Source organism: Bufo gargarizans, chromosome 3 (assembly GCF_014858855.1).
Source record: "Bufo gargarizans isolate SCDJY-AF-19 chromosome 3, ASM1485885v1, whole genome shotgun sequence".
Taxonomy (NCBI): domain Eukaryota; kingdom Metazoa; phylum Chordata; class Amphibia; order Anura; family Bufonidae; genus Bufo; species Bufo gargarizans.
Window position 1 is genome coordinate 122,196,716 of NC_058082.1, and position 144,179 is coordinate 122,340,894.

Here is a 144,179-nt window from a genome sequence, read left to right on the forward strand (position 1 = left end):
GGGCACCAGAGAAAGTGGAAGGAGGAAACCCGTCAGAATTCTTTGAATCCCGGCTAAGGGAGAACTTTGGCGCAGATGTTTTAACTCCTTTATTTGCTGTGGAAAGGGCTCACAGGGTCCCTACGCGTCCATTACCGCCAGGTGCCCCACCCAGAACAGTCCTGATCAAGATCCTGCACTTCAGAGACCGGGACAATATTTTAAGGAAAGCGCGGGATAAACCTGACCTGTCGGTTGATGGTCATAAAGTAGCACTCTTCCCGGATTATTCACAAGAAGTCCAGAAGCGAAGGGCCAGATTTGCAGATGTGAAGAGGCGTTTAAGGGCACAAGGAGTGTCTTATTGGTTACGTACCCACGTTTGTTTCTGGGTATACTTTACTCTTTTCTCCAAGTGACAAGAGAGAAATTTTAGGCACTCGACTTACTTTAATAGCGGGTAGTGTTTCTTCCCACAGGCCTTATTTAGGTGTTATAATGGGACCCGTTATTGAGGTGGCCGCGGTGTTGAGTAATAGCTTTAAATGTTTGGATGGGGAATTTTTGGGGAGGGGGGTGGGGGAGATGTTTTGTTTAACCTAAATGCACGCACTGTATATGAAAATGCAGGTATTGGTCTACTGTCTGAGTATGATATGACTTACTGCTGTATTTGCTCTCCTAGTGCTATTAATCTGGGAGCTAGATTTACACATTTCTGGATATTTGAGTATGGCGGGGAAGGTTAATGTTCTTAGCTGGAATGTAAGGGGGATTAAGGATGTCATTAAAAGGCGAGCGGTTATGGACTGCTTGAATCAGCATCAACCATTGATTTGTTGCGTACAGGAGACTCAACTTACCTCGGACCAGATTCAATTGCTTACTCCTAAGTGGGCAGGATACTGCTACCATTCTACTTTCTCGTCCTATGCAAGGGGGGTGAGTCTCCTGATACACAGATCAATTGCGTTTACTTGCATTACTAAAAAAGTGGACAAAGAGGGGAGATATGTATGTTTACACTGTGTGATCTATGCAACTACATGTGTCCTGGTGGGTGTATACATCCCGCCGCCATACTCACCGGTGGTACTTAAAGATATACTACAGTTTATAGCGCATGTACCTGATGTCCTGGTTTTATTAATGGGGGGACTTCAATAATGTCTTTGATTATAATTTGGATAAATGGGGGCGGGTCAAACTCCTCAAACGAATGGAATGACACCTTTTGGGATTCTGATGCAAGAAGCTATGATGCTAGATTTTTGGAGGTTGAAAAACCCATCAGTGAAGCAGTTTTCTCGCTGCTCTAGCACATATAATTCTTTATCCAGAATTGACCTAATTATTGGGAATGCTCTTATGGGTCAGTACGTAGGGGAAATCCAGTATTTGCCACGCAGAGTTTCGGATCACTCTCCGGTGACTGCAGTGCTTGACTTCCGTGCAACACGTAGTCATAGTGGTGGGGGTTGGAAGTTTAATCCTTACTGGCTGCCTCTCCTACCTGATGCTGGCGGAATTGGTAAAAAACTTAAGGAATTCTTCCAGATTAATTTACCGTCTGCAACTAAGTCAGTAGTGTGGGAGACTATGAAGGCGTTCTTGAGGGGTCTGCTTATGGCGGAAGTCAATAGGAAAAAGAGAGAATCTAGGGGACACACAAGGAAGTTAATTTTGGAACTGGAAGCGGCAGAGGCGGAATATATTTTGCAACCACATGATGATACTAGAGATAAATGGAAAGAATCCCAACAAAAATTGAATGACAGGTTATTGGTGCAGGCAAAAAACAAACAATTTTTTCAAAAACAAGCCTTCTATGAGGAAGGGGAGAGAGCAGGTAGATTTTTGGCATTGGTATCTAAAGCTCAGCTACAGTCTATGTACATTGCAGCCTTGAGGGATTTGCACGGTGTTATCCAAAAGGAACCACCTCATTTGCTCCAGGTCATGTATTCCTTTTACTCCACACTATATAAATCTAGGCTAAAAGTTATGGATGCGGAAATTGACAAGTTTTTTCTAACCCCTAAAGTTATCTACTCTATCAAGTGAACATAAGGCGCTGTTAGATGGCCCAATTACTGTTCAGGAGCTAGAGGTAGCATTAGGCACAATGTCCAATAATAAGGCCCCAGGCAGGGATGGCTTGCCGTTCGAGGTATACAAACGCTATTCTGACATTCTCCTCCCTTGAGGTCTGTAATGATGCCAAGCAGCGGGGTCGACTCCCTGACTCCATGAATGAAGCGGTCATTGCACTCCTGCCTAAACCAGGTAAAGATGTACTTGAAGCTGAATCTTATAGGCCCATTTATTTACTCCCAGTTGATATTAAGCTCTTAGTAAAGGTATTAGCGAATCGTCTGAACTCAGTGATAGCCACCTTAATATGTCAGGATCAAGCAGGCTTTATGCCCAATATGTCGACTGCGGTTAATATCAGACGTCTGTTTCTGAACATTCAAGCAACTTGTGTCCGCGCCTCGACCGCGGCGGTCGCATCTCTTGATGCAGCCAAGGCGTTTGATAGCGTGGAATGGCGTTATTTATGGTTGGTACTCTAGAAAATGGGTTTTGGAGTTCAGTTTATTTCATGGGTTCAACTACTGTATGCATGCCCCAGAGCGGCGGTGAGGGTTAATGGTGATTTATCTGACCCATTTATGCTCTTTTGAGGTACGAGACAGGGGTGTCCACTGTCACCGCTACTTTTCGCGGTGGCGGTGGAGCCCTTGGCGGAAGCTCTGAGAATGGCCGCTGCGGTCAAGGGTCTTCAATATGGACCTAGAATAGAAAAAGTGGCTCTGTATGCCGATGACTTGCTTTTATTCTTGGATGATTGGGAGCGGTCCCTTTCTGCTGCAATGGCAATCATTAATCAATTTGGAAATATGTCTGGGTTAGTCATTAATTGGTCAAAATCCACCTTATTACCCTTAAGTAGTAATAATGATAGGTCTCCACCAGATACAGGAGGGCTGCAAGTGGTGTCATCCTTAAAGTATTTAGGAGTGTGGGTAACTACAAATTTAGGTGACTATGAACGTTTGAATCTAGCACTCATGCTAGGTGAATTTCGGAAAAAAATACAGGCCTGGAGCAAATTGCCTTTGTCGGTAATAGGTCGGGTCAATCTCTTGAAAATGATACTAATGCCGAAACTTCTATACCTCCTCCATAATGCACCGATCTGGATCCCGCTTAGGTTCTTTAACACTGTTAACGCAGTATTTAGAGATTTAATATGAAGGGGAGGTGTGCCTAGGATTAAACTTTCAACCCTTCAGAGACTTAAAACACAAGGAGGTTTGGCGGTACCAGACCCCTGGTCTTATTATATTGCAGCCCAGCTACAACATCTCAGAGGATGGGTGGATGAGTCTCAATTGAACAATTCGGGTCGTATTATTTAGCATTTGATACACCGTACTTGCTTATTGTCGGCTTTGGAGGATGGATCATTTCATTCTCAAGGTGCTCAATATCCGTTGATATACATGATACATAAAATTTGGTGGAAAACTAAAGAAAGGTTGAGTATTAATGGGTATACTGCCCATACACCTATATGGCCTAATTGCCTGTACCCTGAGCTAAACAAGGTTAGTGGAGTGCAGCAATGGGAACAAAACGGATTGGGTAAGATGGCTCAATTGTTGGACAAGTCATTGAAGAGTTTTGAAGTGTTGAGACAGGAATTTAATATCCCTCATAGATATTTTTATGTATATTTACAGCTGAGGCATGCTATTCAGACTCAGGAGAAAAAGGGGAAGATCCGGCAGGCATCCAGATGTTCTATCATTGATTATACTGTAAGGGCAGGGACCACTAGTGGAGTGATATCCCTTTATTACAACACACTCAGGGCGGAAGTTGATAAGTCCAACTCACTAAAGTTATATGAGAAATGGAAGACGGATATTGAGGATCTGACTGAGGAGAAATGGGAAGAAATTCTCACTGACTTACCAACGAGTCTTATATGATCTCTCAACTGTATCTCCTACATAGGGTTTATAGAAAACCTGCATTGCTATTGAAAATGGGCTATAGGGGGGATGATGTATGCCCACGTTGTAATTCCATGAGTGCAAACTTGATTCATTTGGCGTGGAACTGCCCACGCTTGAGGAGGTATTGGATTGAGATAGTGGAACTTATAAATAAGGTTTTTCAAGTAGGCCTAGAGGTCAACCCACTGACCTGCTTACTAGGCTTTGTGAAAGTGCCAAGGAACATGCTGAAAAAGAAGGTGGCTGTTATGAGAGTATTGTATCAAGCAAGGAAATACATAGCATTTCATTGGATTGATGAGTTAGCTCCCACTGGTCAGGAAGTAGTGGGTAGGGTGCACGCACTAGTTAAGTTGGAGGAGTATGTTTACTTGAAAAGGAACTCGATAAAAGAATTTGAAACGATTTGGTCCTCGTGGATTTCACATTATCATCTGTCTTAGAGTGGGGCTGTGGGTTTTGAATGGAGTGCTAGGGGTGAAAGATGTATGCGTATGAGAGTGATGAGATATGGGATGGTGGATGATGACTGAATGTTTGTGCCGAAACATTATGTGGATATAGCTTGGAACACAGAAGCTCTTCGATGTCATCTACCCTGTCTCAGAAGAATGGACTGTGATATCTTCAGATGGACTTGCAAATTACAGCTATGGACCATACCTAACGTCTTCTAAGTGACTGTGCTTTGGGGAGGGGGGGAGGGATGGAGGAGAGGTTGGGATGGAGGGTTGTTACTGTACTTGTATAACAAATTTACTTGAAAAAGCAATAATAAAAATTATCTGATCAAAAAGAATGAATGCCATGTAGTTTCACAATGTTATCGACAAACACCTGTGCAAGAATCTTGGCATTAGGTAGAGCAGGCAATAATATAAAATGCGCAATTTTGTTAAACCGATCAACTACCACCAGGATCACGGTTTTTCCCCAAGGATTCGGTAAATCCGTGATAAAGTCCATGGACAAATGCGTCCAAGGTCTGGACGGGATGGATAACAGGAGAAGAGATCCAGAAGGCCGAGTATATGTCACCTTAGCACAAGCACAGGTACAACAGGCTGACACAGTCCTCAACACAATTAGGCAGCCCTGGCCACCAAAATCTGTGTGAGATGAGATCGACAGTGGGTGTCCAGCCAAGAGTACAGTGATGTTCCTCAAATACCTTATGACGGAAATCTGTAATAACAAACAATGTCCCTGGAGACAAGAGTACGGAGCATTCTCTTGGGCCTCCAACACCTTAGCCTCAAGATCAGGATATAGGGCAAATATGACTACCCCTTCAGACAAAATAGGACTAGTATCTTTAGAATCACCCCCCCAAGAAAGCTGCGCAACAAAGCATCCGCCTTGACGTTCTTAACCCCAGGGTGGTAGGTGACAATAAAGTTAAATCTGGGGAAAAACGGCGACAATCTGGCCGGCCTTGGATTCAGTTGTTTAGCCGACTAAAGTTAGACACATTTTTGTGATCAGTAATTACCGTAATAGGATGAATTGCTCCTTCCAACCAATGACACCATTCTTCAAAAGCCAACTTAATGGCCAGCAATTCCCTATTACCGACATCATAATTTCTTTCAGCAGTCAAATTTTTTTTTAGAGAAAAAAGCACATGGGCGTCATTTACTAGGTGAAGGACCTTGCGACAAAACTGCTCCCACCCCTACCTCGGATGCGTCAACCTCTACAATGAATGGCTGAGACACGTCCGGTTGAACCAGAATAGGGGCTGAAGCAAAACATTCCTTCACAGCAGAAAAGGCCTGTAATGCCGCCTCAGACCAAACAGAGAAATCAACCCCCTTCCTAGTCATGTCTATTAAAGGTTTAACCACAGTCGAATAGTTCAAGATGAATTTACGGTAGTAGTTGGCGAATCCCAAAAACCGCATAAGCACTTTCAGATTTTCGGGTCGATTCCAGTCCAACACCGCACAGACTTTTTCGGGATCCATACGAAAACCTGAAGGTGAGAGCAGGTAACCCAGGAATTGCACTTCCTGAACAGCAAAAACACATTTTTCCATCTTCGCATACAATTTATTCTCTCTTAGGATCTGTAACACCTGTCTCACATGATCCTTATGAGTCTCCATGTCTGGAGAATAAATTAGTATGTCATCTAGATATACAACAACAAATCTCCCCACCAGATGATGAAAGATGTCATTGATAAAGTGTTGAAAAACCGCTGGAGCGTTGTTTAACCCAAAGGGCCTGGCCAGGTTTTCAAAATGACCCTCAGGGGTATTAAATGCGGTCTTCCACTCATCCCCCTCCCTGATCCTTACTAGATTATATGCCCCCCTCAGATCCAATTTAGAGAACACGTTGGCACCGACAATTTTACTAAACAAATCCAGAATCAAAGGAAGGGTCACGGACTGAAATCAGGTTGAGCTCACGGAGGTCCAGACATGGTCTAAGGGTACCATCTTTTCATTTTTTTTTTACAAAGAACAACCCAGCAGCCACTGGGGATTTGGATGGTCTGATATGACCCTTCACCAAGCTCTCGGTGATATACTCTTGCATAGCCTTTCTTTTGGGCTCCGAAAGATTATACAACCGAGATTTGGGCAGTTTAGCTCCAGGAATAAGATTGACTGGACAATTATAATCCCAATGCAGGGGTGACTCCTGGTTACCACTCTCAGAAAATTCGGAAATGAACGAGGGTACTGTGACAGTTAGGGACAGCCCCTCCTCGTGTTTGCCCCATTCTGTTTATTTGCCCCATCTCAGGAATGTGCTCTTTGGCCCAGTTGTACTTTTCCCCCTTTGTTTTCCACCCTGGGAAAAGCGCTCCCTTAGGTGCTACGTACGAGGAGATATCCTCCTGAGAGAGACACGAGTACCCAGGGACGTTTTGCCACAGTTTCATGGAGCCCTGGGCGGGCTACAAGTTTCCACCTGACCCGCTGGTTCACCGAAGAAAAGTGCCAGCCAATCGGCAGGAGAGCTACAGTTGTTTACTTTTGAACTGTCCAATCCCTGAGACGCCGCCTGGACTAAGCTGATTGGCCGGCCACGCACAGCTCGAGTTCAAGCGCCATATTCGAATCTGGCAGACTAACACGATTAAGCCCATGGAACTGCTCCTCGGATCGGAGACAAGCCACGCACCGGTGTATTTCGCTTGACGATTGCACTGGACCCCAAGCTCTGATCTGAGTGCTATTTTCTCCAAGTGTTCCCCATCCCCAGAGCTATCCAGGGATATATATTGTGTCAAAGGATAATGTGTGTAACCTTGTAAAAAGTTTCCTGTTTGTATGGGAACCCTGTAGTATGGGAGAGAAGGAGAGTCAGACTAATCTTATCCCTATCTTCCAGACACAGCGGCGCCAGGGCTGTGTCCCATTGTTCTATCCCTGGACACCCTGTGGGGTCCAGGTGTATATAAGGCCTGGTGCGTTAATAAAAATCCGTCTGATTCACTCTTAACTTAATTTAAGCTGCTTAAGAGAACGATGCTGAAGGACTTTCTGGAGGCTCGAGGGAGAACGGCGAGCAACAAGTCCAAGGCCGTCATCATAGCAGAGCGCATCAGCCGCTCCTTTGTCCAGGGGATCCGAGGACTCGGAATTCCAGAGAGAAGTTAAGGGACAGCTAGCCTTCTTCGGGCCGAACCCTGGGACTGAGCTGATCCTGCAGATAATGAATCAAGTACAGGAGGAAAGGAATCCAGAGAGGCAGCACCAACTGCAGATGGCGGAGACCAGAATTCGGGTGTCACCAAACCCGTCACAGAACAGCGAGATGTCACGGGATGCCGAGGCGCTCGCTCTCCTCAGCGCCATCGGCGTCCCTTTGCTGTACAGGAGAGAGCACGCGCACAGCGTCCTCGTCTCCTAGGTAACAGGGGGAGGGATGGACCGGCGGTGCAGGTCTCCTCCGCGCGGCCGGCGTCCTCAGTTCCTCCAGTAACCAGGTGAAGTCTGAGCACCGAGCTGGACACTCGGTGCTCGGCTGTTCTCCCTGGTGCAGGTCATGTGGCGCTGGCCACGTCACATGACCTCAGCCTGCCAGTATTTAACAGGCAGCCTGCTGGCCACAGGTTGCCTGTTAATTAGGTATCTGGCATTTGTTTGGTTTCCTGCATACTTACCTGATCCTGTGTTCCCTGACGATTCTCTGCCTGCTCCTCCTGTACCGCGCATCTCTCCTGGAATTCTGACCCCAGCTTCCACCTGACGATTCTTTGCGGACTCCTGTTGTACTTTGTCTCTCTCCTGGTATTTGACCTCGGCTTCTCCTGACTATTCTCTGCTTATTTCTTGGTACTGCGTAGCTCTCTTGGTATTGACCTGGTCTGTTCACGTTTCATTATTTGTCTTGTCTGTCCTTCCCGCACGTATCCTAAGTTAGGGACTGCCGTCCAGTTGTCCCCTGTCATCAGGACTCGTGTGGCAAGTAGGCAGGGCCAGGGGTGAGGGTGGAGCGCAGTGATCACTATCCTCCCAACTGTGTGTGTGTGTGTACGTGACCATTACAGATTAACCACTAATAACCACTGTATTATGAATCCTCTGGTGACTCTGACTGACCATGTCTCTAACCTGACGCAGATGGTGCAGGAGCTAGGGGAGAAACTACGTTCTTTTGAGCTAAGACAAGGTTCTTCCATTCCTCAGGCCTCCAGTCCACATTTAGAGCCCCAGATTAAACTTCCAGAACCCTTTTCTGGAGACCGGAAAAAGTTTATTTCCTTTAAGGAAAATTGCAAACTTTATTTCCGTTTGCGCCCCGTGTCCTCTGGCCCCGAGAGTCAACGCATGGGCATTGTCATTTCCCAACTACAGGGTGATCTCCAGGACTGGGCATTTTCTTTACCTGCTGGCGCCAGTTTAGCATCAGTGGAGTTTTTTTTTCGGGCCCTGGGTACCCTGTATGATGAACCAGACAGGGCTCTGGTAGCCGAGATGGCTTTAAAAGCACTGGTTTAGGGCAATCTACCTGCGGAGGAGTATTGCACCAAATTCAGAAGGTGGTGTGTCCCCTCAGGATGGAACGGACCAGCCCTTAAAAGTCAGTTTAGGTCAGGTCTGTCTGATAACTTAAAGGATCTTCTAGTCAGTTATCAACTTCCAAAGACCCTAGAGGAAATGATGACCCTTGTTGTCCGACTTGACCGACGGGTTAGAGAGAGACGACAGGAACGACAGTTCTCTTCTCAGATGGTGGTCCAGCCTGAGGTCTATCCCAGAGACAACGCTGAGGTCTCTACTGAAGAACCCATGCAGGTTGGCATGACCCGAGGGAATCTTCGCCGCAGACGTGGAGTGTGCTTCTACTGCGGAGATCCTGACCTTTGGATCAACCAGTGTCCTAAAAAGGTCCTCTCTGTCAAGTCTCCTAAGGCAAGGGAACCTAAAGACCAGGCTGGGAAGTAAAAACGTGAAGGCAACCTACTGAGGCACCGCCTGAATCCATCCTACCAGCAAATATCTTCATAGCAGCTCTAACCCAGGATATCTCGGCTCTCATTAAGGCTGAACAACATCTGGCACCGGTATCCACCCCAACAGATAAGTTGTTTCCATACAATTTCGTCTCGAGCTGTTGGGTGAGTGTCATGATTCTGCCTCTTGTTGACATCCGGGTTTTGAGGGCACTATGGATCTGGTTTCTAGATCTTATTGGTGGCCCACTCTAACTAAGGATGTCAAGTCCTACGTGTCAGCCTGTGAGGTTTGTGCCCGGTCCAAGACACCTAGGACTCGCCCTGCTGGTAACCACGACCCCTACCCATTCCTAGTAGACCCTGGTCCCATATCTCGATGGACTTTATTACTGATCTAACGCCAGCGGAGGGTAAGACTGTGGTTTGGGTAGTGGTCGATAGGTTTAGCAAGATGATCCATGTCATTCCCCTGTCTAAACTCCCGAATGCGTGAAAGAAGTTGTTCGGTTACATGGTATCCCGGAAAATATTGTATCTGACAGGGGTGTGCAATTTGTGCAGCCGGATGTATCACAACCTTTCATTGTGGAAGTGGACGCGTCCGAGGTGGTGGTTGGAGCAGTTTTATTGCAGGGCCCGTCACCTGGTAAATGGCGTCCATGTGCCTTTTTCTCTAAAAAAACTCTCTTCCGCAGAGAGAAATTATGATGTGGAGAAGTTACTGGCCATTAAGTTGGCTTTTGAGGAGTGGCGTCATTGGTTGGAAGGGGCAATTCATCCGATCAGGGTGTTCACAGATCACAAAAATCTGGCTTACCTGGAGTCGGCTAAACGACTGAACCCGAGACAGGCCAGATGGTCTTTGTTTTTCACCAGATAGGATGTCACCTATCATCGTGGGGTTAAGGTGTAACTGTATTATTATTATTTTTTATTTGCTAGTTTATTAGAACTAGGCATGTATACCTGAGTTAGGCTGTCAATGATTGGCAAAAGATCTGTCATTACCTTATAATACAAGATTTTATTAATGCCCCCTGTCCCTTTCCACTGCTCCCTTAAAAGACAGTTGCTATGGCTTGTCTGTCTCTGGCTAAGAAGACAGGAAGACGGATGGGCTGTCCTTCACACTGCATGCCTGTATTAGGCTTTAGAGTGAGGAGGTGTGTCTCTCAGTAATCCAATCTGATTGGCTGGCAAGGAGCTGCTGGCTACAGCAAGTGTGTATGGGAAGTTAGGGAAAGCAGTGTTGGCCTCAGAGAACTGGCAGAGGAGCCATCTTGATAAGATCCTCATGTTGTAAATGTTTAAACAGCCGTAACTAAGGGAAGAACTCAAGAAAAAACTGTGGTATGTGAAGAAACTAAAGATTGCTATGCTCAAATAGATTTTTTTTAATGAAAAAATGACAGTTACCCTTTAAGAACATGAAGGCAGATGTGTTGTCACGTAGTTGTCCTGGAGGTGGTGATTTTGAAAATCTGAGTCCTATACTGTCGGAAGGGGTGGTGATATCCGCTCTTTACCCTGACCTAGAGGTGAAGGTGTTAGAGACCCAGGAAGATGTGTAGTGTCCCACTACGTAAATGTGGGCACTACTCAAGGGTCAATTGGGTCACGTTGCTCCCCACCTCTTGTGGAACATGGTCATGGTATTTAGTATTGCATTATAATGTATGTTGTTATGTTATCTCCTGTGTAGCAGGACTGTTAGGGGTGTAGTTCCTCCTCCTAGGCAGTAGAGGGAGCTAGGGAACCCCCTAGTATATATAGTTAGGCCCAGACAGAAAAGGGTTAGTCCAGTCTAGTCCAGGAGGCTAAGTAGTTCAGTCTAGCCTGCCTGAAGTGCTGAGCAAGTGAAGCTCAGAGGTTATGCCAGGAGAAGAAGTTGCCTCCTGAAGATATCTTGCATCTTGTAAAGTACAGAGCAGAGCCAATCTTATCCAGCCAAGTAAAAAGCTGAAGGGCAGAAGTTTATTTACAGCAAGTGGATTTATACCAGAGAAAGGTTTCCCTACCCAAGGATAAAGCCAGCTATTAGGCATACGGACCTTGGAGAAAGCCAGACAGGATTCTACAGAAAGAACAGCCTGATCTGTGAGTTTATTCCCTCTGAGTTATCTTGCTAGGATTCTACCTGCCATTTATGTGAAGCCTGCCTGTTACCAAGATCTTTCAAATGGAACTGTTTGAAGCCTGTATATAGTTGAACTGTTCAGTAAAGAGGAGTGTGTACCTCCATTATTCCTCCAACAAACCAGTGTGCCACCGTTACCGGCACTGGCGTCACGAACTATAAGGGATCTTGCCACCGGCACAATAAACCTACAACACCCAGGGCACCTCACCTACCACCAGGCCGGGTCCCTATACCCAGAGAGTGCCCCAGAGGATCTATGTGCCAGACGCTCCATCACTGCTGTACGCCTGCCCAGGGTACATTAAAAATCGTGAGTACCAATAGCAACCCTCGGTCTGTTAATCTGTTCCCTGTGACCTCACACTCGCTCCCCCTGCAGGACTGGCGTACTGCATATTTTGGCGTCACGAACAGGATGCGAATGTTTCTACGCCATAGTGGAATCTGAACTGTGTGCCATAATTGCCTACTAAGTGATAAATGCCCTATCCGTTTATTTGAAAATGTTGGGGCCAGAGAACTGTGAAAAATTGCGGTGTGAAACTGTATATTGTGGACTGTTTGCCGAGCAACCGCTTGCTGTCAGTGAATTGACAGCGTTTTGCTGCAAGATGGCCGCCTAAGCTGACTGGAATATTTGCTGCGCCATCGCTATATTTTGTTGGCGGGAAGAATTTGGCGCCTTCTGCTGAGAGAGCGGGAAGAACTGTATTTTCGCGCCACCGCCTTTAATTTGCATATTATGCCAAGATGGACTCTGCTTCCCCCATGTTGGAGTACCTAGGAGGCGGCCTCCCGGAGCAGTGGGAAGTCTTGTGTTAAGTATTGCGTGCCGCCCTGTTATGTTCAGGAGAGGGGTCGGGCCTGTCACAGAGTGGGGATACTCCTGACGAAATGGCATCACCTGCAGACAAGACCACAGAGCCTGAAATGATCGGAGAGGGAGAAGCACCACCCGCCTATACTCCGGGACCAGAGAGGCCACCTTGCTTCCCACTGCAGTCGCCGCCCGAGCCGTGCCTTGGCTCGCAGGGTGGATTTGTCAAGCCTACTGCGCAATGGCCTTTGCTGATGGCCGAGATACGCACTGCTGCGATACGAAAGACTACTGCAAAAAAGATCTACTTTGAGGAGCTCGCGAAGACGGTATACGAGCACCATGCAAATACCCAGCCCCGTCTGGAGAGAAGGATGGGACTAGTTGTAACTTTCGATAAAGGCAGAGGCTTTGGGTTTATCAAGGACTTCTCCACTGGCCGAGACCTTTATGTGAATCGGAGGTCTGTGAAACGCAGCTACTTACCCGAACATTTGCATAACCTCCGTGAGGGAGAGGAAGTGGAATTTACCCCCGCCGAGGGCCTGAGGGGTCCTTATGCAACGGCAGTAACCCGTCCCAAGTCGGAACCGGACAGGGGTGGGATTCAAATTTTTAACAACAGGTTCCCTACTCAGCGGTGGATACGCAGCGCGTCACGAGTCATGACACATATATACATACACCATATATATGCAACACAGTCACGACATATTTACATACACCATATATACACTACACACAAATACACTATATATACACTACACACATACCACTCAACTTTTAAAAAGCCTTAGGCCCCCTCTTTGTTATTACTGTAATGGCCCCCTCTTTATTATTATTATAATGGCCCACTCTTTATTATTAATATAATGACCCCCTCTTTTTTATTAATATAATGGCCCCCTCTTTATTATTAATATAATGGCCCCCTCTTTATTATTAATATAATGGCCCCCTCTTTGTTATTACTGTAACGGCCCCCTCTTTGTTATTACTGTAACGGCCCCCTCTTTGTTATTACTGTAACGGCCCCCTCTTTATTATTATTATAATGGCCCACTCTTTATTTTTAATGTAATGGCCCCCACTTTATTATTAATATAATGGCCCCCACTTTATTATTAATATAATGGCCCCCTCTTTATTATTAATATAATGGCCCCCACTTTATTATTAATATAATGGCCCCCACTTTATTATTAATATAATGGCCCCCTCTTTATTATTAATATAATGGCCCCCTCTTTATTATTAATATAATGGCCCCCACTTTAATAACAAAGAGGGGGCCATTACATTAATAACAAAGAGGGGGCCATTACATTAATAATAAAGAGGGGGCCATTATATTAATAATAAAGAGGGGGCCATTACATAGTGGAGTACCGCTTAAAAAAGCTGCTCTTACTCTGTGGGCAAAATAGATGTGTTTCCCTGTGTGTGGCCACCTTAAATATTGTCATCAACCCCATCCATAACTCTTGTTTGGCTAAAAGAATCTAAACATTGGGTCAGGATGAGGGGAAGGTGGAGTAGGCACCTGCTTAGGAGAAATAATTAATACTTACCTCTCTCTCCTTCACAGCTTGTGGCATCCTGGTACAGGCGGTCACCAATGCCTCGCTCACTGTGCCTTCCCGCGCCGCGTCATCGCGTCATCTCGCGAGATCCGCCGCAGGAGGTCACAGTGAGGTACGTGACTAAGTCCTGCGTCGCACCTCAACTGAAGCCGCTCCCCCGGCCCCTCCTCACTTCGCCTGCCCAGCTGCCCTGCACAGTGCGCGTCACACAGGGCCTCTCCTCTCGGCTTCCGCTCCGCCCCCACCCCTATAGCTACGCCACTGGTGCAGGCGCAGCTGCAGGACCGGGTCGGGATCCCTGCTTCTCACCGGTCCTGCGAACCGCCTGTAATTTTAACAAACGGTTCGGCAGAACCGGAGAGAACCGGCTGGATCCCATGCCTGGAACCGGAGGATTGGGAAGAGCCTGAGGAGCCTACCAGTCCAGAATGCGAGCCAGAGAATCCAGCGGAGCCTGCTCGCAATACTTACCAGGAGAGGGGTTAGTTTACAGGCCCCAACATCTTCTGGCAGCCTACGGTGTTAGAGAAATGGGTGAGTCCCTATCCTTCACCTGAATTACCTCGCAGGGAGAAGACGCAAGTGGAGATAGAAAAGATGCATAAATTCCATGAGGCCCTTGATGTCCTGCGGCGAGGAAAGAGTCGTGACTCAGCACCTGTACCTGCTGCTGCTGCGACTGCACCGGATCCCTAGAGCGGAGCATCACACGAGACTCTGGAGGAACAGATCGCCAGGCTAGAAGTCCATCTCGATGGCCTGAGTCAAATTGCTACGTCCAGAGTGGCACCAATACCACCCGACGATAGCGATTCGTCCAAGAACTTTGATGTCATCGGGCCTGCAGTGAAAGATCCTGTCGCCACCAGTTCGGCGACCACCATGACTGCACCAGCAGAGAAACTCTGTTATGTCAGGAGTCGGGTTCGTCGTATAAAACAGGCGACACCCAGACCTATGGAGCCTCCTACATTATTAACCCCCAGGTTTGCGGAGCCTGTTCAATTGACAGGCCCATTTGTTCTTCAGTTGCCTGTTAATACTATTTTGTGGGCCCAGCCAAGTGTGAATCCACGTTCCAGGCCAAGACTCAGAGCAGAACCAGGTTGCACCACTTCTGATGACCAGGACGAACTGGACACATACCTGTGAGTAGGCCTGCTAGGCATGATTGCTGAGGGACCCTTACAGTGAATTTAACTGTTTCAGGAAAGGAGTCCTATGTTTTTGCACAATGAGCTGCTGCCAGTTTTCCCATGGCCCAGTGGTGGTTGTAAGGCCACTGAGAATTCCAATTGCTCTTCTGCCATGTTGTTTTCCAGGACTTCCTGCCTGTTTTAAGTGCCATTCCAAGTTGTGCCTGCTGTTTTGCACCTTTACCCTTTTTAACCCCCTTTTCAGGTTGAGTAGGGGATATTACAGCACCACTTTTATCTACCAGGATTTGCCAGGGGAAAGTATCCCTGAGATGTGGAGTTTTGTGCTGTGACTTTTATATGCCATGCTAATTCAAAAACTGTGCCCAGAGATGACCCCAACGCATGTGGGCCTCTGAGATGCTGTTTTATGGGACTATTGTATTTTATTATTATGGACTATGCTGGTTATTCATGATACGCTGTACCAGGTCAGCGCCCCTGTTCCATGTACCATCCTGCGTAGAGAACGATGCCCCTTTTCACCGCACTTGTTCCTTTGCCAGCAGAGCTGCTTGATAATTTCCTTGCAAATGTAGTGATTATTGTATATGCCTGCTTTGCATTTTTGTCTTTCAGGTCACAGTTTTCCAGCTGGGCGGGCCCCCTGTGTTGCGCCAAGGACGGGCAACCTAAAAGCAGCGGGCACTACTAAATGTGGGCACTACTCATCGGTCAATTGGGTCACGTTGCTCCCCACCTCTTGTGGAACATGGTCATGGTATTTTGTATTGCATTATAATGTATGTTGTTATGTTATCTCCTGTGTACCAGGCCTGTTAGGGGTGTAGTTCCTCCTCCTAGACAGTAGAGGGAGCTAGGGAACCCCCTAGTATATATAGTTAGGCCCAGACAGGAAAGGGTTAGTCCAGTCTAGTCCAGGAGGCTAAGTAGTTCAGTCTAGCCTGCCTGAAGTGCGGAGCAAGTGAAGCTCAGAGGTTATGCCAGGAGAAGAGGGTGCCTTCTGAAGATATCTTGCATCTTGTAAAGTACAGATCAGAGCCAATCTTATCCAGCCAAGTAAAAGCTGAAGGGCAGAAGTTTATTTACAGCAAGTGGATTTATACCAGAGGAAGGTTTCCCTACCCAAGGATAAAGCCAGCTATTAGGCATACGGACCTTGGAGAAAGCCAGACAGGATTTTACAGAAAGTACAGCCTGATCTGTGAGTTTATTCCCTCTGAGTTATCTTGCTAGGATTCTACCTGCCATTTATGTGAAGCCTGCCTGTTACCAAGATCTTTCATATGGAACTGTTTGAAGCCTGTATATAGTTGAACTGTTCAGTATAGAGGAGTTCTAGTTCACTACAAATGTGTGTACCTCCATTATTCCTCCAACAAACCAGTGTGCCACCGTTACCGGCACTGGCGTCACGAACTATAAGGGATCTTGCCACCGGCACAATAAACCTACAACAGCCAGGGCACCTCACCTACCACCAAGCCAGGTCCCTATACCCAGAGAGTGCCCCAGAGGATCTATGTGCCAGCCTCTTCATCACTGCTGTACGCCTGCCCAGGGTATATTAAAAATCATGAGTACCAATAGCAACTCTCGGTCTGTTAATCTGTTCCTTGTGACCTCACACTCGCTACCCCTGAAGGACTGGCGTACTGCAGATGCACCAGATTCTTGTCCCTCTGGGAAACTGCCAATGGGAATTGCGTCACAAGGTGTTTGAGGAACATTACTGTACGGTTCTTATGGGACACCCTGAGAGCAGATCCACTGCTGGCCTTATCTCTAGTAGATTCTAGAGGCCGGGGTTGCGTAAGTGTGTTGAGGACTATGTGTCAACCTGTAGTACCTGTGCACGTGTTAAAGTGACACATACTCGGCCTTCCGGATCTCTACCTCTGCCGCTCATCCCGCCCAGACCATGGATTCACTTATCCATGGATTTTTATCACTGATCTACCTAATTCTTCAGGAAAGACAGTTATTCTGGTGGTGGTTGATCGCTTTAGTAAAATGGTGCACTTTATATATTATAGCGTTGCCAGGCCTACCTATTGCTAAAACACTTGCACAACATTGTGAAACTCCATGGCATTCCCTCTGACGTGGTTTTGGATCGTGGGACTCAGTTTGTTTCCAGATTCTGGAAAGCGGTCTGTACTCCACTGGGGGTACAACTGTCCTTTTCTTCAACTTTTCATCCTCAGTCGAACAGACAGACGGACTGCACTAATGAGAGTCTGGAGACTTACTTGAGATGTTTTGTCTCTGAGAACGAGGAGGAGTGGTCTTCGTTTTTGTCTTTGGCAGAGTTTGCCTTAAATAATCATAGACAGAAATCCCCTGGGAAGTCGCCGTTTTCTGGTTCAGATACTTTTGGTATCCCTGAGGAGGAACGTTTTTCGTCATCTATATGGCGGAAAATTCAAGATAACTTGATGAATATGGGTAACAAGTATAAACGTGTGGGTGAAAGGAAATGTATGAAAGGTCCGGACCTAAGAGTGGGTGATTCTATGTGGCTGTCCACAAAAAACATTGAGTTGAAGGTACCTTCTTGGAAGTTGGGTCCAAGATTTATTGGTCTATATAAGATCACTGCCATTATTAATCATGTAGCTTTTCATCTTGAACTCCCTCAGGCCCTGAAAATTCATAATGTGTTTCATAAATCTTTTTTGAAGAGATAAGTTGAACCTTTGGAGCCGTCTTCCTTGCCACCCGCTCCTGTCATGGTGGACGGTAATTTGGAATTTCAGATCGCCAAGATAATTGACTCTTGAGTTCTCCGTAGATCTCTTCAGTATCTTGTTCACTGGAAGGGCTATGGACCGAAGGAGAGACATCCCATACAGTATAACTTCTCCTTGTGGCTGCCCCATACAGTATAATGTCTCCTTCTGGCTGCCCCCACACAGTATAATGTCTCCTTGTGTTTTTTTCTTTTAAACTGGTATTTATCGCGATATATATCGTTATCGCGATAAATTTCTTAATATCGTTATCTTCTGAATATTTTTGATATCGCCCAACCCTATTGTCCATTTTCCTTCCGTAGTTTTCAGGCCTGATTCTGTGTTCCCCCCTTCCCTCCTATAAGTGTGACAGGAAGGCGGAGGAAGCTGGAGGAGCAATGGTCACAGGGTGGCTTGGGCGTGCTCTCGGTGCACTTAACAGCTCATTTGCATATGAATCAAAAGTACTTCTCCAGAAGTAAGCAATGGATTGCTAAGTGGAATATAATTACATTAAGCTGAGCTAGCCCTACAAGGTATTGTTTTAACAGTGAATTTCATGGTGATAGTTTGCCTTTAACCCTTTCCCGACATCCACTATACATGTACAGTGGATGTTGGGTTTTTAAAGATAGCGCCGACTTCAGAGTAAGCCGAGCGCCAAAGCCACCAAGTACCTGTTGTTTCACATAGGCTGATGCTTTTTCTGTAGTGTGCAAGCACGCCCACTGCTGCTGGATTGCAGGGTGGTTGTAACCATGCAAACGAGCAGTGTATAATGTTATAGAAAAATGAATCCAGCTGGGAAAGGAAGCAATATGGATTATAACAATAGATTAGTAAGTGTCATGTATTAACTTTATCTACTTCACAAATGGCACTTGTTGAAGTGAGACAACCCCTTTAACTCCTTCTTTTAGCAATCTCAGTGCCCGGAGAGAGCTTTAATATGCCGCTATGATGATATATCAAAAGTTTATGTAAGGCTACTTTCACACTCGCGTGTGGTGCGGATCCGTCATTCATTTGCAAAGACAGATCCGTTCAGATAATACAACCGTCTGCATCCGCTCAGAATGGATCAGTTTGAATTATCTTTAACATAGCCAAGACGGATCAGTCTTGAACACCATTGAAAGTCAATGGAGGACGGATCCGTTTTTTATTGTGCCAGTGAAAACGGATCCGCCGCCATTGACTTACATTGTGTGCCAGGACGGATCCGTTTGGCTCAGTTTCGTCAGACGGACACCAAAACGCTGCAAGCAGAATGGAGACTGAACCTATGCAAACTGATGCATTCTGAGCGGATCCTTCTCCATTCAGAATTCATTAGAATGCAAACTGATCCGTTTTGGAGCGCTTGTGAGAACCCCGAATGGATCTCACAAACAGAAAGCCAAAACGCCAGTGTGAAAGTAGCCTAAAGTGTAGCTATTAGTTATCCATTTTTATAGTGGATTTGAAACATGGATACCCAGGAAACCTTGATCTGAAACATGTGAAGTCCAATGTATGTATGGAAGGCTCTATACCCAATCTATATTACTGGTATATTGGTCAAAAACACTCTGACAGCCGTCTTCTGTATAAAAAGACATTTTATTTGATACATTTCCTTTATACATTAAATGACTCAGAGGTGAGCGATGAGACTAGTTACACGTGTGATCCCTGCTGTACATTTCCCTTTATAATCCATCAGGAACGAAGCGGCCTGTAACCCAAAGCAAGCAGTCTTCATGTTCCAATTTCCAGTGCAATTTAGAAAAAAACTAAAACTGACCTCTGGTTACAAAGGACAACAAGGTCCCTTTTGTCTGACGGCTCTTTGAGACCCTTGGAGTATGCACCAAATGTAAAAGTTACAATTCTCATTACTGTTTCAGTGGTACAAAAATAATGTACAAAAATAGACTCTGGATAACAATGTTCATATAAATGTACAAAACCAACTGACTGTATCCACAGAAAGGTGCAAACGTTAGCAGATGCCACAACTAAACACAACATTTTATGGAGCAAACCTGTCATGGCCACAAGAACGCAGTTTAAAATATACAGTATAGCACTAAGAAATAGACTGTTTTGGTGACGGTGGCCATTGTGTGTAAATGACAGGATCCTTATAAAGATGTTTATGCAGCATACAGTATCCACCATTACATTATTACACACTTAAGCTGGCCGGACACATTCATTAAAGGGGTTGTCCCTCGAAAAATATTCAACAGTTTTCAAACCAGCACCTGGATCTGAAGACTTTTGTAATTGCATGTAATTAAAAGTTTTGTATAGCCACTGAGTTAGGCCCTTATTCACACATACGTGGACCCCGGTCCGTGAAAACCAATTCTGCCGAGTGCACGGCGTCATTGGTCATAGGAACCACGCCATGCGCTCGTGCACTTAGCAGGACTGCAGGCTGGGTTTTCACGGACCGTGGTCCACGTATGTGTGAATGAGGCCTTATTCACTGAAATCTATCTGTATAGCGCCACCTGCTGTTTGCCTATTATTTAAATTCTCCACCCAGCTCACTGAGATTGACATACAATTCCACCCTTCAACTGCCACCAGCTGCGGCAGAAAGGACATGCCACCTGAGAAAGTGCACGCCGCCCCCCAAAACTGTCAGATTGAAATAAGTAATTGGAGCAAATAAATTGGGGAGATCTCTGGATCCATGTGAGGTGCAGGGCTGGTTCTAGCTTTCTTAGAAAGAGATTGTCATGTACCATATAATGTCTGATTTTCTTTCATCATGGGACAACCTCTTTAATGTGAGCTGAAGATGCTGATTTTGGCAGGACCTCCTGCTTCTCCTCCCAAAACCAACTGGATTTCAACATGCCCGATCCTCTCATTTGCAACGGAGATCAGCAGTTCTCTTAAGGTGTCTGGCAGCAGCTTACTCGCTTCTACTATTGCTTACACATGCACATTTCGCTCAACTGAGCCTGTGTGTGTAAGGGGAGGTCAAAAGCCATAGCTGTCAGATGACAAAACCTGACAGCCATCTAATGTGTGCGGCCAGTCCTAGGCCTTGCTCACCCTTCAGTGTTTGGTCAGTCATTTGTGAGCCAAAACCAGAGGCGAAGCTTATACAAAGATAAGGTATAAGGGAAAGACCTGCACCTGTCTGTGGATTTGACCTGCACCTGGTTTTGGCTCACAATAACTGATGGAAATAACTGACCAAACACTGAAGTGTGAACGAGGCCTTAGTCAATGCCATGGAGGAGATGGCACCATTCAGTTTATTCTGCGTGTTCAAATACAGTACATACTTTTCTTGTAAAAAGAAAAAACACAAAAGACAATGTTATCAGTAGGTTTACACTTCATACTCCAAATCCATCTCAGTGGAAAATCCACATTGTCATCAAACGAATACAGCTCCAGCAATGGCTAAAGTCAGAAATACGGCTGTAGCATATGATCAGTGCTAGCCACAGCCAGAAGTTCATGTCTGCATCCAAACGATTAGTTCTGATGATTGGCACGTGCCAAGGAAGGAGGGGGCATAGGGAGCTTTAATTGATATGTAGGAAACTTATTTACATCCAGGACAAAAGACAAATGAGCTTCTGGGAATATCTATGTCCTAAAATCTGTGTTATTCTGTCCAAATGACAGTGTCAGTGAAACAAAATGGTGCAAGACATTATTAATAAGCGCTGAAGTCAAATATAACAAAACTACAGAAAAAAAATCTGCATCGTGACGCCTGTGTGTGAACCCCTTACTATAACTCCATATGTAATGTAACCATTCTGCATGGAAGGCGAAATAAGTCTTCAGTGGACAAACTGTCGCTGTCAATGTTGTTCTATGGAAGGCTAGGGAAGCAATGGTAGTGGATGGAGATTTGGTCATACCCATGCATGTGCATTGTGCAGCAGTTTGGAGCATGCTCCAGGCGTGGTATCTCTTCTGTAAAATATGAATAGTGGACACCACAAGATGTGGTTTCAGTTCTAGGAATATGTCTTTAAAGGACCGGCCATCTTTAGTCCAGGGTCACTTTAATTTAAAGGGCATCTGTCAGCAGATTTGTATCTATGAAACTGGCTGATCTGTTACATGTGCACTTGGCAGCTGAAGGCATCCGTGTTGGTCTGTGCCCGCATTGCTGAGAAAAATGAAGTTTTAATATATACAAATGAGCCTCTAGGAGCAACGGGGGTGTTACCATTACACCTAGAGGCTCAGCTCTCTCTTAAACTGCCACGTCCTCTCCACTTTAATTGACAGGACCAGGCAGTGATAACACCGTAACGCCTGGTCCTGTCAATCAAAGTGCAGAGGGCGCAGCAGTTGCAGAGAGACCAGAGCCTCTAGGTGTAATGGCAACACCCCCGTTGCTCCTAGAGGATCATTTGCATATATTAAAATATAATTTTTCTCAGCAAAATTAGAATATCGTGCAAAGTTCATTTATTTCAGTAATGCAACTTAAAAGGTGAAACTAACATATGAGACTCATTACATGCAAAGCGAGATATTTCAAGCCTTTATTTGTTATAATTTGGATGATTATGGCTTACCGCTTATGAAACCCCAAAGTCACAATCTCAGGTCCCCTTTGCTCAGGGGGTATGGATTAATTAGCTGACTGGAGTGTGACACTTTGAGCCTAGAATATTGAACCTTTTCACAAAATTCAAATTTTCAGCTGCATTAATGCAATTCCTTTTAATTTGCATTACTGAAATAAATGGACATTTGCACCATATTCTAATTTTTCGAGTTTCACTTGTATATGTAATATGCCAGTGCAGTATTATAATGATTTTTTATTGTTCTGGGCTATTAGAGGTACCCACTTGGAAATTTGCATACAATCCAGTACTGAGAATAGTAAGTGCTTTAAAGATCATGAGTATGAAGGTTACCCAAGGGTATATCCAGGTGAGTGGGAATGTAGTGGACATACGCAAAGCTGCACTGTGGGTAAAACTTATACACTGTGTTATGCCTAATGCAGGCCTAAAGTGGGGGCTCATGAGGAAAACCAAAGACTGACATCGACAACACAGCTCTTCGCTACACTTCAACGTCATTACTAATTCTTATGCAGAATCCCTTGTCACTTGCGTCAAAATGATTTATATTGCAGTTTATACCTATTCTATAATTCAGCTCGACCAATGTTTGATTTGTTCATATGAGGCAATATTTCATTCATCATTAGCATGAACATGTAATATCTGTAATCCTAGAAAGAAGTGGCATGAGCAAAGGAGTACAATTGAGTGCAATTATGAGATGCTACTTTTCTCATTCATACGTTTTACTTAGCAGATAGCGGTGATACTTTTAAGTACTCTTGTTCTAACCTTCATGACTTAAAAGCGTCACTGAGCTTTCAACAAACTTTGCAGTAACGGATAGTTCAGTAGATGAGGAATAACACTCTGTACTTGCTGAATATCTCGTTGTGCGTGCTGGCTGCCATCCACTGCACACACACAAAGTAGAGGAAAATCTCCTTCCTGTCTCACAGTCACTCAGAAGCAGCCCCAGGAGAATGAAGCACTTCTTCTGAGCTATAAGCTTCCTATGTTGCTGTGCAGTCCTGCTCCTCTTTGTGTGTCTCCTCAGTTCCTCCACACTCCTCCCCCTCCCCTCTCCATAGACTTACATTGACATGTGTAATATGACAGATGATCCTGTCCTGGACAGGAAAAAGGAATTTTTGAAAATGAAAAGCAATTAGCAGGGGGTAGCAGCTGGTACACAGCTGATAAGAGGAAAACTAGACACTTCTCACTGAACTGATAAAACATTACTTTTCTTGTGGTTCCATGTACTATTGAGTTTTGCAAAATTGTGTGAAAAGTTAGTGACTATTTAAGCTCCTGGAATCGCTTAGGAATAGCCACTGCTGTATAGCATGACATATGTAAAAACCTTCCCTATCCACTTTTGTTCCAGTAGCCACTAATGGCACACGACTGCAGATATTAGCATTTGGCTCAATGACTACAGTATATTCCCGTACCCATCTTCAGAAGCAGAAGGTACGTATCACAATGGTATTCTATTTGAGTGCATTGCCCGGCACTTTAGTATTTTTTTATGTCCGTTGCAGGTCACTCTTAACAAACAGACGGCTATGCCAGTAGTCCGGGTTATCAAATGCACAGTCTTTTACCTCCAGTTCTCGCAGAGGTTGACTGTAACCTCTTTGTAAAGCCTCTCTGTGGCATGTTTGTGGAACCACTGTGGGTTTGTTCAAGGACTTTGGCTGGCTTGTAATTAACTTCATGTCCTCGTAGCCCTGTTTGTCATCCGAATTGCTGTCCTTCCTGATTTTGCTACTTCGGTTCATGTAGGTGTACTCTGTACCTTCATCTTCGCCTTCATCAACTAGTTCTTGGCTCTGACTGCATCTCCCCTTTTCATTCATATACTCATAGTCCTCCTTGTTTTCATATTCGTAATAATTATCTGTACTGTCCTGCCGTGTACAGCTTATGCCATCTTTGTTTCCATCCCCTACTCCTCGAATGTCCATATACTCGTACTCCAACCTCTCTGACGGCTGCCTCTTCCTGTTCATATACTCATATTCCTCATCATCCTCTTCATTGGCCTTGCACGGGGTTATCGATCTAGATCCTTGGGACTTCAGTGTTCCATCCTCTGATAGATCTGTGCAAGAATGTGAAGAGGTATGCATGAATGTGTGAATTTCTATTCTATTATACAGAACAATTAGCGCAAATGCTCTGAAAATTCTTCACAGGCAGATAGTTTTCTCTTTATTCAAGTACTCTAAGACAGCACTATACATGCAGGATGAAGGTACTTGCTATTTTGCAATACTTTTGTAATGCTCTGTTCGCATCACGTTTGGGGTATACTTTGTAAGTGTTCCCCAACATACCTCTGACATATGCCACTGTGTAGACATATACAGTGGAAATGGACAACCATTATATGTGTACTGCATATTATACTTTTTTGTACAGTAAAGCTCAGTTTGCCCTGCTTTTAGGTTACTTTCTCACTAGCGTTTTTGCTGGATCCGTCAGGGCTCAGCAAAAACGCTTCCGTTACTAATGATACAACCATCTGCATCCGTTATGAACTGATCCGATTGTATTATCTGTAACATAGCCAAGACGGATCCGTCATGAACTCCATTGAAAGTCAAAGGGGGACGGATCCATTTTCTATTGTGTTAGATTGTGTCTGAGAAAATTGATCTGTCCCCATTGACTTGCATTGTGGGTCATGACGTTTTGCTCCGCATCCCAGGACGGAAAGCAAACCGCAGCATGCTCTCCATTATGAGAACGGAACGCATTCCATTCTGTTCAGTTATGTTTTGTCCCCATTGACAATGAATAGGGACAAAACAGAAGAATTTATTTCCGGTATTGAGAGCCTATAACGGATCTCAATACCGGAAAATATTAAAGCTAGTGTGAAAGTAGCCTTACTTATATAGTAAAAAAGAGACATGCCCGCGAATCCCATTCAATACCCTTTTGACCTCAGTTAAGTCAATTTGGTCCTATCCCTGCATTGCCTACATCAGTGTTTCCCAACCAGTGTGCCTCCAGTGTGCCTCCAAAACTACAACTCCCAGCATGCCCAGACAGCATTTGGTTGTGCGGGCATGCTGGTAGTTGTAGTTTTGTAACAGCTGGAGGCACACTGGTTGGGAAACACTGGCCTACATATGTCAAATGAGTTTGCATGACAAGAAGAGAACAGGGCCTTGGGCCAACATTCCTGATCTAGCATAGGGCACAAAAATGCCCCATGTTATCCTATAGTTAGAGGCAGATCTCTAATTTTAGTTATATTAACAAACATTTCCAAGTTGGTATTATTGCCCCTTGACATTCTACAAATATCAGATGATTTTTTACTGTCCTTGCCTTCCCCATCTCCGTATACATAGCGCCCAATAAGCACTGTGTATACAGATCAGTAAGCAGTAATACCACTTCCTGCTCTGTCCTAAGCGATTACGTCATCACTGGGCAGACGATCATTTGATCACTAGGTCAGCTGCTGACTCAGATCAGCTGTGCAGTGCATATCAAGAGATGCTGTAGTTCTCAGATACTATAGCTATGAAATGTAATGTTAAAAAAGCCCTCAAAGTATTGTGTATGACCTTATAAAAAGACAAATAAAATAATAATTAAAAAAAATACCACCACTAGCCCACATTGCAGATTCTAGCCCTGCCCCGGTGACCATAAACTATATATCGCTATATATCAAAACAACTGAAACTGAAAGGGAATGCTAAAAAAATATATATTGTATTTGCACAACAGGTATAAAAAATACAAAAATAAAAATAAAGCCCCATGTATTATATCATATAACTGAACATTGATAACGTTATGGCGATCAAAGCCACATGAGGTAAAAGAAACTGAAATGTGTCTGGTCAGAGAAGGGGGTGGTTAACGTTATATGCCGATTGTTACATACAGAACATTCAGCTTGAACCAGACTAGAGCCTTTTGGCAGAATTTTATGTTCTAGATCAGTGGCTCAAAGCCATTTTTTTTCATTGCACTTGCACTGGCCTTAGATCACATTTCAGGGATGCCCAACCTGCGGCCCTCCAGCTGTTGCAAAACTACAACTCCCGGGATGCCTGGACAGCCTACAGCTATTGGTACACAGCATGGCATTGTGGGAGTTGTAGTTTTACAACAGCTCGAGAGCCACAGGTTGGGCACCCCTGCATTAGATCATCATCAGCTGAAGGCTATTCCTTCTGAACATCTCCTGCCCCCATAAGCATGCACGATTGTCTCTTGAAAGCTTGCATGCATACATCGAAAGAGCGGAATTTAGATGCTGCCAGAAGTGTCTCTCCCCTCCAGACACCTCTGGCAGAAAGGGAACAAGGAATCAGCATGTTGAAATCCCCCCCAACATTGGGAACTGTGAGGCTGCCCTCATACACATTAGATCATTAGCAGGTTTGGGCACCAGTGGTGGTATCTACCACGGCTGTGGATTAAATATATACATACCTCCCTGGCTAAGCTCAGGCATAATGTATTCGCTGTCAGTATCTGGGGTGCCAGCAAGTAAACTTTCCCTTTGAGAGCGATAAGCGCTGTCTAAACGTGAGCGAGGGCTACGGCCCAGGCTTTCAAATCCAAATGATGTTTCCTCTGCCGTTTCCATGTCAGATAGAGTACAACAGCCCTCGGATGACTCTGACACTGTGCGGCCCACAGAGTCCTGCCTTCTCCTGGTCACACGTCTAGGGCTTGGATCGGCACGGTGGATTGAACTCTGGAAACAAAGGGAAATTGTCAAATTCAGTGCACACCAAAAAGCTACATTTGTTAATTCTTCAGAACTTATGGCAAGAAGCAAATCAGTAGAAATAAAAAGAGTAACACACCATCTATAAGATGTTTTTCTCCAGTATGTAGTTACCTTCTTGTTGATGGTACCAGTGCTCTGGTTCATAGGGAGATATCCAGCGAGTGAACTCTGCACACTCTGACTCTAAAATACAAACCGCAAAACATATAGTCACCTACAATAAGCAAATGATCGGCACCACAGAATCCACTCATCAGACGATTTATCCTTGTATTATGTACCAATGTGACATGAAAATAATAACTGGTTAACATATAGATCAATGAAGGCTCTGTTCACAACATGTTCTGTGCTCCATTTTTAAGGGGTTTTCCGAGTGTTTAATATTGATGATCTAGGCTCAGAATAGGTCATCGGTATTAAATACCCCTGCCGACCATTGCATAGCAGCTGTGCTTGGTATTGCAGATCAGGTCCATTCACTTAAATGGGACTGAGCTGCGCCTAGGTCATGTGACTGATTAACATGATGGCCTAGAAACAATGAGCGTCACAGTTTCTTCAAACAGCTGATCACCAGGCGTGCCAGGAGTTGGACCCCCACCGATCAGATATTGATGACCTATCCTGAGTTTAGGTCCTCAATATTAAACACCTGGAAAACCCCTTTAATTGCACCTGACGTGATACGTTTTCCCAATAAAGACATTCTGTATATGGCAGCTTACAGCAGAAAAGTAAGCACAGTTTGTGTCTACATAGCTTCTCTGGGTAGGCAGCTATCTGTGCATCCACAGCCACTGTTCCTAAGATCTGCTGTTCACCACGCACCTTTTAACAATTCAGAGAACCAGTTTAAGGGGTGTTCCAGGGAGATGTGAAAAAAACAGGCCACCTTCACCTTCATACCCCACCGCTTCTGTTCCAAAACTGCTCTGGTTCCCGCTGCTCTACACATCCTGTCCCTGCTCAACATGGTGGAAATGCTTGGAAAGACCCACTCTATTGCTTCTGGGGTAGAAAGTGCAGAGCAGCAGGGACTGGAGCAGCTTCAGGACGGCAGCGGCGGAGAATCAGTGAGGGGGAGTAATGCCTCTTTGTTATTTTGAACATGTCCTGACACTTTTTTATTTATACTTTAGGCTACTTTCACACTAGCGTTCGTCGGTCCGCTCGTGAGCTCCGTTTGAAGGGGCTCACGAGCGGACCCGAACGCTTCCGTCCAGCCCTGATGCAGTCTGAATGGATGCGGATCCGCTCAGACTGCATCAGTCTGGCGGCGTTCAGCCTCCGCTCCGCTCGCCTCCGCACGGACAGGCGGACAGCTGAACGCTGCTTACAGCGTTCGGGTGTCCGCCTGGCCGTGCGGAGGCGTGCGGATCCGTCCAGACTTACAATGTAAGTCAATGGGGACGGATCCGTATGAAGATGCCACAATATGGCTTAATCTTCAAGCGGATCCGTCCCCCATTGACTTTACATTGAAAGTCTGGACGGATCCGTACGAGGCTATTTTCACACTTAGCTTTTATATGCTAATATAATGCAGACGGATCCGTTCTGAACGGAGCCTCCGTCTGCATTATTATGATCGGATCCGTTCAGAACGGATCCGATCGAACGCTAGTGTGAAAGTAGCCTTAGCCATTTTTTCAGATGTTTAAATTATGAAAAAATAAAATGTCCATATTTTTTCTTTTATAATTAAATACCAGTGCAATATATCTCCATTTGTATACAGATCATACATGATAGTGATCTAATGGCTGCTAGTCATTAGTACGGTGATTTGCATATAGAGGATGCAGATCATGTCCTCCCAGCATCCTCCTTTCCCCAAGATGACAATTGTGGGTCAATGGTGGTCACGAGTTTCCATGTCAATGTCTGAATGCAGGAAAGACGCCTCCTTCCTTCGGGTCTCAGTGCCAAACACCACATTAACGTTGAGAGCTGTGCTGAGTTATTTTTGTGACAGAGCAATGATCATTTCAGACCCTGTCACTTCAGTGGCAGTCCAATCTCTTTAATGGCAGAGGCTATACAGTGTGATCTGCTCTTGCTGCATAGGGCACCATCAACTAGGACAAAGATCAATAGACTGGTGCTGGGAAGGAGGTAGCAAATAAAGCCATAACTATAGTTAATGTATGAAAACCGAAATGTTCACCAATCGCTCGAGTTTTGTTAGTGAAAATCTTACTCTAGTATAGTCTATTCTCGGTCGGGATGCATAGACAGTGCTTGGAGTTTTCGGATGTGGTCCTATATCTTCATCTTCTTCTGTTCCTAAATCAGTATCAATCTCCTCCACTTCTTCTTTATCACTCAGTTGTGGTGTTTCCCCAAGGAGAGGTTCTTGGGTAGCGTCACTGTCTCGCTGTATAGCAGAAAAGCAGGGGAAAAAAAATTAAGGACTTCTCACATTTTTTATTTTATTTTTATAAACTAAGTACCTTGACAGTACAAGAGGGGTACGCTCCACTGATGCAGCTAAAACATTTATTTTTTCCAAACGCCCCTCTGCTGCCCTGCTGTGCCCCCATTTGTTTTTTTGTGCCCTGTATGCTAATATATAGTATTGGTACAGGGAGGAGAGATACCAGTGCTTCTCAGTGGGTGTATCCTTCTCCCTGGCTGTGGCGTGGTCCAATCGCAGCGGACCAAATCGGAGCCAGGGAGAAGGGCTGCTGCGATTGGACTGAACATAATATAAAGAACCTCTGTAAGTGTAATCAACCCTATTAAACTAGGCATACTGACTGGTAGGGTTGACCATGCTGATTAAAACTATACCTTTCTTTTGTCTGTATGCTAAACAGCTGCAGAGATAACTGTGTTTTTATTCATATACAGATAAGCACGTTGGAGCACCAAGTGGAAGGGCTGAATCCTTGGAGCACCATTTTTATAACACCCCCTGTGCTCAGCACTCGCCCTTCCCCTTGATTGACAGGGCTAGACGTCAGCATGCTGAGGGCAGAGCTGTATCCTAGCACATCCATATCATATACAATACTTACTTTAGCCTTACCATGTTGAGAATAGAGGTTTTCTATCTTAGAAAGCTAATACATGTTACTGGTTTAGTCACAGGCACAACATATGATTATAAAGCCACCAGTGATATGTATTACCTTTCTTAGTATATATTCTATACTTAGAAAACTGCAGGAAACAGTAAAAAAATGATTTTTGGACTGCTTGTTCCGGCGCTTGTCTGGAGGAAATATTCACCAGGATCACTGGTAGGGCGAAGTAGGTTGTTTTATTAGCAGGATAGTCAACGCGTTTCGAGGGTGGAAAGCCCTCTTCTTTAGGACAATCTGTACCTACCAGTTATCCTGGTGAATATTTCCTCCAGACAAGCGCCGGAACAAGCGGTCCAAAAATACGTGTTTCCTGCAATTTTCCCTGTGCATACCTCATTGTTTGAGGCCCCACAGAGTGACCGCGGCTGCAGTCCGGAACATGCCGTTGTGCTGGCCGGCCGCCAAGAATCACCAGCGAGGCTTTTAACAGTGGTTGTGACTCCTCACAACCTGGGACAATAAGCGTACCCTAACCCATTTAATTCTATTTTATTCACACTGATCCTACACATGTGGCGCTGCCTCCTGTTCCTTTTATTTTATATACTTAGAAAGCCAATACATATTACTGGTGTCTTTATAATCTTATATTGTGCCTGTGAATAAAACAGTAATATGTATTAGCTTTCTAAGCATAGAAAACCTCTACCATCAACATGGCAAGGCTATAGTAAGTAGAGTATATCACATGTACATGTTATGACAGCTCTAGGAAAAACAGCCCTGCCCTCAGCATGCTGAAGTCTAGCCCTGTCAATTAAGAGAAGAGGGGAGTGTGCAGAGCACAGGGGTGTTAGAAAAGCAGTGCTCCATGTATTCAGACTTCCCACTTGGTGCTCCAATGTGCTCATCTGTATATGAATACAAACACAGATATCTCTGCATCTGTTTAACATACAGACAAAAGAAAGGTATTGTTTTAATCAGCACGATCAGGGTTGACCGTTCTGATTAAAACAATACCTTTCTTTTGTCTGTATGTTAACCAATCGAATCATGCTATGTATGTAGTGGCATTGAAGGAGGAAAGCAGGTTTTTGATTGGCTATCATAAGTAAGCCTTTGCATACTAATTAGGGGAACTTAAAGAGCCTCTGTCAGCATTAAACCAGGCACACTGCCCGATAGGGTTATCAGGCAATGTGCCTGGTTTAATGCTGACAGAGGCTCTTTAGGTTCTCCTAATTAGTATGCAAAGGCTTACTTATGATAGCCAATCAAAAACCTGCTTTCCTCCTTCAATGCCACTACATACATAACATGATTCGATTGGTTACAGTATCTGCATTACCAGGACCCAACAAAATAATTTCATTAATAAGCAGAAAACAGTTATTGGAGTAGATTTAAGATACACTCACTTTCATGACCAGGTAGCGGGGAGGATCCCTGGCCATGCGGGTGAACTCATTTCCCAGCTCCTTGAAAGTAGGTCGAACATTCTCATCAATCATCCAACCTAAGATGGCAGTCAGACATGTCAGAGTTCAGCTGCATGAAAATATTAACTGAGACATGGGGGCAACTGGTGTGGTAAAAGCGGAGACTCACATTTCACCATGACCATGTAGACATCAATGGTGCAGATTATAGGCTGAGGGAGTCGCTCCCCTTTCTCAAGAAGGTCTGGTACTTCAGACAGACGGATACCTGGATATGGCTCATCACCAAATGTCATCATTTCCCACAGTGTGACACCTGGAAGGAAGCAAAAGCAACACGTGACCTTCGTGCTGGAGAATCCCAATCCTATTGAAAGGAAAATATTAAAATGCACTAAGGAATGGGAAAGCTGAATTTTAATGAAAATAAGACAATAGACTCACCGAAGCTCCACACATCACTTTGATGAGTGTATTTTCCAAAGTGTATACTTTCCAGAGCCATCCATTTGATAGGCGTCTGCAGGGAGTCAGAGAAATCAGGTAATTAAAAGTAAGCAAAAATAAATGCACATACAGCCGCAATTAGATATAATGCTAGTAAGAAAACGATACTTATACCGTGTAACTATGCAGTTTGTTAATCATATGACCATGCCATGCCACTGACTGAATAATACTTCATCTGTATCACGAACTAAAATGGTCAGCTGACAAAAGACAAGTAGAGGTAACGTCCATAGTAATCGGCTAGATTGGTGCTTTCCAGTTCCAAGAAGTCTCTGGAATCTGATCAGCTGCTATGGGCATTGCCTCCACTTTTCCCTGCACTAGTTTTAATTGTGACTATTCTACAAATATACATATAAAACACTACCTTGATCTCATTGTAGCAGTACTTCTTGTCATCTGGGTACAACAGATCTGCCACACCAAAATCCGACACTTGAACATGATTGAGATTCTTCATGAGGACGTTGCGAGCTGAGAGGTTCCTATGAACCATGCGATGTTCCTCCAAGTAGTACATGCCCTGGACAAACAAGAAAGAACACATTTCTAATGAACTCATCATCTGAAACAGCGGAACATGTACAAATAAATAGTGCCGTATACTAATACATAGTTGCACATTGGTGGGCAGACTAGTCATTTTTCATGTTATCCAGCAGTAACCATTTAATTTACAAGGAAGCAGACTGACTGCCCCTCAGGTCTCCAAGCAGATTGGATTTTTCATCCAAATAAAAATTTTTACCAAATAATAAACTGAAATAAACACATTGGATGGAACCCAAAATTGCTTACTTGCTGAGATAACTGCAAATAATGGCAAGCTTTGCATTTGCATGCCCAGGACTACCATATGTAGTCTGCTCTGATCGTATAATGTGTGTGAAAGGCAAGACTCACCCTGGCAATCTGCACACACCAGTTAAGCAGCATCTGGGGGCCAATGACGCCGGTGTCCTTGTTCTGTCTAACATACTGAAGTAGTGAGCCCATAGGCAGAAGCTGGGTGACCAGCTGCAGCTGTGTTCCTGGACAAATACCCAGCAGTCGAACGATACAAGCATGATCCAGGCTCCCCATGGCAAGCATGTGCTGTGGAGTAAGGCAGCTGTTACTATGCATGAATGGCAGAAGGAAGAAATAAGCATTCAGTCTGTTTTACATTTGGACATGTTCTCCTTGTACTAGAAGTAGCTCCTTGTATTACTTTCCTAACACATAAAAACATAGGGGGACATTTACTAATCTATTTACACCACTTTTGTGGCGTAAATAGGTTGCAAATTTTGCCAGTAAAATTTCTGCCATTTCCCCCTTCACACCACTTTTTTTTAGGAGTGGCGAGTAAAAGGGGGCGTGCCGTGGGTGGTGACGCAGGCCCGCCACATTTATCTTTCGTTAGGCCTTTTTTTCTGGCGTGAATAAAGACTTAAATCTACGGCTGCTAGGAGACTGCTGTAGATTTAAGTGCGTCGTATGGCACTGCTGGAAGATGCGCTTCTGTAAAATTTGGCGCATCCTCCAGCAGCACAGAGGAAATCAAGACCAGCATACAGTGCACCGGTCTGGATAAATGTCTCCCATAGTGACTGCCTTGGTTATGTCATTCCAGCTCTGACCAGAAGACACTTTAGAAGGCGAACAGCATAAAAGCTAATGCAAATGTATTACTAACTTTTACTATTTTTCGCCTTGCCACTTATACAGTTTATTAAAAGCAATCTTACAGTTGACCTACATTTTATACACATAAATCTTGGAAAATAGCTGATTGGGACTTACATCAGTGACCGCATGGAAAGTCTGACAACCATTGCGATCTTGTATGACTTTAATGCTCACAGGAATCTTAACAGAATCGCCTTCTGGGATCCAAACACCCTGTGTGGAGGAAGTATATGGAGAATATGGTAAGAAGAGTGTCCTAAAGGTTTTTTCTGGGCTTTACCTAAATTGTCTGTTTCAGCTACCCCGTGGAAGGAAGAGAGAGTTCCAGTTTCAGCAGTACTTCCGTCATTCCTTGGTCTTGGCTGTGACCATATGACTGCCCAACTGGCTGCTTCCAATGAAGTCCTGATGGATGTGCTCCTGTATCTTCCTGTTCTACTGAATTATGTACATGGAGCTGAACAGGAAGAAACAGGAGCACATCTGCTTGGGACTTCAGCAGAAGAGCCTGCAGCCAGTCGGGTGGTCATGTGATTACAGCCAAGATTGCGGAATCGGTGGCGCGGTAGGAGGGTAAGTACTGCTGAAACTCTGGAGACATGTTAAAACTGGACAAAAGATAAATAAGAACTTGCATGGCCACCGCTTTCTTTCACTTTAATGGGGCCGACGCAAATAGCAGAACCAGCGCTAGGCAATTTCCGAAGCCCCATAGAAATGAATTGAGGGCGGCCGCTCACGCGGGGTGCGCCATCCTTTACGTTGCCAGCTGATTTTACGAGGCGATATGCCCCCATTGTCTGAGATGGGAAAACCTTTTTAAGGATTTTTTGGCATTAATATGTCCTGTTAAACATGTTATACCTTGTGCACCGTGCCAAATACCCCAGATCCCAGAATTTTGAGTTTCTTCAGCTCAGTGCTTTTGAATATTCGAGCCTGCACGGTGTTGTTTTTTTCTGATGGATCCAACATTTCGGTACCCTGATGAGAAACAGCAACAATGTTTTTATGTAAATTTTTTACATTTTGGATCCAACTAGCGGCAATTAAAAGTAGCAGCTAATAGGCACTAAACTGCATGTGATGTTATATACAACTAATTCTATGAGTGAAGCACAATTCTTCTGTGTCTAGGTTTAAAAACAGATTAAAGGGGTGTTCTGGTTTCAGCAAATAAATGTGTTTTATATTAAAACTCTCAAGATCTCTGCTTGCTGTAACTGAATAGGAATCTTCATTGTTTACTTCACACAATGCTTGTCTTATTACATGATACACATATTGTAAGCAGTCCTCTACCTTTTTGATCGTCACATGATCAGGACAGATTGGTACCCACTGTGAGTAATCAGGGAGGATTCCTATAGAATGACAGCAAACAGAGATCCAAAAACCACAAGGAACTGATATAGAAAGTATAACTGAAAAATGTATACCTTCATACAATGAATTAGCCAAAATTGTAATAACTCTTTAAAGAAGCACCCTAAAAAATTATTTTGCATATGTAATGGAAATTTAGATGCATAGAACCCTTTCATGACCTGCTCTCCTGTGCAGATCCATCCTTGTTGTCCCCATGTTTCACTAAATACAGAGTGCTGCTAAAGATATCATTTCTGCCTTAGTAGGTAATTCCATACAATGATTAGCTGCAGAGTTATAAAACTCACTCCCGATTCACACTAACGACCCTATTACACGACGGCCTTATAACATGGTTATAAGGGAAAATAATGTGATGGACCATGTGATGAGCGCAGTGACGTCACCAAACGTCCCTTTCCTCCGAGGTCCTCAAAGAAGAAAGAAGACAAGCCGGGCTGTGCGGATGAGATAAGTTTAATTGGATGAGGTAAGTTTAATTTTTAATTTTATTTTTTTAACCCCTCTATCTGTATTAAGAATGCTATTATTTTCCCTTATAACCATGTTATAATAGAAAATAAGAAAATCTACACAACACCTAACCCAAACCTGAACTTCTGTGAAGAAGTCCGGGTTCGGGTCTGGGTACCAGACATGCCGATTTTTCTCACGCGCGTGCAAGACGCATAAGAAATTGTGCATTTTCCTGCGACGCACCCGCATCCTATCCAGCCCTCACACGCGACGCCCGTGTGAAAGAGGCCTTACAGTGGTTCTGTATTTGACAGATATTCTAAAATGAAATTTAAATGCTCCAGACAGCCATCTGATGACACTTACATCTCCTCTCTCCAGGTAGCGTCTCATAGCCCGCTTCTTTCGAATTCTCAGTCCTCTCCAGTATAGAAGTGCTAGGAGAGTGCAGCAACACAGCACAAATATAGACACAACCACTGCGCCTGCGACCATGGCCTGGGTTTTACTGTAAAGAAGAGAGATAACAAAATGCTGGATTATAGTACCAGGCAAGCAGGTGACATTTAAAAAAATCTTATCCACATGCTAATGAAGTTTTCTGTGTGGCAACTGACCTGCGATGCATAAAGCTTATGGATTTTTTGCAGATTTTCCCCATTGACTCCAATAGGGAAGTCAAAATCAGCAATAAAATCTGCAACTGCAAATCTGCATGATCCTGTGTGGACTTGCCTTCCAGATTTGCCATGGAAATAATCTGTAGCAAATTTGACTTTCCCAGATCTATAAGTTTGCCACGTTTTGCTGCTAGGTGTCCCCAGATGATAGTGGTCCATTACTTCTAATTTTACACAGCAACATTTTATTTCAGCCTCATTAGAGGAATAATATGGCAATGCCTCTGTGTGAAATCTAAGGCATTCAGCGGCACAGTAAGGGTCCATAGCCCAGTTTCTGTACATCGTGGAACTTCTATAGAGCAAAACTCTGCAGAAACTGCAGACAAGGAGTTAGCCTCTAGGGGGCAGCAAAAGTATTCTGTACAATTCTAAACGTCATAAAATGGATATCTTATGTTTTCGTAATATCTGTTCAGTTTAACACTGCGTTATTTTGCATTATAGCATTATTAAACATGATCTTTGTAGGGTTTGTGAAAAATATAGGTATTAATGTAACATGTAACTCGCATACAAAGTTGAACAGCAGTAAGGGGCTCCGCTCATGTGCAATCACTTGGGAAGGTACAGATCAGCCTGGAACCAGGCACTGAATATAATCCAAAATAAGGAGAGACATCCAGCTTCCCATAAGGCCTCCTGCACACTAACGTGTGCGCCCCGTGGTCGTGCTGCGGGCTGCAATGCACGAACACCGTCCGTGGGGCAGCCGCAGCGGATCGCGCACCCATTCACTTGAATGGGTTCGCGATCGGGCTGTTCCGCAAAAAGATAGGACATGTTCTATCTTTTTGCGGAACGGAAGTACGGGAGAAAACCCCACGGAAGCACTCTGTAGTGCTTCCGTAGGGTTCCGTGCTTACGTTCCGCACCATTCCACATCTCTGGATTTGCGGACCCATTGAAGTGAATGGGTCCGCATCCGTGATGCGGAATGGCCACAGAACGGCGCCTGTGTATTGCGAATCCACAATACGGCAACGGGAAGCACACGTTCGTGTGCAGGAGGCCTAAAAAGGTGATAGCCTTTATTCTTTAAAGTGATAAAATATCTAATGACACAGTACAGACACACAGCGTTAGCGTCTACGCGTTTCGGATCTTAAAATGTGACCCTTACTCATGACCATGAGTACTTTTTTATGGGAAGCTGGACGTCTCTCCTTGTTTTGGATGTAATTTGCATGTAACATTAGCATGATTCAACCTTTCATTAATAAGGCATTAAAAAGGTGAATCCAGGTGGCTATTCCCATTACCCCGCAGTCCCTGCCATAGGGGGAACTTCATGATAGCCCTCCATATAGATTGTTAGCAAGTCCATCCATCATAAGCCTATACTGAGCTCTGCCGGGCAGCTGATCTCGGAGTAACCCATGCACACTGGAACCTCAGGTAGCAGGAGGTGTAATGTTTAGCTGAGGGAAGTACTCATTTTAAAGGGGAAAAGAGAAAGCTGAAATAATTGCAGTGATGTCATCGGATGAGTCATGTTCCAAAGCCTGCGGTGGTATAATAGGGGCAGGAAGGGTGTAAGGCGCAGGTATGTTTCTTCTAATTCTTGCACGTCCAAACCATTCCGCTTTAACTGATATCACGTGCTGGTCATATGTGGAACACAGGAGGATTGTTCCCACAGTTCCTCTCACTGACTGGTACTCATTTGTATGGAGAACAGGAATCCAGCCAAAGTCTGTGACTTCTCTTTATCCCACACGGTTGATTAGGGAAATACAAGGACAGTGCCAAAGCTGTGGGCACTATAATTCTTCAATGTTCTACTGCTGGCACATACACCTGTGGTATATATCTGTTTCTGCTCAACGTTCCCTTTTTATCACTGCTTATGCTATCAATGTGTGTAAAGGCCCCATACACATTAGTGTACTGTCAGAAACCTAGGACCTGTGCGGGGAGCTCCCGACTCTTCCCCGACAGATGGAATAAAGGGATTTTCACCTGATCCCTTTATTCTCCCAGGAGATCATCCTCCCCCAGAGGTGTCTGTCAGTAGCTTTCTCCCCTCTCCCCATTGAATACACATACGTACATGTATATATGTATGGGGAGTCGGGAGAGATAGCTGTCAGCTAAATGATCATTTCAGTATACTGAGTGTGTATGGCCGCCATTAGTTAAAATCTGTGGCAGACTTCACCACCATGCAAACCAAGCAAATGTTTGGGGCCCCAGAGAACAAGGAGACCCCCTGCTATCTACAGGCAGTCAAAAGGGGAGATACACGGCCCGTGCAGCCGCTTCAGCTGCCCAGCGGTAGTGATGGCCTTGCGGTTCGCAGCGAACTTTGCTCATTCGCGATTCGGCGAACATGCAAACATATGGCGATATTCGCGCCCGCCATATTCTTTTACATTGTGAAGAACTTTGACCCATGACACATCCATCAGGTGGTACAGGACAGCCAATTGAAAAGTTTCAGCACATGGACATACCCCCCTACCTTATTCAGTGTTTTGCCAGTGTAGGGAGAGGTTGCTGTGTGGAGCAGGGACAGACTGTTAGGGACACCAAACGCCAGCTAATAGGGCCACAAAAGTCCTTTTAAAGGAAACCTGTCACCAGGATTTTGTGCATAGAGCTGGGGACATTGGCTGTTAGATGGCCGCTAGCACATCTGCAATACCCAGTCCCCATAGCTCTCTGCGCTTTTATTGTGTTAAAAAACTATTTTGATCTATATGCAAATGACCTGATACGAGTCCTGTGACCGGAGATGAGTCAAGCGGAAAGGAGCCCAGCACCTCCCGCGTCCTCCGAATCTCCTCCTTGCTGGCTGACGTCACAGAGCTGGAGCGCCGAAATCTCGCGATGCGCGAGCTAGCACATGCGTAGTTCGTTCCCTGTGCTGATGCCAGTACAGGGAATGAACATGATGCCGACACATGTCGCACATTGCAAGTTTTCAGCGCTCCAGCTCTGTGACGTCAGCCAGCAAGGAGGAGATTCGGAGGACGCGGGGCGGTGCTGGGCTCCTTTCCGCTTGACTCATCTCCGGCTACAGGACTCATATCAGGTCATTTGCATATCAATCAAAACTGTTTTTTAACACAACAAAAGCACACAGAGCTATAGGACCTGGGTACTGCAGATGTGCTAGTGGCCATCTAGCTAGCCCATGTCCCCAGCTCTATGCGCAAAATCCTGGTGACAGGTTCCCTTTAAGGACTGGTATAGGTGTGCTATCGATAGGTGTGCAGTACAGAGGAGTGTAATACACTTATATTATACTTTCTAACATAGAAAGCATATTATAGTGCATTTGTATTGTGCGGCAGTTTTGTATGGTTCTGCAGCGATACTGCATGTATATAGAGGGACAAGCGCAATTAGAAAAAATAATTATAACTGGTGTGATATACTAGTTGCCCCCCCAAAAAACTGATAGAAGCGGGGTGTTCTATACCAATAATATACTGTGGTATATAGTGCATTTGGGTACAGCAGCATTTGTTTGCGGTTCTGCTACACACAGTGACAAACGGTACTGGAAAAAATAATTATAACTGGTGTGCGCATGCACGTACGCGAAAATTATATTGCCGATATTTCGCATTGAAAAAATAATGAATGGAGATCGCGAATTCGAATAATACATCTGGTATATCACTGTCCATGTTGTGGGACTATTTGTGCACTTCTAGTAAGTATTTGGTGGTTGCAAATATGAGCTGAAGGTTTTTCAGGTTCACCTGCCATTAAAATGAATGGGACCCACCGCAAACTTGCGGTTCACGAACATTTGATCGTGTCCGCGCGATCGCGTTCGCGAACAGTCCCGGCAGATGTTCGTCCATCACTACCCAGCGGTCCATGTGGCCTTCCCAGTTATAGAGCACTTGCAGAAGTTATAAGGATATATCCTTGCTGTCTTACATTTAGGCTGGGTTCACACCTGAGCGTTCGCGATGGAGCGCTCTGTATGCGCGATTGTACGGGCGTTTGCAATCGCGCATACAGAGACAAGCAAACGCCCATTGTCGCGCGTTCCCGCTGAAGTCTATGTACGGGAACGCGCGACAAGACGCCCCAAAGAAGCTCATGTACTTCTTGGGGCGTCGGGCGTTTTACAGCGCGATCGTACGCGCTGTAAAACGCTCAGGTGAGAACCATTCCCATAGGGAATCATTGGTTCTTGCCTGTTGAGCGTTTTACAGCGTGTAGGAACGCGCTGTAAAACGCTCAGGTGTGAACCCAGCCTAAGACCATTTTCTACGCCTAAACTAGGTATAGAAAATAATTAATGGCCCACATACCACACACCCTTTTTTAGACCTGGCGTGAGCAGAGAAAAAGTCGCAGATTCTGCCGAAACATGGAAATAAAATACGGTCTTGTGCATGAGCCCTTAGGCCTATGAACATAGACTCTCCACCTGCCAAAATGTATTTCATCTTTTCAAAAGCCTGGTTGAATAGCTCACACATGCAGGATTTACCAGTCCAAGCCTATAATGGCACCGTCGTATTCTTAGGATAATAATTGCGATTGTCTAGAAAGAAATCCCTCTCATTTACCTATTTCCTATTAGATCAGCTAACTGGTCATGTCAGATGGTACCCATGCCAAACTTGCCAAAAATGTCAGGTCCTGTGACAGCTGTCCAATGTCTGCAAGTACTTCATATTCAGAGCACCATTAGTAACTATTGTGTGCACTGGCTGGATATGTTTATTCTGTCACATATGGGGATCTCTGTACCAGCTAAATGTAACTTAAAGGGCATCTGTCAGCTGTTTTGTACCTATGACACTGGCTGACCTGTTACATGTGCACTTGGCAGCTGAAGACATCTGTGTTGGTCCCATGTACATATGTGTCCACATTGCTGAGAAAAATGCAGTTTTACTATATGCAAATGAGCCTCTCGGAGCAACAGGGGTGTTGCCGTTACTCCTAAAGGCTCAGCTCTCTCTGCAACTGCTGAGTCCTCTGCACTTTGATTGACAGGGACAGGCAGTAAAAACGTCATCACACAAGGTTATAGAGGCCCAAAACTATAATCAGAATCCAACCGTTCCCAGGAATTAGAGAAAAGACATCCATACATGACCAGCGCACTATAAAATTCATAAGCAATGAAACATGATCATCAGAAAACCCCTTTCATGTAACATGCCGATCTGCCCTATTTGTGTTTTAATATAGCACTAAGTCACACATATGGGCCGAGGCTTTCTCCTCCAGGATCTTCCAAGCTGATTACAATATCAATTCGTTATAAACACCATTTGGAAAGTTTACCTTTCTCCAGGAGCGATGTTTTTGCAACCTTGTAGCTCTGGAACGTCACACCTATCAGAAAAAAAAGATTTCTGCGTTACAATTAGAAAAAAGAGGAATTCAGGCCACCAGCCGGCCATAAAGACTAATTATATCAGGCTCTACTATTAAAAGGGTTTTCTGGGATTAACCCCTTCAAGACCAAGCCCGTTTTCACCATAAGGACCAAGCCATATTTTGCAAACTTTATGTGGTAATAACTCTGGAACGCTTTAACTTATGTAAAGCGATTCCGAGATTGTTTTCTCAGGACATATTGTACTTCATGTTAGTGGTAAATTTGAATCAATATGTTTCACCTTTATAAAAAAAAAATCAAAAATTTACAGAAAATGTTGAAAAATTAGAAATTTTTTAAATTTGAATGTCTCTGCTTTTAAAGCAGATCGTGATACCTCATAAAATAGTTGTTACTGTACATTTCACAGATGTCTACTTCATGTTGGCATCATTTTGTAAACGTCAATTTATTTTTTTAGGACGTTAGAAGGCTTAGAATTTTTGAAGCAATTCTTTAAATTTTAAAGAAAATTTCCAAAACCCGGACCAGTTCAGTTATGTGGGGCATACATAGTAGAAACCACTCATAAATGACACAATTTTGGAAACTACACCCTCCAAGTTATTCAAAAATTATTTTGCAAACTTTTTTAACCCTTTGTGTGTGTGTTCCACAAGAATGAAAGGAAATGAAGGTTACATTTCAGAATTTCACTTTTTTAGCAGATTTTCCATTTTAATCTATTTTTTCCTATAACACAGCAAGGCTTAACAGCCAAAGAAAACTCAATATTTATTACCCCGATTCTGCAGTTTACAGAAACACCGCACATGTGGTGGTAAACTGATGCAAGGGCACACAGCAGGGCACAGAAGGAAAGGAGCGACATATGGATTTTGGAGAGTAGATGTCGCTGGGATAATTTTAAGTTGCCATGTCAAGACTCCCTTATGCACCCCTAGAGTAGAAACTCCCAAAAAGTGACCCCATTTTGTAAACTACAGGATGAGGTGAGAGTTTTAGGCTACATGCACATGAACGTTGTTTGTTTCCGTGTCCATTCCTTTTTTTTTGCGGATAGGATGCAGACCCATTCATTTTAATGGGTGCATGTCCTATTTTTTGCTAGTTTGCGGAAAAGGATAGGCATTATTGCACGGAACGTCATCCGTTTTTTTGTGGATCCGCAATTTGCGGACCGCAAAACACATACGGTCGTGTGCATATAGCCTTATTGGTACTATTTTGGGGTACATATGATTTTTGATTGCTCGATATTATACTTTTTGTGAGACAAGGTAACCAAAAATGGATGTTGTGGTACAGTTTTTACTTTTAGTTTTTTATGGAATTCTCCTGACAGGATAGATCATGTGTTGCTTTTATAGAGCAGGTGGATACAGACGCGACAATACTAAATGTGTATTTTTTTTGTTGTTTCAGTTTTACATAATAAGAACATTATTTTTGTTTTCAAAAATGCTTTGTGTCTTTGTTGTGCTACATTTATTTTATTTTTCTGCTGATCCTCTTGTGCAGGGGCTTTTTTTTTTGCAGAAAGAGCTGACATTTTTATTGGTACCATTTTGGGGTACATTTTGATCATTCAAAATGACACTTTTTTTGGAGCAAGGTGACCAAAAAATGGCTATTTGGGCATATTCTTTTTTGTTTTAACAGCATTCAACTGAGGGGGTAGATCATGTGATATTTTTATAGAACGGGTCATTACGGATGTAGCAATACCTAATATGTATATTTTAGAATTTGTCACCATTTTCTGAAAGCTATATTTTTTTATTTTTCTGCTGATCGTCTTGTGTAGGGGCTAATTTTTTGCGGAAAGAGTTGACGTTTTTATAGGCAGCATTTTTGGGTACATATAATTTTTCTGATCACTGAATATTACACTTTATGTGGCAAAGTGACCCAAAAAAATTGTTTTGGCAGAGTTTCTATTAATTTTTTTTTATGGAATTCACCTTAGGGGTTAGATCATGTGATATTTTTATAGAGCAGGTTTTTATGGACACGGCGATACCTAATATGTCTATTTTTTTATGTATTTCAGTTTTACGCAATAAAAGCATTTTTGAAAAAACAAACTCATGTTTTAGGGCTCTTTCACACGAGCGGGTCCCGTGTGTGGAATCCACTGCGTGAAAGAAAGCCAAGCCCCGCTCCGGACAGCAGAGACACGGAACATTAACATGATTGATAATGCTCCATGCCTCTCTGTGATCTTTTACTACAAAATCACAGTGAGATAAAGTTGTCACCGTGATTTTGTAGTAAAAAGATTACAGAGAGGTATGGAGCATTATTAATTATGTTAATGCACCATGTCTCTGCTGTCCAGAACGGGGCTTGAAAGAGCCCTTAGCATCTCCATTTTCTGAAAGCGATATTTTTTTTATTTTTTGGGCAATTGTCTTATGTAGCGGCTCATATTTTGCAGGAAGAGATGACAGTTTGATTGGTACTATTTTGGGTTGCATAAGACTTTTTGATCACTTGGTAGTACACGTTTTGTGATGAAAGATGACAAAAAAAATTGCATTTTTTGCAGTTTAAATTTTATTTTTTATGGTGTTCACCTTAAGGGGTAAGTCATATAATATTTTTTATAGAGCAAGTCATTACTGACGTGGAGATAACTTATATGTCTACTTTTTTTTAAAATGTATTTCAGTTTTACACTTTAAAAGCATGAAAAAATCATGTTTCAGTGTCTCCATTTTCTGAAAGCCATATTTTTATTTATTTTTTGGGCGATTGTCCTATGTAGGGGCTCATTTTTTGCTGGAAGAGATGATGGTTTGATTGGTACTATATCAAAACATTTTCTGAAAGCCATATTGTTTTTATTTTTTGGATGATTGTCTTAGGTAGGATCTCATTTTTTGTGGGAAAAGATGACGATTTGATTGGTACCATTTTGGGGTGTGTATGACTTTTTGATCGCTTGGAATTGCACTTTTTGTGATAAAGGTGCCCAAAAAATTGAATTGTTGGCACCGTTTTTATTTGTTTCTTTCTTACGGCCTTCGCCTCAGGGGATAGATCATTTGATATTTTTATAGAGCAGATGATTACGGATGTGGTGTGATACCTAATATGTCTAGGTTTAGTTTTAAAATGAAAGCATTTGTTGAAGAAAAACAAATCATGTTTTAGTGTCTTCATTTTCTGAAAGCCATATTTTTAATCTTTTGGGCGATTGTCCTAGGTAGGGTCTCATTTTATGCGGGAAGAGATGATGGTTTGATTGGTACTACTTTGGGGTGCGTATGACTTTTTGATTAATTGGAATTGCACTTTTTGGTCACATGCTTCCCCCCACTCCCTGAGTTGCACTGCACATCTACATGATGTCAGAATTGAGGGGCAGAGTCAGGGAGGGGCTGCCTCTGTGTATGTGCACGCCCTTCTCGTGTGTCCACAGCCATGCACCGCCTTTCTCCACCTCCACTGCCTCCTCATCCTTGACTTGTCCCGAGAGGTGCCGGGTGGGAATCCCCTTCCTACACAGCAGCAGCGCGATGTGTGACGGTACATCATGCTGCTGGGGGGCTCCAGCTCCCTGCTTTACCATTACAATCAGCTGTCTCTAGGTCCTATGGACACAGAAAACAGCTGAGAGTGGGACATAGCTTAGCCGAGTGGCATCCGACAAAGCGCTAATACACAAGGATGAGGAGGGAAGCAGAGGAGCCAGGAAAGGCGGTGCATGGCTGTGGACACAGGAGAAGGGCATGCACATACACAGAGGCAGCCCCTCCCTGACTCTGCCCCTCAATGCTGACATCACGTCGACGCACAGTGCAGCTGGGGGGTGGTCCTTGAATGTTCCTCGTCGACCTGATGTCAGCAAGACATCGTTAGGATTGCTCCAAAAAACATTTCATTGTATTGTACATTGTATTACATTGTATTGTACAGTGACAATAAAGGCATCTTATCTTAAGGCATGTTATCTTATCTTATCTATTTTACATGACTAGTTTGTAAAGTGAGCAAAGGGAGCATAATAGGTAATACAACTATATTAGTATGGCCAGGGCATGTTTAATAAAACATAAAAGTTTCATCCCGGAAAACCCCTTTAAAGACTAGACAAAAACTCAATGGAGATTAGTAGGGGTCTGAGGATTTTTAATACTGCACCTCTCTGAAGCAGATAGTAACACTCTCCAAATACCCAAAACCTGTTTGGAGCTGCTCCGGTGTTCCCGTGTCTGTGTTAGCGCTGCACACATTTACTGTACCCTATAGTGAATTAGCATACGGCCCTCACACAGGCTCTACAGATAGATCCAAATAGTGTCATAAAGATCCTGAAGAGGACCTGTCAACTCTCCTTCTATGTTTCATTTGGTAAATACTACCAAATACAAAACAAATACTACCAGATACTATATGCCCCCCATAAAATAAGAATTCCCCCTGGAAACATATTAATAAATTGACAACTGGGCCTTTCCTGTTGTCCCTACATACCATCCAATCTCTGCTAAGACTGTGTAGGGAGATGTTATTTTACCAGAAGTGAATTTATTGATTTATTCATACTTTTCTAGGGGGAATAACAGGAACATCACAACATAGATTCCTAATAAAATATTCCCCAACATGATTTCATACACAATATAAGCATTTACTAGAGCATACATATCAGGAGAGCTAACACCTCCTTTATATTCAAAGGAGGTGAAAATATACCCTGTTTTCCACATGTGGGTCCCGGACAAAATACCCTTGTCATTGTTAATATTATAGGATCTATAATGGAAAGTGTAAGCAGTATTTTAGAAAAAAAGACCCATATAAACTCCATTGGGGACATTTATCCAAACTGTTGCTAAGGAAAATGGGTTTAGTTGCCAATAGAAACCAATCTGTTGATCCTTTCTTTTTCCAAAGGAACTTTGAAAAAATAAAACATGGAATCTAAATGGTTGCTATGGACAACTAAGTCAGTTTACCTTAGCACCAGTTTTGATAAATGCCCCCCCTGTATGTCCAACTCTATAGATAGTTCTATAAGCAGATCATAGTCCAGGTACCCACCACATAATCATATGGATAATGTTGGGTATAGTGCTAATAATTGGAACTACTATTTCATGGACAAGACATAAAATGATCACAAAGAGGATGAACTCACCCGTGTGAACAGTTCTCAGGACAGGGCAGACAGATCTTGTTCACACTGGGGTACTTGTAGACTGGTCCTTTTTCCCTCATGGCTCCATGAGGACATTTGTCCACACATTGTAGCCCATCTCGGTAGTTAGCGCACTGTGAGCAAGATTCTGCACCCTGACGGCATAAAGAAGAAGTGCAAGCAATAGTTTTAAAAAAATCTTGGAAAACCCATTTACGTTGTGGGATTAGCAACAGCAGTGAGGACTTACTGTTCCATTGCAGGTTAGTGCGCCTTCCATCTTCTGACATTCTGGGTGGCACAGCAAGCAAGCACCATCCTTCGCAAACTCCCTGCTATCTCTACACAGAAAAGCAATTAAAAGCTATTAGTATACAGAACCATACAATGCCATCCATTAATATACTTACATGCAAAAGAAATACAAATGTAATTATGGACTCTGAAATTACCCTTGATATAGGTTACAGTATGGTACACAGATCCCATCTCGACTAAAGTTCCTGCAAGACAGACACTGTCCAGGTCCTGGTCCCCAGCAGCCCTTATCAGAACAAAGTGGGTCACAAACCTTTCTTTCTTTGACTGCAAAGAAAAGACAATGGAGACGATTTATCATGAGGGGAATATCTGAGGGCAGTTTTGCTCGAGTCTGTGTTGGCGTACTTTATGTGACATTTATCAAATGTCTCATGTTGTTTGATAAATTTGTCTTATCCTTAAATCTAACACTTTTGTCTAGAAAAGCTCCTCCAGTTTTCCTACTCCACCTTCCTACTGGAGTGAGAGTGTGACTTTTTTAGCGAATTTCTAAAAAGTCATTGATAAATCTGGAGTGAAACTTATTAAAGGGGTTCTGCAGTTTTTTTAAACTGATGATCTATCCTCTGGATAGATCATCAGCATCTGATCGGCGGGGGTCTAACACCAGGGACCCCTGCCAATCAGCTGTTTGAGAAGGCAGCGGTGCTCCAGCAGCGCAGCATCCTCCTCACTGTTTACCGCAGGCCCAGTGACGTCACGACTAGTATCACTGGCCTAGGCGGGGCTAAGATCTGTTCACTTGAATGGAGCTTAGCCCCGCCCAGGCCAGTGATACTAGTCGTGACGTCACTGGGCCCGCGGTAAACAGCGAGAAGGCCGCGGCAGTACTGCCAGCATCGCTGCCTTCTCAAACAGCTGATCGGCAGGGGTCCCGGGTGTCGGACCCCCGCCGATCAGATGCTGATGATCTATCCAGAGGATAGATCAGTTTAAAAAACTGCAGGACCCCTTTAACATAGCTAACCAAGCCGACATTTCCTAACTGGAGTGAGTGTTATAAAATCCAAAAAGTCACAAAAGCCCTATTTTGCGACTTTTTTATGCCAGAATTCAGGGGTGAAGGCATGATAAATCAGGGCCAATATCTGTATAAGCTATCATTGGAATATATGCGCTGTCCTTCCATTTGTACTATATGTTCAACTGGAATTGTTCTAAAACTGCCCATCAGTCACTTTAATGGTGTATGTCTTCCACTTGCAAGATATGCAGTTGGTATGCTCCCTTTTATTTGCAAATGAGATAATTGGTTATGAAGACATGAATAATTATACATGTGGTAAAATAAAACTACTTCACAGTTTAAGGCCTTTTCCACAAGACTTCACCATTCATTTCTATGGGACTGCAAAAAACATGCAGACAGCACATGGATGACATCCGTGTGTCCCTCCCGTAAATTATAAAACATATCCTATTTTCGTCCATTTTGCAGACAAGAATAGGCCTTTCTACTATTGGGACCGCAAAAAATGCATCATCAACACTGCCTGTATCCATATTTTGTGGATCTGGGGTTTGCAAACCACAAAATACATACAGTTGTGTGCATGAGGCCTAAAGGAGCCTCCGAACGCAGCATTGTATAGTGACAGACATGCTGATTTAAGCCTTTTGAATACTTACATGTACAGTAACTGTCCAGTGCACTGACATGCGGACTCCCCCACCCTCCAGACTCTGATTGACAAGCTTCTCCCTGTGCACATTAATAGGGAAAACCTGTCAATCAGCATCACGAGAGCGGGAGCGGGAACCTGCATACCACTGGACTCCTTGCTGGCCTTGCAATTGACTGTTTGGCATGAAGGCACTGAAAATAGGTGACAGAACACTGAAATCAGCATGTCCGTCACTACACTATGCTGCCCTCAGAGGCCGCCTAAAATACTGTAGTAATAGTCTGTATGTTAATCACGGAAGCTTTCCAAATACAACCAAAAAAATTGCTATAATTATAGAACAGGAACATAGACCCTATGTAGACCCTATGACCCTAAGTAACTACAGCTATAATGGACTATACTATGGCTATGATGCTATAGCCTAGTCTGAGAACCATTTTCTTTTTGGAATCAATGGATTTTCATTCATTTTTATGAACACTGGAAAATACAAGTACCAGGCAGGATAATGGGAACTTGGATCCCAGTCATTTCTGCTTTGATCCCTTGCTAGACAAACAAAACGCATAGAATTGGGCAGCACCCTTTACTCAATTAAGAGACTGTATGCACATTACTATCAAGGATAGATCCAGTCACTGCAACCAGTTCAAATCAGTACATAATACAACAGCACAATCTTCAATAGAAAGAGAAGAAGCTGGTTTATTTTACACAACTGTTATGAGATGTCTCCGCTCCATTCTGAGCCTTTTGTAAGCAACATTTTTGGAAAGGATACCATTAATACCACCCAGAATAAAAATATCTGTATTATATGCCCAGAAGAGAATCAAAGGTCAGAGATTTACCACAATCGTCTGGAGACTTGTTATTCTTTATATCAAAGTTCTGCCGTTTAGTTGGGAATAAGTATTTCCAGTTGATAGTGTTGTAATAGCAAAGGTTCTCATTTTCTGCAATATAAACCTTCCCGGCACTGATATCACGCAGTGAACGAAATCCCAGAGACGTCACATTGCTGTTCTTCATCACTAGAAGTGACACCCCACGTCTGTAATAGATCATAGAGAGATCGTGTCTCTTGTCAAAAATGCAAGACAAGAAAAACATAATAGAGGACAAAGGTGAAGTAATATAGAAGGAGAGTGCCAACATTATGACTGCAATACGCACATAAAACACCTTATCTATACCGTAAATCAGTACCAACGCCTAACCGACAAGCCACTGGTGGTGTACAACGCTATACACTATGCTTGAAAAAAACATCTGGAGTTGTTGAAATGTCTGATTTCTCAATGGATACTTAAAGGGAATATGCTATCAGAAAGTGATGTATTATAGAAATTCTTGTGATTTTTTTTTAAATGTTCACGTCACTATGTGTTCTTAAAATAATCTGTCAATTCCTGACACTGGCCACTAAGCTTAAAGGGGTTCTCCGGGCTTTTAATATTAATGACCTATCCTATAGGTCATCAATATCAGATCGGCAGTGATCCCTCACTCGGCATCCTGCCAATCAGCTGTATGAAGGGAAGGTGCGCGCAAACAATATGTGATTTTTCTGATGACGCATTCCTCTCAAACATCTCAACTGAATATGAAAAATGTGACATCTTTGACGTATTATATATAGCTAGGGAGCTTTGTTAAGATTTTTTCCAGGTACATTTTGCTGCCTTATGCAAGCCTACTATATACACTACTATTGTAGAGACCACATCAAGAACTGTTTACTGAATTTCATCATAAAATATGATTGCATCTTGAATGGTCCTTTTCAAATAAATAGTATATGACACTGGGTAAGGGGCATAAGGAATGATATCAAAAAGTCAACCTGAAGTTTAGGAACGCACTGAACTGATAAAATTCCTCCAAAACTAAGTGGTTTGTCAGTTAGGTTCTAGAAAGTCTGATGCGCCCTTATATCCTCCAGATATAAGATACTCACATGAGAGTCCGACCACCAATGGTAGTGAGACTGGAGAAGACGCTGAAGTCATTCATATGTTTCGGCCAAGACTGGATGTTCAGATATCCTGCGGTGAGAAGTTTGGTCAGTTTATGGACAAGTTATTATTTACTGATCCAAAATGTCAGCGGCTTTCCTCCTACCTGTTATTTCTTGCACTGTTTTGAAGACATTCAGTTTGCTAGGGTCCAGAGCGGTGATATTCATAAACTCATCCCTAGGATTATACATGTGGTCAGTCAGAAAAATGGAAGAATATTCTCTAAACATTGATGGTTCTCTAAACATTTTAGGCTAGGAAGAAAAACTATTTTTTTGCATGTTTCAAGGTTTACAACTGTCTTGATGCTATAAACTTACTGTTGATTGCCAGTTCTAGCAAGTTCAACTCAAAAAAAAAAAACTGTGTCAAATATGGGCACACACCTATGGGTGGGCTATAAGTCAACTGGGTATGATTCCTTAGTAACCTTAAAAATATTGTTCAGACCAGAGTTATGGGCCTTGATGATTGAACAAATGTTCATTCCTGATGATTGCCCAGTGATGTGGCCGAGCTGTGGGTCTGCATGTGAGGACACATCTGTACTTTCCAGGCCGCATCTGTACATGCTATTTGTTTCAAATAGCATGCACTGGCGTAGGGTGGCAAGTAAAGGTGTGGCCTGGTAATTAGCGGTGATCCTCATAAGGATCCCACTGCTGGACCGCATCTAGTACGGGCAGCCTAAAGGTTCCCAGCAATCGAGCGACAAGCAATCATTTGTTGATCACTACATCTTTATAATGGTATAAAATTATCATTTGATAGTAGCAAATATCCTCATGTAAATGAGATGTGCTGCTGACACTAATGTAGAGGAGAACGGATGATTGGACAATCGATTGTTCATTCAAACTCCTCATTCTGAGATTGTGACTTTGAGGTTTTCATAAGCTGTAAGCCATAATTATCCAAATTATAACAAATAAAGGCTTGAAATATCTCGCTTTGCATGTAATGAGTCTCTCTCATATATTAGTTTCACCTTTGAGGTTGCATTACTAAAATAAATGAACTTCTGCACAATATTCAAATTTTTCACGTTTCACCTGTAATTGTAACATGAAAATGAAATAAAAAAAAGTGCCAGTCGACTTGGCACTTGATATGGGACAATTATCTGCTCATATTGTCCAGTCTACCCAGTCAAATTTTGCTTCATCTTTTGCAAAATTAGACCAAAAATGTGGATATAATTATCAAATTTATACCATTTGGAACAAATATAAGAGTAAAGTAATAATCTGCAAAGAAAGACAAATTGTAGTACTAACATAAAGTACTATATCCAAATGACCGGGGATCCTGAAGTGCAGCATACAATATCACCGTGCATTTCCTATAGTGCAAACAGGAAAAATACTAAATACGTTTTCTTACCCGTCTAGACCAATGGTAAGGAAGTCTAGATTGCCCAAGATCTTGGTGCAGTTAATGAATCTATCAATGTTACTAGAATCCACAGTCTGGTATCTACCACCGGTTCCCTCACAGGCTGGAGAGAAATAGAAGACAAAAGCGAACTTAATACATTCTCTAGCAAATAGCAATCATACTTTTATTATTTATTTTATTATTTATTTTGCAATATTTTAGTCCAGTATAACAGAAGAGATTTATTTCTCGTAATGGAGAAATATTTGCATATTATCTGCACTAAAGAGGTTATCTGGAAGATAGGTCTGTCCTCAGAATAGGTGATCAATATCAGATTAATGGGGTTCTGGCTCCCGGGTCCCTGACCGATCAGCTGTTTAAAGAGTCCACGGTGCTCCAGTCTGTGTCACTGCTTCTTCCCAGACTAGTGACGTCACATGGCCTAGGCTCAGCTCAGTCCCATTCAAGTGAATGGGCCTTGACTATTATACCAAGTTCAGCCACTACACAGTGAACGGTGCTGTGTTTGGTATGCTGTGATAAGCACTGGAGCCGGTGAATTGGAACCTCGCCGATCAGATATTGATGAACTATCCTGAGGATGAGGCATCAACATTTTCCTCCAGGAAAAAAACTTGAAATCAATCAATGAAAAAGAATCTAAAAGATTGTTTGTTGATAACAATATTCTTGAAAACATTTGATACAGGAGCAGAGACCATTTAACACCATCAGTATCATGTCACCAATGTGACAACCCCCAGAAAGTAAAAGTTACCTTTGGGACAAAGGCCGGAACATGGCTCACACATCTTGATTCCATTTTTTGTCACCTCCATCTTGTTGCTCGGACATGCACGAACACAAGAGTTCTGGTCTATCACAAAATTATCTAAAATGGTTGAAAAACAACATTAGTACAGCATAGAGATGTAACAATAAAATAATTTTGCTATAAAAGTCTGCAAACCCTTTGCACTTTTTTGGTATAAAAGTGGATTTTGTCTGACTGAAGCTCCACTACCTTATTTTTCTGTGGGAACCAACATGGCCATGCAGCTCTGATGGTACTGTAGCTCATCCCTAGTCACTTGAATTAGCACTAATTATTAATAACTGAGCCTAAAGGACTTTCTATTGAACTTTTTGTGATGAAGAACGTTTTCTTTTTATCCTCCCTGCGACTGTCTAAAATTAATTGGAAGGGTCAGACATTATTACTTGTGTCTGCCTATACATACGGGGGCAGTTCTTCACACATGATCCTCCATACTGGAACTTGGAATCAGGACCATGTTCCATTTGACCGCTCAGAGGGTTGTAAATCAGCTGAGAACATCGTGAGACACAGGTTCCATTATCATCGAAGTTTCGGCATGCCTGTACGTGAAAAGACGGTTATGAATATGGGAAAATGCTGAACTTGGGAGAGAAAAGTACAATTCACTGAGCGTCACTCACAAAGCACTGAGTGTTTAGGGAACCTGTGCAGCCCCCAGCGCACTCATCATGGCAGCATTCATTGGGCGCCTGTCCATAACAACGTCCATTGCACTGCTGTGCGCAGTTGTTCTTTGTCACTGCAGGTAAAGATACATATACTATGTTATCCATGCTTTCAGCAATGCCTAATTTGTTAACTACGTGGCTGGTACTACTATATGGGAAAACTGTTGATGGTAAAATTATATGTGAGAATTCATTTAATATTATGTGGGCACTACTAGACGGAAGACCCAGTGATCTGAGCACTGCGAATGGCAGTATAGCTTAGGAATTATAGTGCTGCTACCACTACTTTATCGGCCATATATTATGGCAGCAGGACATTTCTCCTATTTGCCGGTATATGATGTTACTATTGGAGCACATGGACCTACTGTATGGGTACTGATTTGTGTTTGGAATTAATGTATGGGTACCACAATATTTTTTGCAGTCCAATGTACCCATTAATACAAGGCTGCCAGCACTGTATCATAAGAACAGTAATACCTGCGGCAATGTGCACTACATGGCACTACTTTATGTGCACGTCAGTCGAGCACTACTGCAGTTTACCATGCAGGTCTACTGTGTGGGCACCACAGTGGCATCATTGTGGTTATTGTTACCGTCATGTTTTGTTTGTTTGGCCTCCATATTAAAATGAACATTTGAATATTGAACACAGCAATTTTTGGGACTGATTAGTGTTAGGGAGAAAATAGCCTTTTAATTCACTAGAAAGTGATAAATCAAGAACAAGTCAGGCTTCCTGAATATCTGACAGCTAAGTTCCTCAATGACGCCAACCTACAAGTGTAGAATAATGTCACATATGACTGTTGTTTAGATATAAGGATGTCATGGTGATGGATGCATTGTACTAAATCTACTCTCATTTTTGGGTGAATTATCGAATATTACTGACACCATCTGATGACAAAATGGAAAAACTCACATTTCTGACAGTCTTCTTCTCCTGGTCCCCAACATTTCCCATTACAAGATGGATGACAAGGTTCACCTGCAGCACACAACACAGGTTGAGAAAAGGGATACATTAGTATCTGAACACACAACATACATGGATGGTTGGAAGAATGTTTCAGTTCATAACCATTGATCTGTGTTTAGGATCCCATGTAGCACAAGGGTCTCAAGGTATGAAACCCTACCATGATTTCCTCTATATAAAATACTAAACTTCCCCAAAAAGGTTTAAAAATATTTGAAATACAGCTTTCCCCGAGACAAAATAGAAATAGCCATTCTACAGAAGCATGCAGCGCTTTCCAAACCTGGGCAAATTATGCAAAATTTGTTAAAAAGTTGTTGTTTTTTCCTTTGGCTAACGATGCGTTAAACCTTTATTATCCAATTCGAACAGTTACATTACAGAGGACCTGACACCGCAAAATGCAGTGCAATCTGCAGGCAGCATGTTATAGAGCAGGAGAAGTCATAAGAAGACCTCATGTACAACTGAGCTGAAAGCAGAAAGAGAAAAAATGTAAAACAAATAAAAATGTATAAATTAAAGGTTTTCTGAATCGTTCCCCATAAACCTGCTGCATATACAGCCAGGTCCATAAATATTGGGACATCAACACAATTGTAACATTTTTGGCTCTATACACCACTACAATGGATTTGAAATAAAACTAACACGATGTGCTTTAACTGCAGACTGTCAGCTTTAATTTGAGGGTATTTACATCCAAATCAGGTGAACGGTGTAGGAATTACAACAGTTTGCATATGTGCCTCCCACTTGTTAATGGACCAAAAGTAATGGGACAATTGGCTCCTCAGCTGTTCCATGGCCAGGTGTGTGTTATTCCCTCATTATCCCAATTACAATGAGCAGATAAAAGCTGAAAAAACAAAACAAACCCATCAGAGATATAGGAAGAACATTAGGCATGGCCAAAACAACTGTTTGGAACATTCTTAAAAAGAAGGAATGCACCGGTGAGCTCAGCAACACCAAAAGACCCGGAAAACCACAGAAAACAACTGTGGTGGATGACCGAATAATTATTTCCTTGGTGACGGAAACACCCTTCACAACAGTTGGCCAGATCAAGAACACTCTCCAGGAGGTAGGTGTATGTGTGTCAAAGTGAACAATCAAGAGAAGACTTCACCAGAGTGAATACAGAGGGTTCACCACAAGATGTAAACCATTGGTGAGCCTCAAAAACAGGAAGGCCAGATTAGAGTTTGCCAAGCGACATCTAAAAAAGACTTCACAGTTCTGGAACAACATCCTATTTACAGATGAGACCAAGATCAACTTGTACCAGAGTGATGGGAAGAGAAGAGTATGGAGAAGGAAAGGAACTGCTCATGATCCTAAGCATACCAACTCATCAGTGAAGCATGGTGGTGGTACTGTCATGGCGTGGGCATGTATGGCTGTCAATGGAACTGGTTCTCTTGCATTTATTGATGATGTGACTGCTGACAAAAGCAGCAGGATGAATTCTGAATTGTCTCGGGCAATATTATCTGCTGATATTCAGCCAAATGCTTCAGAACTCATTGGACACCGCTTCACAGTGCAGATGGACAATGACCCAAAGCATACTGCAAAAGCAACCAAAGACTTTTTTAAGGGAAAGAAGTGAAATGCAATGCAATAGCCAAGTCAATCACCTGACCTGAATGCGATTGAGCGTGCATTTCACTTGCTGAAGACAAAACTGAAGGGAAAATGCCCCAAGAATAAGCCAGAACTGAAGACAGTTGCAGTAAAGGCCTGGCAGAGCATGATCAGGGATGAAACCCAACGTCTGGTTATGTCTATATGTTCCAGACTTCAGGCTGTAATTGACTGCAAAGGATTTGCAACAAAGTATTAAAAAGTGAAAGTTTGATTTATGATTATTATTCTGTCCCATTACTTTTGGTCCCTTAACAAGTGGGAGGCACATATGCAAACTGTTGTAATTCCTACACCGTTCACCTGATTTGGATGTAAATACCCTCAAATTAAAGCTAACAGTCTGCAGTTAAAGCACATCTTGTTCGTTTCATTTCAAATCCATTGTGGTGGTGTATAGAGCCAAAAATGTTAGAATTGTATCGATGTCCCAATATTTATGGACCTTACTGTATCAACCTGCTCAGCTTCTCTTGCACTGTACAGGCTGCCTGCAGGTTCCCTTTAAATTGACTTAAGAGAGTGCTGCAAGTAGTAAAATATATTTGAAAATCTTCCAAAGTGTTCCAGTGAAGACAAGATCTGTAATTAGTTGAAATAACACGAAGATCACTTAGTGGTTAAATTTTATTATATAAAACATACTGTTTGCTTCCTATTTTTTACTGATCTGCCTTCATTTGCCATATGTTTGCTGTGCTGGTGGTGTTTGCTGACATTGGGTAAAAAGGGCTTCTGGGTAATGAGATAACAGGTTGCAAAGCACTGGGTGTGTGAGTATTCCTGAAAATACTACCTATGTTTCAAAGTCCAATGTGTAGGATACAAGTTAGCAATACTAGATGTCTATGTTGCTTATGCAAAGGTCAGTGCATACACTAATGACTTTTCTTCCGATACATCTACAGGAGACCTAACTTGTACCTAAAATATCCACCACAGATTTAGCCATGGATCTGCGTCAAAATGCACACGAGTTACATGCAGAATTTCTGTGGATTTGCTGCACAAAAGGATGACATCCATGCTGAAAATCTGCAACATTCATTCTGCAACCTACCGTCCTGTGTGGCTATAGAGCCTAGCTAACTGGTGCTTGTGAACTGACAGCTATTCCTTCTGGGCACCCATTCACATGCATGCTTAGCTCGCCCAAAAGTGCATGTGTTCTCAATACGGAAAAAGGAATATATCGCTAACAGACACCTCTGTCATCCAACATGTCTGATCTTTCTCCTGCCATATGACACTGGGGGATTCATAGCTGGAAGGTCTCTTTCTCTACAGAGCCCATTTACTACAATGGGACCCGGCAGGAATCCGGCCTGTTTCCAGCATTAGGTCAGACAAAAACAGTTGCTTGCAGCGGTGTTTCTCCTGTCGAATCTCAATGGGGCCTGGCGGTGCTCCGGCAGTTTCTGGCTATACTGGATGCGATGAACTCTGGCAGCCTGTTCCTCTCCTGCGACGGTCTGCCGGAACGGTTTAGCGCTAGTGTGAAACTAGCCTTAGATCATTGGCTGGTCTTGCTGAAATCGGCAGATTTCTAACACGTATGATCACCTTTACAGTATTTTCAACTTACTGTATGTCTCAGCTGTCAGCCCAAATACCTACAGGACAGGCAGTCGCCCACGCCTGTCAAGGAACTTAATGTATTTATTCTTTGATATCTGCTGCGAGGAACAAGATCTGATCTACTGGCCTGGGGTGATGTGCGGCACCAGATATAACTTATTTTAGGATGTCCTTAAACTTCCTGATAGTTTAGGGACAAACCTCACGGAGCTGTACAAATAAGATGTCACATAGCGTTACCTCAGTAACCCGCTGGCGTCAGTGACATTACCTTCAGGGTTATTAATGTCTTTTAATAACGTAAAAAGACTCGTATGCACCTTGTCAAGTGTTTACATTAAATCCGAAATATGGCCAGCCTCTAAAAACAGGATAGGGATAGCAGAAGTTTTGCCAAAGCAGGGTTTATCTTGGCAACCGTGTGGCATGAGCTAATATTTGTTAAAAGGGTTTGTAGAGCTGAACTCTATGGCACCTGGAACGAACTTGTGATTGTCACCACAGACATACAGTACATGGAGAGGTACACGTAAGGTACATCAGTGACATCTGTGACATCTGCTAAAAATAAAGATGCCACCGAATAAGAAGAGGTGGGATGGGGTTAACTGCAGAATAGGCGGCATACACTGGTTTCAGCATATAGCATTACATGCTTATGTCGGCTTTATAGCTAACAATGTGATAATCCACCGCAAACACTTAGGATTGTGAAACCTTTTTTGGAGTATCGCAGGAAAGGTGGTCACTGCACTGGAAACTGAAAGGCAAATTCTTACATTTTCACAATAGATAGCAAGACGACATACAAAGGCCAAAAAGCCGTGTACGATATTTCCAAAAGGAAGGGAAAGAAACAAAGTAGGTTGTCAGAAGGAGTAGACATGTACAAGCATCTTAATGTGACCCTTTAAGAAAAAAAAATGTTACATTTACCAGGGAACAAACGTTTCGTCTGCAGAGCAGTCAAATCCCGGGCTCCTCTTCTGTCATCGAAGATGGCCGCACTGCTTCTCAGACTACCTGATGCATCCTGTGCATTTTGTAGTCCAAGACACTTCCCTTAGGATTGGCCAGTGCAGCTCATGTGAACGATGCTGGCCAATCCAAGAGCAGGGCTGGACAACAGGAAGTGTCTTGGGCTACCAAGGCACAGAGTTCATCAGGTGGTCTGCGAGGTGCTGCGGCCATCTTGGAAGATAGAAGAGGAGCCTGGGAATTGCTGGATCTGCAGCTACAAAATAAAAAAGGAGGCACCCTACAAGTGTTCTGTTTGTTCCCCAGTAAATGTGAACTTTTTCCTTGAACTGGACGGTCACTTTAAGGCCTTGAGCAATTGCAATGCATAACACAAGAGTGGCTTGAGTCTGCAGGACAGGAATCGCCTGTACATGGGAAGCTCTTCATTCCGTCTCCTAGAGGGGGACACTCTACTTTGATGGAAAGGAATATTGGGCATGCTCAATGTCAACATGCTCGATCCTGTAATCCCGTAGGTGGTAAGCCACTGCCAGCTGTTTCAGGCTTATTCACCTACCCCTTTGAAAAGACAAGCATGCTCTACACATGTATGTCGTGGACTATCAACAGCTATCTAAAAGTGTATGGACAGCTTTTTACTTCTCTTTCTTTTTGTATAATCCTCGTTTTGGTTTAAAAAGAAAGAAAGAAACCTTCAGTCTAATGAACCAATTATGTGAGATGTAAGTGGCAATCCTTTTTAATACTCAAAATGAATTACGTAGCTTCAGCCCAATAGTGAATGGGTCTCAGACTGCCACTTACATGTATCAGCAGTGAAAGTGAATGCTTCCGCTGCAGCACGTTACGGGATGGCAGGACAGGAGCCATCCATCATACTGCCTTTGAGGAAGAAGTAAATGACGGTGTTACAGTAATGACAATAGTCACACTGCTGATACCTGTCACCGTCCGGGGCCTTTAATGTCAGATACTTTCCTGTTTTCTAGGTACTTATAGTAAAGCTGTGCTCCGGGTCAGTGCTTTGTAGTAATAGTACAGTACAGCACGTACACAAGGTGGTAATGAGCTCCTTTGTATATAGCTTTACTAATGAATGGCTTGACTTAGAATACAATAACAAGGAAATGCAGTTGTATTCTAGGGAACTACAAACTTGAAAAAAATCCCTTAAAGGGGGTTTCCAGGACTTTAATATTGATGGCCTATTCTCAGGATAGGCTCTCAATATGTGATCGGTGGGGAAGGGCTGACTCCTGGCACCCCAATGGATCCACTGTTTTTCAGTAGCACCGGAAATGCATTGCATCATCCACTGTGTAGTAGACATTGCTGGTTACTGCAGCGCTCCCCCCATTCACATTGCCTACACCATGGATGGAGCTATGTAGTTCTGGTGCCTATTTCAATCGCTGGAGCTACTAAACAGCTGATTAGACATTTGTGACTTATCTTATCATCAATATAAAAGTTCTGGGAAAATTAAACCCTTAAAGGGAATCTGCCACCAGCGAGCTCCCTCTCAACCTCTTTGCACAGACACATAGCTGTGGTTGATCTGATTACAATGCTGTCTTTCTTTTGTTGATCTGAGGCTCTGTTTTATTATGATGCTTTTTCTTAATATGCAAATTACGCCTGTAGTGCAATGAGGGTGTCACTGTTGCTCTTGTTGCTCCCAAGTGCCGCCCTTTTCTGCCTGGCCATGTCAATCAAGGCAAAGAGGGAGGGGCAAGCCACAGAAATGAGTGGCGCAAGGGCGACGATCTCATTGCACAAAAGGCCTAATTTGCATATTTTAAAAAAGTATCATAACTCGGGAATGGAGCCTCAGATCAATAAAAACAAACAAACAAACAGGGTTTTAGGGTGCATTCAGACGACCGTATTTCTGGGTCCGCAGAACGGGTGCGGACCCATTCATTTCAATGGGGACGCAAAAGATGTGGACAGCACAAGAAATATAATGAGCCTTTCAATATACGGCTGGCTCTATATCTGGCCTGTATCCGTGTTTTTCAAATCCGCAATTTGAGGACCGTAGCCTTAGGGGAACTACAAACAGTTTGACGTCACTGGTGCCAGATTCCCTTTAAAAATGTCTTATCTAATTTTCTTCCAGCCCACAGCTCTTCCATTTTGTTACGGCCTCATTAGACAACCCCATTCTGTATTAGTTCATATGAAAGTAACGGGGGCAGTTCTCTTTTCATGACCCCCAAAAAAGGAGCTGGATGGCGCTGCATCTGTGCATTACACATGACCTGCATAGAAAGATATGGCCTGGACCGCTGAAAAGCAGCAATACATGCATGCATTAGGTGACAACGGCTGATGCAAATGACTGCAAGAGGACTCTCCCTTAAAGCTAAGTGCCAAAAAAGAATGCTGCTTCTTTCCTTGGGAAACCAAGGAGTAACATCTTGCCATAGGGTGGCCATTTTTATGTTTTGGTTTTGAAATTTGACATGGAAATATCCCTTTGTGCCTGTGCGGCTGGACCTCAACAGTTTAGCAGCCCCTTCAGACTGATGTAAAAATGGAGCCTGTGGCTCATCAGGGGGAATCATCAGTGTTTGGCTACATGCACACGACCGTTGTGTGTTTTGCGGTCCACGGAACGGAGCAACGGATGCGGACAGCACACAGAGTGCTGTCCACATCTTTTGAGGCCCTATTGAAGTGAATCCACATCCAAGCCGCAAATACCGTGGCTCGGATGCAGACCAGAACAACAGTCGTATGCATGAGGCCTTTTAATCTTGGCTGATGAATCAACGTACATTAGTGAAATATGATTTCAGTGATTTGCTACTCACTTGTGCAATGTGGCTCCAACGTCCTACGTTATAAGGAAAGTAAACAGAGGTGTGTAGATAGCAGAGAGCATAGGGTTTCATACACACTTGTTCAGGTTCCCAACACAGAAACCAAATACACCTTTTGTATAAATCAGTAACACAGGGTGGAGGTTATTTCCCTTGACACCTATATGACGATTTGCACGTTTTTCCATTGAAATCTTTACTCGGCCACTTTTATTCTCATTGATAAGACATCTGGACTTGGTCCAAGAGAGGCTGCCAAGTTCTAAAGTCCCAAGTTCTACGAGATGCAGACGCTTCGGGGATACATAGTAACGGGCTCGGTGTTGTGTGTAAACTCCAGCTCTGTACTCTTTCCATTTCTACTCAAACGGCTGTAACTGAAATATCCTGAGCCTACTGCCCTCCAAGACCCCTCTTTTCTGAAGAAATCATTAAAAATGGATCTCTAGTGTTGCCTCAGTTTTAAATAATTTTTAATTTAGTGTTGTCCTGTTTGCATCAATGTATGTACAATCTGTCTCTATATTTGATGTAGCTAAGGCTACTTTCACACTAGCGTTAATATTTTCCGGAAAAAAATGCTTCCGTTTTGTCCCTATTCATTGTCATTGGGGACAAAAAACTTAACTGAACAGAACTGAGTGCTCCAAAATGCATTACGTTCCGTTCTCATACCAGAGAGCAAACCGCAACATACTGCGGTTTGCTTTCCGTCCTTGGATGCGGAGCAAAACGGATCCATCATGACCCACAATGCAAGTCAATGGGGACACAATAGAAAACAGATCCGTCCCCCGTTGACTTTCAATGAAGTTCATGACGGATCCGCCTTGGCTATACTCAAGATAATACAACCGGATCCGTTCATAACGGATGCAGATGGTTGTATTATCAGTAACGGAAGCGTTTTTGCTGAACCATGCCGGATCCATTAAGAAACGCTAGTGTGAAAGTAGCCTAATGGGGTTAATGTTTCTTCTTGACGAGACCACCTTTAGGCATAGGTGGTCTTACAGGCATTGTTCCCTGCCATATATCGAGGCTTTTTAATTGGTCAGAAATTTAACTTACAGGGTGGCTTGAGAGAGAGATTTTCTTACTTCTGGAGGGGAGCTTGTTTGTATCCATATTATGAAGCATAACTACACTTTGGAGTTTCCAAAGGAGATGCAGCTGTCTTTTGACAGCCTCTATTGACCCTTACATGGGCTGACTGACACAGCAGGTAATTATTGAGAATGAACCGTTCATTCCCAATAATTACCTGCTTGTCAGAGGAGGTGAGAGCTTCTATTTACATGCAGCAATCACCTCTGCAGTATGGGGTCAGGGATCTCTACTGTGATGGCTCATCCCCATGGAGAATCTTTGTTTCTGGGCAGCAGATCGCCATCTACACAGCACAATCTGCTGCCCAGAAAGGATGATTTAGATGTCTGCACCCGATGGACAAGAGTATGTTCAGTTCATACACAGGGCAATTATCGGGAATGGGCATTCCTAGGAATACTTCTTCCCGATCATTGTCACAATTGTCGGCACAAGTAAAGGGACCTTTGCTGATCTCTATGAGATAACATCCTATTGTCTCACTATCTGACGCAGTATATGTATGTATTGAAGATCATGTGCAATTAGTTCATGCACACGGTTTACATGGCGCTAATAAGCAAAGTAAAGGCAGGTAGCAAAGAAGGGTGGAAGCAAAGTAAAACCAATGACTTCTATCAAATCAGTCAGATATAGGCTGAGAATAACGGAATCAAGCAGCACTTACAATTGGCAGCATTCTCTCCGATTTCAACTTGAGCCTTGGGATCTCGTATGATGTCTTTCCAGTCAATGGTATCTGTGTAACATAGCTGCTCGTTCTTAGTCATGTGAATCCCTCCAGCCAGAATCTCTAAAAAAAATTGGAACAGAGTGAAGGTTGCCATTTTGTAAGCGAAATTAATATCCACTTGACCTAAGCCACAAAATGGTGGACTGCCGAGCGTGCAAATGACAGGTGCGCTAGAAGATACTTGGTATGCAAGTTCCCGCTCACAGAAATGTTGACATTTTAATGCGCTCTGTTCATATAGGGGAAAAAAATTCATGCTGTTTTGAGAACAGGTTTTGTTTGCTAAAGTTTCAAACCTGTATAACCAGTGCGCTTATCCAGCGATAGAGACGTGTTCTTATTTTATCTGTTTGTCTGATAGGGAAGAAAACAATCGTGCTGGCACAACTCCACCAGTAGTAAAGCAATGCATACAAAAACAAAGGTCTAAGGTCCATAAGGCAGTTTCTCAGCCAGGAAGGAGTAGGTAGAAGGGTCAACAATAGGGGGGGACTAACAAGGGGCTGCAGAACCCGATTGCCGATGACAGAGGCTATTGTAGGAGGCTCTTCCCACTGGGCAAGTCAGCTTGCCCCCTCAATGAGGCTCTGTCCTGGGAACGTAGCTTATTTTTAGAACAATTGTCTTTTTTTCTCTACCCCAAAAAAAAAAACAAAAAACACAATACTTAAATTCATTCTTTTAATTTTCCCAAGCTCTAATTGACAGCGAGTGATAGATGCATGGAGAGGCTCTCAATGTGCACTCTAAGGCGGACAGCCTAAATCCAACCCCAGCTTTAGATGTGTAGGTTGGGGATTTTCTTCTTCTTTAATGGATACAGAATGTATGAGAAAAGACTAAAGATCCCTGGAGCACTTCTGCTCAGGCCGACCTACTAAAAACCTTCTTCACACCATATGGATAGAGCACAAATAGCAAGTTGCTGTCCATTTGGAGCAGGCATGAGGTTAGGAAGTGACAGTGCTGGACTGCTACACTTTCACAGGTTGCCTTATTATTTATTTATTTTATGCACTTATATAGCGCTACTATATTCCGCAGCGCTTTACAGACATTAGCATCAAGCTGTCCCCTATGCCAAAAAAAAACGGATGCCATATGGAACGTCATCCGTTTTTTTTTTTTTGTGGATCCGCAATTTGCGGACCACAAAGCACATACGGTCGTGTGAATGTAGCCTATTTGGTGCACATAAGCCAAAAACATGCCATATATTAACCTGGTGCTCATGTTGCCCATTTGGATACACTCTGACAGAACAGAGTATTTAGTAAAAAGTACTTAGAATTGTGTATAACAGACATGAGGTATTCCCATCTCAGACATTACTGGCATATCGCCATCAATGTCATATAGATGCAGTCCCACCTTTGGGACCCGCTCCTATCTCCAGAATGCCCCCCTTAAAGTGAAGGAGAGTGCACTGCGCAAGCGTGGCCACCCTCCATGAGCTGCTAGGGGAGTTCCGAAAATAGCCGAGCGCTGTAGGGGCCAAGCTTGAATACCAGACACAGCCCGTGAACAAGAGTGCCGCTGTTTCTGAACAAGTGACACATTATTATATTGGTGATTTTATAATCACATTTACCCTTTTTCCCTTATTTTTCATTGTTTACCGTGTGCAGTGAGCGGTCTACGGCTGTCTGTGTTTTCTATGTAATACATTGCACGTCAGCTTTTGTGTCCATTGTGACATGTTTTGTATATGGTCCCATCCTGTAATTCTGTCTTACCTGTAAGATGGTGGAAGCTGAGCTTTTGGATACCACGGGTGCCATTAACTTGGTTATTAAGTATCATGTAAAGTGAGTACTTGTCTTCGTAAAGACTCTGTCCTCGAATGACACGCAGGTTGTCTAGTGGCAAATAGGTAAAGATATTCAAGCCGATCAGCACGTATCCAGTCACTTCACGTATGGACTGTAAAGCAGAGAAATACATGTTAATAATTCCCGTCTAAATTGATAACTGAACACCAGATATCGGAGGGAATTTATCATGAGGGTAATATCTGAAGTCACTTTTGCTTTTAAAATGATGTATGTTGTTTGTTACAGTTAGTGGAACACTTTAGGGTACTTTCACACTTGCGTTTTTCTTTTTTCTTTCACTGAGTTCCGTCAAAAGGGCTCAATGCTGGAAAAGAACTGATCAGGTATATCCCTATGCATTCTGAATGGAGAGTAAGGCTACTTTCACACTTGCGGCAGAGTGATCCGGCAAGCAGTTCCGTTGCCGGAACTGCCTGCCAGGATCCGGCAAAACGTATGCCAACTGATGGCATTAGTAAGACTGATCAGGATACTGATCAGTCTTAAAAATGCCTGATCTGGTGTCATCCGGCAAGACGGATCCGGCATTTATTTATTTTTGCGCAGACCGAAAGGACGGATACGGCATTCCGGTATTTTGAATGCCGGATACGGCACTAATACATTCCTATGGAAAAAAATTCCGGATCCGGCATTCAGGCAAGTCTTCAGTTTTTTTTCCGCCAGAGATAAAACCGTAGCATGCTGCGGTTTTATATTTCGTCTGATCAGTCAAAAAGACTGAACTGAAGACATCCTGATGCATCCTGAACTAATTACGCTCTATTCAGAATGCATGGGGATATACCTGATCAGTTATTTTCCGGTATAGAGCCCCTAGGACAGAACTCTATGCCGGAAAAGAAAAACGCTAGTGTGAAAGTACCCTAATCCGTTCAGGATGCATCAGGATGTCTTCAGTTCAGTCGTTTTGACTGATCAGGCAAAAGATAAAACCGCAGCATGCTATGGTTTTATCTCCGGCGAAAAAAACTGAAGACTTGCCTGAATGCATTTTTTTTCATAGGAATGGATTAGTGCCGGATCCAGCATTCAAAATACCGGAATGCTGGATCCGTCCTTCCGGTCTGCGCATGTGCAGACCGAAAAAAGGTGAAAAAAATAAATGCCGGATGAAACCGGAAAGACGGATCTGGCATTTCAATGCATTTTTCTGACTGATCAGGCATTTTTAAGACTGATAAGGATCCTTCAGTTGGCATACGGTTAGCCGGATCCGGCAGGCAGTTCTGGCGACGGAACTGCTCGCCGGATCACTCTGCCGCAAGTGTGAAAGTAGCCTTAGTCCAGAAACGCCACTCTAGTTTGTTTCAGATATTTTTTTTTTAAACTAGCATAAACTAGCAACAATCTGGAGTAAACCTACCTAAAAAAAGGGAGTGAATGGTGTAAGAATGCAAATTAGCAAAAAAGTCACAAAAGCCATATTTAGTAACTTTTTCTAATCAGAATTGTGGAGGATAGAGCTCGATAAATTCCATCTATTGTGTCCAGGAAGACAAATGTGGAAGTCATTGGGCCAGATTTATCATTAGCTCAGGTCAGAATAATGGAGTGAAAAAGTCCCCAAAAAGTCCCAAATGCTAAAACTGCGCACAAATTTGCGACTTTTTTCTGCGCTGCACTATGCTCTCCAGTTTTCTGAAAGTGGGCGTGTTTTCTTATGTAAATGAATCTCTAGACAGATTTACTATTGGGACTATTTAAAAAGTCGCAAAAAAGTCGCAATTTCACTCCAGTGAGGACCATGCTTATCTTATGAGACTTTTTAATAGAACATGCAACTTTTTTGTAAAGAAGTGCGACTTTATCGTAAAGATGTGCGACTTTTGTAAAGCTGCTTACTGACAGATAAACTGCTACCGTCAAACCACATTTATTACAGTCTTAAGGGGCCGATCATAAATCTGACTTGGCTAAAACTGACTTTAGCCATATGTTAAAGTGGAGTGAGCTGTCAGAGTCATGATAAATCTGGCCCATTGTTTGGAAAAGTAACCAGTGATGAAAGACTTATGTCCTGACATTGGCAGTTAAAAGGCTTATCCAAGATCTATAAAGCCCCTCGGTGTGCTCGGGCCCCTCACAGAGGTTGTATTTACCTCGCTCCCTGGCTCCCGCGTTGCTCCTGATCCCAGCATGGCGCCACTGCATCTCCCCATCGCGCGGATGAAAACAGGGAACAAGCCTCCCTACCGTCACCCGCGATGCTAGGGAGGCTCGTTCCGTCGCAGCCTGCTATTGGCTAGCTCTTCCCTGCCATTCAATGTATCTTTCTTGCCTGCCATTGCACCAGTTGCCCCATAAAAAACTTTTCTGAGAAGCAGCACAATAGTTCATATCAGGGGTGTCAGATCTAAGGACAGTGCAGTCCTATACCGCTTACTTTTACATATGCCGCATTGTGTCTCTGTTGCCAAATGTGGGGAAAAAAACTGCACAAAAAGTGACAATATCAGAGCATATTGCAGTAAAAAAGAACATGGCGCGCCCTACACATCATGCACACTGTGCTACATTTAATGTACTCCTATGTGGTCAGATTTAGCAGTACACACTGTATAGTGATTTAGGATCCCAAGAGCTGGTTTCAGGGATAATGTCTACATATACTGTTGTACTTGTTGTTTGCATGGCTCACGTCTATAAACTAGTAATGCATAGACAGGATACTAAAGTACAAAACAGTGGTCCTCAACTCCAATCCTCAGAGCTCACCTGCTGGACATGTTTTCAGGATTTCCTTAGTATTGAGCAGATGATATATTTAGTTTTAATGCATCAGGACTTCATTCTGTGGGATATTCTCAAATCATGACCAGCAGGTGGGTCCTGAGGACTGGATTTGAGGAACACTGGCATAAGGAGTCAAAAGCCTACACAGTCTGTGAAGATATGCTATCTGATGAACTGTGGAAATCTGTTATCTCATTTCCTGGTTCCTTGTATTATCCCTCAATCAGTGATACTGTATGGTTCTCTACAAATAATCACATATTACAGTATAGGTCTGAAGATGGGGGTTATCCTCAGCTCAGCAGAAAGATGCTTACAGAATGACAGTGTCACGGATAAATTAAAGGAGTAAACACCACACTGACAACCAGGGGGAAAGGAAAAGCCACTAGGCCTCAACGCTAGGGAAGGGAAAGGGTCACCTAGAGAACCCTACTCCTGGCCCCGACTTCTAACCGTATGGGCACCCCTTGATGGTAGAAATGCCCATACACAGGAACCTGGAAGCCCTGGAGACCCTGAGGATCCCTAAAGATAGTGGCAGGGCTGAGACAACCTGTTCTTTCCAAGATGAAGGAACAAGCGTCTCCCTGAGGCCTAGCAACAACAACCAAGGGGAAAAGACAAAATAGAAACAAGCGAGACACTTAGCTTCTGTTGTAGAAGGATGAGCAGGAACTCAGGGAGAACCACACTCCGGCTCTTTCTAAAACCAAATGAAGCAATCTACCACACAGTCAGAGGGGTGGGGTCAGACTATAAAGGGTAGAAGTGATGACCACTGAGCAACAGCTGAGACAAGGTAAGTGGTCATTAACTCTATAAACACTTAATCAAGCGAAATCAAGGAGGCTGCTAGATTCCTCCATGCTCAGCCAGTCTCGTTGATCTCCTGACATTAGTCACCTGAGGTACCGTGACAGACAGGCATTTCAATGAACTATAAAGGCTAGGAAGAATTGAGCAGTACAGGGATCATCAAACTCCGGCACTTCAGCTGTGGTGAAACTACGACTCCCAGCATGCACACATTCTTGGCGGTTCTTGGAACTCCCATACAAGTGAATAGAGCATGCTTGGGTTTGTAGTTTCACAACAGCTGGGGGGCCAATGGTTGCTGACCCCTGGAGTAGTCCATGTAATACCATGTAATTTATCTGAATTGACCGATCCAGGGGAAATATCTGGTTGCCTTTGGCTTCCCCTCTCTCTGATGATATAACTCAAGAAGCCTACGGGAGGACACAGGCTGCACATCAGTCAGCGACAGGCTCCTCCTCATCAGCTAAGCAGCCTGGGAACTTATAAAGGCCCTGGAAAAAAAATAAAAGTGCCCCCATGTTGTAGGCAGGTTCAAATTGTCAGAAGGCAGGGCCAACACAAGTAGACGGGTCCAGCAATACCATATTGCAGCACAAAATACCATCCCTGTAGAGCCAACTACCTAAGTACAAAACAATAAACTGCTAGATTCCCCAGGGTGGCAGTACAGTTGAATTCAAGAATCAGGAGGGCACCTTTGGTTGCCAGCCAGGTACAACTTGACGCCCCCAGCGTTAATTAACTCTGAGAGTGACAGATCATTACTTACCTGGCTGGTGGCTGTGAGGAGGGCTCAGGCGGCTCCTGGACATTGACCTACCGGGAAATTTCCCTGTAGAGTCTATAGTCAATCCGCCCCTGAACCGCCGTTTGCATGAACAAAGTTTATTATGTTCACACCATCAAGCCAATTGGCTAAACCTGTTTAAAGGTGGAGATTCTCTTTAAAGGGGTTTTCCAACATTAGTGGTGGTACATGCACAGCAGGCTCTTCTCTGCTGTCGGATTCTTATAAGCAATGGGACTCTGGGCCTCCCTTCTTATGATGTGAGTTCCAGTGCCTATATCCCTACAGGACAATTGTTATATAAATGCCTTTAGCTGGAATACCCCTTTAACACCACAAAATCTGACTTAATGCTTGGAAGCCCTTACCATGTATTAATGATGCATATAAGCAATGAGCATGAAATTTGACATTATTAGCTGGTGAACAGCAGTTAAACCCCTGGAATTCAGGCTTTCCGATTAGGACAAGGTTGGCCATGTTCACCTGAAGCAACAGGAAGCCACTCCCAATGACGGCAGTACGGCAGTACTTTGCCTCCTAAACTGTGTAGGTGGATCAGGGAGGGGAAACCAGTTGTGCAATATTCTGGAGAGAATGCCGGTTAAACAGGACAGGCTGGAGCCACATTCCAGTGGCAGAAACACTGAACGCACTTACATATCACTCTAGCTGCTCACATGAAACTGACATCTGCGATATAGGTGAGCAGTGAAGATCCTGAGATACTGTATGCGGTATATCAGCCTGCCGCCTGATTACCATCTGTGCACATTGCATAAGAGCAGTTTATAAAACGAGGCATTGGTGTATTTATCTCAGTCTCCCACGATGATCTCTGGGGTGTGCATTACCTTTAAGAAGGATAAATCTTTGTTGTTCTCCACAAGCACAATCTCGAGATTTCCCATTACAATATGGCAGTTGTTGTAGGTGTTCTTTAAGGTGTGATGCTGGTACTCGGCCTCACCAGTTACACTGAGTCCATTCATTGTGCCGGTGCAGACTGGAAGAAAAAGAGGTACAATAAGGCAATGCACACAGTATATATGGGTCTCATACTACTCCCACCCATCCCAGGGTAGGAAATCCCAAAACTTGTTCACCTCCTGCTCCCTTTTGATCTCTTGCACTATGAATACCTGTAAGGGAGAAAAAGAAGGCTCTATGTGGGGCTGCAAGGATGAAGATTGCTTGGATAGTTTAAGGATTACTTTATTAGGGTGCAAGAACAATGCATTTTGGGGTTCAACTAAGCTTTTCGACAGGTAACACCGAAACGCGTTGTTCTTGCACCCTAATAAAGTAATCTTCAAACTATCCGAGGAATCCTCATCCTTGCAGCGCCTCATAGAGCCTTCTTTTTTTCTTCCTTGCATCAAGGTATCCATTGACAAGCTCTGGCGGGTATCATCACCAGAGAGGCAGCGCGCAGCAGCAGGGATGCCACTTCATATTCCATGCCAGCTGAGATGTTGTGCGCTTAGCACAACCGCATCTGGTGAGTAGCCCCTTGTCTTTTGGGGCACACCTTTCATTTTAAAGTCCTGCACATTGCTTTTGCTCTCCTTCCTCCCCAGATCTCTTGTACTAGAGAGGAACCACAAGCCACTGTAGACACTGAAGTCCTACACAGGTAAATGCTAGCCATAAGAAAAAGAGCATAGGGCCAACAAGACAGCATGAACCCCCCATCCGCAGACTCTATGGTTGTGTTCATACCTGCATAATCCCATATACTTAGAAGGCAGAACGGTGGCTCAGTGGTTAGCACTGGTGACCTGCAGCACTGGGGTCCTCGGTTTGAACCTGACTAAGGACAACATCTGCACAGAGTTTGTGTGGTCTCCCCGTGTCTGCATGGGTTTCCTTACACATGCTGAAGACATACTGATAGAGACCTTAGATTGTGAGCTCCATTAGGGACATCAAGCAATGATAATGGGCCTCATTTGTCAAAATCAAGAGAACTGTCTTAGTTGCCCAAAGCAACCAATCAGATTCCACCTTTCATGCATGAGCTCCGATTGGTTACCATGGGCAACTAAGCCAGTTTTCCTGTTAGTTTTGATAAATGAGGCCCAATGTCTGTAAATGTAATATGTCAGAGCTATGCAGTTAGAAGTGAGTAAGGCTGCTTTCACACTAGCGTTCGGCTGTCCGCTCGTGAGCTCCGTTTGAAGGGGCTCACGAGCGGACCCGAACGCCTCCGTCCAGCCCTGATGCAGTCTGAATGGAGCGGATCCGCTCAGACTGCATCAGTCTGGCGGCGTTCAGCCTCCGCTCCGCTCGCCTCCGCACGGACAGGCGGACAGCTGAACGCTGCTTGCAGCGTTCGGGTGTCCGCCTGGCCGTGCGGAGGCGTGCGGATCCGTCCAGACTTACAATGTAAGTCAATGGGGACAGATCCGTTTGAAGATGCCACAATATGGCTCAATCTTCAAGCGGATCCGTCCCCCATTGACTTTCAATGTAAAAGTCTGGATGGATCCGTTCAGGCTATTTTCACACTTAGCTTTTTTTTGCCATTTTAATGCAGACGGATCCGTTCTGAACGGAGCCTCCGTCTGCATTAATGTGAACGGATCCGATCGAACGCTAGTGTGAAAGTAGCCTAAAGTAAATAAAATCTGCAGACACTGAATTATAGTATATATTTCTACATATACCAGTCAGCTTGCTGCAATGCCCTTTAGAATGTTTGCAAAGATGAAATATAAAAAAATGACTCCAGCAGGGAAGAAAAACAAGAAGATTTCACTTCTATTTCAAAATATACCTGGGAATATTGCGAGATAAAAGTGTAATATAAGATTACACCCCATGGTTACATTTTAACTTTGCAGATAATCTCAGTTTTTACAGGTGTTTAATGGATGTGCTCTTTGGAGTGTGCGGGAGGGGTTCCAGTGCGGACAATAAAATGTCTGCTACAAAGTGGAAAGTAATAAGCTAAGAAAGTAATAAACATTTCAAAAATAGTGGGGAGTTCATTTACAATGTGCCATGAGGTTAGAGTGCCTTTACACGTACGCAACATTTTTATTTTAACAAGACTGAAACAGATGAGGAAGACCAAAAAATGACAGCTCTTACAGATACAGAAATTTGTCTGATTGCCAAGAAATCTATGGCCACTTTTACTAAAGTGAGTGTACCAAAATCTAGGAGAAATTATTTGCACCTAGCCTGATAAGGGGGGAAAAGCGGCATTTGTGCCTAAAATGAAATCTATGCAAGCTACGAGCACAAAACTGGCATAAATGATGATAAATCTGCCGGGCACACCACAACCACATCTTCTTTTCGAAATGTGGCAAGTCCAGTATTAAAATACAATTTTCTGAAAAAAAAAATTTAATAAATTTGCACAAATAGCATTTTACACTAGTTTTTGGTACACGGGGAGTTGAGACCCAGATTTGTACACATTTTCAGAAGCAGTAATGTAATTTCATTTTAAGAATTCATCTAAACCTTTTTTTAAACTGTCCACTGTTCCTGCTATGACCACGTCCGGAGGTGTCTATTCCACAGATTCACAGTTCTTACAGTAAAGAAGCTTTGACGCTTCTGCAGACTGAACTGTTTCTTCTCCAGTCGGAGGCAGTGCCCCCTTGTCTTTTGAGCGGATTTTACATGGAACAGCTTTCACCATATTTTTTGTACAGCCCATTTATATATTTGTAAAGGTTAATTATGTCCAAACCTTCTGAAGACTAAATACATTTAATTCTTATAATCTTTCCTCATAACCAAGACCCTCCATGCCCCTTATCAGTTTAGTCGCTCTCCTTTGTACTTTTTCTAGCTCCAGGGCATCCTTTCTATGGACTGGTGCCCAGAAATGAACAGCATATTCCAGATGAGGCCGCACTAAAGCTTTGTAAAGTGGTAATATTACACCCCTGCCCCGCGAGTCCATGCAGTGTTTAATACATGACAGTGTCCTGCTAGCCTTAGAAGCAGGTGTGTAGTGGCACATCATATTGACAACAGCCTAGTAATGCCCAGTGGTCCAGTTATTCATACATTTTCAGGAGGAATAGCATAATGCATTGGAACTGACTGTCCATGTTAAGCGCTGAAGTCTTGAGGATTTCCTTGTAGTGCTGTCTACAACTACAACTTAACCAACTATCAGAGCTGCCAAGGAGGACAAGTGTACTACTATGACATTTATACCCAACATTACGAGACTAAAGTATAGAAAGGATCGGGCGTATTGTGTTTTCACAGCTGTGTATAGTTCTCAGCTGCAGGTCTATGGAGTGAAACAAACGTGCCATTTTACCCACAAATATTTTTTACAACCCTGAACAATACAGGAACACAGTCTAATTATGGAAATGGTCTCCTAGTATTTGGCCCCCACTTACTCTTCATTTATGCTTTACTTCTGTTAATATTGAAAATATGAGAGAAGCTCAGTGACAGATAGGGGCAATTTTCCCCTCTAGACATACAACTGGGAAAGGTCAGATATTAGAAAGGATCCAAACAAACCCAAGAACACTGACAATCGTCCAAGTAATGGTGCCCCCGCCTCTGCCTATCCTGGAGAGAATGGCTTCTCTCTGTGCAGGACACAATGTGTCCTTCTCTGCAGCTGGACACAGCATCTCATTGTGCCTCGGGCAGGAATTTGATGGGGGACTCGAAGGGCAGGGTCTGTGAAGGAGGGAGATTTGGATTCAAACAGTAATAAATTTCTTTAAACTCTTAAAATATTGACTCTCTACTGGTATTGCTGAACGCAGTGCCTGGTTTCCTATGTGCACTCGTATGTAGGCAACATGCATGCAGTTCTCACAAAATCCATGTTTCTATGGACACGCGGCCCACCAGTCACATATAACCGCATCTACATCGCTATTACATAATCACATACTTCCTACATTTAACAAAAAGGCTTTTGTAAAAGTCCTAATTCAATTACACGTCACCATTCTACTAGAGAGATGGATAGATAGACTGAATATTTTCAGCCTCCACTGGACTTAAGCCCCAAAGCCTCCCCAAAAAGTTGCAGGCAAATGAAACCCACGCCAAGATTTCAAAAATATTATGTAGCCCCTCATTATATGGAACCCAATTCCCAAACCATCTGTTGTGTAGGCCAGTTTATCCGAGTTCTACGGCAGAGAAGGGAGGAGGATCAATCAGCACTAGAAGGCTGTGCCTACAGGCGAAAAAAGGTGAGAGATGGGGTTCTTCCGGCCAAACCTGTATGTGATCGTTATCTAGTGTTGACAATGAGGATGGGGTTATGAGAAAAAAATGGTACACTGATTTATACTGTAGTATATAGCTGCTAAATACTCTTTACATAGATTCTTGCCTAGTGTAAGAGGAAGGGGTGATGGTGCTGACTGCCCACACGTTTCAGCAGTTGAAGTGTAACACATAAAAGTGACTCATATGTTAGTCACTGTAAGTCCAAGTGACATTATTGACCGCATTGTCCTCAATAATAAAATACTGACTAAGCAAAAAGGTCACTTTACTTACCAATGACTTATTTAAATAGCACTGCAGTGATACATCTCCTACTCCTATACAACTGCATGACTAAGAAGATTCCCCATTCTGGAGTGCTGATTGGCTGTAGTGGTCTCGGGCATATATGGAACGTCACTGATGCAAAAAAGTGGCCACTGGAACGGTGGCACGGGAATAGCAGTGGATATAAAGGTATTATGTTTTTATGGTATGACATTCCTTGCTTTTAGGTTACTTTCACACTTGCGTTGTTGTTTTCTAGTATCGTGATCCGGCAGAGGATCTCAAAATCAGAAAAAAAACGTTTCCGTTTAGTCTTCATGCATTCTGAATGGAAAGAGATCCGTTCAGGATGCATCAGGATGTCTTCTGTTCCGGCAGCATTCCGTTTTGTGACTGGGCACAAAACTGTTGCATACCGGCGGTTATGTGTCCGGTCATAAAAATGAAAAAAGAAAAAAAAACTGATCCAGCACTGAAAACAATGCAAGTCAATCCGTTTTTTTTTTTGGAGCCTAAAAAAATAGGTCCGTCAATGTATTTATTGTTTTGATTTCACACAACCGCATCCTAATGGAATGGATGCATGCAAAATCAAAATGGATCCGTTTAATTCTGGTATTGAGATCCTCTGCCGGATCTCCATACCGGAATAAACAGCGCAAGTGTCAAAGTAGCCTTAGTCGTTTTTTAAATACTGGAGAACCCCTTTAATTTCATCCATATTGGCTGCTACCGACAAGAAGATCCAACATGTGTAAAATCTGAAAGTGAGTGTAAGATGACTAGATGTCAACAGTAGCATGGAGAGCAAGCACTGTCACCTGCTTCTAGGCCGCTTCCAGCCTTGCAAAATGCATGCTTTGTAATGAATAATTACACATTAAACGTGCGCATATAATACGTCGTCCAGTGAAGTAGACGGTATTATCAGATATTAGCTAACAATATATAATAATATGTCTTAGTGATGAGTGGAAACTGGGAAGTCTCCGAATATACTACCGTCCATCGTGGCGGGTGACAGCTGACACATGGGGTTTGGAATGTCAGACATGGCTGCAATGTTCTCCATTTCATCTCATCAGCCCTTGTATCATTATTTTAAGCAGTCGGCTGAGGCATTCGCTATGTCATTACTGTGTATATCACCATAACGACTCAATTAACTTATTTGGAAGAAATCAAGATAAAACATAACAAGTTTATCACAAATCTGGTGCTTACAATTATATATACACACAAAGCTGGAAAGTGTTGCAAAGTACAAATAGAGTGTAACAAGCCAGCATAAGATGACTTAATGTGAATTGCATAATAATATAATGGTAAGTATTGTAAGTGTCAAATTGTAAATATGATAAAAAGCCAAAAGTGAATTTGGAATCGGTGAATTATTATCTGATGTATTGGAGAACTGTGTCTAATATACACCCAATAGTCCAAAATGGTCCGATATTACAGATTCAGAGGGCTGTTACCCTGCAAAGCTGCCAGCAGCATGCATAAAAGTACAATGTGCGGACCCACCACATTGCCAAAAAATAAATAAAAGGATTACCCCATTACAACAACTTATAAGCTATCTACAGGATAGGGGATAAGTGTCTGCAGATCGGCGGAGGTCCAGCCGCTGGGAGCTCCACTGAGAATGGGGGCCTATGTTTCCTTGTTTGGGTGGAGTGGCCAACATGCACGCCCAGTGTCGGGCTGGGGTACCTAGGGACCACTAGTAAAATTTATTTTGGGGGCCCACCGTACGGATACATTCAAATATAATAAATAATCGAACAAGTTTTTATATGAACATAGACTGGTTGAGGTGCTGTACACTGAATATATGTATGTAGTGTACTAAATCTAATGTGTTATGTGCCACTTGTGCAGGGGGTGGGAGACTAGGGGCCCACCTTGCTCAGGGGCCCACCGGGGGATTCCCCTGTACCCCTGTGGGCCAGTCCAAGCCTGTGCACGCCTGTCATTCAACTGTATGGGACTGCCGGAGATAGCCAAGTACAAGGGCTCGGCTATCTCCAGGATCCCCATAGGGCTGAATGGAACGACAGCGTGCATGCATGTCTGCTGCTCCATTCAAATGGGGGAACACGGGCCCCCATTCTTGTGATTGGAAGTTAGACCACCATGGATCAGACACTTATAACCCTATCCTGTGGGGTGGTAGAGGGACACACCCTTTAGTACTGCAGTGTGTAAACCTGCTCTAAAGGTAGCCCTACATTTTCAACGAAATTGGGTTAATGGTTGAACAGCTATTGAGCAAATAATCATACAGAGATATGACCATACACATTTTAGGAATCTTTCACATCACCATTTTGTTTTCAGTTTTTCTAATCCAACAGAAGAACAGAAAAATGAAATAACAAACGGATCCATTATTTTGAGCCTCAGTTATGATCAGTTTGCATCCATTTTTGTCAGTTCCGATAGGCTCAGTTCACATCTGCATCCTGCCCCGACGGAACAGACTGCCGGAATTCACTGTATCTGGCATACATGCCGCCCCTCAGTTGGAAAAAAAATGCTACATATGGCATATTTTGTCTGTCCAAAAGCTGACACACATACGCCGGCAAGCGGCTGGATTGCCTCCGGATCCTATTACAGGGAATGGGGATCTGGCGGTGTGCAGTGGTATTGGGCTGTGCAGTCTGTTCCTCCGCTGGTACAGACGGCCGGAGACAAAACTGCAGATGTGAACCCAGCCTTAGAGATCTATTATTTTATAAAATAACAAATACTGATGGAACTGACACAAACTTATGCTCAAAAAAAGATGACTCTGTATTTTTTTTACAGCAAAATGTTGCTGAGCATGACTGATGCTCAAAATAAGATATTGTTGTTTTTTTTCGGATATTTTAAAGCAGGCATCCTCAAACTGCGGCCCTCCATCTGTTGTAAAACTACAACTCCCACAATGCCCTGCTGTAGGCTGATACCTGTAGGCTGTTTGGGCATGCTGGGAGTTGTAGTTTTGCAACAGCTGGAGGGACGCAGTTTGAGGATACCTGTTTTAATGGATCAGAAGAACGGAGAACAAATTGGTGATGGGAATGTGCCCTTAGTCCATATTGATTACAGTTGTGCAAACTACCCATACATGTTCAACGAAACTGGGCGACGGATGAAAGCTCTTTCAGGGGACGTATGTTTTGTCTACAAATTTAATACACAGCCAAAATCTTTTCAGATAATGGCGGTCGGTCATTGCTTGGGTAAAACCATCACTTATTAAATTTTGCCTGATGAATAATCGTCTTGGTTTAAATTATCAGTTTTGATCAACTTTAGACTAATGTGTAAGGTCATCTTAAGATTTGTCAGTCCACTTCTTGTTTGGAAGAACAACACTGGGTCCTTTTACGTGGCCTGATTCCAGGTCAGAACCAGTGCAGATTGACAAGAACAGAGGCAGATTGACACTCATTTAAAAGTCATTGGGGGGTTGGGGCAAACAGCCATTACTGGAATTTCGCCCATACTTTTACATTATATTGACAGCATGTACCCTGTTTGCATGGAGAGATGTGCTGCGGACCAGGAAGGCTTTTTTCAAATGCACACACTTGTAAAGGAAATGCATGCAGAAGAGCGCGCAGATCCAGCGTTGAATGTGTCATCTGGTGACGACCATTGCTACTTTTGCCGTGCGTCTGCTGTTGGCCAAAATATACAGTATATGTATGTATATGAACTACCCAGAGTAACTACAACTATAGTTTTCAGAGTGCTCTTTCAAGTTCTCTCCATGCAAAGTCATTAAGCCCTGATGTACATTATTCCACTGAATGCTGTCTCTTTAAGGGCCCGGTGGCATTCCTGGGTCAACAGATAAGGAATGGGTCTCTGTACAGTGTCCCTGTTTGTCCTCCAATGGAGGTGACAGGAAAACAGAGCAGACCTTGTCTACTTTCCAGGCCTCCTAAGCACTGGCAGAAAGCAGCAGGAGAGATTAAACCCTTCATCTTTGTGTTACTCACGCAGTGTAGGATGTGGTTAACCATCTAATTAATTTCTCTGCACAGTAGCCCAACGCACAACTGAAGCAATGGGTCTGTACATGACAAAGGGCAGTCTGTGTTCAGACTCTCCTGGGTGGAAGCCATCCTACTAGATAGATGTAAGAGGAAAACATTAATGACCCTAGGACAGAAATCCACTGCCCAGATAATCTTTAGCACCTACAAACATACATCTCTCACCATGAGCTCATGTCTTCTACGTGTAACTAGATTAGGTTGAATGGCATCTTGGCATGAAGAGTTTGCCCAAAGCCTACGTAAAAACAGCGGTCTGAATAAAATTCCATGCAATAGTTATGTACAGACACTCTTAAATGGGTTGTCCCACCTGAACATTTATGGCATATTCATAGGCTATGTCCGATAGGTGCAGGTCCCACCTCTTGAACCGTTTCCTATCTCAAGAGTGGGCTTTGGATGTCTGGAAGTCCCATGGCAATGAATACAGATAGAGTTACACATGGTCTATAAGGAATCTCTGCTCCATTCCCAGCCACGCAAGACAGCACCCCGTTCTTGAGTCAGGAGCGGGTGCCAGAGGTAGGACCTGCACCTATCAGATATTTATGGTATATCCTGTGGCATACATGTCCAGATGGCGCTCTCTTTAAGAGAAGCAAAATAAGATTATAACAGGTAACAAAAATAGAAGTAATGATGTCACATAGCGAGCTTTCGAGACATCACCAGCCCCTTCATCAGGCGTACTACAAGAATATATGAAGAAACAGCAATATATATAAGAACAGAGACATGGGGGAATGAATGGACATTTGAAAAATAACAGAACGACATATCAAAGTAAGATCTTTGTTGTTCTGTTATTTTTCAAATGTCCATTCATTCCCCCATGTCTCTGTTCTTATATATATTGCTGTTTCTTCATATAGTCTTGTAGTACGCCTGATGAAGGGACTGGTGTCTCGAAATCTCGCTATGTGACATCATTACTTCTATTTTTGTTAGCCATTAAACTGTATTAAACCTGCAATACTAAGCTTTAACACAATGCTCATGGCTCACCTTCACGATGGTTCATTTGCCACAGTACAAGTGCAGCAATTACCTGATAATCTCCTTATCATTGGCGGTTTAGTAATCTGTGCTTTATAATTAGTAACCACTTAGAATGGAAATGAATCCTCCACGCACTGACTACCTGGTTAGTCATAGACTTGCGTTTAACACAGCAGCCAGTCAGAAGAGGCAGAGCTGCAGTGGGAAGGGATAAAGCAGCAACCTTAACCAATGAGGAGACAGCAGGTGTGTCACAGACTACCTCAGGCTCCTTATAGACCCTGTAGCTAAGGCTACTTTCACACTGGCGTTTTGAATTCCGTTTGTGAGATGCGTTTCAGGGCTCTCGCAAACAGTTCAGCCCTAATGCATTCTTAATGGATAAGGATCCGTTCAGAATGCATCAGTTTGACTGCGTTTGGTCTCCGTTCCGCTTTTAAAGCGGACACCAAAACACTGCTTTCAGCGTTTTGGTGTCCGCCTGACGATGCGGAGCCAAGCGGATCCGTCCTGACTTACAATGTAACTCAATGGGGACGGATCCGTTTTCTCTGACACAATATGGTGCAATTGAAAACGGATTTGTGCCCTATTGACTTTCAATGTAAGTCAGGACGGATCCGTTTTGACTTAGACTTTTTTTTAAAAAGAATAATGCAAACGGATCCGTTCTGAACGGATACAAGCGTTTGCATTATCGGTGCGGATCCGTCTGTGCAGATACAAGATGGATCCGCACCAGTAGCACAAGCTGTAGTCACAGATAACAGCTCTGCCCTAAAGGAGTTGTGCTAAAGAAAAGTCAATCGGCAAGTACTGAAGAAAACAAACAGCAGATAAGCACCATCTGTACAGATTAATATCCTTGTGTACTAATGGGTGAACGTGTGGACGGATATTGCACCATTCCATATACTGGCATAAAGCTAAAGTTTTGGTAATATTTAACTCATTTCTGGAAAATTCAAGCATTCCCATTACGCCTTTTTTTGCATACATAAGTTGCAAATCGACCAGATCTGTTACTTTTCAACGCATTTGAGACTTTTCTAGTCATAACCTGCATTTTACGTTGCCCTTGCCAAGTCTACAAAAAGTGAGCGTGGCGAGGGCGGAGTAAAGATTCATTAATTACGCCAGAAACTGGAGTTAATAATTGCGGAAATCTACGGCAGCTAGGAGCTGCTGTATATTTCATTCTGGCGCTCAGAGGGGACAGGTCATTTATAATGAGGTCTGCGCCTTGTCATTAATGACATGCCTCCTCATGCCCTATAAAGGCTGGTGGAACACATATCGGCCTTGACATTTTTCCAACATTTTACTCCTGATGACCTATTCTAAGGATAGGAAAATAAGGATAAGCAGCACCCCAGATCCCAATTTGGGGATAGTATACCGATAAAAAAAGGGTTGGTAAATAAGTGGTGCCCGCGGATGGAGATCCTGGCTGGAGGACCCGTCAAGAAGCAACATGTAGAAATCCACAGCACTCGTCCATTTATGTGAAAAATCTGGTTACTTTATTTATATAAGCACCGTAAAGATATTCTAAGGATAGGTCATCAGTATCTGATCAACACCCAGGACCTCCACGGATCAGCTGTTTGAGATGGCAGCGTCGCTCACAGTAGCGCCACAGCCTTCTCACAGCTTCTCCTAGGCCAGTGACAACATGTTCATCGGTCACGGGGCCTAGGAGCAGATCAGCCCCATTGAAGTTAATGCGATACCAAGCACAGCTGCTATACAATGTATGGCGCGGTGGTTGGTGAGCAGAGAGAAGGCCGCAGCGCTCACAGGAGCGCCGGTGCCCTCTCAAACAGCTGAGCAGCGGGGATCTAGGGTGTAGAACCCACACTGATCAGGTACTGATGACCTATCCTGAGGTTACGTCATCAGTAGCAAAATGCCTTGCAGATGCCCTAACAATGGAACCAATAACTCACTAAAATGGCCTCCCAATGTGAGCGCCAAATAAAATGCATGTGCCTCTCTGTAAATATTCTCAACTATTCAGAAGAATTGAGATCTTGCAAATGACACATTTCTGCATAGCCTGGGGGTCTCAGCGAATAGCAGTTCAGTGGGCAATAATGACCCCCAGCATTTCTTGGTGGATTTATTTAAAGGACGTGCTCAGATTTTACAGGTTTAGTGAGGGAAGGGGTGCCTTTTTTTTGTTTCCATGCAGCACATTCATGAATGAAGAAGATGTGCATGGGACAGACATGCTATGTACAATCACGGACGGCTAACAGTACTGGTCTGCTGGTCTTCCTGGTCGCATGATCAAATCTTATACAAGAACTTGTTTACTTCTTAGAACATACTTTAAAGACGTGTCCTCCTTTTAAGTCTAACAAACATTTGTCACAAAGGAAAATATGAAAAAAAAAAACTGTGAAAGGGAACTGTACAATACACACAATAGCAATAGCCTGGCAAACAAGCGGCACAAGAGCTAAAGTCGCCTTCCCAGACCCTTGGCTGCACCTGCAGTTTTCTCTTGTTTTTTTCTTTTGACAAAAAGAAAAATATCAGAATATGCCGCCTGCATGCGTGCTATTCCCTTTCTACTCCCCCAGTGCTAATGCCAATGACACGGTCATTAATCATTCACATGCCTGTATTGATTAAGAGCTCTGTGTAACAATGGCAGCTATTGAAAATGCTGGGAGAGTTGGAACGCTTCACTGTTTCATGTTCCGCAAGTTCACAGTCAGCCACCAACCCATACTGGAAACGGACAAGTATTAAATTCTATTCTGCTACCTATTTTATTGAAAACCAAGATAGTAATAGGACTTTACACTGGGGACACACATCCCGACCCACTCAGCTGCCGCCCCCTGGACTAAGTCTATGCCTGCAGTCAGCTCATATTCTTGCCACATACCATCCATACCCAGATGCCAACAGCCTTATTAGAGGAACACATGTCTCCGGGCAGACATAGATGTGACCCAGTAGGAAAGTAATTCTACAGTAAGGCTTGGCAATTGGTGTGGGGATTTCATTGCACTATGTTACGGGGGGGGGGGGCATTCTGTAGGACAGAAAATAGACCTCAAAAAGTTGCAAACTTTGATGTATGCCACAGACTTTTGGGGGTTTAGAGCCCTGCCTGCCACTTTTCCAAAAAGTAGGCAAAATGGGGCAGCACAGGGGCATTACATTTAGGCCTCATGCACACGGACGTTTTTTTTCACGGTCCGCAAAACGGGGTTCCGTTGGTCCGTGATCCGTGACCGTTTTTCCGTCCGTGGGTCTTCCTTGATTTTTGGAGGATCCACGGACATGAAAAAAAAGTCATTTTGGTGTCCGCCTGGCCGTGCGGAGCCAAACGGATCCGTCCTGAATTACAATGCAAGTCAATGGGGACGGATCCGTTTGATGTTGACACAATATGGTGCCATTTCAAACGGATCCGTCCCCATTGACTTTCAATGTAAAGTCTGGAGTTCTGTTATACCATCGGATTGGAGTTTTCTCCAATCCGATGGTATATTTTAACTTGTAGCGTCCCCATCACCATGGGAACGCCTCTATGTTAGAATATACTGTCGGATATGAGCTACATCGTGAAACTCATTTCCGACAGTATATTCTAACACAGAGGCGTTCCCATGGTGATGGAGACGCTTCAGGTTAGAATATACAAAAAAACTGTGTACATGACTGCCCCCTGCTGCCTGGCAGGTGCTGCCAGGCAGCAGGGGGCAGACCCCCCCCCCTGTTTTTAACTCATTGGTGGCCAGTGGGCCCCCCCTCCCCTGTTGTTAACTCGTTGGTGGCCAGTGTGCGCACCCCCCTCCCTCCCTCTATTGTTTTAATACATTGGGGCCAGTGTGCGCGCGCCCCCCAACCCCCCCTCTATTATTTTAATACATTGGGGCCAGTGTGCGCGCGCCCCCCCAACCCCCCCCCTCCCTCCCTCTATTGTTTTAATACATTGGGGCCAGTGTGCGCGCGCCCCCCCAACCCCCCCTCCCTCCCTCTCTCTATTGTTTTAATACATTGGGGCCAGTGTGCGCGCACCCCCAACCCCCCCCCCCCCCTCCCTCCCTCTATTGTAATCATCATCGGTGGCAGCGGAGTAGAAGATTTTCATACTTACCTGCTTCTTGCTGCTGCGATGTCTGCGTCCGGCCGGGAGCTCCTCCTACTGGTAAGTGACAGCAATGCGCCGCACAGACCTGTCACTTACCAGTAGGAGGAGCTCCCGGCCGGACGCAGACATCGCAGCAGCAAGAAGCAGGTAAGTATGAAAATCTTCTACTCCGCTGCCACCGATGATGATTACAATAGAGGGAGGGAGGGGGGGGGGGGGTTGGGGGGGTGCGCACACTGGCCCCAATGTATTAAAACAATAGAGGGAGGGAGGGGGGGTTGGGGGGGCGCGCGCACACTGGCCCCAATGTATTAAAACAATAGAGGGAGGGAGGGGGGGTTGGGGGGGGGGGGCGCGCACACTGGCCCCAATGTATTAAAACAATAGAGGGAGGGAGGGAGGGGGGTGCGCACACTGGCCACCAACGAGTTAACAACAGGGGGGGGGGGGGGGCCGCACAATGATATTCAAACTGGGGAGGGGGGGGGGGGGGTCTGCCCCCTGCTGCCTGGCAGCCCTGATCTCTTACAGGGGGATATGATGGGGTTAATTGTACTATCATATCCCCCTGTAAGAGATCGGGTGCTGCCAGGCAGCAGGGGGCAGTCTTGTACAAAGTTTGCAGTGTATTCTAACTAGAAGCGTCCCCATCACCATGGGAACGCTTCTGTGTTAGAATATACTGTCGGAAATGAGTTTTCACGAAGTGAAAACTTAGATCAGAAAAAGCTTTTATGCAGACGGATCTTCGGATCCGTCTGTATGAAACTAAAACCTACGGCCACGGATCACGGACACGGATGCCAATCTTGTGTGCATCCGTGTTCTTTCACGGACCCATTGACTTGAATGGGCCCGTGAACCGTTGGCCGTGAAAAAAATAGGACAGGTCATATTTTTTTCACGGCCAGGAAACACGGCTCACGGATGCGGCTGCCAAACGGTGCATTTTCCGATTTTTCCACGGACCCATTGAAAGTCAATGGGTCCGTGAAAAAAAACGGAAAACGGCACAACGGCCACGGATGCACACAACGGTCGTGTGCATGAGGCCTTACTATAAACTATCCCAGGAAACTGGCGTGGATCATAGCTGAAATCTACACCAGCTCCCTCGGTGATGGAGATTCTGTTTCCGTTGCACGGACCTGCACAGATGCAACACAATTTTTAAAGGGGGTTTCTAGACTGACAATATCCTCAGGATAGGTCATTAATATCCGGACAGTGAGGGTCCGACACTCCTGCCGATCAGCTGTTCCCTGCTGGAACTAGCACTTTGAATGGAGAAGGAAACACAGCTCTGTTCAAAGTGTGGTGGATTTCTTGAGACTGCCTCAGCGATCCCATTAATTTCTATGGGATCGCCACTACGCAGCGATCCTGGCCACGACAGGTGTCACGCAACCAGTGCCCTTTCCTTACTGTGAAATGTTGTGGATCTTCTGCCTGCAGTTCCACAGTGGAAAATCCGCAGGGTATACACAGCGTGTGGAGGTGGTCTAACACGCATGAAACCTAATGCAGGAAAATTATTTCATTGATCCCATAAAAGTATATGCACACAGTGTGTTTTACACACGCATTTTATGTGCACATTTTTGCGTGGAAAATCTGCAGCATAATACAGCAGATAAGACTTTCAAAGTCTCAAGTACACTGTGCAGAACTGTTCCGTGCTTAGGGTCCATTCACACGTCCGTAATTTGAGTCCGCATTTGTTCCACAATTTTACGGACCTATTCACTTTCAATGGGGCTGGAACGGATGCGAATCCGCATTTCCAGGATCCGCATCCGTTTTTTCGGATGCGGTTTTCGTGCAGAAAATTCACGGTATAATACAGTACCAGCAAAGTGAATGAGATTTGTCACATCTCATGTACACTTTGTATGTGTGGAAATTGACCTGCAGTACGGTTTTTGAAATCCGCAGCATGTCAACTGTTTGGCTCCGTGGCTGTTGTATTGTGGTTTCTCCATAGAGTTCAATGGGGTTGGTAAAATACACAGAAAACAATACACCAAAATTTGATAAAAATGTTTTATTGCCTTTTCATGCGGATTTTCTGTATACAAACCCTTAGGGTGTCATCACATGTGTCTGATTTTAATTGCAAACGTTTCTCTGACTGAAAATCAGCTCCATTGATCTGTACGTTTTTTTAATTTTGGCGGCAAGCACATTCAGATGAACAGAATTGATTTTCAGCTGCAGAAATTTCCGCGTGTGATGGCACCCTCACAAACTAATCACTCTCGGGCAAAGAGATGTTGAACAGCCTGTTATTCATTAATTTTCCCAGAAGGTTCCCTGCTCCTGCAATTACTGGGGGAGTTTGTGTACATGTCAAAGTGCAACTGAAGTCACTAATGTAAAAGGGCAGGTACACTGTGATCTGTTCCAAAGTACTCAGGGCTATGTTTGCTGCTATGTAGTAGCAGACATCAATCATCACACAAAGAGTCAATATCAGATACAGATTCATATCAGATCATAAATGTTCTTCTCCCTCTATCAAGCATGACCTATGTGACCTAGCATACAGATACCTAGTATATAGATATACATACTATATACTGACCTAGTACAGGGCTCGCCAAAGCGACTTAGAATTGCAAAATGGCGAGAAGACTTTGAAGTCTTGTTGCCATTTGCACCTAGACCCTCCGCTGTTCTGCCTCTTTAAGAAGAAAGGGCTTTCATCCAGCAGACACACGCGAGTTCACCAACATGGCACGCGCTGCTCTCAGAGCGCACCATGTTCTCCTCAGCAGCACAGGGGAGAAAGAGGAAGTGCCTCCCCTCTGTGCCACTGCCACCAATGAACTGATAGCAGGGAGGAGGAGGGGAGGGACTGTGGCCACTGCGCCACCAATAAATATAGTTTATGCCTAAATACAAGCACAGGCTGTGGCACCTGAGGGGTTAATTGAGGCGGATCGCAGCGCACAGTCATAGAGGCCGGGTATGGGATATGGCCAGCACCCGCAGCTTGCATTTGTATTCAGGCATAAACTATATTCACTTACATTAATGTGTTAATTATATTCATTGGCGGTGCAGTGCGCCCCCCCCCCCCCCCCCGCAACCACAGTATTATAAAGTATAATCATTGGTGGCACAGTGTGCCCCCAACCCCCCCCAGTATTATAACTATTATAATCATTGTTGGCACAGTGGCCACAGGCGCTCCCCCCCATTGTTATATTCATTGGTAGCAGTGGCCACAGGGTCCCCTCCCCTCCTCCTCATTGGTGGCAGTGGCAGTTCTGATCGGAGCCCCAGCAGTGTAATCCTGGGGGCTCCGATCAGTTACCATGGCAGCCAGGACGCTACTGAAGCCATGGCTGCCATGGTAAGCTCCCTGCTGCTGTGTGTACTATGCCGAGGGCAGCAGGGAGAGTGTGAAGCCATATTCCCCTAATAGAGCTCTATTGGGGGTGAATAGGACAAGGGATTAAAAGATCCCAGGTTCTACCCCCTAAGGGGGCTAATAGGTATTAAATAAAAAGTAAAAAAAAATATATATATATACTAAAAGTTTAAATCGCCCCCCCTTCCCAATTTTACATATAAAATATATAAACAATAAAAAAATAAACATATTACATATAGCCGCGTCCGAAAAAATGCGAACTATTAAAATATTAAAAAATATCTCCTATGCGGTGAACGCCGTAACAGAAAAAAAAACTTGCAATTTGCCATTTTTTTGTCACCTTGTCCCCAAAAAAATAGCATAGGACTGACTGTTCTGTTATGGTCCAGACGTTCCATAAAATGTGGAATGCACAAGGCTTTTTTTGGGTGTTTTATCGAGTATCGCAATGCTTTTTTATGTTATTGAAATCGAATCAAAATTTGGGTATCGTGACAACCCTAGGTAAGACATGTCTTTTTTTTTATTATACTGTAATTATATGTATTTTAAATTTGGCGACTAAAAATTTTATTTGGCTCCTAAATTTTTCAGGTTAGGAGCCAATGGCTCCTTGATATTTTTTTTTTGTCTGGAGCGCTAAAGTATATAGATACTATTACTATACTAGTCTGTATATACACTACACAGAGGTAGAAGGAGGATGTATGTAGAATTCTTGAGGTATTACATGACTAACCAAGTAACCATGCTGGTATTTGCACACTTCTAATCCCTTTGAGGTTTGCTTCATCTTTCATAGTTTTTTTTTTTTTATATATCTTTCACTAGTGGAAACAAAATATTTTACTATACTATACTATTCCACCAGGTTGATTACAGATTTAAAGAGGACCTTTCACTTCGAAAAACATTGTGAACTAAGTATCCTGACATATGAATGGTATTTATACCATTAAAGGGGCTAGCCCATCTCAGACATTGATGGCATGTCGCTAGGATTTGCTATCGGTGTCAGGTGTATGCGGGTACCATCTCTGGGATCCTCTTCTGTCTCAGAACAAACCCAACAAAGTGAAGGAGAGCGCATCTTGCATAGGTGTCCACCCTACATTCAGTACTATGGGAGTTCTGAAAATAGACCCAGTGAGCACCTATTTTCAGAAGTCCCATAGCACATGCACGGCCACCTTCTCATTCACCTCTACGGTCTTGCCGGAAGTAGCAAAGCTAGCGCTTGGCTATTTGCGGAACTCCCATAGTGGTGAATGGAGGGTGTCTGCGCTTGCATGATGCACTCTCCTTCACTTCAGTGGTTCTGTTCAGGAGACAGGAGTGGGTGCCAGAGAGACCTACAACTATCTGACACTGATGGCATATCCCAGCCACATGCCATCAATGTCTGACCTTTTAATTTATAAAGATTTGAACTAGTGATGTAATCGTTAGCTATAATATGTGAAATGATGACATCACCACTTGATTATTCAGCATTAGAAAGAGTTATAGTTACAACTTTATTTTAAGCATTACCCACCCCGCAGATTGTGTGGCTAGCTGGCATCTTGTATACGTGTTCACGCTTTCTTCTTGCATAGTGAATAAGATGAGCTCATTCATGTGCTGTCTGGGTATTTCTACCACAGATTAGGGTGGGGGTGAGGTGTGTTCATATAACAAGTTGTGCTGAATGACAGCTGGAATTTGGCACTATTGCTTTGTGTTATAAGAAAAACATTCTGCCCTGACTCCATGTGCAGAAAAGCTAGTTTGGCCTCCCAGGAGGATAATGGCTAGAGACACTGTACATACGATACAATACGACTAGTCAGTCATTTGCCTGATGCCTTGTGGTGAATATACAGTATCTTCCGTAAGTGACCAGTGGATCTATGCAGTAATAGACTAGAGCTCAATGGAGTAAGCTTTCCAAAGAAAAGAGGACATTAGATCCATCCATTAAAAAACAGTAAATACATATTTAGGGCTCATGCACACGGCCGTAGTTTCAGTCTGCACCCGATCCGCGTTTTTCGTGGATTGGGTGTGACCCATTCATCTCACTGGGGCTGCAAAAGATGCGGGCAGCACACCTGTGTGCTGTCCGAATCCATAAGTCTATTCTGCGTCCCCGCAAAAATATAGAACATGTCCTATTTTTGTCAGTTTTGTGGACAAGGATAGGACATTTTAAAAGGAGGCTTAAAAAAAAATGGCGCTCGGCCAGTATCCGTGTTCTGCGGATGTGCGGCTGCCTATATAATCCCTTAGTCAGTGTGAAGGGATGCCATTTATCAGTACTGATTATTGAAGACATTGAAAAGGTTTCAAATTCAGAAATTCCAATGGACAGATGAATACCAACCGGTGTGAAATGCTGGACAAAAATTTGGTTCTTCTGGTGGTGGCTTACCTAGCTCCCCAGACAGTATTGACTTTGCTTTCATGGTTGAGACAAGCACGATTATCTCTCTAACCACATAATAAAGTCATGCTGCCATAGAAGTCACAAGAAGACTGAGGCTACTTGCGGGTTTTCAAACAGAACTTGAACGTGGATTTTCATGTGGATTTTTCTGCATTTCTCCACCAAAAACTGCAAACTTGTATGCTTTGATACAGATTTGCCCTGATCTCATCCTTTCCAATAGCAAAGGGTGAAATCTGCACTAAAATTCGGCACAGGAGGATGTCAAATCTCATTCACTTTGCTGGTGCCGTATTACACTGCGGTTTTTCACAATGTGTGCAGGTAGCCTAAAGAAAGAAGCAGGTAGATGGTTGAGGAGCTCCAGCGATAGTCTTCCAGGAGGACTGTGTTTTTCCTCCTAAGTCAATTGAAACCAATTGCTTCCTTGTAACAAATCCAGTCTGTAGTAAACATGTTTTTTACATGGTGATCCTTACAGGGTGTAAGCAGCTTCTTTAACCAAGCCTGTTTTCTGACTTCATAAAAGAGCAATGATTCAGAATCAGACAGGGGGAGGGTGGACAGGCTCAGCGTCCATTGTGGCTAGAAGGGTAAAAATAGACAAGAGGATGCAGAATGTGTCACTGCTACAAAGTGCCTTTTGAGTGAAGGAGGGCCCCCCTTGGGGTGACTCTGAAAGTCTACAGACAGTGGAAAGCGGTCACAGCTGAAAACCTTACCATCGTCTCCAGTCTGGTCATTCATCAGATTCCCTATTCCTTAGGGTACTTTCACACTTGCGTTAAAGTTTTCCGGTATTGAGTTCCGTCCTTGGGGCTCAATACCGGAAAAAAACTGATCAGTTTAATCCTAATGCATTCTGAATGGAGAGCAATCTGATCAGTATGCATCAGTTCAGTCCCGCTTACGTTTTTTTGTCCGGAGAAAATACTGCAACACTAGCCGGAATGCCACTGAAATACATTAATGCCGGATCCGGACCCAAGAGTTCCGGCAAAACGGATCTGGTTTTGCGGTCTGCGCAGACCTTTAAAAATTAGAAGAAAAAAAATACTGTTTTTTTAGGATGGCAACCGGAAAGACCGATCTGGTATTGCAATGCATTTGTGAGACCGGATCCGTCTCACAAATGCATCCGTTTGCTTCTGGATTGAGACGGAACTGTCTGCCGGAATCCTCTAGCACAAGTGTGAAAGTACCCTTACAATAAACCTTCATCTTTTCATGGTTACACATTCGGTGAATGCATTGCGGCTTATGAAAGCATGAACGTTATGCATCCAAATTCAGGCCTAATGCACTCAACCATATGTGTTTTGCGGTCCGTAAACTTAAAAAAATAATACGGATCCCAGCTCAGTGCATGCCGCCTTTTAATTCTTCTACATTTATAGAAATGTAATTGGTTGAAAAAAGACAAACGTCCATCAAGTTCAACCAAGGGATAGGTGGGGACGCGAATCCCAGAAGGAAGTGAGACTCAGATTTCTACACGTTTTCATAAGCATTTATGTTTTTTACTTTTCCTTTTAAGAATTCTTTGTCCGCAAAACAGACAAGACATGTTCTATCTTTTTTTCTGCAGGCTGGCGGGACGGATGCGGACAGCACACGGGGTACTTTTCACATTTTTCACAGCCCTATTAAAATGAATGGGTCCGATCCACAAAATGCGAATCAAAAATACTTTTGTGTGCATGAGGCCTTAGATACATCTCTAACAGCATAGGGAGAACATAAGGCCGGATTTCCCTGAGGCTTACAAAAACAGAAGGACTTCAGCTCACCGTATAGAAAATGTCTAATTTGGTGTCCAGGAACTACTGTTTTGGCGACAGGGGCTACTTTATCCAAGGGTAGATTTCCATGGGGCTACCCTGATTTGCACACGACGACCCCTTATAACAACCAATGGACTCATACATTTTCAGACTAACTGAGGTATCACCTTAAACTTTAGTTGCCCATTAGCCCCTGTGCGTGGGCGGAATTTTAGTCGCCTCATGGAAACCCAGCTTAAGGCTAAATGCACACAAATAGGATTTTATGCATGGATTTGCGCACTGTAGGTCACGCACATTTTATTCTATGAGAATATGAAATTCTCATGTACACGATGCAGATTTTCTTCTATGCGGATTTTGACCTGCAGTGCGGATTTTAAAATCCGCAACATGTTAATTTATTTTATTTTTCCTGACCAGATTTTTTCCATTTCCCTGCGAACACCCGCGGATTTCAGTGTGGATTCTCCACATATAAATCCTGAACCTGTGCATTCAACCTAAAGGTGCCCATATGCCTTCAACTGCTATTGTTTCCGACTCTCCCATAAGACAGTTGGCTGGTCCAGGCTCAGACAACTTGCCTCTTATGTATATGGCCACCTTTAGCTTTCCTGCATGGTATTTCTTTACAATACCTGGTGCTAAGACTACACTTCTCAGAATTCAAGACATATTGTAAGTAATTTATCAAAACTGGTGCAAAGAAAATTTCACCTAGTTGCTCATTGCAGCCAATCAGGTTCCACCTTTCATTTTCCAAAGGAGCTATGAAAAATAAAAGGTAAAATCTGATTGGTTACTGTGGTCAAATAAGTCAGTTTTCCTTTGTACCAGTTTTTATAAATCTCCCCCGTTGAATGCAAACACTGAACCAGCACTGAATCCTGGAAGATCTCAGCTCTGAAGCCTTTGGAATTGTCAGTACTTTCCTTGACTAAGACACCGGCTGTAACTCAGAATCAGTAAGCCAAATAGTATTCCATATTTCCATTTTCTTCCTAAAAAATGAAAGAGAAAACAGATCCAATTCTATAAAGGTGAACAGAGCCTAATAAAGTTACTCAAGAAATGTTTGGTAAAACCCATACATCGTGGGCCCCAGTAACTCAATTTATACTTATCTCCATCTAATGTACCATCCTTTTACCTACATTATAATAGAAATATATCAAGCAATGTATTGGGCATCACCGAAGAAAGACATTTAGCCTTTGATTTACTATTAAAATACTTTTTGTTTGAAGAAATGGGTAAAAATAAAATCATTACTCACCTCACCAGTTCCCTGCCACTGCCATCCAACGCTGTGCCGGTCTCCACTGTTCTCCATTTCCTGGCCCCGACTCGACGCATAGGAAATAGCCTGGCAGTGATTGGCTGTGTGCCAATCTGGGATCAGAAGGTGGAGAGCAGTGGGGACCTAAAGAAGCAGTTGGAGATCGGTGAGGTGAGCAATCATTATGTTTTATTTTTATGGTTCAATCATATTTATTGAAGCAAAAATGAAAAGGAGTTACAAAGTCACGCAAGTGAGGAAAAGGGCAATATGGCCTGAGCCCAATTATGAAGGAAACATGACTATCATAAATATGCCAATAAGTGTGACGACTCCGAACAAATAAGACCACGTTATGTTTTATTTTTAACCCATTCTTAAACCCCTTTAATGCATAAATAATGTCACCACCAATGAGGACTCTCGGAGTCCTAACTACTGCTTCTGCTACACTGCTCAATGGAGTAGAAGACTATAGGAAGGAGGCGTCCTTCCCAACAATCGCCTGCTCGTCAGTGAAGGAGAAAGCCGTATTTCCATGCAGCGGTTCCCTTCTGCAGTATGGGAAGGAGTGAACACTAGTGCCGTCGCTCGTCCCCAAACAGTATTTGCAGCAACAGAGGCTGCTGCCGGCAAACAACGATTTAGGTGTCTACATGAATGATCCTATTACCCAATAAACAAGGGTTTCACTCATTCATCGGGTAATCGGCGGCACCTTTACACCAGCAGATTATCACAAATGAGCGTACGAACGGTCACTAATGATAATCTGCTCGACCATCGGTAGTGTAAAGCTCCCTTTAGAGCAGCTTTGTGTCCATTTACTGCATTAGTACCAGTGCATTTTCCATCTATGAATTGCTGAGAAGCTGTCTACTAACAATCCCGACTATAACAGATATTAGGCTTAGGGCTCATTCACATGGCCATGGTTTGGTTCCGCATCCGAACCGCATTTTTCACTTCAATGGGGCCGCAAAAGATTCCGACAGCACTCTGTTGCCCTGCAAAAATGATAAGTCATGTCCTATTCTTGTCCGTTTTGCGGACAAGAATAGGCATTTCTATAAAGGCCCGTCCCTTCCGTTCCGCAAAAATTGCAGAAGACACACGGGCAGTATGCGTGTTTTGCGGATCCGCAATTTGCGGACCGCAAAACACGGCACGTTCGTGTGAACAAGCCCTTAGGCAGTTTAAATCCAAGAACATAAATACCTCACAGGCGTGCAGTGCCCTAACACTGTGTATTTCATCATGTGTTTGGATGTGGTGAGCTAAGACTAATTACAGAATAAACACCTTATGGTTTCTCAACAAAATACACTACTACATTACCACCATATACTGTTAAGGTTAGTCTTAAAGTGGTAGTACACATTAGATGGAAGGTAGGTAGCTTGACCATTGATTGCACAATGATTTCACAGACACAGCCGTGAACATTTTTTTTTGTCTATGTTGGCTGTTACAGTACATGTCTCAGGGACATCGGTCAAAGGAAAGATTGTTCGTGGATGAATTTTTCAGAAGGATCCTTTGATCAACTATCGAAAATTTCAAATACTTATTTCGAGATGAAGGATGAAAACAATTGTTTGGGGGTAAATCTCACCTCTTCAAGCATTGGTTATTTATTAATTAAAAATTTTTTAAAGGTCACAGAAATTCTTAAAATAACAAAGAATCATTACTCACCTCCAAGGATCCCTTGCTGCTTCTGCTCCAGTATCTGCTGCTCTACACTTCCTGTCCCAGCTCGACGCAGCTGGAAATGACCACTCAGCTATTTACTAGTCTTACTGGTGACCCACCTCTGCCACTGATTAGCTGAGTGAGCTTTTTCTAGCATTTCCAGCTATGTCGAGCCAGGACAGAAAGTTCAAAGTAGTAGAGCAGCAGCGGCAATGGATCGGCAGAACGATTCTTTCTATTTTTTAACATGTTCTGGCCCCTTTAAAAAAAAAAGAGAGCGCAATCTTTACCAGAATAGGTTGCTTATGCCAGTGCACTGAAACTTGATAAATGTCAACGCGTACGCCTTTTAATAAAAGACGTGTCAATGCAAAACAGGTTTCCTCTTAAGTGCTGACATTTGAAATGATAGATTTGCATTTAGTGTCTGCAGCCCAAGTTCCTACATGATTGTTCACCTCACTAGGCATTGTAAGGGGCCACATTAGCAAGGAATTGATGGTCTTGAACCGACGAAAGTGTGGGTGAGATGTCGGCCATTTTTTAAAGATAATATCACATGTATGAGGTATAAGTCATCCGCAGATCCAAAGTTACTTGACTTTGTACATGCCAACAATATCATACCAAGTAAATCAGCTATAATGTATGGAGGTATGAGACAGACAAAGGTCTGGGGCCCCAATGGGCACAATGACAATTAAATGGATCCAGTTTACTGCACTACAGAATGTATATAACTGATGATAAAGATATTGTCTCCAGAAACGAGGAGTTTCTAGAATATCTCATCATTACACATCATTGGTACAACCCCCATTAGAAGTCCATGTATAATCACACATCCCACCTCTACATCTTGTCAGTTTACAGTAAATTCGGTGGTGCCCTGCTCCTCCTAGTGTAAGTTCACATGTGGATGATTTGTTGCAGAAATATCTGTTTCATACATCTGAATGGACGGGGTCATGTGCATTGCAGCAGACTAAGACTGGTCTCAGCAGTGACGTATCCCCAAGCAGCACTTCAATGTCACTGCTGAAGCCAGTCATTGGCTGCAGAGGCACATGTTAGCATGTCCATGCAGGAAGTTTAGATGTCCATATCAGAAGTGCAGTGAAGATAGCCCAGGAGCCAGGGAACTGGAACTGAGTGGTGGAGATCAGATGAGTATAGTTTCTGTCTATGTCCCTCGGGGTGTAGGCAAAATGTGAAAAATAAATACATTATAGACAACCCCTGTAAGGGTGAAGAACACCCAATATGTACCAACAAGCAGGGAGGTACTAGGGGTCTCCTAGTGTTCATACTGAAGATCTTAGGAGCTCTTAGGTTCATGTGCTGTGGATAAAATCTCCATAGAAATCCATTTCATATCTCTGAATGCTTTACAATATGGCCTTCCAGTGGAACAATCCTCAATGGATAATGATTACAATGGATTTTGGACCCCATAGTAATGGTATATTCATCCAAAAACTCCATTCCCCCTCCACCACATATATCATGTGAATGGGGTTTATAAAAATCCCATTGATGGGTATTTTGCAGTATAGACGCTCCTTTTTTCAAGCATATTCTGTTATTTCACGGTCAGTTTTGCAACTTATCATTTAACAGCTGTTATTGGATGAAGCAAACAAATTATAAAAGTCATAAAAAACCTCCAATAAATATGGGAGGTTGTGAAACAAAGTCCATGTCTGAGTGAGCCCTGTGATGTCGGCAAGCTTAACCTACCAGAGTGAATTCCAGCCATATCCTGACCTACATGCTCCAGCCAGTCCTCTGATACATGCAGACATCTGTTGCCGGAGACCGGGATGTCCACTATTCTTAGAAGCACAAATCTGGGCCTTGCTGTGTATGAAGCTATACGGTTGCAATTTATTTCGCATAGTAGATTTACATTCATGCCCTAAATAGCATCTATGGAACTAATACGAGTCATCTGTTAATTGTGAGACTTTGATTCCTGTGCCGTCAGACTCCTACACTGTATAGCAGGAGGTTATGTGAGGTCCTACCAGGGTTTTGTTACTCTCTCTTTTAAAGAGTGCCAACTCAGTTGCTGTTGAAGGTGCCAGCACTGCCATAATTTACAGCCTCTAATACACATTACAGCCTCCCACTTCTTCCCCGGGCCAGGATCCCCTATATCAGAATCAGATTTCCAAATTTACAGTTCGCTGCACCTGTTATGGAAAGAGTATTCAACCGATTGTGACTTTAAGAGGTGACGTGTGGCTGGCTCATTCACAGCTACGAAAATGTGTCTAATCCTGACATGGGAGAAGACGTTCTCCACCTCTTGGCTGCTCACTTTGTATCAAAAGACCCTCTTATCATGTAACAGAGCCGAAGCACAACAGGGCAAAGTACAATTTAATGGCAAAAATGAGTCAATAAAACTGACCACGGAGGGTATTTTAACCTACAATCAAAATAAAAAAAACATATTCTACAGTTGTCCTCTTCTTTTAGTGACAACCAATATGGCTTGGTCAGCTTCTAGTCAGACCTATGTGTCTCCATGGCTAAAGACTACATACAAACCCTGTATAGTATGACCCTGCAGTTATACTCCTTTCCATCTGCACCCTAATTTTTTATATATCAAAGAGGTTGTCCGAAATTTGATGGTGATGACCTATTATCCTCAGGATGCGGCAAGGTAGCACCTATACTCAGGCTGCGAGGATGTAGCACCTATCCTCAGGCTGCAAGGAGGCAGCACCTATCCTCAAGCAGCGAGGAGGCGGCACCTATGCTCAACCAGCGAGGAGGCGGCACCTATCCTCAAGCTGTGAGGAGGCAGCACCTATCCTCAAGCTGCGAGGAGCTAGCACCTATCCTCAGGCTGCGAGGAGCTAGCACCTATCCTCAGGCTGCGAGGAGGCAGCATCTATCCTCAGGCTGCGAGGATGTAGCACCTATCCTCAGGCTGCAAGGAGGCAGCACCTATCCTCAGGCTGCAAGGAGGCAGCACCTATCCTCAAGCTGCGAGGAGGCAGCACCTATCCTCAAGCTGCGAGGAGGCAGCACCTATCCTCAAGCTGCGAGGAGGCAGCACCTATCCTCAAGCTGCGAGGAGGCAGCACCTATCCTCAACCTGTGAGGAGCTAGCACCTATCCTCAAGCTGTGAGGAGCTAGCACCTATCCTCAAGCTGCAAGGAGGCAGCACCTATCCTCAGGCTGCAAGGAGGCAGCACCTATCCTCAGGCTGCAAGGAGGCAGCACCTATCCTCAAGCTGCGAGGAGGCAGCACCTATCCTTAAGCTGCGAGGAGGCAGCACCTATCCTCAAGCTGCGAGGAGGCAGCACCTATCCTCAACCTGTGAGGAGCTAGCACCTATCCTCAAGCTGTGAGGAGCTAGCACCTATCCTCAAGCTGCGAGGAGGCAGCAATGCTCACTAGAATCGGACCCTGCCAATTTGATATTGATCATCTATCCTGAGGATAGGTCATCAATAACAGAATCTTGGAAACCCCTTTAATGCACCCCATTATATACATTACAAGCATATTACATATAATTATGGAGGTATTTGTCCATTCTATAATAGAAATGAATGAATAGTGCACAAATTAAAGTGAACCGGTCACACTGAAAATGCAGTCTAATCTGCAGCACTTTATAGAGCAGGAGGAGCTGAGCAGATTGCTGTATAGTTTTGTGGGAAAATGTTCAATAAAACTTATCATTTATTCATGTAAATCTCTGCTCTTCCTACATCCATTGGGTGGTCTTACTAATGACTTGATAGGTATCTCTCTATCCACACTTACCAAATGCTGATAACACCACGCATTGGACTCCTAAGCCCAGAATGAGCTGAGATTTAAACGAATCGTTACCACTGTGGCCATTGATTGGCTGCAGCAGTGTATGGGATATCACCCATCAAAAGCGCTGGGTCGGAGCGGGCTGAAGAAATTAAGTGCAAGATTGTTTAGGCCTCTGGCAGTTTGGTGAAAAATAGAAGATACTCTGGACAACCCCTTTAAGGCTTCCTTCACGTTTGTACTTTTTTATGGCTCTTTTGAACACACTAGTCGTAAATAATTCCTTATTGATGCGCAGAGAAGATCTGACTGCGGTGGTTTCTGTGGAACAATATGCCTCAAAAACACCACATGAAACTTTTTTGGGGGCATTGTGGAGGCCCCCAGTGACTGCTATGATTTATCCCTGCATTTCTAGATTGTTATAGATTATTACAAGAATCCAGAAATAAGCGTTACATGAGCCGGTGGTAGGTTCTGATATGTTCCTATACGCTTCATACAGAAACGCGTGGGAGAGCGCTGCACAGGCTACTGTTACCAAAGAGCCCTTTATTCCAATGCTTCAGTGCAAATGTGATTTAGCACTTTCCTGGAGGATCAAAGTCTTTTTTATATTGAATAGGTCATGTTTCCCACCATTGATTTGCCATGCACATCAGAAGAAAGCAGAAGCATGCAGCCATCCCAGCGTCCCACTTACCATGAAGCCAAACAGCGCGGCGTACAAGGTCACGGAGAAGCTTTGCATAGCATCCTGCTGGCTGCACAACCCGTCCTTTACAATTTCCTGTTTGCTTTATATCTATCGATGTCATTAAATATTTCTCATACTTTCGAATTGTGAAATATGTTGTTGGCGTGGTACTGTACCCACAGGCCGACTATCTCTTACCATGCCCCAGTGCGATTCTGCTACACGTATTTACTATTCCTACATTTCCATAGTGTCCAGTTATCGCCTTCCATAGTTCTGAACCCGATACATTGATCGACATATATTATTACACAGGTTTTTCAGAATTCATAGTTGTGCATTTATTGCCTAATCACAGTATAAGGCTACTTTCACACTAGCGTCGTTAGACTCCGGCAGGCAGTTCAGTTCAGTTCAAAACTGCCTGCCGGATCCGGGAATCCGTATGCAAACGGTTATCTTTTTTTTCCGGATGTTAGACTTATTCATTGAAATACCGGATCTGTCTTTCCGGTATCATCCAGAATAACCGATCCAGTATTCCATTTTTTCAAAGCTAGAAAGAACTGTGCATGCGCAGACTGAAAAAACGGATCTGGCGATGCAGCAATTTCCGGAACACTTAGTAACGGATCCGGCATTGATACATTTCAATGGAAATCCGGCAAGTGCGGTAGTGTTCCGGAATTTTGTCCGGAAAAAATACAGCAGCGAGCTGCGGTATTTTGACCGGTCAACTACCGTACAAGGGACGGAACGGAAGACATCCTGATGCATACTGAACGGATTGCTTTTGCATTGGGACAAAATGGAAGCGTTTTTTTTTTTTCCGGTATTGAGGCCCCTTACCGGATTTAAAACCCGGAAAAGAATAACTGAAAGTACCAGAAAAGTGTGAAAGTACAGTAAGCCTCCCACTAGCATCATGGCGTCCGTTATTACCAGAGCTGTGGCGTCTACGATGGAATTGTTGTGTATTGACTCCTCAAGGATCCTATAGATTTTTTAAAGGAAAGAATAGAGCAGGGATCAGCAAACTCCAGCTGCCGTGAAACTACAACTCCCAGCATGCACATTTACTTGGCAGTTCTTGTCCACGGACACTGCTGGGCTGAGAATTATTGTCCAGAACAACTCCTACCAATGGGCCGTGAAAACTGCGGAGCAAACACGGATGACATCCATGTTGTTTCCGTGGTTTTCATGGACCCATAGACAATAATAGGCATGAGGGCTCTGTAATGACGGATAAAATAGGGCATGCTTTCAACAGCCCCGCAATTCGTGGAAACCCACTGATGTGTGAATAGGCACCTTAAAGTCAATGGATGTGTGCACGGACAGCACACATTGGCGATTCACTGACGGGCCTCTGGCGTGTCTACAACCTCTGCCCACAATCAGTCCCCATGATTTCCAGACCGATTTTACGGGATTCCAGTCCGGCGAGCTGTTTTATACAGGAGGTTATTGAAGTGGCACATCACAGCATTGTACCACACGGCTGTTCTGCAGAGTCCTGTCTGCCCCGGATTGTAAGTTGGTAGAGCTTGGAATATGCTGATCCAACAGCGGTAATAACAGCAGGTACTGGCCCCAGTGTATACAGTATGCAACTATTTCCTTCTCATTCTAATTAATTAGTAATGGACTCTTTGTGTGCCAGCTACAAAATATGCGATCATTGTCCCTACAACACAAAATGTACCAGAAGGTAGGAACGGCCTCATCAATAGACGTCATTCATATAGTTCCAGAGAACACTGTCAGAGGGACTGCTTGGAATTAAGAAAACAAATGGAAAAATGAAAAATGATTTAAAAAAAACTGTACTGTCCTGTTAATCCCCCCACCTCTCCCACGCCACTGCGTCAGTGTTTTCTGCTGATCTTTGATGAACGTCAGCAGTACAGTGGCCCCCATGTATGTGACCACTTTAGCAGATCACTCCGTGGTAATGCTAACATGTAAGGCCCAAGACTGCTGAGGTCAGTGATTGGCTACAGTAGTTATTTGCATGTATGGCCCAAGACTGCTGAGGCCAGTGGTTGGCTGCAGTAATTATGTGCATGTATGGTCCCAGACTGCTGAGTCCAGTGATTGGCTGCAGTAATTGCATGCATGACTGGCCCAAGACTGCTGAGGCCAGTGATTGGCTGCAGTAATCATGTGCATGTATAGCCCATAACTGCTGAGGCCAGTTATTGGCTGCAGTAATCATGTGCATGTATGGCCCAAGACTTCTGAGGCCAGTTATTGGCTGCAGTAATCATGTGCATGTATGGCCCAAGACTTCTGAGGCCAGTTATTGCATGTACGGCCCAAGACTGATGAGGCCAGTGACTGTCTGCAGTAATCATGTGCATGTACAGCATATCATCACTGCAGAACACAACTTTTATGCTGGTAGACAACTTTTTTTTAAAACCTGACAACCCCTTCAATAGAACACAGCTTTAAAACGGGAGAAGGTCCTGAAAACGTATAAGACCGTTTTGAAGTTGGGTTTTAAATCTTACAGACGCTGCAGCCCCCCTCGTTCCAGCGATTGGTGGGGGTCTCAGCAGTCAGACCCCACTATCAACAAATGATGGCATATCTAAGCAAGATGTTCTAAAATGTAAGGGTTTTCCCACCAGAAGAAGGGATGGCATATCATTAGGCGGTCAGACACCCCCTACTGTAATCCTCAGAATGAAGGGACGGCGTGGCTGGCGATGCAGCCGCTTCACACACTCTCACTGCTCAGCACCCACTGTGCCCCAAGGATCAGGGTGACCAGGAATGCTATATCTTAGCGTTATGACACCACTTCTTAGAATGGAAATGTAAAGGTTAGACAAAGGTGTGAGAACAGGTCCCATGAGGGCTGAGCGGCCCCAGCATGAGAGCTGGCAACAAAGAGCTGCATCATAAATGCTTTGCATGCGAGATACACGAGTAAATAGATGATGTTTCAAGAAATCTCAGAGCGGCGCTCTGGTTACATAGTAACCTCCTCCCAACAAACGCACCAACATAACCCTGATAACAGCGCCTTCCTGCTCCCAGCCCTGGAGAAGGTGCCAAGTGGTCATGGGCACAGACTTTTACCCGCAGCGCTTGGCTGGGACTTTGGTCCACTGGGTAAACAAATGTGTGCCCATAACCAAGTGGATGGACAGCTAAACGACTGCACTCACTTCTGTCATTGCTATCTTTTGGGATGGGGGGGGGGGCACCTGGGGGAGTAAAATGGAGCAGTTTTTTTGTTCATTTGATGAAACAGAAATACAAGTAACACAGCGCTGGTGTGAACAAGCCCTTAGAGGAGGGACACAGATTCTTATAAAAATTCAGGACATATTAGCACAGCATGCAGCAGTAAAGTGACCGGCACCCTGATGGAGACCCGATGGGCTCCGTTATAGTCAGCGGGATCCCCTGGATGCCGTTTAGATGCAAAATGGCGCTTTCATTATTTTTGGCCTTCTGCTCCTATAATGGAGGAACAACAGAAATAAAAAGTGGCAATGTGAACACATCCCGGGAAGTTAAGATACAGCCCTCATTCTGAGCAAGAGGGGTATAGACCTACGTGTATATACATGTAGATAGACAGATGATAGATAGATAGATAGATAGATAGATAGATAGATAGATAGATAGATAAATATGAGATAGATAGATAAAAGATAGATAATAGATGTGAGATAGATAGATATGAGATGGACAGATAGATGATAGATAGATAGATAGATAGATAGATAGATAGATAGATAAAAGATTGATAATAGATGTGAGATAGATAGATATGAGATGGACAGATAGATGATAGATAGATAGATAGATAGATAGATAGATAGATAGATAGATATGAGATGGATAGATAGATAGAAGATAGATAATAGATGTGAGATAGATAGATAGATAGATAGATAGATAGATAGATAGATAAAAGATTGATAATAGATGTGAGATAGATAGATATGAGATGGACAGATAGATGATAGATAGATAGATAGATAGATAGATAGATAGATAAAAGATTGATAATAGATGTGAGATAGATAGATATGAGATGGACAGATAGATGATAGATAGATAGATAGATAGATAGATAGATAGATAGATAAAAGATTGATAATAGATGTGAGATAGATAGATATGAGATGGACAGATAGATGATAGATAGATAGATAGATAGATAGATAGATAGATAGATAGATATGCAGATGGATAGATAAGATAGAAGATAGATAATAGATGTGAGATAGATCGATAGATAGATAGATAGATAGATAGATAAAGATTGATAATAGATGTGAGATTAGATAGATATTGAGATGGACAGATAGATGATAGATAGATAGATCTGAGAATGGCTAGATAGATAGGATAGATATGGAGATGGATAGGATTTATATGATAGATGTGAGTATAGATCGATAGATAGATAGATAGATAGATAGATGATAGATCGATGATAGATAGATAGATAGATAGATATGAGATGATAGATAGATAGAAGATAGATAATAGATGTGAGATAGATAGATAGATAGATGCTAGATAGCAGATAGAAGATAATAGATTGTGAGATAGATAGATAGATTGATAGATAGATAGTCGATAGATCGATAGATATATGATAGATAGATAGATATGAGATGGATAGATAGAATAGATAGAAGGATAGATAATAGATGTGAGATAGATAGATAGATAGATAGATAGATAGATAGATAGATAGATAGATAGATAGATAGATATGAGATGGATAGATAGAAGATAGATAGATGATAGATAATAGATATGAGATGGATAGAGATAAGATAGATAGTTATTAGATAGATAAGATAGATAATAGATAGATATGAGATATAGATAATAGATAGATGTGGTAAAAGATCTATCGGGCTGGAGCTCTCTGGATCCGGTATTACCAGTACTGCAATGCCTATCTGCCCCATTAACTATAATGGGGTCCGATGGAGCTCTGGCCACAACCTGGTAAATGCACAAAAGCCACTGACAAAAACGTCCAGTCATTGGGTCCGGCGAGCATTCTGGTACCGCCAGGTAACACCGGACCCAGGGGCTCCAGCAGGCTCTCTTGCGCACATGTGAAGCGCTCTGTACTCATTCGTGCCCTTCATGGTTCTGGGATTGCTATTAACCCTATGGATCACAAAGCTGAAGTTGTTTCTTATTCACATCATGTGTATTTTTTATTTTCCTAACCAATACTTTTCACCAGTAATACAGTAACTTGCACTTGGTTGTTTGTCCTGAGGTAAAATCAGCTCAAAGTGTCATGAAAACAAAAATGACTGGCACACAAATGGGCATCAAAGTGGGCATAGAAGAGGGTGATTTAAAGGGTTAAATGAATTTAGGCCACTAACATCATATCCAGTTAAGATGAGCCTGGCACAAACAGGGTCATGGCTGAAGAACTGGCATCAAAGTGGGCAGACACCTTTCACTGATTTGAATAAGTAACTGGTGTTTTTAAAGGGTTAATTAATCTCACGCTGCCATCATATACAGTTGAGATCAGCCTGGCCTGGAACTTGTTCTTGGCACAAAAACTGGCATCGGAGTGGACACTTTTCACTGATTTGAATAAGTGACTGATGTTTTTAAAGGGTTAAGTGGATTCGGGCCGCTGACCCCACACCGCCGACACACAGACGGTGATGACTCCCATCAGATACAGGTCAGCTTGGCCTGAACAGGTTAAGTGCCCCTTTGCCCACTTCTATGCCAGTTCTTGTGCTGTATGTCTGCAGGGTGAGATCACTGGCCCAAATTTATTTAACCCTTTAAAAACATTAGTTACATAGTAAATGCGGTTGAAGTTCAACCAAGGGATAGGAGGTGGACACCACCCCACAAGGAAGTCAGTGAAGAGTGTCCTTCTGCCCACTTTGATGCCAGTTCTTCTGCCACGGCCAGGCTGAACCCCACTGCATCTGATGTGGGCAGTGTGAGTGAGCATTTAACCCTTTACTCATTCTGGTTTCCATAGGGCTCTGAACTGACAGCTCGGGGCAGGTCACTTGATTACTGGTGAAAAATTCTCATAATTCTTTAAGAAAAAAAAAATACAAATGACGCCAAAAAGAAACTAAAGGAACGAGAAAAGCAACTTGTAGATCTCTTCTCCAACAAGTCAGAAAACGCTGCACCTTTAAGACACACCTTCCCGAAACCGCCGTACACAATGCCTTCCCGGGTCGGTCAGAAGGAGCAAATTACGAAAACAATCGCATCAAAAGGCGGAGAGGAGAGAACAGGTTCCACTGCTGCCGGAGCAAGTTCAAAGGTACCTGCACGGGGCAGCCAGTCACAGCCTGCCCAGCAAATGACCTCCAGCAGTGCCTGTCCTAGACAAGTCACCTCTGTGCCCTGCTCCACATTACTAGGTGACCGTTCACACGCCCAGAGCGCACGGCGACCGCGTTCACCTGTCGTCCACACTTACCGTTCTGAGCGGCGACAAATTCCATGACAAGATACGGGAGAAATAACAGAATCCATCTCCCCGCCAAATGCTCCATCCTGGACAGCGACAGCGGTGCTGTGGGGTCAGTAGCGCCCTGTGCACATGGCACGCGGTACCGTGCGGTGGCTGAGCCGGACACCACGGAGTATCTGACAGCGCTCGTCTCATCCACATTCCTCATTCACGAGAAAGTCGCCGAGGCCCCGCCCACCGCCCTCCTGATTGGCTGAGAGCGGTCAATAGTTTGAACCGCGGAGAATACTGAGGTGAATGCACTCCCTCCCATAGACGCTCCTGTCACCTGGGCCTCCCGGTGTGTGTGCTGCTGCCACACCGTACACTGTCACCAAATAGTGCCTCCACTCCAGTGTCCCTGTGGACTGACATATGTAGTCAGGACAACACAGGCTATTACACTGCCATAGACACAGGAGGGGTCATTTATCAAACTAATGTAAAGTAGAACTGGCTTAGTTGCCCATAGCAACCAATCAGATTCCACCTCTCATTTTTGGCAGCGTCTTTGGAAAATGAAAGGTGCAATCTGATTGGTTGCTGAGGGCAGCTAAGCTAGTTCTACTTTACACCAGTTTGATAAATGACCCCCTTTGATTACCAATTCAGGACAGACCGCTAGCCTCTCCCATCAGTTGTCACATAGTCCTCAGGGTATGTTCACACAGAGTTTATTAGGCTAGCTTCACATCTGTGGCAGACAGTTCCAGCAGAGGATTTCTCCAGATCTGGCTTTGCTGGATACGGCCGCCTGCCTGCCGGACCCCATTGACTATAGTGCGACTGTTAACCGGCAAATATGCCTGGGATTGGCCAGACAAAAACCGCTTCAGTCGATTCCTGGAACAGCCTGCCGGAGAGGTGAAAGTAGTCTAAGGCCCCTTTCACATGAGCGAGTATTCCGCGCGGGTGCAATGCGTGAGGCGAACGCAATGAATCCGGACCCGTTCATTTCAATGGGTCTCTGTACATGAGCATTGTTTTTCACGCATCACTTGTGCGTTGCGTGAAAATCGCAGCATCTTCTATATTCTGTGTTTTTCAACAGTGGCCCCATAGAAGTGAATGGGGCTGCGTGAAAATCGCATCCGCACTTGCTTGCGTTTTTCATGGATGGTTGCTAAGAGATGTTGTTTGTATACCTTCAGTTTTTATCACGCATGCAAAAAAACGCATTAAATCACATTGTACCCGCGTGACAAAAACTGAACAACTGAATGCGATCACATACAAAACTGATTGAACTTGCTTGCAAAATTGCGCATTTTTCACTGAACGCATCCGCAACATACCCGGACCTAATCTGCTCATGCTCATCCACAAGGGGTCTAAGGCTACGTTCACACTTGCATCCGGCAGAGGATCTCAATACCGGAAAGAAAACCATTCCCCTTAGTCCTCATGCATTCTGAATGGGAAGAGATCCGTTCAGGATGCATCAGGACGTCTTCCGTTCCATCAGCATTCCATCAAGACCGTCTTAATAGTCGGGTGAACAAGGAATGTTTTTGGAGATTTCGTTTTCTGCCCCCTGCTACCTGACCGCTCGATTGAAACGACTGAACACGTAAAGCTATAATCTTCTGTTTCTGAAATATGCCCATTGTGAGGCAGGTATAAATCCGTCCATTTGTGCTTGGATTTCCCTTGTTTTTGGATGTTGAGAATTGTCCGTTCTTGCTATTGATATTCTAGCAATTATCCTGAATTTTTTACTTTTTCCCTTTTTATTCGTTTCTTTAGCACATGACAGTGGCACAATTTTAATTTTGTCACATACACTAGATTTCAGACTCTATTCATACCGCATTGTACGCCAAGTTATAAAGACCACGCACAGCTTTAAAGGGCTACCTGCACACATCGCAGAATACGTGCAGTTTGTACACGCAGATTTTGTGCAGAAAAAACGCAGCGTATTACAGTACCAGCAAAGTGCATGATTACACTAATCTCATGTACCCTGTATTTTTCCATGAGGAAACTGACCTGTAGTGCGTATTTCCAAATCTGCAGCATGTCAATTACGTTTGCGGTTTTTGCTGCGGATTTCACCCTTTTTAATGGAAGGGTGAAAACTGCAGCAAAACCGCATCAAATCCTCACCAAAAACCACTGTTAGACATTGTGGATGTTGATGCAGATATGCTGCAGACACATAAATCTGCACAAAAATTCATGTGTTCACCCTCTCTCACGTGCAAGTAGCCTTAAGCCGCATTCCCACGTCAGTGTTCGGTCAGTGATTTCCATCAGTGATTTTGAGCCAAAACCAGGTGCGGATCTAAACACAGAACAGGCGCAGATCTTTCCCTTATACCTTATGTCTGTGGAGGCTCCACTCCTGGTTTTGGCTCACAATCACTGACCAAAATACTGACGTGTGAATGAGGCTTTAGGCGGGGTTCACACGTGACTGATTAGCTGCAGATTTGCCAATCCGGATTTTCGTGTAACAAATCCGCAGCGTTGTACAGTACCAGCAAAGTGGACAAGAATTTCAGAGTTCTCATCCATATGCAGCGTTTAAAAAAAATGCAGCTGAAAATTCTGCAGCTGAAATCTGCAGCATGTCAGTTTATACGCAAAGAATGAAACTGCATCTAACCTGCAGCTTTTCTGAAACGAAATCCGCAGCGTGTGCACACACCCTTTGGTGCATTGTTGACCCCTAAATCCCTTTCCTCAGATACTGAGATTAAGACTGTATCACTGATTTTATATTCTGCTCTTGGGTTTTTACCCCCCAGGTGCATTATCTTTCACTTATCAACATTACATTTTAGTTGCCAGATTTTTGACCATTCCTTTAGTTTTCCTAAGTCCTTTTCCATTTGGTGTATCCCTCCAGGAACATCAACCCTGTTACAAATCTTTGTGTCATCAGCAAAAAGACACACCTAACCATCGAGGCACTTCTGCAATTTCGCTGATAAAGATATTAAACAATATGGGTCCCAGAACAGATCCCTGAGGTACCCCACTGGTAAAAAGACCATGGTCTTAATATACTCCATTGACTACAACCCTCTGTTGCCTGTCCCTCAGCCACTGCCTAATCCATTCAATAATATGGGAGTCCACGCACAAAGACTGCAATTTATTGATAAGCCTTCTATGTGGGACAGTATCAAAAGCCTTACTAAAGTCTAGATAAGCAATGTCTACTGCACCTCCGCCATCTATTATTTTAGTCACCCCAAAAAAACCAATAAGATTAGTTTGACATGATCTCCCTGAAATAAACCCATGCTGTTTTTCATCTTTCAATCCATGGGATTTAGATGTTCCACAATCCTTTCCATAAGTATGGTTTCCATTAATTTCCCCACTATTGATGTCAGGCTTACTGGCCTATAGTTGTCCGATCCTCCCTACTACCTTTCTTGTGAATGGGCACAAACTTTTTTTTGCTTTTGTGCTTTCAGCATTGGCGACATGCACCTGCACATTGAGAGGTGCTGAATAACCCCCATTTTTTTTTCTTTGTAGTCTGCATTGGAGGTGTGGCTGACTTCATTGGTCGTGCCCTCCCAACTAACCTGTCTGTTCAATGGGCTGATTTTAATTAGTGCAAGTATAAAGCTGTAGCCTGCTCTCCCTGCATTTATTGGAGGCCATTTGGAACCAGGAGAGCTAAAATACAGAGTGGACTCATCATGCATATGGAGCCTGCATTCCCTGAATTTAATGGAGGCCATTGGGGTACCAGAAGAGGTATAATACAGTGTGGGCTTAGCATGCATGTGAAACCTGCATTACTTGAATTTAATGGAGGCCAGTATGACACCAGCTGAGGTAGTATTTAGTGAAGGTTCTTGTCCTAAAGAGATCGCCTTGTCGTTGGTGGACAGGCACAAATGATTTTGTACAAAATTCTCACATTTATAATGTAGCATTAGCATTAGGACATTTTCTATAGTGAGTATGGCACTATTGTATTTACATTATTATTTGTGCTTGCAAAGTGCTATTGCATTGTGTATGTTTCTGCTTTTGTGCTTTCAGCCGTGATAATGTGCACCTGCGCACTGGGATGTGCCGACTAACCCCCACTTTTTTTCTCCAGAAAACTATACTTTGCTGAAACCACACATCCTTTCATCTCACCCATCCGAGCAATCTGGGTGAGATATAAACCCCCCCCCCCATCCTCCCTCCCAGTACTGCATGAAACAGCGGGGGCGCATTTCAGGGAGATCGCGCTTCATCAAGGACACCATGGAGTTCTTAATCATGTAAATAAAAGTTCAGTTTTATTCTAAATTCCAAGGTGCTGGATCCATTGGATATTTGTTATTGAAGTCTTATCAGTAATAAATGATCAGCCCCGACGATCAAGTTTTTGTCCAATCTTGGCCATTAGTGCAGGAGGGCATCTGTCAATCACAGCCACCACCAGCTGCTGATCAGACAGGCAGAAGGACTTCACCGTGAATCACCGCGAGGAGCCAAAACTTTGCAGACTCCACTGGTCAACCACCCAGAGTTGTAAACTGATTGTAAATTTACAGATAGTCTATGAAAATGTTACACTTGTATTCTTAGTAAAAAAAAAATGATTTTTTAGTTCGATGAGCTTGTGTAGGTTTAGAGTCACTGTCATCATTTTAAAGCTAATATGTACATTATATTACTAAAGATACTGTATGGATTATAATCTGTATTATTCATTTCATTCATCATTCATTTTTACTAACTTTTCCAGAAAAATAGGTTTTAATCCAGGCACGACCACTGGAAGGGGGCTAAACGCTTAAAAAAATCATACGTGTTTTCATATATAATATAGAGACAGAAACTTGTGTAGTTGATTGACCATGGTAGAAACTGTCTTCTGAGGATAATAGGAAGTGGGGAAACCATTATGTAGTCACCCCCTGTTTACCTAGACTATGTTACCAATTTGTGAACACAAAAGGATTATTGATTAACAGGAAGGGAATCCAGTCTTACATTGTTCTTTATTTGTGCAACTGGACCCTGCGGCCAGCAAAGCTCGTACCTAGTTCAAGGATATTACAACAATCCCTGAAAAGGAGGATTTGAATATCTTTCTGTATTTGTAGAAAGTCTTAAACATAAAAGCTACCAATAGTTTAGGACCTCATTGTCATACTTCTTACTTGCTCACATTTCCAAACCGCCTTCATATGCAATTAAATGTGTTTAGCTAATGGAGGAGATAAGTGGGGTCATCATTTTAGTCCCCATTATTGGTAAGGGAGTAAGCCCCAAATGGTCCATATACTACATACTCTGGACTTCTGCTTGGTGAAATAGTACAGTGTGACTCTCAAAGGGGTATTCTAGTTGTGGCAACTTATCCTCTATTTACAGGACAGGGGATAACTATTAGATCCAGGGAAATCTACTGATGGGACCCTCACCGATCACAAGAATGTGGACCCCATAGTTCACAGGGACCCCTGAAATGAATGAAGAGATAGGTCGAGTATGTGCACCGCCACTCCATTCATCTCTATGTGAGTTTTGGTTATATAAGAGCTTGGCTATCTCTGGAACTCACATAATTTATGCTTAACCCGCTGCTCCATTTATTTTGGGGGGCTCCATGCAGTATAGGGTCTCCAATCTCATGATCAGTAGGGATCCCAGCTGTAGGACTCCCACTGAGCTAAAAGTTATCCCCTCATCTGTAGATAAGGAATAACCTGCTACAACCTGAATAAACCTTTAAAGGGAACCTGTCATCACCTTTATGCTGCCCATACTAACGGCAGCATAAAGTAGAGACAGGTGAGTTGATTTCAGCGGTCAGTCATTGATAAGTAAAAAGTAAGTGGTTGCCGAGAACCAACATCACAATCATTGCAGACTGGGCCTGGAAAAGAGTCATGGCCACCTGAGAAGAGTCCTGGTTAGTCATGAATTTCTGCTCTCCTGCCCACCTGCTGATGACTGACCGTCTTCTATCTAGTTTTCTCCCTTTCTGTCTAGTAGAGAACTGCCAATCATCAGCAGATGGGTGAGAGAGCAGGAGATTATGAATAACCAGGACTCTTCTCAGGTAGATTTGACTCTTTTCAAGGCCTGTGCTACAATGATTATGATGCTGGTTCTCGGCAACCACTTACTATTAGCTCATGAGTGACACACCGCTGAGATCAGCTTTTCTGTCACTAATTTATGCTGCCCTTTAATAGCTTCATTAGCATGCAGAACATGAAGTGCTTGCAGACTTAAGGTGGCCATACACATTAGATATAAGTTATTTCATGGTTGAACAAACAATCCTCTGGTGAACATTCATTTCACAGACATGACCATACACATATCGGCCATTGCAGTTGTTCAAACTGCCCATACATGTTCCATTAAATCAGGCTATGGATGAAAGATCTTCCTGGGAATGTTCTTTCAAAGAAAGATCTATTGTTCTCAAATGATCTTTCTTTGAACATAAGATCTTTTGTCCGACTATCAGACTAAAATATCAAACATAGCTGACTTCTTCTCAAACGATAATGGTCTATCATTGATTGGATACTGTGGGGGAATGCAATTGAGCACAAAGATACAAAAGTATAGATTTGGAATCAGCATCCTTTCAGCTACCCAGCCAATACAGTAGGCTGGTTCTCATTGGTATAGAATTGTAGGGTTTATCATTGAAAATTATGAGAATTTTCATTATGTCTTCCCTAACCCCTAATCGCAGGGGCTTTCCAGAGGTGAGACCTTAGATAATCGCACATAGCCTTAAATGTACCAAGGGATTGTCTACACTAAATAACCAATTACAAAACTACTTATGATAAAACATCTCTATATTCATACCACCCAATATTTTAGATAGTTCAAGAAGGACCCTTCTCTCCTCGTTTGTATCCAGTCCAACTTTTCATAAAAAAATACAAACAAATCAAGATAAAATTGTTAAAAAGACGGTATGTGAGCATACATAACAGTGTTATTCCCACCTTGGACGTTTATTGCATATTTACAGGATATGCGACCCACATCAATCTCCTTAACAGGAGTCTTGCTCAGCTGTTTGCTCCCATAGAAGTGAATGGAGGGAGCCATGCTAGTGTAAGGCCACCTCTCTAATTATTTAATGCCTAGATGCCATGGTTGGCAGGAATGCATCTATCAAAAATTCATTAACTATCCCATGGATATGCCATAAATGTCTATAGTGGGAATAGACTTTTAGATTATGTATGTCCTACAGCAGTCTTTCACACAGGGCTAGCTTCTCCTACAAACATTGGAGACCATGCATAACATACATGCTTAAATGGCTCTAGCTCCTGGCCCTCCGTAACCTCTCCCCAGTGGTAGAATTAGAACGTTGAGGGGGGTCTTGTTAACTGATGTTAAAGGGTATTGTGTGGTGTGCTTTCTGTTCATAGTGGGGCCCTGTTCTTGAGATAGAAGCGGCCCCAGAGTTGGGACCCACAACTATTGAACATTTATGGCATATCCTATTGATATGCCATCAATGTCCCAGTTGGGACAACACCTTTAACCTCCCTCCCGAACCCTACCCATAAAAAAAAGCTGAGTTGAAAAAGCGCATGTTGTATGTTATCCTGCAAGCCCACAAATTGGCCAAGTGCAATCACCAAGGATTAAGCTTATTTACACAAGTACTCCATACAACTGAGTACATTGAGTTCTGTGCATGTTCATTGCGTTGGATGTACCTACCTGCTTAAATAAACATAACACATCAGCACATAATGTAAGTTATTATATACATGCTCACTAATATGATCACATCTTGACAATAGTATAAAACAACTTTACGATCCCAATTACCAGCAACTCATTAAAGACACAGTTGTCTGTATAGATTCAATGGCTCTGACCCCAAACGGGCATTCTGGAAAAATGACCAATTTCATCTAAGACATGCTGCTTTCAGCAATTACTTATCACAAATTTCACACTGGACCTGCAGCACTGAACTGCTTGCTAGCAATTGTCTTGTAAATTGGTTGGATAAGTGTCTGTTGTTTGTCTGCACATCTTATGAATAGACCATTTAGAATGTCATCCCTTCAGGGTTTTCTTGATAACACTAGCCGTCTCGGAGAGCCTGATTTTCAAGAAGATGGTAAGGAATCCATCCTGCTTAGGGCAGTTTTTTTCGCTGAATGTAGTACTATGAGGGATTATACCGAAGCTGTCAGTTTTGCCTCCTACATGCTTATACCCAATTACCAAACACCACCTCTTCTTTTACATTCAAAGGAGAAGATCAAGTACCAAACTCAATCATTAATAAATAAATTAATTAACTGTAAAAAAATAAATAAGCAAAATGAACCAGGTTCCATTTATAATGTCCAATAAATAGTTCTTGGGCAAATGACTGGCATCTCTAACTCCAAGACAACAAAAACACACACGCGGAGCAGTACCGCAGGCAAAAGAAAAAAGCAAAAAAAAGCAAAAGCAAAAAAATAAGGTGCAAGCCTACAAGGAGGCAAAGTCCTTACCAATATCCAGACAAATGCAGGGAAGGCAGCCCTCCAAAGAAAGTTAAAGTTTATTCACCCAACATCAGCAATGTTTCAGCTGCCCAATGCAGCCATTTTCAAGCATACAAATATAGGGTCAAAACACATATACTGTAATATCATCCACAACATAAATTCCAATAAAATACATGATATAGAAGTGAAGATCAATATAGCCAAAGTGACATGATTGATATAAAGTGCTCAAGTGCATATAAAAGCATTCATTCTTCCAATCACTAATAATTAAAAACAGCTGAAGAGGCACTAAGCTCCCATGATTATTCAGGATCAAACCATGTGTACCGCCCCCTACCATATATCCAACCACATGGAGCATAAAAATACAGGAGGAATCCAAGACAGCATCCCCACAACCCCATAGCGCATGCCCAGGATCTAAAACAGCGCACGCCCATATAGAATCACATGAGACGTGTGAGACACATCACGTGGTCGCTCAGCTGTGAAAAGCCTCACAGCGAGCGCTCCACGTGACCCGCGGTGTCTACTTCTGCCAGTCACTGCGCACACTCCATCTTGAAATGGGTTGCAGTCATTTTGAAAAATGGCAAGAAAATGGGCAATCCAAATATAGAAAAGACAAAATATATTATATGGTAAAGGTGCAATTCTGGCATTAAGCATGCACTCCAAGAGGGCAGGACCCCCACACCAATATTAATAAGGGGTACTGCGACCGCAGTCTAGAATGTTGCGCGACAAACACAGCAATCCGACCACAGCCATTCCATAGGAGTCCGTACACATAACGGAAGCACCTACAACCGATCTTCTCGCCCCCCCCCAACAAAGGGGGAATATGGTCCAAAATATAATATCTGAACTGATTGACCCTATGTCCTGCTTCTTTAATGGGTCTAGCTACTGGAAGATCAATCTTTAGATTTATGGTTATTTATTCGCAATCTCAATTCAGTCGTCATCTCCCCAATATAGATTAAATTGCAAGGACTAAGCAAAACATAAATTACATATTCTGATCTACAGGTCAAAAAATGCCTAATAAAGTATTTTTTCTGGTTACTTGGGTGAAGAAAAATATCACCCTTCAACATTTGTGTACAATTTTCACAGCTCAAACAAGGGTAGCAGCCTTTCTTATTGATGATAGCCGATACCGGATTACAGATAGAGCCAATATCAGCATGTACTAATCTGTCACGTATATTCCGGGGCCGTCTATAAGAGAACAGTAGTGGATGTGAAAACTCAGGAATCTCATGGGAAAAATGATCTAGCATGTACCAGTGCTTACGGATTATTGATGATATCTGTCCACTCCCTCTACCATAGGTGGAAACAAAAGCAATGCGCTTTAGAGAAGGACCTTTGTTAATATTGGAAGAAATGTTATCATGGGTAATGGCCTTACGCCGATGAGCCTGTATCCAATGATAAGGATATCCACAAGCACTTAATCTAGTGCTCATTTCATCCATACGTTGTTGGCGTTTTAATTCATCATCCACAATCCGTTCAACCCTCAGCATTTGGCTGAAGTGAAGTGATTGGATGATGGATTTTGGGCGGCAACTCTGATAATGTAAAAGATTATTCCTATCAGTGGACTTCCGAAACAAGTCAGTTTTTAATCTGTTATCCTCCTTATACACCAAAGTATCCAAAAACGGAATCGATGTATCTGAACATGTCATGGTGAATTTAATATCATCGTCTATCTTAATCAGGAATGCAAAAAGTTCCTGCAACTGACCTGATATACCCGTCCAAATGAGGAAAATGTCATCTATGTATCTCCACCACCCCAGCACATAAAAGAAGTGGTGGGACACATAGACGACAGTCTCCTCCATCCGGGCCATGAAGATGTTAAGATAAGTTGGCGCGACATCTGAGCCCATAGCGGTACCGCGGGTCTGGAACCAAAAGTCGTCGCCAAACAAAAAATAATTGCACGTCAAAATAATCTCCAGTGGGTCCATAATAAATTCCCTACAGGGATTAGAAAAAGATGAAGTTTCCAAAACCTGTTTTGACCGAAGTATACAAAGATACAACATTAAATTAAACTAACAAAGCCTTATCAGGAATAGAGACATCCTTGATCTTGAGAGATTGGCGAATTCCTATTGGTGTATAGGAAAGTGTCTTTGGATCCTAAGTTCATGATTGAGAAGAGTTTAAAAATGTTAGCTTTTGCTACTGACCTTATTGATAAGGATATGAATTCCCTTTTATTACCTAAACATCCTATGACTCTGGTTCTGTATTGTCTCCGTAAGATTCATAAGAACCTTGAGTCCCCACCGGGCCGTCCAATTGTCGTGGAGACTGATTTTATTTTGAATCCCGCTGCGGTTGTATTGGACCGACTTTTGAGACAGTTTGCAGTTAATACTAGATCATACATAAGAGACACTATCTGATTTCCTTTTGAAGATCAAGAATGTCTCTATTTCTATATCTGGAATGCCCATTTTCTTGCCATTTTTCAAAATTGCTGCACCCATCTCAAGATGGAGTGCGCATGCCCAGCACAGGGACTGGCAGAAGTAAACACTGTGGGTCACGTGGAGTGCTCGCTGTGACGCTTTTCGTAGCTGAGCGACCATGTGGGGCTCAGTGCCTCTTCAGCTGTTTTTAATTATTAGTGATACCTGTAAATTGGTCTGGAGATCATTTGGGCAATGCCATGAAGAGGATTTCACAAGAGAACATTACACTGATCCGACGCCAAGGATTATGATGTGGAGTGGCATAATGATTGGTAGCTGGACCATCTAGTTTTCATTTCAGGTACACAAACAGCTCAACATTGCATTGATTTGGTTGTGGAACCAGAGGTACGGCCATTTCCCCAAAGTGTCCCAGGAACTGTTTTTCAACAGGACAATGCCAGGCCGCATGTTGCTCGTGGTACTGTGGCCTAAACATGCTAGCATTGCATGTAACGCCTCCGGACCTGTCTCCCATCAAGCACATCTGGGACATCATTGATCTGGAATTGCAAATGGAGCTCGCAGCAACGGATCTTGCAAATTTAAGTCCCCAAGTGCATTCAGTATGGCAGAACATTCTTCAGACAGCCATTTAAAACTTTAATGATAGCATGGCAAGGTGTGTAAGTTTGTGTATTTCTGCGCGTGGCACTCATACGCGTTACTAAATAAATCAAGGTGTTTTACATATTTTGTTTTCTTTTATTATTGTTTGCATATCATTAACATGTCTATTGGTCCTGCGATTTACATAATTCCATAGCTTTTCCTTCTTGGTGTTGCAATTTCAATGTTGAGGAGTGTAGTTAAGGGTTGATCGCATGTTATGTCTGCACACATATGTCACCTACTTATTATACGATGACTGGATCCTAGACAAATTATTTCATCAACATTGATCTGATCTTGTTGATAAGTCAGTGATATTATTTTTTTTTTAGATGTTTTCTAAAAGTATAAGAAATGTCCTATTAGCCATTTGAACAGACTACTACTGTTAGTTTATTAGAATGGCCGTACTAAGGCTGGGTTCACACCAGTGTAAGCAATGTCTGCTGTTCTGCTCCATTAGAGTAGCAGAAGAAGGAGAATAATGGGGGTGCTGTATTCTGCACATACCTGGTCCACATTGCACCGAACAGACTCTATTGACTATAATACTATACTATACTAGTACATTAAATCTGATCACTGTTCTATAAACCATACAGTTAAACAGTGCACGATATGGGGCAGCATTACCTGTAAAAGCCCTTTTACATGGGCCAAGGATAGGGCCAGTTATCAGGAACGTTCTTAATCATTGCCCACTGTATCACCTCAAGTAAATGGGCCCTAATTCATTTTCTTCTAGCCAGCTCTATTAACACATAGTACCCTAGCTTCACCAAATCTAGTACTTTCTAACAATGCTCTTTGGACCTTGAGAGGGCATACAGTGTGGGTACATATGTGCAGAAGAGGCAAGCTCTCTGAAAGATTAGAAAACATTTTAAAACATTTATTCATTGGAATACTTTTCAAGGGCATCTGTCAGCAGATTTGTACCTATGACCTGTTACATGTGCACTTGGCAGCTGAAGGCATCGGCGTTGGTCTCATGTTCATATGTGTCCGCATTGCTGAGAAAAATTAAGTTTTAATATATGGAGGGTGCAGCAATTGCAGAGAGAGCAGAGCCTCTAGGTGTAATGGCAACGCCCCCGTTGCTCCTAGAGGCTCATTTGCACATATATAAAACGTAATTTTTCTCAGCAATGTGGACACATATGAACATGGGACCAACACAGATGCCTTCAGCTGCCAAGTGCACATGTAACAGGTCAGCCGGTGTCATAGGTACAAGTCTGCTGACAGATGTCCTTTAAGTATATGATCGGTGGGGTCCAACCCCTGGGACTGCTAGAGACTCTAGCAGTTCTGACAGAGATGAATAAAGCAGCTTAAAATGGTTGCTCCGACTAAACAAACCCTGTAATATGCCCACTTCTCGGGGAACATCTTCAGAGCAATGGAGCAACCTCCTTTAGAGACCAGGGTGTCCAGCTGGTATAGTCACTCCTTTCAGGTTTTAAGTGGAATTAGGGTAAGCAGCACTGTCGTGGGTGCAATACAGCCGAAAGACAGAGCAGCACGTGGCCGCTGCAGTTTGAATGTTTGGAATGATGAGGGCAATCCCTCATTTTGCCAGGAAACAGACGCTTCACCTGCAAAACCACATGGGCAATACGATTATTAGGACATATATGCGGATGAGGCTACTTTCACTTGGGGTAGCCTTTTCCGACAGGCTGTTCCGGTGGGGGAACAGCCTGCTGGATCCGTGCTACCGCAACTTAAGTCCACCGTGCTGGCGGAAGTCCGCTCCTATCCACTATAATGGAGGCGGGCTGGAAGTCCGGGCACAGCATGGCAAACATGCCGAGAGGCGGTCGGAATAAAACTACAACATGCTGCGGTTTTATTCTGGCTGCCTCTCGGCATGTTTGCCGTGCTGCGGCCGGACCTCCAGCCCGCCTCCATTATAGTGGATGGGTCCGGAGCGGACTTCCACCAGCACGGTGGACTTGCAGTAGCACGAAAAAGGCTACCGCAAGTGTGAAAGTAGCCTGAAACAGAATGACAAACCCAAAAATCCCCTCTTATCATTCAATTTGAAAACTGCAGAAGCCATGCACCGCTAAAGTTTTTGGTCGCAACTGCGTCAGTTTTGCCCCATTTGTCCCTTTCCTTATCATTTCGGTAAGGCTACGTTCAGACAGTCAGTGGTTGTTCAGTGTTTGCATCAGTGATTGTGAGCAAAACAAGGTGCAGGTCAAAAACACAAAACAAGTGCGAATCCTTCCATTATACCTTATCCTTGTGTAGCCTCCACACTTTGTTTTGGCTCACAATCAATGATGATAATCGCTGACTAAACACTGACCAAACACTGACCATGTGAAAGCCACCTTACTGAGAATGTATGAACTGATGAAGAATCACTCAACTGAAAAAAAAAAAAACAGACAAAAAGAAAACTTATACTGAGCAACACTGGTGCCTGTTGGTGCCAGGGTATTGCTTATAAAGTCCTGGAGTGACGATCAAATTATCCAGATTCCTCTCATATTAATTTGGGAATATCTTTATAATTGACGTGTCATTTGGTTCATGAAATGTGTGTAAAAGGTTAAATGTAACTCCACCCAAATTACATAAATTCCCAATGACGCTGTTGTTTTATGGGCTTACCTGTGCAGCTCTGTAGATTGTGGCAGCCACTCTTTTCACAGTCTCGCCTTATGTTTCTAACCTAAGTGAATAGTCACAAAATATATTCATGTTATTCCAGAACGTCTAGTTATCAGGGTCTTCACGGTTCCATTACAGAACAGATAATGGAGCAGTGGTGCAGAACTATTGCATTGCCGCTCAGCTGTATTCACTGTAATGGTTATGAGCAGGGCCGGTGCAAGGATTTTTGCCAACACAAGCGAAGCTACATTTTGGCGCCCCCCCCCCCCCCCCCACGCTTCTCCTCTCTGTGGTCCTGGTATCTTTTCTCTGCTTTAGGCCGAATGCACACGGCCGTGAGCGGTCCGTGGAACCGCGACCTGGATTCCTGCTGAGAGCAGGAGCGCACGGCGTCATTGGTTGCTATGACGCCGTGCGCTCCCTGCTGCCGCCACAGTACTGTAATACACTGGTATGATCTATACCAGTGTATTACTGTAGTGCGGCGGCAGCAGGGAGCGCACGGCGTCATAGCAACCCATGACACCGTGCGCTCCTGCTCTCAGCAGGAATCCAGGCCGCGGTTCCACGGACCGCTCACGGCCGTGAACAATGGCCGTGTGCATTCGGACTTTGACAACGGCTGGTTTAAGGACCATATTTTTTGCCCTCTAAGACACACCTAGGTTTTAGAGGAGGATAATTAGAAAAAAATATTTTCCATTACACCTCAGGTCAGATCAGTAATCAGACCCCCAATGTTAATCAGACCTCAGCTCACAGCCCCAATCAGACCCCCAATGTTAATCAGACCTCAGATCAGAACCCCATGTCAGACATCATCCCCCAGCCATCAGCCCCCAATGTCAGCCATCAGACCCCATGTCACATTTCTCCCCCTCCATGTCACATTTTCCGCCCTCCCCCAGGGTGCGCCCTCAGGCGGCCGCTTGGTCTGCCTTATGGTAGCACCGGCCCTGGTTATGAGCCAGTGTCGGACCCGGGTTCCTGAAGCCCACCAAAGGAAATTATTCTCAGGGCACAAACCCCATATCATCAATAAAGTCTAATATCTTTTAAAGCAGTCGATGTGCTGTGCAGATTATGCTTTTATTTTGTTGTGTGGATGGAAGGAAAGGGTTAATCCGGTTGGGCGTTATATCTACACTTGCTGGATTAGAAGCCTTTCTGAACAACAAAACACTCACATTATTTTCAGGGCGAGGACACAGCAATGAGCTCTTAACAACTAGAGTTAGTGAGTCAAAGTTGACTCATGTCACATTTTTCTTTGCTGTTAATATGCAAAAATTAAGTATTCTAATATACTGCACCTGTCCTTGTTGCTGCCACCTGGTGGTTGTCTGATTAACTGCATCCTCATCCTGTTTCCTGCAGAATGAAACGACTGGAGAATTTGTACATTGTTTGTTAAACTCTTATTTAGCCATTAGGAAGCGCTCTAGAATTTTATCTAGATTGTGACTACTATTCTGGTTCCCCTTCTACCTACGACTACATAATAGAGCGCCAAGCCATGGACCTATCAGGTTTTGATCCTGGAACTCGGTGCTCTATTTAAACCTCGTCCTCTACATGTACCTGTGCCAATGACAGTCTCTGACTCACTAGCTGTGTTCCTGGTTCCTGTGTTTATTGGATTGCTTGTTTCTCTGACCGCGGCTTGCCTTCTAACCACTCTCCGTCTCTTGTTTGGTACTGCATATTCTCTCTGGTTCTGACCCTGTTTTTATGTTGTTTTATCTCTTGGTGTGTGTCTGTCTCTGCATGTATGTAGCGCAGGGGCTTTGACCACTTGCGGTCTTGCTACCTAGGGCTTGTACTGCAAGTAGGTAGAGAAAGTAGGCTGTCTGTCCCTACTTACAGGTGATACACCTGCTGTTTCATACAGCAGAGACCCGCAGCTATTGTCCGCAATCAGTAGTAATGTCGATCACAGACATTTAACACCTAAGATGCCATGGTCAAATGTGACCATGGAGTCTGAGAGGACTAAAAGGTATGCCTCCCCCTGCCGGAGATCGGGAATGATGTTCCTTTACAGTAATGAGCTTGAGACTGTACTATGCTTCCAGGCTCATTACTTGTATATTACAGTTCAGTCCAGCAAGTGGCAGCACTGAACTGTAATATAGTGGAATCCCCTATTGTAATAACAATTCTGAAGCATCTATTCTTATGACTCTGTGTTTTGCCATTCCTTTATTATAACTGCTAGAAGTTATGAATGAAATACTAGCAGTTTGCAATGATGGTCTAGAAGGGTGTTACCAGTTTGGGGGGGGGGGGGCGGTCTGCACATTCTAACACGTTATTTTACACATCAGTGGTTTAGTCAATGATTTCCTTCAGTTATCATGAGCCAAAACCAGGATTGGAGCCTCCACCCACACACATATGGTATAAGGGAAAGATCTGCACCTGTTCTGTGTTTAGAGACGCACCTGGTTTTGGTTCAAAATCACTGATGGAAATCACTGACCAAACACTGATGTGTGAATGAGGCATTAGGCTATGCAGGCACAGACCTCCACTGGTAAAAATCCATCTGGACCTTCATTGATAACTGTGTATGACGTGAAAATACAAAAGAGTGGGGCGGCACTGCTGTGTATAGCGTGGGAGTGCACGGGATCCAAGGCGACCCTGTCAATATATACAGCCAGTGAACGTGGTGCTCTGCCCTATAATTATAAGTCCCATGATATGAGCAAAATGGAGAAGAAAAAGCAAAAAGAAGGGCAGCACTCACCACTGCTGAAGTGAAATCCTTTATTCTTCATATAAAAGCGATAGGCAGAGGCATATCTACATAGTGCACGGACATGAAAGCGGCGGCGGCCATTTCGCGCAAATTTGTGCTGTTTTCATGATCCATCTGGCTTCTCTCCTCAGGAGTGCCCAGTGTCTATCACCCCCACAGGGCATGCTAGGCTCCAGTTCTTTACCGGAGAAGGTTAGGCAATGCGGATCGCCTCCATGTGAATCATGGACGTGCTCAATAAGCCTAGTACAGCCTTTCCTGGTCCTCAAGGAGTTAAGATGTTCCCTAAACCTTTCAAATAGAGGGTGTATCGTCTTCCTGATATAAATGGCCCTACATTTACATTTATTCAAATAAACGACATAAGTACTTCTACATGTCATAAATTGTATAGCAGTATGTGAGACCCCTCCAAACGTTAAGTACTTCAGCTGGCCAGACGAAGCGCAAATTTGCGCGAAATGGCCGTCGCCACTTTCATGTCAGTGCACTATGCAGATATGCTCCTGCCTATCGCTTTTATATGTAGAATAAAGAATAAAGGATTTCACTTCAGCAGTGGTGAGTGCCGCCCTTCTTTTTGCTTCATTGATAACTGCTAGCAATTACTGATGAGCTCATGGATATGGGTAAACACATGGCTGCTGGTGGTAACAAACAGCCTGCTTTTTTTTTTTTTTTCTAATGGGCTGAAAAATGTTGAACAACCCTCGATAGTAGGAATGTTCATACGCAGGAACCTAGAGCCCTATCTGACCCTAAAGGGCCCTAGAAATAGTGTCAGAACAAAAGATGACCTGTTCCTTCCCAGCTGAAGGAACAGGAGACTCCCTCAGGCCTAATATCAAAAGATAGGGTAGTACAAGAAATAGGGAAATGACACTTAACTCCAAAGTAAACGGATGAGTGGGAACTCAGAGGAGAACCAAACACCAGCACTTCCACAACCAGAAAGGAGCTATCAACTGCATAGCATGATGGGTGAGACCAGACTAAATAGAGGAGTTGGAATTACCACTATAGCTACACCTGACACAAGAGGTGTGGTCATAACCAGCAACAACAAAACAAGTGAAACCAAAGAGGCTCTCAGATCACATCACGTGCAGCCAGTCTCTTAGATCTTCTGACCCCTGTCATGGGAGAGACCATGACAGGATGTCTCCCTGCCCATCTGTTCACTCTCACAGGTTACAAGTGACTAGGCCTGAAGCCTATCAGAGGCTGGTAAAGGTGGCAAAATGATCACCTGAATCCGGCTGCAAGCAGCACAGAACACAGGACAAAAAAGGTCTGTGTCCTGCACTCAGGGGTGCACCTAGCCTTTCTGCTGCCTGAGGTGAAAACAGAAACGGTGCCCCCATGCCAATTTCTTAACCTAACTCCTTCCCTTCAGCCCATGGCCCTTCGGCTGCCCCTTTCTTGCCCTTACCTGGTGCTGCCTGAGGCGATTGCCTCACCTAGCCTTATTGGTGGTGCACACCTTCCTGCACAGCACCACTTCACAGACAACAGCATGTGGCCCGTGTGTTGGTCTTATCTCCTGGAACGACTGCAGCTCCCCAGACCTGAACCTACTGCATCATGGTGATTTATGATATAGTCAGTTGTTGTCTGTTCATCGGTCTGTGCTATCATGGATGATGTCAGCACAGTACAACAGACCTGTGACCAGATAGGAACTTATTGTATCATAAATCACTATGATGCAGTCAGTCAGGGACAGGGGAGCCATAGTCAGTCCAGAAGAAGCGGTGGACACGTGGGCCATGTTTCTGAGACTAAGTACGGTCATGTGAATCAGTTCTAATACTCACGTCTCTGCATTACTGTTCTCCACTTGACTCCTGAGAGCTTGCCCAGCTTTAGGACATTGTCAGCGGGGGCACCCAGGAGAGAAGATGGTTGCAGGATACGGGAGAGGTGAGTATAATTGTGATGCCTGGGTGATTTTCCTTTTCTTCTAGAAGTCCAGGAGATCTCCCCATTTTTCTGGTGTCAACCGAACATTCTTGAAGAGTTGGCAAGTATGGTATAAGCTTCAGGTTCTGACATCAGAATGTGAAGTTAATACAAATATTACTTACAGACATGACAATGTACACTTTCCATTGATGTGTAATATAATTTAATAGTGAAACATACCATATTTTTCAGACTATAAGACACATTTTCCCCCCAAAAGTGAGGGATAGGTGTGTCTTATAGTCTGAATGCTAATAGCTGCTTCCATTATGGAATTGGTCATCAGCATGTGGGAGGTGCGGGGAGTGGTGAGGGAAGTGTTGCACAGTACTCAACCTCCCTAGTACTCAACCTCCCTAGTATTCTTCCGGTCCTGCTCTGCACGTGTGACGTCAGGTCACAGTGCAGTGTGGGCCAGAAGAAGACCAGGGAGCAGTGAGTGGTGGCGCCATACGGAGCAAGCAAAGTAAGTTTATTTATTAATTATTTGATAGTGGTCTGACCTGACGCTGATGGCGTCTGATCTGAGGCTGATGGGGTCTGATCTGAGGCTGATGGGGATTCTGATCTGAGGCTGATGGGTTGCTGATCTAAAGGCTGATGGGGCTGATCTGAGGCTAATGGAGGATTGGGGTCTTATCTGAGGCTGATGAAGATTGGGGTCTGATTTTGGGGTCTGATCTGAGGTCTAATGAAGAATGTGGGTCTGATCTGAGGTCTGATTAAATCTAGGTGCGTCTTATAGTCTGGTTATGCACAGTCTGAAAAATATTATAATTTATTTCATAAATTGCATACATTTTAAATTTATTTTTCTTTTTCTGCATTCCATTCATAGGTTTAGGCAAAAATGTGGGAGTATTTTATTTTTTTGCTGTTATATAGTGCAGGATCAGGGGCGGATTAAATCCATGATAGACCCGGGGCCAACTCGGGCCCCCCCACCTCCATTTTAGTTTTAGTTTTTTCTGTATGAAGAGGCTGCGGTGCTTTGTAAGTGCCAAAGTCTCTTCCTAGGCCATATGACATCGTTCACATGGTCTAGGTGCAGCTCTGTCTCTGTGATTGGGTCTGATCTGTAATACCAAGCACAGTGCTATCAAATGGACATAGCTGTGCTTGGTAAGGAGCAAAGAGGCTGCGGCGCTCACTTTAACATCGCGGTCTCCTCAAACAGCTGATTGGTGGGGGTGCCAGGAGTCAGACCCCCACCATCTCATAACTCTCTGAGTACAGATTTCATAGATGTTACCTGCAGTCCTATGTAACACCCTACATAACACAGTGAACTATTTTGTTATCTGGGCTGTTACATAGGACTGCAGGTGACAAATTAAAATTTGAGTTGCCAAATTTAAAATACATGCGATTATGATTTAAAAAAAAATGACTTGGAGGAGAAGATGAGACGCAGGTCACAGTAGTGAGCCAGCTCTACATATAGGGGAATACAACATCACATACCTGTTACATCCAGGGACATCACCTGTCATGTAGATCTTCTCTTTCCTCTTCTCCTCCATTTGACCCAGACCGCCATGACAAATTCTTTCAGCCGCATCTCGTCTCTACAGAGTTTGTTACACAGACACGTTAGATTTCTCATAATTGGGGTCATTTATCAAACTGGTGTAAACTGGCTTAGGTGCCCATAGCAACCAATCAGATTCCACCTTTAATTTTCCAAATGAGCTGTGAAAAATAAAAGGTTAAATCTGTTGCTATGGGTAACTAACCCAGTTCTACTTTATACCAGTTTGATAAATTACCTCAAAGGTCCCTATAGTGTCTACAGCATTTATAATGTCCCCTAGAGTGCCCCCAGCAATAATAACACCCTATATTGTGTTCCAGGTAATAATGCCTGTATAATGTCCTCAAAAATAATGTCCCCTAATAGAAACGCCCCCACACTACCCCATATAGTAATCTCCCCCTCACTGCCCCATATAGTAATTTTCCCCACACTGCCCCCATATAGTAATTTCCCCCACACTACCCCATATAGTAATTTCCCCCACACTGCCCCATATATAATTTCCCCCACACTGCCCCATATTTAATTTCCCCCACACTGCCCCATATTTAATTTCCCCCACACTGCCCCATATTTAATTTCCCCCACACTGCCCCATATAGTAATTTCCCACACACTGCCCCATGAAGTAGTTTGCCCCCACACTGCACTCCCATGAAATAATTTGCCATCACACTGCACTCCCATGAAATAATTTGCCCCCACACTGCACTCCCATGAAATAATTTGCCCCACACTGCACCCCATGAAGTAATTTGCCCCCACACTGCCCCATGAAGTAATTTGCCTCCACACTGCCCCATGAAGTAATTTGCCCCCACACTTCACTCCCATGAAATAATTTGCCCCCTCACTGGCGCCTATAAAGTAATTTGCCCTCACACTGCACCCCCTGAAGTAATTTGTCCCCACACTGCACTCCCATGAAATAATTTGCCCCCTCACTGGCGCCTATAAAGTAATTTGCCCCCACACTGCATCCATGAAGTAATTTGCCCCCACACTGCCCCATGAAGTAATTTGCCCCTACACTGCACCCCTGAAGTATTTTGCCCCCACACTGCACCCCCTGAAGTAATCTGGCCCCACACTGCCCACCATGAAGAATTTGCCCCCACACTGCACCCCCTGAAGTGATATGCCCCCACACTGCCCCCATGAAGTAATTTGCCCCAAGTAATAATCTGCCCCACATGAAGTGATTTGCCCCCATTTAATAATCTCCCCACGAACTGATTTGCTACCACACTGCCCCATGTCCTCCTCTGCCCCCCCCCCCCCCCAAAGTTGGCACACACAGAAACAAAAAACTAATACTTACCTGTGTCCGGCATGGTGAGGAAGGCGCGCATTCTTCATTGTCCTGCATCCCTCCCGCCACAGGCGCACGATGTCCGCATAGGCCTCAGGCCTAGTAGGCCTGAAGCCTATGGCGGTGATCGTCGGCAGGGCAGGGAACTATTCGCTCCCGTGCCCCGCCGCAGTATGTAGCTGTTTGGGTCGGCGTTGGGCCCCCCAGGGATGCCAGGCCCAGGGCTTCCGACCCGAACGACCCTATTATAAACCACCACTGTGCAGGATGACACACAAACAAATTCAATGGCTAGTGACTCAGATTATACATAAAAGGTGACTCTTCACCAGAAGCCATCACTAAATCACTTTTCTCCCATTCTTTAAAGAGTAACCAAAAATTGCAATGCAATCTGCAGACGGCATGTTATATAGCAGGAGGAGCTGAGCAGATTGATATTTTTGCTTTTTCTAATAACTATCGGTACAGGAGGGAGGGGTTACCAGTGATTGATGGCATTGTGTGTATAAGTGTGCATAGAGAGTTAGGAAGTGGAAAAAGCAAAGATGTAAAAGTATAAATTGCAGGTTTTATTGAATCTTTTCCCATAAAAATATATATCAATCTGCTCAGCTCCTCCTGCTCTATAACATGCTACCTGCAAATTGCATTGCATTTTGTAGTGACAAGTTCTTCTTAATGTTTAGTGGCTGTTGACAACTTTTATGAATGTTGTGTGCTCTGCCCCCATGTCCCCATGTACAACGATTTAGGGAGATCTTTCTGTAGCTTCCATGCACAGTAATGGGAGGTATGGAAACAGCTGGCACTGACACGATCCTTTGTTTCCCAGCTGGCTGGTGGTCGGGACTTTATCTCATCCCACCTTAAGTAACTACTTCACAATATAATTATATTCCAACTAAGGCTACTTTCACACTAGCGTTCGTCGGTCCGCTCGTGAGCTCCGTTTGAAGGGGCTCACGAGCGGACCCGAACGCAGCCGTCCAGCCCTGATGCAGTCTGAATGGAGCGGATCCGCTCAGACTGCATCAGTCTGGCGGCGTTCAGCCTCCGCTCCGCTCGCCTCCGCACGGACAGGCGGACAGCTGAACGCTGCTTGCAGCGTTCGGGTGTCCGCCTGGCCGTGCGGAGGCGTGCGGATCCGTGCGGATCCGTCCAGACTTACAATGTAAGTCAATGGGGACGGATCCGTTTGAAGATGCCACAATGTGGCTCAATCTTCAAGCGGATCCGTCCCCCATTGACTTTACATTGAAAGTCTGGACGGATCCGTCCGAGGCTATTTTCACACTTAGCTTTTTTTTTGCCATTTTAATGCAGACGGATCCGTTCTGAACGGAGCCTCCGTCTGCATTATTATGAGCGGATCCGTTCAGAACGGATCCGCCCGAACGCTAGTGTGAAAGTAGCCTAAACTGTAAAATAAACAAACTTGGGTCGGTAGGGCAAAAACACTTAATTTCAAAAAGGTGAATTTCCCAGGGTTGAGCGCTGCACTTCAGGACATAGACTGGGAGCAACTATTGTCACATGATGACACTAATGCTAAATGGAAGTGCTTTAAATCTACTTTGGATAAGTACATTGTTAAATACATTCCTAGAGGTAACAAGTACAAGCGAATAAAATTAAACCCCAGATGGCTTACAAATAGTGTAAAAAGGGCTATAAATGACAAAAAGAGACCTTTAAGAAATACAAATTTGGAGGGGTCAGCTGTAGCCTTTAAAAAGAATAAAGAACTAAATAAATTATGTAAGGGGGTAATAAAATCAGCAAAAATACACAATGAAATACAGGTGGCCAAAGAAAGTAAGAACAACCCCAAAACATTATTCAAATACATAAATGCAAAAACCCCAAGGTCAGAACATGTAGGGCCCCTAAATGATGGTAATAGGGATCAAGAGAAGGCAGAGCTACTAAATGTTTTTTTTTAGCTCTGTATATACAAAAGAGGAGAATGCATCTTATGAGGGTGGTGCCACTGGTGTAAATACCTCAAATAACATACTTGCCTAGCTAACTATAGATATGGTCCTTAATATGATTAAAAAAAATTAAACATGAACAAGGCCCCAGGTCCAGATGGACTATACCCTAGAGTTCTAAAGGAGCTCAGTTTAGTTATTGATTTGCCTCAGTTCATAATATTTACAGATTCTTTGATGATGGGCATTGTACCAAGAGACTGGCCCAAGGCGAATGTGGTGCCTATTTTCAAAAAGGGTGCTAGGTTTTCACCAGGAAATTATAGACATATAAACATAGAATGTGTCGGCAGATAAGAACCATTTGGCCCATCTATACTGAATATATAGACCAGTAAGCTTAACATCCATAGTAGGAAAAATGTTTGAGGGCCTTCTACGGGACTACATACAGGATTATGTAACTGTCAATATTATAATAAGTGATAGCCAACATGGATTTACTAAGAATTGGATTGAAAATTGGCTTCATGATCATATCCAAAGAGTTGTGGTCACTGATTCCTACTCTGAATGGTCCCTGGTTATAAGTGGTGTACCCCAAGGTTCTGTGCTGGGTCAGCTATTATTTAACTTATTCGTTAATGACAGAGGATGGGATTAATAGTGCCGTTTCTTATTTTTGCAGATGACACCAAACTTTGTAATACAGTCCAGTCTATGGAAGATAGGTTACAAGCTGACTTGGACAAACTTACTGTTTGGGCCTCCACTTGGCAAATGAAGTTCAATATAAATAAGTGTAAAGTTATGCACTTGGGAGCTAATAATCTGCATGCAGCAAATGTCCTAGGGGGAGTAAAACTGGGAGAGTCACTTGTTGAGAAGGATCTGGGTGTATTACTGTCACGAACCAGCAGGTGTGAACCCACTGAGCCACGTGTCCTACCTTCTCTAAGGGCGTTATCTGATGGTGGGGAAAGTCGTAACCAGGAGCAACAGTGCAGGACCAAAAGATGAGGCAGAGGAAAAGTCAAACAGGCAATAGGTCAGGACAGGTGGCATAGGTACAGGTCAGGCAATCCGGATCGGCAACAGGAGAGTCAAGGGAAGCAGGCAGCGATCAAACAGGTAGCAGGGTCCAGGAATACAAGTACGATCCAGGAACACAAGCAGATATCAGGAACCTTAGCAGGACACAAGGATCTTGACACTGTGGCATCTGGGAAGGAGGCTGAGCCGCTTATATATGTGGAGGAGGGCTAGGATTGGTCAGCGAGGTCACATGGCCTAACCCATAAAGCACAGGAAGTGACGCCCACCGGCCCTTAAGGTTAAGTAAGTGCTGAAGGGAACAAGCAGCAGGCATGCTGTGGCCAGGGCTGAAAGGAAACTGTGGAGCGGAACCCAAAACAACCATATCTACACAGACAGAGCCCAGGACTGCAGCAGTCAATGGAAGCACTGGCAGCAGATCACCGCTGAACACGGCGCACGGGAACATGTCGGTGAGCAGGGGAACAGAGGAGCACAGCAGGTGCTGTTACCGTCCCCCCCCCCCCCCCCCCCCACTTACACCCCCTCTTCTTGAGTCCATGACGAGACAGAAACCTTTTTATCAAATTTGGAGCATAAATGTTCTCATTTGGCTCCGAAGACCTCTCCTCAGGACCAAAGCCCTTCCAATCCACAAGATAGTAGGTCTTCTTGCCACGCTTCTTGATGTCCAGGATGTCTTTGGCCTCAAATATCTCGGCAGAATCTTCAGATACAGGCGTTGGAGTAGAAGGAGCCATCAAGAAGCGATTAAGAACTACTGGTTTTAGTAAGGACACGTGGAAGGCATTAGGAATATGAATGAGGTCCGCATCCGTGATGCGGAATGCACACGGAACGGTGCCCGTGTATTACGGAGCCGCAAATGCGGTCCGCAATACGGGCACGGACTTCACACGGTGTGAACGCTCCCTTAAGCGGATGTTTTTAGAGGAGAGCTATACCTTATCTCCAGACGAGAACTGAGGTGGTTTTCTTCTTTTCTTGTCTGCATTCGTTTTCATGCGAGTCACTGCTTTGTTAATGTAGTCCTTGGTGTCACGCCAAATCTTCAAAAAAATCCCTAAAAGAGGAATCCGCAGCTGGTACCCCAGAAGATGTAGGAACAGGGAGGGGAGTACGAGGGTGTTGTCCATAAACAACAAAGAATGGAGAGGGTCCAGTAGACTCACTAGGGTTGTTATAGGAGAATTCAGCCCAAGGTAGCAATTGTACCCTGTTGTCGTGTTGGGCTGAAACAAAATGCAGGAGATAGTTCTCTAATATTTGATTGAGAACTACTTGCCCGTTGGTCTGGGAATGATAACTGGAAGAGAAGTCCAGCTCAATTTCGAGCAGCCGGCAAAGAACTCTCCAGAGCTTAGAGGTAAACTGGACTCCGCAATCGGGACAATATGCCAAGGTAGGCCATGCAAGCGGAATATGTGTCTCACGAACAGTTTAGCAAGTTCAGCAGCCAAGGGCAGTCCAGCCAAAGGAACGAAGTGCACCATCTTGGAGAACTGGTCCACGACCACCGATATAGCTGTACATCTGGCAGAAGAGGGCAGGTCTGTAACAAAGTATATGGCAATATGTTGCCATGGGGCATCAGGAACAGGAAGAGGTAACAGCAGCCCGGGTGGTTTTGGTCCTGGAGACTTTATTCTGAGGACAGACGGTGCAGGCAGACACATAATCACACACATCCTTAGACAGTGTGGGCTACCAGTAGTGGCGAGACAAAAGTTCTGTGGTCTTGCGGATCCCAGGGTGACCAGCCAGTTTGGAGTTGTGCCCCCAAGCTAGAATACATTTTCTTTTGGCAGATGGCACGAATGTCTTCCCGGGAGGGATGTCTTTTACCAGGACAGGAGCCACTGTAATCAAGCGAGCTGGATCTACAATGTACTGGGGCTCCACCTGCTGGTCGGAGAAGTCAAATTACTGAGACAGAGCATCCACCTTGATGTTCTTCTCGGCCGGGCGAAAGTGAACTTAAAATCAAAACAGGAGAAGAAGAGTGCCCAGCTGGCTTGGCAAGGGTTCAGACGCTGGGCCGTCTGCAGATATGTAAGGTTCTTGTGGTTGGTGAAGATTATCACTGGATGCTGGGCCCCCTTCAATAGATAATGCCACTCCTCTAAGGTAAGTTTTATGGCCAGAAGTCTCCTATACAGTAATTCCTCTCAGCTGGGGAGAAGAGCTTCCACATGTAAACATATTTGCCCTTGGAAACTTTTTGTAGTAAAACAGCACCGGCTCCTATGGAGGAGACATCCACTTCTAAAACAATTGACAGGAGACATCTGGATGATGCAGAAGAGGTGTAGAAGCAAAGGACCTCTTTAATTAGACCAAGGCGGCTTCCACTTCAGGAGTCCAAACTCTGGCATTCACCCCTTTCTTAGTAAGAGCGGAGATCAGAGATGTAAGAGATGAAAAATTCGGGATGAACTGACGATAGAAATTAGCAAACCCAAGGAAGCGCTGCATAGCACGAAGACCATGTGGGCGGGGCCAGTCCATTACTGCATTCAATTTTTCAAGATCCATCTGCAACCCAGTATTTGAGATGATGTATCCGAGGAACAGTACGGTAGATCTTTCAAAGATGCATTTCTCGAGTTTGGCATAAAGTTGATTCTCTCTCAACCGCTGTAAAACTAAACGTACACGCTTCTGGTGAGTGGTCAAATCTGGAGAATAGATCAGTATATTGTCTAGGTATACTATCACGCAGACATAGAGCAGGTCCTAGAAGATATCGTTTACCAACTCCTGGAATACCGCGGGAGCATTGCACAGACCAAAGGGCATGACGAGATACTCGTAGTTTCCATCACTAATGTTGAAAGCAGTCTTCCACTTATGTCCCTTTCGGATGCGGAAAAGCTTCTACGCGTCGCACAGGTCAAATTTTGTAAAGACCATATCTCCCCGGATCCTGTCAAAGAGTTTGAAGATTAGCGGAAGAGGGTATCGATTCTTGACTGTGACCTTATTCACACCTCGATACAGGGCCGTAAGGATCCATCTTTATTCTGCACAAAGAATAACCCAGCACCTGCTGGTGAAGTAGATTTCCGGATGAACCCCCTCTCAGATTCTCCTTGATGTAATCAGACATCACTTGGGTCTCAGGAAGTAAGAGTGGGTAGACTTGACCATGAGGAGGAGTGGCACCAGGCAGAAGGTCAATCGGACAATCATAAGGACCATGAGGAGGCAGGGTCTCGGCCTCTTCCTTACTGAAGACATTCGCAAAACTTGCATACTTGTCACTACCAGAGCTTTGAGACGTTCTCACAGCTCTGTGTCTCCACCCCTGTGATGATGTCACTTAGAGTTTGGAGGTGTTCTCACTGTTCTGTTTCTCCGCCCCTGTTGTGAGGTCTTTACTCCCAGCTGTCTCTCCTGATTTCCCTGCCTTTAAATCACCCCTCCTCCTATTGCAGGGCGTGGATTATATTTCTCTTTTCAGTTGTAGCTCTGCCTTGAGTATCTTCACTTCTTTAGCTACTAGTTCCCTGGACCTGTGTTCTGCTGCTGCAAGCACTCCGGATATTGCCAGTGGCCTTTGGATCCGTCTTCTCTGCGGTTGCAGCTTCATCAGCTAAGTGTGCAGACTTTGTTGTGTACCTGGTGATTTCCTGACTGGATCTGAGGTGGCCCCGGTTCCCTCCATATTCTGAGCAGGGCATTGGTGGCCGTGCCCCCTCCACTATTGTAGGGGTTACAGGGCTCATCAGTCTAAGGTACGTGGGCATGCCTCGTTCCACCATTTGGATCCGGGCATGTGCTTTAGCAGCATAGGGAGAGTGTTGAGGGTCTGACAGGGGTCACCCTTTCTCTTCCCTAGTTTGGGGTCCGGTCAGTAGCTCTTCTTACTGTGTATGCTCTGGTTACCCTTAAACAGCCGTGACATTATAATCCACCAAAACCGTCCTTGTTGACATGGATCCGCTTTCTGACCTGGTTGACCGCATGCAGGGTCTTTCTTTGGAAGTAGCGGATCTCCGTCAATCTCTGACTCAGCTACAAGCATTGGGCTCTGCTCCAGCTCATGGAGTCTGTTGCGAGCCAAAGGTCTCACTTCCGGAAACGTTCTCCGGGGGCAGTGAGAATTTTGTTCGCTTCAGAGAGGCATGTAAACTCCATTTTTGTTTGTGTCCCCACTCCTCTGGTAATGAGGAACAGCGGGTGAGGATTGTCATCTCCCTGCTCAGAGGTAATGCTCAGACTTGGGCTTTTTCGCTGCCATCAGGGGATCCTTCCCTTTGATCCGTGGAAAGGTTTTTTGTGGCCCTGGGGCAGATATATGATGACCCGGATCGTGTTGCTCTGGCAGAATCGAACTTACGTGTTCTATGCCAGAACAAACTGTCTGCGGAGCTTTATTGTTCTGAATTTCGGAGATGGGCAGCTGATTCAGGCTGGAATGATGCTGCACTCCGAAGTCAGTTCTGTCATGGTCTCTCAGAGGATTTGAAAGATGCCTTTGCTTTCCATGAGAGACCAACATCCTTAGAGTCTGCCATGTCATTAGCGGTACGCCTTGACAGGCGTCTAAGGGAAAGAAACAAGACCTCTCTGTCCAGCCATTGTCAGTCTAGGGGCAATGGTGCGGACTCATTCAGTATGCAGGGGTCTCATCCTGTCTCGCTCCCTTCTGAGGAGGAGCCCATGCAGCTAGGCCGACTTGCCCCTGATAAAAGAGGATTTAGTCCTCAGAATTTGGTGTGTTTTTGTTGTGGGGGCATAGGTCATTTGGCAAATGTTTGTCCGTCTAGGAGATTCCTGACCTGTTCTAAGAGCGATAATAAGAGAAAAACCTCAAGAGGTAGATCATCAAGTTCTGCTTCATCTGCTACTTTGGGCAAAGTTGATGTGGGAATTGATGCTTTTCCTTTGACCTGCAGTTCCCGTTTTCTCCTGTCTGCCAGGGTGGCGCTAGAGAGCAAAGTCATTCCTTGTGAGATTTTTGTCGATAGTGGAGCGGCCGTCAATCTTATTGACACTCAATTTGTAGCCTTGCATGGTTTTCAGGTTTGTACATTAGAAAAGGATATACCTGTTTTTGCTATTGACTCTGCCCCACTCTCGCAGAGATCTCTGAAAGGCATTGTTCACAATATCCGGCTAGCTGTAGGTGACACTCATGTGGAGGTGATATCTTGTTTTGTCCTTAACGGATTGCCTTCTCCTCTAGTTTTGGGGCTACCCTGGCTCACTAGACATAACCCCACTATTGATTGGCAAGGAAGGCAAATAAATGAGTGGAGTGACTTTTGTAGAGAGAATTGTCTCACAGCCACTCTTGCAGAGGTGTCTACTAAAACTCTGCCATCATTTCTCTCTGATTTCTCGGATGTGTTTTCCGAGAGCGGTGTTCGGGAGCTACCTCCTCACCGGGAGTTTGACTGTCCCATTAACCTCATTCCCGGCGCCAAGCTGCCAAAGGCACGCCTCTACAATCTCTCACAACCGGAAAGACTCGCAATGCGAACCTATATCTCCGAGAGTCTCGAGAAGGGGCATATTCATCCCTCAAAGTCGCCTGTTGCCGCGGGGTTTTTTTTTGTTAAAAAAAAAGATGGCTCTCTGAGACCTTGCTTAGATTTTAGGGAGCTGAACCGTATCACGATTCGCGATCCATATCCCCTTCCTCTGATCCCGGACCTCTTCAACCAAATTGTTGGGGCCAAGGTGTTTTCCAAATTGGATCTGAGAGGCGTGTACAACCTGGTCAGGGTCAGAGAGGGGGATGAATGGAAAACGGCCTTTAATACCCCTAATGGGCATTTTGAGAATCTCGTTATGCCTTTCGGCCTGATGAATGCTCCGGCCGTCTTTCAGCATTTTGTTAATAGTATTTTCTATCATTTAATGGGGAAATTTGTATTGGTGTATCTTGATGATATTTTGATTTTTTCCCCTGATGTTCAGACCCATCAGGATCATCTTTTTCAGGTCCTGCAGATACTGCGGGAAAATAAACTGTATGCCAAGCTGGAGAAATGTCTTTTTATGGTATCGGAGATTCAATTTCTGGGCTTTCTCCTCTCTGCTTCTGGTTTTCGCATGGATCCGGAGAAGGTCCGTGCTGTGCTGGAGTGGGAGCTCCCTGAAAATCAGAAGGCATTGATGCGCTTTCTGGGTTTTGCTAACTACTACAGAAAGTTCATTTTGAATTATTCCTCTATTGTCAAACCCCTTACTGACATGACAAAAAAGGGGACGGATTTTTCCTCTTGGTCGGAGGAGGCGCTTGCAGCCTTTTCTAAGATTAAAGAGAGTTTTGCGTCTGCTCCCATCTTGGTGCATCCCGATGTTTCCTTACCTTTTATTGTTGAGGTGGATGCTTCCGAGGTGGGTGTGGGTGCAGTTTTGTCCCAGGGCCCCTCTCCTGCCAAATGGCGACCTTGTGCCTTTTTCTCTAGAAAACTCTCCCCGGCAGAGAGAAACTATGATGTGGGAGATAGGGAGTTGTTGGCCATCAAGTTGGCTTTCGAGGAATGGCGCCATTGGTTGGAGGGGGCCAGGCACCCTATCACCATTTTTACCGACCATAAGAATCTGGCGTACTTGAAGTCGGCCAGGCGTATGAATCCAAGACAGGCCAGATGGTCTCTGTTCTTCTCCAGATTCAATTTTGTTGTTACTTTCCGCCCTGGGATCAAGAATGTGAAGGCTGATGCTCTCTCTCGCTGTTTTCCGGGAGGAGGAAACTCCGAGGACCCGGGTCCCATTTTGGCGGAGGGGGTAGTTGTTTCTGCTCTATATTCCGATTTGGAGGCCGAGGTCCAGGCTGCCCAGTCTGAGGCACCTGCCCGTTGTCCCTCCGGGAAGTTGTTCGTGCCTCCTGAGCTACGTCACAAACTCTTTAAGGAACATCATGATACGGTTCTTGCTGGTCACCCCGGGAGTAGAGCCACGGTAGATCTCATTGCTCGGAGATTTTGGTGGCCGGCTCTTCGTAAGTCTGTGGAGGGTTTTGTGGCGGCTTGTGAGACGTGCGCTCGCGCTAAGGTCCCTCGTTCACGACCTTCAGGTTCCCTTCTCCCGTTACCCATACCTTCCCGTCCTTGGACACACCTGTCCATGGACTTTATCACGGATCTTCCTCGTTCCTCGGGGAAGTCGGTGATCCTGGTGGTCGTGGACCGTTTTAGCAAGATGGCTCATTTCGTTCCTTTCCCTGGTTTACCCAATGCTAAAACGTTGGCGCAAGCTTTTGTCGATCATATTGTTAAATTGCACGGCATTCCCTCTGAGATTGTTTCCGATAGAGGCACGCAGTTTGTGTCCAGGTTCTGGAAGGCTTTCTGTTCTCGCCTGGGGGTTCGGCTGTCCTTCTCTTCTGCTTTTCACCCGCAGTCGAATGGTCAGACTGAGCGCCTCAATCAGAATCTGGAGACATATTTGCGCTGTTTTGTGGCAGAGAACCAGGAGGATTGGTGTTCATTTCTCCCTCTTGCTGAGTTTGCTTTGAACAACCGTCGTCAGGAATCTTCTGATAAGTCACCATTTTTTGGTGCATATGGGTTCCATCCGCAGTTTGGGACATTCTCGGGAGGGGCTCTTTCTGGTTTACCTGAGGAGGAGAGATTTTCCTCGTCTTTGTCTACCATTTGGCAAAAGATTCAGAGTAATCTCAGAAAGATGAGTGAGAAGTATAAGCGTGTGGCTGATAAGAGACGTGTGCCTGGTCCGGACCTGAATGTGGGTGATCTGGTGTGGTTGTCTACAAGAAATATTAAACTGAAGGTTCCCTCCTGGAAATTGGGTCCCAAGTTTATTGGGCCTTATAAAATTTTGTCAGTCGTCAATCCTGTTGCCTTCCGCCTTGATCTTCCACGGGTTTGGAAGATACATAATGTATTTCACAGATCTCTCTTAAAACCATATGTCCAGCCCACGGTACCCTCCTCTTTGCCTCCTCCTCCGATTTTGGTTGATGGCAATCTGGAGTTTGAGGTTTCCAGAATTGTGGACTCTCGCATTGTCCGCGGTTCTCTTCAGTACCTCGTTCATTGGAAGGGTTATGGTCCTGAGGAGAGGATGTGGGTTCCGATGTCGGACATTAAAGCCACTCGCCTTATCAGGGCATTTCATAGGGCTCATCCTGGGAAGGTGGGTCCTGGGTGTCCGGAGTCCACCCGTAGAGGGGGGGGTACTGTCACTACCAGAGCTTTGAGACGTTCTCACAGCTCTGTGTCTCCACCCCTGTGATGATGTCACTTAGAGTTTGGAGGTGTTTTCACTGTTCTGTTTCTCCGCCCCTGTTGTGAGGTCTTTACTCCCAGCTGTCTCTCCTGATTTCCCTGCCTTTAAATCACCCCTCCTCCTATTGCAGGGCGTGGATTATATTTCTCTTTTCAGTTGTAGCTCTGCCTTGAGTATCTTCACTTCTTTAGCTACTAGTTCCCTGGACCTGTGTTCTGCTGCTGCAAGCACTCCGGATATTGCCAGTGGCCTTTGGATCCGTCTTCTCTGCGGTTGCAGCTTCATCAGCTAAGTGTGCAGACTTTGTTGTGTACCTGGTGATTTCCTGACTGGATCTGAGGTGGCCCCGGTTCCCTCCATATTCTGAGCAGGGCATCGGTGGCCGTGCCCCCTCCACTATTGTAGGGGTTACAGGGCTCATCAGTCTAAGGTACGTGGGCATGCCTCGTTCCACCATTTGGATCCGGGCATGTGCTTTAGCAGCATAGGGAGAGTGTTGAGGGTCTGACAGGGGTCACCCTTTCTCTTCCCTAGTTTGGGGTCCGGTCAGTAGCTCTTCTTACTGTGTATGCTCTGGTTACCCTTAAACAGCCGTGACAATACTGCTGCGGAAGTCCAGGCAGATCTACAGGTACAGTAGGCGAGGAAGCAGGTCGGACCTCTGATCAGCAGGTGGACTGGCAGGATGATCCCCAACACAGAATCTGACCAGAGTTGCAGTCTAGAACTGGAGTGTGCTGCCACAGCCAGGCTCCCCTGTATATATGCACGACTGCATGTGGGTTTGAGCATCTCCTGCTAATGCCACCCTGTCTTTTTAGTTTGTGTATATAGATTCTTGGAGGTGTATAAACTCCAATTTAAATGTGCCTGTTTTCCATCTACAGGCCACATTTAGGTGCACCTGTGAGGCCTGGGCCATATCAGCCAGTCTTAAGTGGAACTCACAGACTCCTCCCTCCTCCTATTGCAAGCATGGCTACATGCTGGAGGTAACTGGTGAGCTGTTTGTGAGTCGGCCTCATGCTCCTGTAATTTGCCCACTGGCTCCTGGTATTGCCCATACGGCTCAGGTAGGAGAGTGTTAGGTCCCGGGCTACTTGAGAAACCTTGGCGTGGTGCCCGGGCTTAGACATGTTCTACACCGTAGGACATGTTGACTAATCTCTCAATTTTAAAATCAGTTTGAGGTTTTAGTGAGACTGCAGAGTGCACCTGTCTTTGGTATTGTTTTGTTATATTGTTATATTGATTATGACATCCACACTTGCTACCTTGTGTGGGATGTCTATTGTGGTACTTGTGGTTTGCCGCGGGCATCCTCCACCGTATGCATTTTGCTGGGGATCGCCATTAGCAACGGGCCACAAGTGCAGGATTTGCTCCCCTGTATATATGCACGACTGCATGTGGGTTTGAGCATCTCCTGCTAATGCCACCCTGTCTTTTTAGTTTGTATATACAGCCAGGGAAGACCAAGGATAACCAGATTCACGGACACTGGAAGCACATAGAAGGAGATCATCTCTGAATGCAGAACCCCTATTTGCAACTTAAGGGGAATAGTAACAGAAAGCACTGTTTCAGGGAGTGGCAGTCCATTTACGGAGGCCACTGACAGAGGCTTTTCTAGATTGATGGTAGGAAGACGGTACCGATTGACCAGAGCTGGCTAAAAGGAGTTACCGGCTGACCCAAAGTCCAAGAATGCCGCCACAGACAGTGGGACCCCTTTGTGAGATAGAGTCACCAGAACTGAAAGTTTCGGAGAGGACTTCTCCTTGTCTAGGACCACCTCTCCAACTGATCCTAGACATTGGCGTTTCCCGGCTTCTGTGGACAATTATGCAGAAAGTGGGCCTTGCCTCCACAATACAAACACAGGTTCTCTGCTTTGGGGTGTAAACGTTCCTGGTCAGACAATCAAAGGCGCTCTATTTGCATGGGCTCTTCAGATGGGATGGACACTAGAGGAAAAACTGGCCTCTGGAAGGATGGAGCCAAACAAGGTGATCTGAGACCTCTTTAGAACGTTCCCTGAAACACATTTCTATCCTTGTGGCCAAGGTGATCAGGTCATTCAGAGTAGACAGACAGTCGCGACCAGCTAATTCATCCTTTATCCGGTCAGAAAGGCCCTCCCAGGACACCGCCAGTTGAGCCTCTTTGTTCCATGCAAGTTCGGCAGCCAGGGTATGAAACTGGATGGCGTACTGACCCACAGCAGAGCTGATGTAGCGGAGGTTGTGCGGCCGGGCTCTTAGAAGACCAGCCAGAAGGTAGCCAGAAAAGACTGCAAATTAGTGGTCTCTGGACCTCCATGTTCCCAAATAAGATTTGCCCAAGCAAGGGCCTCATCAGACAGCAGGGACACAATGAATGCAACCTTGGACCGCTCAGTGGGAAACTTCTGCCCATGCAACTCAAAGTGAATCAGACACTGGTTCAGAAATCCACTACAGGTTTTTGGATCTCCACCATAGCGTGATGGCACAGGGAGTTGCACACCAGCGGCACAGAAATCCAGATTCACCGGAGTGTGAATTGCAGGAGAAGCAGCGAGAAGAGATGGCATCCAGACGAGCAGCAACATTTAGCATGAAATGCATCATGACATCCTGACATTCGCTGTGATGCTATAACGGGGTGCCGAAGGCGCACTCGGTCTCCCATCAGCCGCAGACCTGCTGCTTAGCTTTGGGAGCGAGGATCTGTGTTTGACCTCGTTCCCAGGGCGGCTTTGCTAGCTGGGAGACTCCCTGCTCCTAGGTCTGCCTTAAGCGCCGAGCTCGGTGCTCGACTGGTTGGTCTGTCGGTCATGTGATGCTGGCCACGTCACATGACCCTCACTCCCCACTATAAATACAGGCAGCCTGCTCGCCACAGGTTGCCTGTTAATTCTTGGTTCCTGGCATTTTGTTGGACTACTGAATACTACCTGACCCTGTTCCCTAACGATCCTTTGCCTGCTCCTCCTGCACTGCGCGTCTCTCCTGGTATCCTGACCCCCGCTTCCACCTGACGATTCTTTGCGGACTCCTGTTGTACTTAGTTTCTATCCTGGTATTTGACCTCGGCTTTTCCTGACTATTCTCTGCTCATTCCTTAGTACTGCGTAGCTCTCTAGGTATTGACCCGGTCTGTTCACGTTCCGTTATTTGTCTTGTCTGTCTTCCCAGCACGTATCCCTAGTTAGGGACTGTCGTCTAGTTGTCCCCTGTCATTAGGACTTGCGAGGCAAGTAGGCAGGGCCAGGGGTGAGGGTGGAGCGCAGTGGTCACTATCCTCCCCCCTGTGTGTAGTGTACGTGACCGTCACAGATGCCTCACTTCATGTAACAATTCCTGAACTACACTAACTACAGGTTACCAGCGGGGTCACGAACGATCGGGTGTGAACCCACTGAGCCAAGTGTCCTACCTCCTCTAAGGGCATTGTCTAAGTGAACCACTCGATCTTCACGGTACCCCTGATGGTGGGGATAGACTTTCCTGAGGGGAACACCATGTCGCTACCTCTTGAGGAGGATTGGCACACAAGTCAGCTGGTCCAGGCGGACCAGGAGGTACCTGAGAAAAGGTACTAGAGGTACAGGCGTTGTTAGCAGGCTGAGTCGTAACCTGGAGCAACAGTGCAGGACTGAAGGATAAGGCAGAGGCAAAGTCAAACAGGCAATAGGTCAGGCCAGTCGGCATAGGTACAGGTCGGCAATAGGAGAGTCAAGGCAAGCAGGCAGGGATAAAACAGGTAGCAGAGTCCAGGAATACAAGTATGAGTCAGGAACACAAGCAGATATTAGGAACCTTAGCAGGACACAAGGACCTTGACACTGAGGCATCTGGGAAGGAGGCTGAACCAGTTATATATGTGTAGGAGGGCTAGGATTGGTCAGCAAGGTCACATGACCTAACACATAAAGCACAGAAAGTGACACGCGTCGGCCCTTAAGATTAAGGAAGTGCTGCAGGGAACAAGCAGCAAGCATGCTGTGTCCAGGGTTGAAAGGAAACTGTGGAGCGGAACCCAAAACAACAGTACCTACGCAGACAGAGCCCAGGACTGCAGCAGTGAATGGAACCACTGGCAGCAGATCACCGCTGAACAGCGGCGGTAAGCAGGGGAACATCAGCGCACAGCAGCTGCTGTTACAATTAGTAGATTGTAGACTAAGTAACAGCATGCAATGCCAGCCAGTTGCCTCTAAGGCCAACAGAATTTTGTCTTGTGTTAAAAGAGGTATGGACTCGCTCAACAGATGTAATATTGCCACTATACAAAGCGTTGGTGCGGCCTCAACTGGAATACGCAGTTCGGTTCTGGGCACCAGTCTTTAAAAAGGATGCCCTGGAGTTACAAAAAGTACAGAGGAGAGCAACTAAACTCATAAAGGGCCTGGAAGATCTTAGTTATGAGCAAAGATTAAATAGACTGAATTTGTTTAGCCTTGAAAAAAGACATCAAAGGAGGGGGGGGTCATGATTACCCTATATAAATATATAAATGGACCATACAAAAAATATTAAGGGAAGCTATTCTGTGTTAAACCCCCTCAAAAAACAAGGGGCTAATCCCTATGCCTGGAGAAAAAAAAGATTCAGTCTTAAGAAGCGACAAGCATTCTTTACAGTAAGGTCAGTAAATCTGTGAACTACCCACAGGATCTGGTAATTAGAAATACAGGAGATGGCTTCAAAAAAGGTTTAGATTACTTTTTAATTCAAAATAACATTGAGGCTTATGACAATGTATAGAAATCTTGTTCTACACACCCTTTCCCTTTGGTCCAACCCATTTTTAAAAGGAAGATGGACATTAATCCAGGGATTAGTTCCGTGGATCGATATAGCAGGATTACAGGTTGGACTTCATGGACTTTTGTCTTTTTCCAACCATAACAACTATGTAACTATGAGACAACCCCTCTAAATAAAATATGTATAGCTTGTACACACCTTTTCATTCCATGATTTTCCTCTTTTAATTTTCTACATTGTAGATTCATATAGAATACATGAATACAATAAAGGAACACGAATGGAATTAAGTATCAATAAAAAAACGTAGAGAATATGTCTCATTTACTAGATTCTTCAAAGTAGTCACCCTTTTGATTTGATGACAGCTTTCACAATCTTGGCATTCTCTCAGTCAACTTTGTGAAATAGTTACCTGAAATGAAATGGATAAACAGGGCACTCACGGAT

At 44.1% G+C, this 144,179-nt stretch overlaps 1 protein-coding gene across 1 annotated transcript; it reads right to left on the reverse strand.

Moving 5' to 3' along the window:
• Positions 1 to 22,495: 22,495 nt before the first annotated feature.
• Positions 22,496 to 106,129, reverse strand: ERBB3 (erb-b2 receptor tyrosine kinase 3). The gene is made up of 28 exons (XM_044284356.1): positions 105,949 to 106,129; positions 70,599 to 70,750; positions 65,301 to 65,487; positions 63,499 to 63,624; positions 54,628 to 54,693; positions 53,646 to 53,764; positions 53,426 to 53,564; positions 52,963 to 53,076; positions 52,188 to 52,302; positions 50,908 to 50,981; positions 50,744 to 50,831; positions 49,635 to 49,837; positions 47,287 to 47,419; positions 47,085 to 47,175; positions 46,835 to 46,989; positions 41,628 to 41,678; positions 36,049 to 36,190; positions 34,702 to 34,821; positions 33,952 to 34,050; positions 33,070 to 33,261; positions 32,534 to 32,689; positions 32,101 to 32,176; positions 31,826 to 31,972; positions 31,636 to 31,733; positions 29,386 to 29,562; positions 27,294 to 27,365; positions 26,879 to 27,146; positions 22,496 to 24,518 (listed from the first exon to the last, which is right to left on the reverse strand). The coding sequence occupies exons 1-28, from the start codon at positions 106,022 to 106,024 to the stop codon at positions 23,941 to 23,943; spliced, it is 4,014 nt and encodes a 1,337-aa protein (XP_044140291.1). The 5' UTR covers positions 106,025 to 106,129; the 3' UTR covers positions 22,496 to 23,940.
• Between the last annotated feature and the right edge of the window lie 38,050 nt (positions 106,130 to 144,179).

Excerpts from the sequence above, each read along its gene's own strand:
- ERBB3 (XM_044284356.1), bottom strand. The coding sequence starts at position 106,024 with ATGGAGCATTTGGCGGGGAGATGGATTCTGTTATTTCTCCCGTATCTT. Across the intron at positions 34,822-36,048 it reads GCTACCTGGAGAGAGGAGAT|GGTACCGAAATGTTGGATCC; the intron begins GTAAGTGTCATC and ends GTTTCTCATCAG. Across the intron at positions 32,690-33,069 it reads GGTGTGTGCAGATTGCCAGG|GGCATGTACTACTTGGAGGA; the intron begins GTGAGTCTTGCC and ends TTGTTTGTCCAG.